The sequence below is a fragment of the Melanaphis sacchari genome, unplaced genomic scaffold, assembly GCF_002803265.2.
Source record: "Melanaphis sacchari strain LSU unplaced genomic scaffold, SCAv2.0 Contig54_pilon_pilon, whole genome shotgun sequence".
In the NCBI taxonomy this organism is placed as follows: domain Eukaryota; kingdom Metazoa; phylum Arthropoda; class Insecta; order Hemiptera; family Aphididae; genus Melanaphis; species Melanaphis sacchari.
In genome coordinates this window covers 2279811-2423989 of record NW_020271380.1, presented here as the reverse complement: position 1 = coordinate 2423989, position 144179 = coordinate 2279811, and the positions used below count along the sequence as shown (strand labels likewise).

General features: G+C 24.7%; 14 protein-coding genes and 1 long non-coding RNA gene across 31 annotated transcripts; 5 read left to right on the top strand and 10 right to left on the bottom strand.

Annotated features, from left to right (window-relative positions):
* Window positions 1–635: 635 nt before the first annotated feature.
* LOC112599717 lies at window positions 636–9493 on the bottom strand. Of its 6 annotated transcripts, none has more exons than XM_025346747.1 (10): window positions 9216–9493; window positions 4029–4261; window positions 3844–3958; window positions 2958–3084; window positions 1764–1950; window positions 1551–1695; window positions 1361–1474; window positions 1153–1248; window positions 897–1067; window positions 636–783 (listed from the first exon to the last, which is right to left on the bottom strand). In XM_025346747.1, exons 1-9 carry the CDS (start codon window positions 9249–9251, stop codon window positions 933–935), a joined length of 1188 nt encoding a protein of 395 aa, XP_025202532.1. In that variant the 5' UTR covers window positions 9252–9493; the 3' UTR covers window positions 636–783; window positions 897–932. The 6 variants fall into 6 exon arrangements, with proteins under 6 accessions (XP_025202532.1, XP_025202533.1, XP_025202534.1 ...); XM_025346748.1 differs by lacking the exon at window positions 9216–9493 and adding an exon at window positions 6407–6536; XM_025346749.1 differs by lacking the exon at window positions 636–783 and having other exon boundaries at window positions 931–1063; window positions 9216–9492.
* A 1022-nt stretch (window positions 9494–10515) lies between these two features.
* Window positions 10516–11273, top strand: LOC112599796. The gene is made up of 3 exons (XM_025346860.1): window positions 10516–10597; window positions 10744–10925; window positions 11100–11273. The coding sequence occupies exons 1-3, from the start codon at window positions 10516–10518 to the stop codon at window positions 11271–11273; spliced, it is 438 nt and encodes a 145-aa protein (XP_025202645.1).
* A 2519-nt stretch (window positions 11274–13792) lies between these two features.
* Window positions 13793–19370, top strand: LOC112599670 (target of rapamycin complex 2 subunit MAPKAP1-like). 5 transcript variants are annotated; one of them, XM_025346677.1, is made up of 9 exons: window positions 13793–14066; window positions 16664–16795; window positions 16864–16986; window positions 17181–17323; window positions 17399–17568; window positions 17643–17819; window positions 17896–17936; window positions 18014–18130; window positions 18702–19370. In XM_025346677.1, the coding sequence occupies exons 1-9, from the start codon at window positions 13994–13996 to the stop codon at window positions 19103–19105; spliced, it is 1380 nt and encodes a 459-aa protein (XP_025202462.1). In that variant the 5' UTR covers window positions 13793–13993; the 3' UTR covers window positions 19106–19370. The 5 variants fall into 5 exon arrangements, 4 of the variants coding, with proteins under 4 accessions (XP_025202462.1, XP_025202461.1, XP_025202463.1 ...); XM_025346678.1 differs by lacking the exon at window positions 13793–14066 and adding an exon at window positions 16493–16585 and having other exon boundaries at window positions 18702–19369; XM_025346679.1 differs by lacking the exon at window positions 13793–14066 and adding an exon at window positions 16540–16607.
* A 12033-nt stretch (window positions 19371–31403) lies between these two features.
* On the top strand, window positions 31404–42782 carry LOC112599679 (glutamine synthetase 2 cytoplasmic). Of its 2 annotated transcripts, none has more exons than XM_025346692.1 (8): window positions 31404–31511; window positions 37639–37832; window positions 38831–38992; window positions 40196–40341; window positions 40474–40602; window positions 41624–41823; window positions 41890–42029; window positions 42441–42782. In XM_025346692.1, exons 2-8 carry the CDS (start codon window positions 37646–37648, stop codon window positions 42587–42589), a joined length of 1113 nt encoding a protein of 370 aa, XP_025202477.1. In that variant the 5' UTR covers window positions 31404–31511; window positions 37639–37645; the 3' UTR covers window positions 42590–42782. The 2 variants fall into 2 exon arrangements, with proteins under 2 accessions (XP_025202477.1, XP_025202478.1); XM_025346693.1 differs by lacking the exon at window positions 31404–31511 and adding an exon at window positions 36957–37042.
* A 6481-nt stretch (window positions 42783–49263) lies between these two features.
* Window positions 49264–58471, bottom strand: LOC112599741 (serine/threonine-protein phosphatase 6 regulatory subunit 3). Of its 2 annotated transcripts, XM_025346792.1 has the most exons (18): window positions 58262–58471; window positions 58091–58174; window positions 57923–58002; window positions 56591–56867; window positions 56152–56322; window positions 55916–56076; window positions 55733–55849; window positions 55553–55667; window positions 54430–54582; window positions 52583–52699; window positions 52457–52506; window positions 51613–51814; window positions 51376–51551; window positions 51085–51318; window positions 50922–51019; window positions 50439–50672; window positions 50135–50348; window positions 49264–49527 (listed from the first exon to the last, which is right to left on the bottom strand). In XM_025346792.1, the coding sequence occupies exons 2-18, from the start codon at window positions 58142–58144 to the stop codon at window positions 49524–49526; spliced, it is 2457 nt and encodes an 818-aa protein (XP_025202577.1). In that variant the 5' UTR covers window positions 58145–58174; window positions 58262–58471; the 3' UTR covers window positions 49264–49523. The 2 variants fall into 2 exon arrangements, with proteins under 2 accessions (XP_025202577.1, XP_025202576.1); XM_025346791.1 differs by lacking the exon at window positions 49264–49527 and having other exon boundaries at window positions 49898–50348; window positions 58262–58470.
* A 3254-nt stretch (window positions 58472–61725) lies between these two features.
* Window positions 61726–70204, bottom strand: LOC112599725 (importin-4-like). The gene is made up of 19 exons (XM_025346765.1): window positions 70058–70204; window positions 69756–69928; window positions 69503–69677; window positions 69251–69436; window positions 68936–69193; window positions 68346–68528; window positions 66966–67184; window positions 66644–66908; window positions 66448–66564; window positions 66107–66366; window positions 65925–66039; window positions 65781–65859; window positions 65550–65701; window positions 64482–64666; window positions 63589–63756; window positions 63317–63525; window positions 62500–62632; window positions 62019–62199; window positions 61726–61873 (listed from the first exon to the last, which is right to left on the bottom strand). Exons 1-19 carry the CDS (start codon window positions 70130–70132, stop codon window positions 61761–61763), a joined length of 3246 nt encoding a protein of 1081 aa, XP_025202550.1. The 5' UTR covers window positions 70133–70204; the 3' UTR covers window positions 61726–61760.
* Window positions 70205–71833: 1629 nt separating this feature from the next.
* LOC112599708 (syntaxin-7-like) lies at window positions 71834–75262 on the bottom strand. Its single transcript, XM_025346733.1, has 7 exons — window positions 75157–75262; window positions 72872–72941; window positions 72706–72805; window positions 72468–72645; window positions 72294–72400; window positions 72072–72227; window positions 71834–72006 (listed from the first exon to the last, which is right to left on the bottom strand). Exons 1-7 carry the CDS (start codon window positions 75260–75262, stop codon window positions 71914–71916), a joined length of 810 nt encoding a protein of 269 aa, XP_025202518.1. The 3' UTR covers window positions 71834–71913.
* A 4523-nt stretch (window positions 75263–79785) lies between these two features.
* LOC112599721 (39S ribosomal protein L15, mitochondrial) lies at window positions 79786–82630 on the bottom strand. The gene is made up of 5 exons (XM_025346760.1): window positions 82493–82630; window positions 82086–82240; window positions 81851–82016; window positions 81161–81320; window positions 79786–80147 (listed from the first exon to the last, which is right to left on the bottom strand). Exons 1-5 carry the CDS (start codon window positions 82589–82591, stop codon window positions 79846–79848), a joined length of 882 nt encoding a protein of 293 aa, XP_025202545.1. The 5' UTR covers window positions 82592–82630; the 3' UTR covers window positions 79786–79845.
* Window positions 82631–85567: 2937 nt separating this feature from the next.
* Window positions 85568–90827, top strand: LOC112599697. Of its 3 annotated transcripts, none has more exons than XM_025346721.1 (6): window positions 85569–85754; window positions 87675–87718; window positions 87911–88004; window positions 88069–88214; window positions 88575–88655; window positions 90573–90661. In XM_025346721.1, exons 1-5 carry the CDS (start codon window positions 85751–85753, stop codon window positions 88623–88625), a joined length of 339 nt encoding a protein of 112 aa, XP_025202506.1. In that variant the 5' UTR covers window positions 85569–85750; the 3' UTR covers window positions 88626–88655; window positions 90573–90661. The 3 variants fall into 3 exon arrangements, with proteins under 3 accessions (XP_025202504.1, XP_025202506.1, XP_025202505.1); XM_025346720.1 differs by having other exon boundaries at window positions 88575–88662; window positions 90573–90660; XM_025346719.1 differs by lacking the exon at window positions 88575–88655 and having other exon boundaries at window positions 85568–85754; window positions 90573–90827.
* A 2468-nt stretch (window positions 90828–93295) lies between these two features.
* Window positions 93296–102711, bottom strand: LOC112599662 (WD repeat-containing protein 81). The gene is made up of 26 exons (XM_025346663.1): window positions 102602–102711; window positions 102418–102541; window positions 102205–102355; window positions 101893–102116; window positions 101634–101825; window positions 101211–101552; window positions 100952–101152; window positions 100744–100889; window positions 100507–100676; window positions 100317–100423; window positions 99605–99778; window positions 98517–99406; window positions 98369–98454; window positions 98060–98295; window positions 97793–97967; window positions 97512–97690; window positions 97216–97451; window positions 97071–97155; window positions 96834–97011; window positions 96658–96737; window positions 96489–96541; window positions 94800–95007; window positions 94443–94730; window positions 94222–94371; window positions 94060–94166; window positions 93296–93978 (listed from the first exon to the last, which is right to left on the bottom strand). Exons 1-26 carry the CDS (start codon window positions 102709–102711, stop codon window positions 93747–93749), a joined length of 5124 nt encoding a protein of 1707 aa, XP_025202448.1. The 3' UTR covers window positions 93296–93746.
* Window positions 102712–102995: 284 nt separating this feature from the next.
* Window positions 102996–105157, top strand: LOC112599720 (replication protein A 70 kDa DNA-binding subunit-like). The gene is made up of 8 exons (XM_025346759.1): window positions 102996–103114; window positions 103211–103258; window positions 103349–103551; window positions 103621–103824; window positions 103892–104051; window positions 104116–104296; window positions 104370–104482; window positions 104869–105157. Exons 1-8 carry the CDS (start codon window positions 103082–103084, stop codon window positions 105085–105087), a joined length of 1161 nt encoding a protein of 386 aa, XP_025202544.1. The 5' UTR covers window positions 102996–103081; the 3' UTR covers window positions 105088–105157.
* A 2981-nt stretch (window positions 105158–108138) lies between these two features.
* LOC112599714 (store-operated calcium entry regulator STIMATE-like) lies at window positions 108139–110120 on the bottom strand. The gene is made up of 5 exons (XM_025346743.1): window positions 109672–110120; window positions 109194–109338; window positions 108948–109069; window positions 108527–108723; window positions 108139–108446 (listed from the first exon to the last, which is right to left on the bottom strand). The coding sequence occupies exons 1-5, from the start codon at window positions 109787–109789 to the stop codon at window positions 108243–108245; spliced, it is 786 nt and encodes a 261-aa protein (XP_025202528.1). The 5' UTR covers window positions 109790–110120; the 3' UTR covers window positions 108139–108242.
* Window positions 110121–111437: 1317 nt separating this feature from the next.
* On the bottom strand, window positions 111438–112599 carry LOC112599747. Its single transcript, XR_003114961.1, has 4 exons — window positions 112414–112599; window positions 112162–112324; window positions 111967–112084; window positions 111438–111523 (listed from the first exon to the last, which is right to left on the bottom strand). It is a non-coding gene; the product is annotated as an uncharacterized LOC112599747 (long non-coding RNA).
* Window positions 112600–114791: 2192 nt separating this feature from the next.
* On the bottom strand, window positions 114792–123350 carry LOC112599688 (centrosome-associated protein 350-like). Its single transcript, XM_025346706.1, has 20 exons — window positions 123199–123350; window positions 122747–122980; window positions 122478–122665; window positions 121609–121743; window positions 121362–121496; window positions 121092–121158; window positions 120887–121027; window positions 119979–120826; window positions 119800–119910; window positions 119570–119704; window positions 119209–119333; window positions 118897–119134; window positions 118664–118835; window positions 118319–118448; window positions 118083–118246; window positions 116769–118015; window positions 116282–116678; window positions 115700–115767; window positions 115498–115602; window positions 114792–115433 (listed from the first exon to the last, which is right to left on the bottom strand). The coding sequence occupies exons 2-20, from the start codon at window positions 122904–122906 to the stop codon at window positions 114834–114836; spliced, it is 5166 nt and encodes a 1721-aa protein (XP_025202491.1). The 5' UTR covers window positions 122907–122980; window positions 123199–123350; the 3' UTR covers window positions 114792–114833.
* A 6127-nt stretch (window positions 123351–129477) lies between these two features.
* Window positions 129478–142853, bottom strand: LOC112599686 (solute carrier family 46 member 3-like). Of its 4 annotated transcripts, none has more exons than XM_025346702.1 (8): window positions 142632–142853; window positions 133454–134047; window positions 132010–132367; window positions 131463–131564; window positions 131245–131382; window positions 131089–131172; window positions 130049–130205; window positions 129478–129678 (listed from the first exon to the last, which is right to left on the bottom strand). In XM_025346702.1, exons 2-8 carry the CDS (start codon window positions 133985–133987, stop codon window positions 129534–129536), a joined length of 1518 nt encoding a protein of 505 aa, XP_025202487.1. In that variant the 5' UTR covers window positions 133988–134047; window positions 142632–142853; the 3' UTR covers window positions 129478–129533. The 4 variants fall into 4 exon arrangements, with proteins under 4 accessions (XP_025202487.1, XP_025202486.1, XP_025202488.1 ...); XM_025346701.1 differs by lacking the exon at window positions 142632–142853 and adding an exon at window positions 136598–136835; XM_025346703.1 differs by lacking the exon at window positions 142632–142853 and adding an exon at window positions 134414–134583.
* Window positions 142854–144179: the final 1326 nt, after the last annotated feature.

Here is a 144179-nt window from a genome sequence, read left to right as displayed (position 1 = left end):
AAAATTTAAAAAAATGTAATTAACTCAAATCTAATCACTTTTATATAAAATAAATTTAAATTGTTCCATAAACTAAGTCAGGTCTTTCGATAAGATCGGTATATCATTATAAAAGTTCAACTATATGTTAATATATTTATATTTTATTGTATGGTGAATCAACATTGTTTATGTTTATTAGATAGATAGTTACAAAAGTATCAAAACATATGGGATGTTTGAATATTTATATGTTTCTATATTACTTATAAGCTGTATCCATATAATACCTACTATTAAATTACATTTATTAGTAGGAGTATTTAGATAATGTCTGAAATAGTATGTAATATTTCCGAAGAAAATCAAGTATAGTCGTTACTGATAGGTAAATTTAAATTTAATGGTAAATGTAATAGTTTAATCTGATAATTATTTAAGTATAATATTTATATTAAATAATAAATGATTAATATTAAAACTATATTATTGATATATACAAATAAAATAGGCATACCTATAATAACTTCACATACTTATCTAGTTATTCTAGTTTATGCTTATACACATTATTGCGCTATTAGTATTTATAGTTCTTATAGTGACAAAAAAAATTAATAAATCAAAATATTTTCCCTTTTATTTCATTTAAACACATTTCTTTTTCAGTAGGTACCTACACTTATTATGTATTATTAAATAAAAGTTATCTTTAAAATATTAATCTGTTGCTAGTAACGGAGCTTCCAGGTTAGGTAGACAAGCACATTAATCGCTTATATTGTAATCACTATAATAGGTAACCTATATAATCACAGTAATAAATTATTATTTCGAATAAGTTAAAACTAATTTTAAAACACACAGATTAAGAGTGAATTTTACTTAAATAACACATAAATACAAGGTAAACATACTATTAATAATTATGAAACAGTTTTGACCATATTTAGTTATAAACGAAATCTTGAATGCAGCTCATTATATTTTTTTTTAGGTCTCATGATATTGCCAAGCCATTTAGTAACAATGTGTTGATGAGATCCTAGTATGTTGTACCGTTCTGAATTGGTCTCGCGAAACTCTGTCTAGCAAATATAATTAATGAAAAAACATAAATTACACATACTAAATTATATGTTTACTAAATGCTTACGAAAATCCTTATCTCACCCTATTCATTGTTCTTTCTTGACTAAGTGTGTTTACCAAATCATTGATACGTTCATCCACTTCTTCAACATCTTTATGTATAGTTTCATCTGTTGTCTACACATTGTTTAAAAATAATCAGAGAATATGAATATAAATTATATTTTGAATACAATTTAAACGTATAGAATTCATAAAAAAAAATGTGTTAGATTTAAAATTAACTGACCTGTTTTAGCCATTGAGTTAAAGCTGCCGCTCTTTTGTTAAAACTTTTATAAACTTCTAGAGCATGACCAAATCTTTCTGAAACTTGTAAATCAGTAAACAAGTATTCAATCACCTAAATATTTAAGTAATTAAGAAAGAATTAGTGTTTTTAATATTATTAGGCATGTAGGGTAACTGTAGATAGGTACTTGTAGAATAGCGAATACTTCTCTTGAAGTACAATACGGGAATTGAACACCAGGCAACATGGTCTGTGCCATTCGAACACATAGAGCTGCTTTGTGCATTGAGTCTCTAGTTTTTAATGCTTGGCGAAATCTTATGGATTCGTCTCTATATATAATGATAAAAATTCGATTACAATAAATAATGATATACCAAAAAATAGCGTAGATATTTACTCTTCGGTTTGCAGTGATTGCCAACTTTTATATGCTGTACGACTATAATCAGCAGAGTCTTGTGCGAATAACGTAGCATCTTTCCACGACAATTCACCACTAACTAATGTATCTCGATAACTACGAACCCTGTCCAACTCCCGTTCTAATTGCCCGGTATTTGATGATTTATTTCCAACTAAATTTTCTGTATAAATAATTTTTATAACTCATTACTACAAATCCATAAGAATTCCGGATAAAATTGTATAATGTAGTACAGGGTAGTCCAACCTAAAGATCTGCAATTCTCAAAGCCTTTTTTTGGCCCTCCTTAGACATATATATATATATATATAGTAAATAACTTTAGTGTTTATAAGAAAGTTTAAAAAAAAAAACAAAGTAGTGGGATATGGCTCGGCAGCAGTCGCGATCACATTGCCGATTAATAATAATAATGATAAGTAATAACTATTCGATTTTCCTGACAGCGTAGATGTTATTCACAATCAGTAATCACTGAACAATGAAGTGTAAACTTCTATAATACTTATGTTTAAATTTTTTTTTTTTTTGTTGATGACCTTTCTAGTGTTTATAAATGTATAAATTGGCTCTCCAACTACAAAAATTTGAACCACTCTGGTGTAGCATATAGCTAAAATTAGAAAATTGTTGTTACATTTTCCCCAAGAGTTACTTTTTATTTTGATTTGTAGCTCTCCAAAAATTGTGGGTTTTTATTTATCTTTTATTTAATAGTCATAATAGATGAGTTTATATCGACGATCTGAATTAATAAAATAAAACAATATAATTACATTACAATTTGTTGAAATTTATAGCCAATTTATTCATTTTTTTATGTAATACATTTTTACGTGATGACTTATATTTGATAGTATTGTACTATTGTATCTTTTATATAATAATATATACAATTTAAATGAATGTTATAGTATATATAACACTAAACATCAATAATTATAAAAGCTAAATTCATTCTATACGCGTACATTTTTGTTAATTAATTTATAAATTTAAAATAGTGAGAAGTATTTTGATTTTGTGTTATTCTAATCGAGAGTAGGAAATATATTTTAAATAATTTTAATCATTCATATAATATTTCCAAAGTATAATTATTTATAATTAATTTACAACTGACAACCGACTTAAAATTCAATTATAAAATCATATTTTTATTCTTACTTATTATTAGTTCTTGACTTTCATAAAGTTTCTGTAAATGTTGTACTCTTATACTAAGTTTTGATATTTCTTCTTCACTTCTAGCTCTCATTTGACTTAACCAATTTAAATGGTGCAGTTTTATAGACTGAAATTTACAATTGTAATAAAATATTTATTAATATATCAGTAGTAGGTAATACTTGAGGAACATTTTAGAATATTCCAAAAAAATATTTTTTAATTATTATTCAATAATTGTTTAGGTATTCAAAGTTTTGTATAATTAGTTTATAGATTACATATTAGTCGGAAGTAAAATATTAAATTTAAATAATAATTAATACATTATCAATGTTATACCTAACTAAAATGAATAAATATTTTTATAATTTATAATTTCAGTCTATTATTTTATAGTTTTTTTAAAATAAATAATTGTAATATTAATACTATTGCTATAAATAATTTAAAAAATTTTTTTAAAAAAGATAAAAAATATATAGGTACAAGTTATTGTGAGTGAGACTTTTATAAATAATTGTTGAAATTATTTTTAGTTATCAGTGAATTATCTATACATATGAAATATATCATAATATCATATAACTGACCAAAACTTTGTCCTTTATTAATATTCTAGTTTTTTAAGTAGTAAATGTTTAAAAAAAATATAAAAGATACTCTAATTATATAGCTGTATTAACGATTAAATTCGTGTATATCCGGCTATATCGAAGGGAATTTTTTTATGGCAGAAATTAAAGATATTGTCTAATTAATTAAAAATAACAGTTTCTTATTTTTAGAATTCATTATATCAACGAAAATCATGAATAATTCATAAATTTTTAGATATATTTAAAACTTAATTATTATGTATTCAAAAATAAAAAACACAATTTACTTTTCGATTAAGATTAGCAATGAATTCTTCGTGTTCTATTGCAAGTATTTGATTCAAATTTATTCGTAGTTCTACCATGACAGTCCGAATCGCGTTGTCACTTTCATCTACGATTCTAAACATTGTGCAAAAACACATAAATATATTTATAATTTATGTTTTTACATAATTTTGTCATTCTGTACCTTGGATTAAGATATCTTTGGGAAAATCGGTCGTTGGATGTCATTTCAACATCTGCTATACGTTCTTGACTGAGCTGACTCATAAGATTTTCTATATCTGCAATAAAACGATCTAGTTTTGCCATCTCGTGACCTAAAGATGGGGCCGGTGCAGCTTGTTCTTCTCTAGCGATTTCACGCTCTACTTTTTGATATGCTTCAATACCAGTTTCTCTAGAACCCATTCCGTTATCCTATATACGCATATTAAACAACTACATATTACTTAAAAATACTTTTATCTTATTTTTTCATCAAATGGTTAAACTAATTGGAAAATATTTTAAGTCTTAAAATATAATATACACATGAATATCTATTATGAATTTAATCCGTTTTTAACAATCTAATCCAATATATATATACAATATACACAGAATAAAATTGTCCTTTGATGGTATAAGCTATTATTTTTTCAAATCAAAACTTTTTCTATTTTAAATTGTTAAACAGATAGTTTTTTTTTTTAAATATAAATATATTAAAATTAAAATTCGAACTAATAGTTTCTTAGTGATTGATTTGTATGTAGATACTATAAAGATTTAAAAAATATGAAGGATAAAATTAAAATTTTACGTAACTAATATTAGCTTACTAAAAATATATAATTTGTAAAACATAATTAAAATAATAGACTTAATATTATCTCGTACATGTTTAATATTTTATGTGAATCATTCATAAAGATTATTATTATTATTTATAGTATATAAAAAAAATTATTTCAAAAACTACTTGTTCAAATTTTTGATCTTATTTTTTTAAATATAGAAAAATTTAGAAAGTATGATTGACTGTATTTTTAAAGTTTAGGCCAAACAAAATTAAACATTGGTTATTGATATATTTTATTTTATTTGAAGAATGTACTCATACATTTTTAACATATAAATATAGATAAATTAAATTTTATTGAATAATGATTAAATTTTCATGACAAAACATTAAATAATTTAGACATTTAGTACATTTATTTTAATATTTAAATATTTAGAATTAGGTCAACTAATTTGGTGAACGGCGCAAAGTATAGGCAATATAGGTACATAATAGCGTTGTATAATATAATTAAGAAAAAAATAATGTTTAATATTGATAAATGACGGTTAAGGCGTTCGTCGTTTGTATAATTTTTACTTATGTTAATTTCTTAATTACGTGATTTGTAAACTTGATTGAATTTAATTTACCATAAAAAAATTTCAAGTAGTGTATGACAATTATTTTGGTTCACATAGTTTCAATTTATTAAATAAATATTTTTCGCTATTTTCATTTCTATTATGTCTTAAATTATTACTTTTTTGAATGATAAATATTAAAAAAAAATTTTTATCTACATCAGAATTGTTTTTCTGAGAATTCAAATGCATAAAAATCGAATTTCAAACAATTAATTGAATATTTATGATCACGACTTACTAAATTTTCCATTAGAATATGAGTGTTTACTTTTAAAAGAATCTCCCTGTATAATAAAAGTACTAAATACAATGAACTGGTGACCTCAGCGATAATCTATGGAGGATGAGTAACATACAAGAATTCAAAAGTATTTAAGACATTATTTAAAATTTAAACTATTCACTGCACCTTTAAGGTAGAATATCATATGACAAATTAAAAACCATAGTTATTGTTTTAAAATAAAATAGTTGTTTTTTATTAATTACTCTGAACTCTAAAGTACTCAAGTACCTATTGGTACTATCTTTATTATATAAGAACAATAAGCATATTATATGTATCTAAAATTTGAAAAATATGTCAATAAATAAATTTATTTATTTTAAAATATATATTCATATTAGTTAGAATATTACTTTTGAAGATATGCTAATACTTCATTTTTACGAGTATATTTAACTAGACCAATTTGGTCAAATAACAGATCAGTAAAATTGTCACATGCATAAATATAATATTTTATTCACCACTTTTTTTATTATCAATTTATTGGTTTTAATTTATTTTTCGATAAACATAACTTTAATAGTATTATCATGTCCCACAATGGTAAGGTATACCTACCTATTTATTTACTGTATGACGATAATTTTTAAGATAAGGAGTTTTTATATCAGAAATAAATATGTTTTTCATGTATCAGTTATATAAAATTTAAAAGTAATTAACCATACCTTTATATACCTATGATACTTATTAGCTGTAATAATCTTTAACCTTGTTTGAAAATTACGATGATATGACATATTATCGCAATTAATTATGTTCAGACATTATCATATGGTTTCGAATTTCTAATTATCATTTAGACAAGTACAAGTGTACAACAAAGGTTAAAGATTTATATTGCAAAACAAAATATTATATACCTATATTATATTATTGGTATTGATTTTCCGTTAATCTGATTAATTATTTCCAATACAAATATAATGTGTATAATGTAATGTAAATTGTATCTATTTCCAAAACATATCTATGTGAATCATATTATTGTGTCCTTCGTTTAACCAATCATTTAATTATAAAATAATATTTTTATTTATTAATATTTATGTTTTTGATTGATTTCCCTTGACAATTTGTATATAAAACACCATTTCTGCCGTTTCTGGATGAGTGCGTCGACCTGTTTAGTTATAAATGCATGTGTTTAAGTAAACTGCGTGGTTGCTTAGGAACATCTAAACACAAAATATACGCTTATCTTTACATCAAAAACTTAAAATATTTATTTTTTTTTGCTAGTAATTTCAAAAAGAATTATAATTTTAAATAATTTTTGAACATTTATAAGTTTATTTATTTAGTAATAAATAATAATACAAGAAATATGTAAATGTCAAACATTGATGATACAAGAGTTGAGCTGCACACCTAAGCTGGGATGCCTGTATTAAATTTTTAAAGTAATAATAAATCATTTCAAACAGGGATAAATTAATTAAATAAAATATTTAACTAATAGAGTATATAACCATACGTAATAGACTTAAAATACATTATTTTGAAAATCATTAAAGTCCAAATTTTCTTCTACTAATATTTATATAACTAGATAAAATTAAGTACAATTTTGATAAAGCACAAACTACACATGGGCAAAGCCGGGTAATTCGGCTAGTAATATATAATTTAAAAAATTCAATCTATTTTTAAATTTAAATCAACTAAGTTGATTTGAAATCAGTCTATTAGTTTTTTAAAGTATAGATTTCTGTTTACTCAGAAATGTTTATGTTATATAGGAAGAGGTCGATTTAGCTTTTTCCATTTATTTAAATACACATCATAAATAATTTATAGTTGTATTAATATTTTCAGAAATTATCAAATTTGTATATTATAAATAAAAATGTATCATTAAAAAATATTTTTTGTATATCCTGACAGTATACTTACATAAAACAATAACATTTATGTATTTTCAAAATATGAATTTTTTTATTCTTAATGCAAAATTAATTTAAACACTCAAACTAAATCTTGCGTCGTCGTTTCACCTGTGTAGTCACTAGTCACGTAGGCAATGTCTTATCAGTTATTCGCAATTACTTACCTGTTTCGGCCGTTTTTTTGTTGCAACTGGTCTTATATTATATAGTAATAATAAGTCAGTGGACTACCGATATCACTATAAAAACAAGAGTAGGTCATATAATTAATTCGACCACATTATCAGCATATTAGTCGTTATTTATTAATTAATTATATATTTAAATTTAATTGTCTATACATAGGTACTAAATTACAAATAGTAAGTTTCATATTAGAAAAATAGGTTAGGCGAATGGATGTACAGTATAATTAATACCATTTACTCCAAAACAATAAACTATAATGAGGCTAAAAATATTGAGACAAGGTGCATGGTCTATATAATTATTATAATCATAGTGACATATTATTATTAGTGATTTATATTTTTATAAACGTAATATTATTGAAGTAAACCATATATTAAAAAAAAAAAAACATATAAATACAGTATATGCAAAGTTTATTTACAAATAGTTTAAACTTATTTTTTCATTAAAAATATAATTGTTTTAACACTGTCCCCGTTGAAAATTTATATTCGAACATACAGTTAAAATTGTTTTGAATAAATCGTACACATTTATCCAGCGAATAATTGTTTAATGATAAAAAAATCACCATGTAAATAGATAACACTATTATGATAGATCACCTAACAATGAAATTAACCAAAAAAATTAATGATTATTTATTTTAAAATTAATAAATATTTGCATTTATATTTTACAATTTGAAAAAAAATCAGATCTGTAGACATATTTAAAATAAGTACATCCATTACATAAATCAATTGTTATTTTAAAATTGTTTTTTCTTAATAACTCTTAGTATTAATAACACTTTATATTTACAAAAAATTGAACTCTGCTATATTATGGTTCATAATATCATTAATAGCATATTCTCAACACACGGAGTAATGCAATTTAATTTCTCGAATTATCTCCTACCATTTCACGAGCTTATCTAAACTTGATACGAAACTTGCAAATAAACAAATATGTGTATTATTTATGGACATACCCTGGTACTTAGAAATAAGTTTAAAATATATCACTGTCTACAGCCTTACACCAAAGAAATAAATGTAATAAATAAAATTAGATCAAATAGCAAAATAAAAATTAGTGAAAATCAGATTAATAAAATGAGTTAGAAAAATAGAGTGATTTCCAAGACAGAAACACTGAAATTACTTACAATATATTATAGATATGTAAATATCAAATATTAATACATTTTTGCATACTTTAATTATTTTTAACTGTGTACACAGTGCACACTACCTATACGTTACAGATAAACCTAATGATAAAAATCTGTATTAGTTTAAAATTATCATTTTCAATAATAACAATAAATACCATGTACTATTGTGATAAATGATAACAATATTTAACTTATGGTATACTAATTGAGTGTCTTATATATAATTCGTAAAATTCCAAAACGTGTTATTTAAATAAATCATATTAAGAAATAATTGTATATAAAAAAAAAATATTTGAATAACACCAAGTATTACAGGATATAGATAATTTTTAACTATTTTCAACTAAAACAACATAATTTCAAATTTATAATAAAGATACTTTAAAACTTCTTTCATTATATTTTAAAGAATATTAAAATACTCACATTTATGCTTCCTTGAGTGCTCGGGGCACATCCCATATTTTTTCATGCAGTTCGTTTACCATATCGCTTGTGATGTCCTCTCTTTTCCAACCGCCATCCTCCATTTCGATACTAACTTGATACTAACAAATAAGATTTAAGAAAATACTATTTTTATTTTTACTATTATTTATTATGAATTAAAAAAAAAAAAAGGATAAATAAAAGAAATCTTATCTCTTGACATTAAATATACATTAGTTTTAATAATACGAACAATCGAATCGTTAACACACAAGTAGCAGGTAACTAATATTGTACATTTGTAAAGTAGATACTAAAATAATTTTGATTTGTAGTGTACTTGCGCTTGTAGCTATAGCAACTTACGACCTTGCCAAACACTCACTAATTTTTTACATTCGTAAAAAAATTATACGTGTACTCTCAATAAATATTATACTTTTACATGTTGTCCGAAAAGTTTCATAGGAACCATACCATATAATAGGGTTTCACGCAAATAGGTCAACATTTTTCTATTATAGGGAAGATGTCTCAAGGGCTTTTAACTAACATATATATATAGGTACATTCACCTTGCATTAAACTATATGACCCAGAAAATTATTCCTGTAATCACGATGATTTTAACAATTTTTTCTACAATAAATAAATATGTAAGCATACAGCACATACATGTATATAAACTATATTTAGCCATTATACATATATTATGTACAAACAGCATAATTATGTTGCAATTAAAATTTAATAATGATTTTAGCAGTTTTTAGGATAATCAATAAATATTTAAAATTATTTCTTATGCTATAGTACAGCAATAGAATTTAAAATACAAGATATGTAAAATCATTTTAATCTTAAATATATAGTATTAGTAAAGGATATAAATAATATTACTTTTACTTATTAAAATTTAAAAAACTAAATTATAATATGTAATATTATAATAATTACAAATAATTTTTGTTATACATGAATACATAAATATTGCTAAGTATAGTTATATATCATTTTATTGGTACAAGAATCGGCAAAAATAGATGGAAAAATTGTTTTTATTAAATTAGGTACTATAATATCTATATATGTTGTTATAAATATACTTCTGGCCACCTACAACTTTCTTTGTCAAAATTAAAATAACATGATATATTTACTAAACTAATAAACATTTTCTTTTATAAATAACAATAAACCCACATCAGATATATTTTTATTAAATAGCTAGTAAAGATTTATTTGAATACTAAATACTAATTTATACTCAGTAAATAGTAATTGCTTGAAGAAAAAAATGTCACTAAAATATAACGAAGAGTTTAAATACGCATTACGTGATATAGCAAACAACTCGTTCAAACTGGAAAACCAATTTGGTAATTTGACAATTATGTATTTTAAAATTGTAGTCATTCATGTGCTACTAAGACTATTACTTATATTCTATCCATATAAATTATAGTCATTTAGTATTTTAATCAATAATCATTATAATTGTTATTACCATTATTTTACATTTTAGACAGAGTTCGTTGTACTGAATGGGTTCATAAGCTGGTAATGCTGTCAGATGACTCTTTAGAAAATATTAAAATTCGCAATGATTATGCTCAATATTTACGTATAATGCTTAGAGCTGGTGTTCTGCATGGAATCTTTTCCAACAGTCCACCTACAACTTTAATACCTTTCCCTGAAGCTATGGTAAGATGAAATATAATTTAAAATCACGCATATACCTAATTAATAATAATAACTATTAAGTTGGGAGTCATTAAATTTTTAATTGTGAATAAAAAAAAAAGATTGACTAAAACAAAAGTATTAAAATTAAATGATTTTGATAATATAGTACATTTTCAAATATTTCTTATTTAGGGAAAACTAATAGCATCAAAAGTAACATCTCTTCCACCTATGGGACCAATAAATGTGTATATGAAGCACTGGTCTCCAGATGGACGAGCTTATGTCGCTATAAAACCGATACCTGGAAAAGGAGTATTAACGTATTTATCAGTCACTCCCATAACAGATGGACAACATAATTAATTTGAATATTAATAATAAATTAATTTAATTTTTAATTGACTTTTCAATTATTTTTCACTTATAGACTATAGTCAATAATTATCACAATATAATCATATAAAGGTATAAAAAGTAATTAAAAACACAAAAATTAGAATTACTAACTTTTAATTTAATTTTAAACTAATTAAGTCATACTATAACTATATTTTCTAATAAACAAAAAATCTCCAAATAGGTATACTTTGTATCTAGTTAATAATACTATTCATTATTTGATACCAAAGGTCCTTCACTCTTTTATTTTATTCCAACTAGTATAATAGTTTTATATTTTTATATTTATAAAAGTAATTTAGAAAATATTTGAGTTATTAAAATTATAAACATTTACTATTAGATTATAAATAAGTATATAAGTATATTGTATCAAATTATTTTAATGAATATAAAAGGGTGCAAAGCAAGTTTTCTAAAATACAAATAAAAGAATTTTATTTACGCAAATTGTTAATAAATTATTTGTTTTTGTGCGTAGTCGTTTAACTTGTTATTTATGATAAAACACGTTATTTTATAAAATTTAGTAAAATTTAAACAATTTTGAGTACACGAGTAATGTGTAAATAATAATACTAATACATAACAGATATATTTTTTGTATGAAACATTTTTTTTTTTTTTATTTAGAAAATATACGAATTGTACAGACCTTGGGGAACAATAGCGTATTGATATTATTATGATAAAATCTAAAATAAACATAATAATTTTTAAAAAGAAGTCATCTATTAAAAACATTTTTAACTATAGTCTATAATATAATTTGTTAATTTATTTATTCGTATTTAAAAATACGAAATAGATACAAATATTACCCATTATCACGAGTAGGTACAATTAAAAACTGTAAATTATGCTAAAAATTTAACTACCTACGAAGCTAGAGTAATCAAAACACAAATAACAATAATAAGAACATATTTTTTAATATTTTTTCTGAGGCTATTGATATCTCTGGGTACTAAGCCCTCCTCCGGATGATCAACTATATTAGATGCTCAATGATAATTTAATGACTGTTTATATTTTTGCATTTATTTAATTTAATAATCATACTTAAATATTGTATTCTTTTCAATAGACATAATTTATCACAGATATTCAACTTAAAATAAATTAAAAACATTAAAATTATTTATTTTTCATATTTTTCATTAACATTTTATGTAATTGCATAATACATTTACAATACTATGCGACTGAGGTCTATAGGTAATGATGTTGAAAGTTTTGAATGTGTTATTTTTGATTATAATAGCCGTTATTAGGCAGTAATGAACAATATAAAATAAAATAAATGTTTGTTGTGTGTTCAGGGTACCCTGCAGACCCTGCACCCACCATAGCACTACATAATATGTATATTTTCTCGGAATAGTATAATGACCTCGGTCTAGCATTTCTGCCATTCTGAGGTCATTGGTAAAACCACAACACAAAAAAGTAATGTATTATTTATTAAACTCACAAGTCCAATAATTCAATACTTTTAGGCATTGATATATTATATACCTACCTGTTAAACTATAATATAATTACTTATTACGAATAATAGTTGTATATGCGAGCTGACCTACACGGTCCATAGCAATGAAGATAGCAATTTAATAATAATTAATTAATAACATATAATAGTAGATAATATTAAAATTTTTAATTAACAAATATGTCTCAACTCATATGTTAATATTAGCGAAATTTATATTTAAATTAACTTTGATTATAATATATTTTTTTTTAATAGGTGTTAGTACTTTTTTGAACATACCGTATTCTTTATTCAATAAGAATATAAAAATAATAAAATAATAAAATTAATAGCTGACAATATTGTAAAATCGTTTACAAATTACAATGTGACAAGATGTGTGCAAGTTATACTACGTATACTTAAACACCCTAAACATATTTTATTACATGCAGATATAATATGCCAATATAACTGCAATAAATATGTGGAGTGTTAGTAAATTTATAAGAGTGTTCTCCGATAAATCTTTATATGTATGCATTCCACAAGTGTCCAGTATTCTGTCGCAAGGTCGTATCGTGTTGATAAGGCATTCGTGTACCTACCTACGAATATTTAATATATCTGTACTTTTAAGTTGTTCATTATATGACGTAATACGTTATTTAGATAGGTACTTGTCTATCTATCGTGGAACGTGGATGTAAAACAATACCTGTAGCCCTATAGGCTATATCTATATTTTATACAAGTAAAAAGTATTATGTGTATCATAACGATTCGTGTACGATGCATACGTGCATACACGTAAGAATTCTTGTAAATAATCCATAAATGGAATTTTCTCTCAAGGTAAGTAAGTAGGGACTTGTCACAGTCACTGGACTGATTTGAGAATCAAATAGTGTATAATAATAAAGGTAAATCTCGCAATATCTATTCGTACGAACAAAACGACAAAACGTCGGCACTGAATCTTTTGCTTATCAATTTATCGTATGGTCTTATCACGATACATTTTTGAAAAAAGTCGTAGTAGTGTATGTTTTAATTTTTAAATTGATGTACAGTTGGTAAAATCGAAATAAATCATATAAAATTTTCGCCGTAGTCATCAATGCTCGGCTGTGAAAAAATTCCAATACTCCAATATTAGTTGTCGACGAATTCTTCACCGCTCTTGTTAATCATTCGACGACATAAAGTAATGGCACTCTACGACAGCAAACATTGGCTTCTCTCTCACATCAGAAACTCGTTCATATCGTCAGATGACACAGGTAATCACTTCAATACAAATAATCACTAACATCGAAGTGTTCTACTGTCGACGAATCAATTAATTGCGAGTTTACTGTTATTGTCATATTAAATTAGTTTTATTATCATAGACAGTTAGGTATAGATAGGTAACATTAATATGCCAACGACCGCAACGAAAACAAATAGACAGATGTTAGGACGTCGTATTTAATACGTTTATGTTTACGGAGCAAGACTATTCGAGCAGGTAACACTGTGTACTATCAAGGTGTCCAAGGGTGGGGCATGGTTATCTGGAGAAAATTTTTTTCAACGAAAGTTTTTTCTCGCGTTTAAAATAAAAAAAAGACTAGGTAATTGCCTAGAAATTCCTCGCCGTGTTCCGTATTCCATTTTTATACGCCATATTTTTTTTACATTTTTCTGGCAATAATTCTTCAAACTATAGTTTTTTTCTATCCAAAACTGTTGATTGTCAAAGTTATTCCGTACGATTCAATCATCATTGTATTCTACAAAAACAGAAAAAATATATTATACTTAAAATCTGTACCGCCCAGGTACAGAATCCAATCAGTGCGAGTAAACAACAATCCGTGATCTATGTATAGTCCGATGTAACGTTTTAATGTCATATTTTTTTTTTATCTTATCTTGTGAATTGTTTTCCAACGTTCATCATTACAAGTGCTGTAAAGCAATGTTTTTAATTTAATCGTTTTTTTTCACTATTTCTTTATAATAATACTTATTTTAAATTAAATCCATTATACTAACCTACAGTTAAATTTTCGTGTATCCAATTTATAATTTTTGACTGAAAAATTGTTTCCAAGAAGAAATCATGGTCATTATCAATGATCTCGATTACCAGCCATTCCAATCGCTAGTCAATGTCGACAGTATTCCATTTGTTATTCCGGAATGTACAATTACAAAGAAGCAGCCAAACAAGACATTTAGTGAAATTCAACATCTCATAACCAATGGACGACATAAAGAAGTTAAAAAACTATTACGTAGCCACCATTGGCCCGCCGATAACATGATTCGTTCCCAATTGTGGTCCGCATTGTGTAAACAGCATAACAACAATAATATGACTGAAGGTTTTTACTGGGATCTAGTTGTACAATTATTTGGTACAAAGGAATTACCAGATAAAACTAGTATATTACCACCATTTGTTGATTCGAAACACCGGCATATTTATCATTTAACTGCTGTTGGTAAAGAAGTAGCTGACCGAGTTGTATGTGTACTTGGGTTTGCATGTCCTGATATTACTTACAGTCCAGCAATATATTCATTAGTTTCATTATTTTTACATTTTATGCCTGAAGAAGAATGTTATAATAGCTTAACAAGTCTTGTGTCATCAAAACGATTAGTTTTTATGACACAAACAAAATCATTATATGAAGTTACATGGAGAACTGTAATGCGAGTTACAAGAAAGTATGCAAGTAGTGCTTCAATTAATTTAACAAAATTTTGTTCGGCCACTAAAATAGAACATGTATATACTGATTGGATGTGGTGGATTTTTCAAGGCCTTCCATTTCATCATGTCGTAAGGGTTATGGATTGTTATTTACATGAAGGTATTAAAGTATTATATAGAGTTGCCATGGCTGTATTAAAACTTTTTCATAAAAATACTAATAAAAGAAATTCTCCTTGGGCTTTAGAAGCTCTTAGTAATGGATTAGAAGCTACTTTAATGAAATTTTGTAGACAAATGCCCGTTAGTCCTAATAAATTGTTAAAAACAGCATTTAATATTCGAGCATTAAGTTCTGCCTATTTACATAGAGTTTTTGTTAAAACTGAAATGTCAATGAAGTCAAAAGCCATTACTTCAAATTCACATCAATTGTTAAGGTCTCGATCAAGTGAAAACTTGCCCACTAGTCAATCTCAAGTAAATATTCAGCTTCTATCACATACACTTAGTACACGAGAACTTTTTACATTATGGTCATGGTTACCAATGAGAATAACAATGTATCAACCTATTTTATTATATACTACAGAAGAACATGGATGCAGCTTGACTACATTTTATTTTAGAGTTGAACAACATGAACCGACATTGTTAATTATTAAAACTTGTACTGATGATGTATTTGGAGCTTATTGTTCAACTAAATGGCTTGAGAGGAATAGAAAAGATGATAGAGGAAACAGGACAGCATATTTTGGAACCGGAGAAACATTTCTATTTAGTCTGTTTCCTGAAAGATCAAAATATCCATGGGTTGGTATGGAAAATGATAATGTTTGTCATTCAAATGAACTTTTTATGGCTGCTGATTCTAAAATGATAACTATCGGTGGTGGTGATGGTCAAGCTATTTGGATGGATGAAAATATAAGATTTGGAAAATCAGATAGCTGCTCTACGTTTAATAATCCACCACTTTGTCCTGGGAAAGATTTCGAAATCAAAGTGTTGGAAGTTTATGGTTTTGGAGGTGCAATTCTGTGAAGAGGTGGTGATCGTGATTGTATAATAAACATTTTTCTATTCAAGGTTTCTTTATGTTTAAATTTTAGTAATTACATTTTATGTATATATTTGGATGTTTTTTTTATTAAATATTATTTATAGGGATTAGCGAGGTGGTTATGGGTGGAGAAAATGTGCTTCAAACAATATCCACATCAAAATATGACATATATCCAGGAATTGAAGATAATGAAGAAGAAGAAGAATTGGCAGAATCACTTGATATTCATACTGGTGAAATAAAAAAAAATTGTATTTTCTATTTTTCTTAGTTAATTATTAATTAATTTAAATTTTTAAAGAATTTGGAGTTCGACGTCAGCGATCTCATACGTCAGTTCAGCTAGAACGTCTGCAAAGAAATATGATAAAATCTGCTAATGTGCGCCATGTAAAATGGGAAATAACACCTGTTTCTCTTACAGGTATTTTTAAATTAAATAAATATTTTAATACAAATAAATCTATTTTCAAATGTTGATATTTCTATAACTTTATTTGTATTGATTTTAAATAAATTTTAAACTATTTAAATGTATTTATCCTTACACTTGTGTAATTTATTTACTAATAATTTTATGTATTACTAATAATGATTTTTAAACACTTAAACACATAGATGAAGAAAAGGCTGAATTATTTCCTAAAAAAGACATCAGTCACCAAAAAAAAAATTATGTTTCTGAATTATCTAAACTATTGAAAGCTTGTCCATATTTACCGCAAAATCCATTTCGAGAATATTCTAAATATGATGGAAATGTAAATACAGATTTACATTTTATTTATATATATATATAACCATGTATTATGATTAATATTGAAAAATATATTTAGGCCCAGCTAGGTGAAGCCACCCGAAAATATGGCATATTTATAACAATGCTTAATTTGGAGCGCCGTAACTATCCTATGCAAGTATCAATTATAGCCACTGCAAAAGTACATGATCTAATTGGACTAGTTTGCTGGAAATGTACTATTGAATATCCAGATTGCACATTAAAGTAATTGATATAAATTTATAAGAAGCATATATAATTTACAACAAATAATTAAATTGTATTTGTTTTATAACTAGAGATAGTGTTGATTGTTATGCTCTATATATAGCAGAAGATGATGGTGAAGTTGATTTTGATTTTCCATGTTTAGACTCTCGGGAAACTGTTGCTAAATTTGGATTTGGGTTCTTAGCTATTGTTGAGCGTGACAGTAAATTAGCACCAGCTACTTCAAATCATTCCCCTACATCACAGTAAGATGATTTTCTAAAAAATTAGTTTGTCTAATTTTAATTTTTATTGTTAATACTGAAAAACATCCTTTTTTAGGGAAGGAAATTCTGTCTTATGTGAAAATATAAACAGTAAAGGTAAGGTAACTTTTTTATTTAAAAATTAATTAGTCTCATTTTTTTCTCATTAATTTATTATTTATTATTTTATCTAGCTCAACAACAACTAGAAGGAGAATTAAATAAACTTCTTGCTATTGAAGCACCTTTATATCAATTGTATCATGTGAATATTTTGAATAAAGTTAGAGCAAAAATAGAAATACATTTAGGTAAGTGATAAATATTGTACTCTGTTTTAATGTTATTAAATTAATATCAATTTCAAGTTCTTAGATCGTAAAATCTATGTTTTAAAAGCATACTAATTTAAAAAATATATACAATTTAAAATGCCTATAAATTATAATATAAATATTTTGTGAAATTTTCAATTATACTTACTGTTATTCCTTTCAGAATTACAACAGTAAAAGTACAAAAATCATTTTTGATGAAAATTTGTGTTGCATAAGTAACTGTTTTTTACTATTATTTGTAAAGCTTTAATAATTACTTAGAAGAATATCCTATAAGATAACATTTGCTACCAGAAATTACCCTAAATGTTGATATTTGAACCTAATTTCTGCTCTAAATAATGAGTTACAGAAAAAAATAATAAGTATTAATAGTAATAATAAAAAAAAAAAACATAATTCTAAAACCTAAACATTTCACATTTCACTTAGAATCTAAAAAAGGAATTAAAAATTATCTCATTTATTAAATAGACATGGGTACAATAGTTTAATAAAAATTTGCAATAGTTTATAATAAATATTATATTTTTACTTTTATTAGGTATATCTGGACAAAAAATAGAATTAGATCCAGTTGTAAAACAAAGATCTAGCTCTAAATTTCCATGGACAAAACAAAAACCAGCAACGTATGACATGGATTGTGTAGTAGCATGTGATCTTACAGAAACAAAATCCAACAATCGTGCTGTCTTAAGACTTGTATATGATAGTACAGCATTAAGCTCAAGTATTGGAGATAGTGCCCCTGGTCAACAAGGAACTGCTGTATGGAGTAATTTTAAACACCATGATTTTGAAGCTGAACAAAAAGTGGCTGAAGATATCGTTCAAAAAATCAATAATATTTTAGAACTCAGATGCAGTGTAAGAAGACAGGAATATATATCATTACGTGAACGTAAATCACATCGCAGAAGAAGCTTTCATCTTGGTCCTAGATAAAGTCTGTAACTTATTTTTTTTTTAATAATTTTATTGGGTATCATGTGTTATGTTTTAAAGATTGTTGTTTTTACGCTGAAAAGTCATTAATGAATACGACATATAATTTATAAAAAATGTATTATTGTAATTAATTTTTTTGTTTTATAAAATCATATACTTATACATAAAATTAGTAAATACTCGCAATTCCTGTGACATTTTTCATGATTATAATTACATTTTAAGAGTTATTTATATGTTGACAGATAATTAATAATTCCAAAATTATTGTACATATTATATAGAACTATCATTGTCAATATTCATTTGATTGAAGTTATAAACCATGTTTTTTATAAAAACTTAATATCAATAATAAACATAAAATTTAGATAAATGTTTAATTTATACGAGTATATTTAAATTTTTAAATGCCTTTTACAGTTAAACCATATACCTTCTTCAAAAAAACAAAATATAAATAAGTATTCCAGTATATTTCAACTTTTCTATAACAGATCCTTTCTATCGGAGATGTGGACAATATTAATATTCTCCTTGATACCTTAATAATGAATAATAGACTTAATTTAAAACTAAATATATTTATAGTGCATCCAAGTTAAAACAATAACCAGTTTACAAAAAACTAATTTATTTAGTCAAATTGCTCATCATCTTAACTTGAATGTGTTATATTGTGCCATAGTCTTGCTAATTGAAACAATGAAACATGAATGTCCAAGCAAAGATTGTTACTGAATAAATTGGTAGTCCTATATTGTCGACAATAATAACGTTGTATAGATTTATAATTATATATATATACTAATATAATATATATTAAAATTTACTCTTGGAGGGGGTCTTAAAAAACATAATAATGCAATATATCATATAAGTTTATTCAATTAAATACAATTTATTTACTAAACTATACTACTATACTAATATACTGTCTTAAATTGAATAATATTAACCCAGATTGAATAAAGTTTCTTTTGTTGTAAGTTAAATGATTTTATTAGTTTTACTTTAAATGCATAGCATTTTTAATATATTTTTACTTTTTTTTTGTAAATTACAAATTTATGAAGAATTAATTATTTTTAGAACAGTAAAAGCATTTTTATACAATTAATTTGTAACCAATGACCATTATAGTTTTTAGAGAAAACTTAATGATTACAATTATGATTTAAATTTTAAATTTTTAAGACTTATTAAAATTTAACTTTGTTTGTATAATTGTATTCACTAAAGTATTAAAGGCTACAGTCAATAGGAATCATTATATTACATATTTTATGATTATAAAACTTGCAGAGGAGAATTTTAATACACTGATAATTATATTTTATATAGGTATAACTAATTATTTTTGAATATGATAAACATAAACCCTTTAATTATACATTGTATCAAAGTCATTCGAATAAGTAAAAATTAATTTATCATGATATTGCTGTAGCTATTACTTAGAAGTAGGTAAACTTTTAAGGTCAGTGAAATAATTAATTGTATAGTAATCATTTTAAAATTAGAACCTTTATAATAGTGCCAATAAAAAATGTTTACTTTCCATAAATTTTTATGTTAAAATTTTTGTCGATTTAATTAATTTGAATTGAACAGATGGTTAAGTAGGTATAATATAATATGTTGTTATACACAATGAGTAAATTTAATTGTACTATAAAATACTAGAATGTTTGTTGCATTTTTAAATTTAAACAAATAATTGTCAATACCAGATACTTAAACGTGGCGTATCCATGAGGGGTCAAAACACTCCCCCCCCCCATGAACCTTAGATGGTAAATTAACTTTTATATGAAACACAGTTTTTTCTTTAATATTTTTATATTTTAGAATTTTGACTTAGAAATCATATTAAAATTTCAAAAAGTTTCAACACATGTTATATTTTTGCAATAAAATTAAATATCTGATACCATGAAGTAAAGTGTGGTAAGTTTAAATTTTCTGAACTCTCCCCTCCCCATAAATAGTTCCTGGCTACACCACTGTACTTAAGTATAGTAAGCTTAAATGGGATTTATCGTCTATTTGCGTTGGTACTTATTTCAAATTAACGAAAAGGGACACAATTATAAATATTATTTATTGTTTTAAGCATATGTACTTTGTGTTTCTGTCTCCTAATGGCTAATAATATGCTAAATTACAACACATTCAACTGTACACTTCCGTAATCAAATTATACTTCTGTTCTTTCAGTTAATAACTCGAATAATATAATAATGTAATGTAGAAATAAATTTAAATCAATCAAGATATTCAGATTGCGTCATTAAACAATTCAAATGGTTCGTGTTGATTACCTAGTCAAATAATCATAAAAATTTCATTACCTATCAGATTTTCATTGGTGGGTATAGCCATATAGATACTTATCTACAATCAAATCTTATAAGTTGTAAACATTGACTATTACAAATATTATATTGCTTCCTTATCTGCACGTCACGACTGTCGGTGTAGGTTATTTATTTTAATCGTATTCGAATTTAAAATGATAACGGCATTCACCTGAGTGGACTACTTTATGAGAGGTGTTATACACTAGTAGATTACTTCGCGTAAAAATTGTACCCAAATTATTTTATTGAACAGTTATCGCATTGACATAGTAAACAGATGAGTAAGTAGGTGTACCTGCGCACTTAAATACAAGCTAATTGAAATGCAAACGAACACAATGATTTATTGTCGTCGTACAAGAATAATACTGTATGAATATAAATTATTTCTATTTTGATGATTCTGTATAATGTGTATTCAATACATCACCTCTATTGGAATATTGGATTTAAAACGATTCTTGTTTTTATCGAAACGATCGTCTCGTATGCGTATAATAACTCTGAATGCACGGTTTAATACGATTAGGAAGATCAGAGTTTAATAAGTAAAATAAATAACAAACAATATATTAATGTGTTGATAGGTCACATCATGCACGCAAATAATGTATGCAAGATAAAAATAACTGAACAACCTATTGATTATAGATTACTAAGCAATTTAGGTAATAGGTCCTGGCATATTATTATTCTTGTAATATTTGATAATTGTAAATTCGAATAATTACCATTATTCTGTAGTTTATACAATTAAAGATATAACCAACGACAATATTATATTATTATAATAATATCAGTAATATCACCAGTCAATCAACGTGATTTTTGTATGTACATAACAACATAATATAATTATACAAATATGTAAAAACGAAAAGACCGTAAAACAATTCAACAGGTGAATTTCTGTAAGAAAGTCCTCGAAAAATCATATTGTGTTGGTTATATAGACGTTGTCAATGATAATAACAGGCCGTGACAAAAACCATTTACATGGTAATCATTTACCTTCTGTAGTTCTGTATTGTAATTTATGACCATAATCGATTGTGTAAAAAAATATGGGTGAAGTGTATAGATTTTACAATAGTTATTTGTAGACTTGTAATAGTTTTGACTGTTTTGATGGGGTCCAATATTTCATTATATAGGAGGCATATCGTTTGTATCTACTTCATGGATTTCGTGAAATTTTGTTGAAAAATTTTAAGAGATTTAAAAAAAATCGGAAAATATTATATTACCTTTTTAGGTTTCGTATTACACCAATGGCGGTACATTAGCTATATATAAGTACCTAGGTATTATGATATGAAGGTAGTATTCACACAAAAACGCTACACCTCAATGTTGAACAGTCTTCTTACAAAAATGATTAGTGTTAAGCACTTTTTTATAGATAAAATTATACAATCTATTTTGATAGCCACTTTATTATTATTATTATTATTATTATAGGTACCTAATTTGAAGATAATAATATATACATCAAAAGTTGGTTATTTAGTGGATCAAAAGTAAAAATCTTCAATACTTTTCAACATTACTTATATCCCATGTTACCCAAAATAATCAGAAAAAGCAAAAAAATATTAAGGAAAAACGGAAATAATTACAGAAAATCAGTTATGACAAAATCAATTTTATTTTTTTAGTGTAATCCATAAGCGAAAAACTATAGAAACTTTCAACATTTTCATGAAATATTTTTTTAGCATTATATTAATGTATTTAAACTATTTATATACATTTAAAATTTTCTATTTATTTTGATAAGAATATTTTTGCTCTGCTAGAAAACTTGAAAATTTAATACAAATAGACCTACTCATCAGTTTTTTATTATTGCTATTTAATACACATGGACATTTTTTTTTTTTTTTTTTGTAAACATTTAAAGCTTAAATTTTAACAAAATTTGTGTTAAAATCGCAAAATTTTGATAATTATTTTCTAGTTAAGAAAGTATCAAATTTTCAATTTTTATAGCCAAGGCTTAAAAATGTAATACAAGATTCTAATGAGTATTTCAAACTGGAATCAAAAAGCTTTAAAACCATACAAACAAATTTTTTTTATGCACATTTAAAATTAAAATTTGAATAAAATTAAGTATTTAAATGAATAATATATTAAAATTTCAGCTATTTTGTTGTACCATGTAATTTTAAAATATTTTTTTTTTAAAGACTTAAAATTTTTAACGTTGGTAGGTGTATTATTATATTTTTTACCCGTAATGATATTTTTAAATATTATATTTAAGAATTGCGCAAGTGAATAAATTTTATTCCTTCTTGACAGTGTTGATTGCAAGGTAATCAACCCCATATGCAAATATATAATAATATACTTTTAATAACGATTACTTCTCAACTACTAGATCCAAATTTTGTACTATATAATAAATTACGTCTGTGCACTTTCTATCTTATTTTAAAACTTTACCTATATATAACAATATCGTTAAGTACATATTAAATATAAATTATTAATTTAACAATAATTACTAAAATTATTCTCATTTTCTTACTATAGTATAATAGTTTATATAATAATATGTAGGCTTTAAATTTATATTAAAGATTAGGTATTAAAGCTTTATTTTAAGTTCGAAAAATATCTAACAAAAAAGTTTATCATAAGTATGATTTTATAACTAATGCGATATTAGTTTTCATAAAACACCTTTGTGTAGATTAATATTATAGTAAATTATGTGTAAAATACTATAAATAAATTTCTAATATTTAATTTTATTTTTTTGCTAGAATTGTTCAACTTGATGCTCATTAAAGTATTTCTGACGAAAACAATTTTAATTAGTTTGTTTTAAATTTGATAATTATTCTAGAAATAACATAATAGCCGACTTTGATATTAATATAACAACATATGCATGTCTGATAGTTGGTACCTACACAGATTAAGTTTTATTAATCTGTGGTACCTATAAGTACCGATTATGTGATAAAACGTGTGTTCAATTATTTAGTCAATAATTTTAATTTTGAAAATCTCTAAATTAAATACAAGCTAATTAATATTATGTTATTGTGATTATTTTTAAAACATTTAAAAGTAAATAAACATTGATTTTTTTTTTAATAGTTTTAAAATATTTTGCCTATAATTATAAATAACCATTAAAAATATATAATTATTTTTATTTTAGGTAGTTACAGTTATTTCTTTTAGTAACACAGCTTGAAATTTAACGCTTGCAAAATACAACTAATTATAGTTTGTTTAGAGGTGTTCTAATATTTAAATTTGAAAAAAGGCAAGTTTGTGTAATTCTCTATGGTCTTTTACAGAAAAAAATATTTTTCCAGATTTCCTGCTCTCACTAGGGGGCACATGGGCAAGAAAACATTTTTCATTTCACACAGCAATTATTTTGGATCTAATTAAGATTTTAAATAAGTACAATGATAAATCACTTTTTTTTTTATTAAGATTTAATGTTAAGCTGGAATTAAATTAAATTTAAACCGAACTACTAATATTTATATCTTATAGCTATGTTAACACGCAATTTCACATAATAGATATCACTGATATCAATTATTATTATTATTTTTTGTCACAAACACATAAAATTGTATGATACTTATACTAATTTTTATTTCTTAAGTGTAAAAATTATAATATAAATTCCCTATTATCAATAATTAACTTATTTTGTATAATGATAACTTAAATTTATGAAAGCAACGTGTATTTTTGACACAGTAAGTAGGTATTCTAAAATCATATAATATTATACCTATCAATTTAAAATTTAAATAGGTTATACCTCTATAGATCCATTTTCCAATTTATATTCAGAATAATATTTTCTATAATATGTCTTATTAATTTATAAATAATAATATATTTATATATGTAGGAATCTGCTTATTAAGTATAGGCTAAGTATTCAAAAACATGCATTATAAATTTAGTACATAGTTTTTATGGCTATAATTTTATTACCTTAATAGCTTAATAATTAAATGTATCGTTCGTATCAATCTATGGATAATTTATAGGTACAGACATTATACATCACCCATTATACAATCATACAGGTAAGACTGAATAATATTGATATAAATATACTTACAAGGAAAAACAATAAAAATGATTTAAGGGTTGTGCAATGTGCATACCAGTACGATGTAATAATAGTATTAGCACACGCATCATTCCCAATCATAATTATAATGTATCTATAGTAAAATTATTATAAAAAATAACATTAAAAATTGTTGAGATTGTACATTAGTTATTAAAAAATAAATAGTAATCCAAGTCATCAAAAATTGACAATTTTACTTGTCATAATTTACATATAAATGAACCCATATGTGTGTAGACATAAATAGTATGTATTTAAATCATAATTTTGGTGACAATCATTATCAATTATAAAAACAAAATATAGGTAATTAAAATTAAATATTCTCAGTAAAAAATTCTTAATACCTATATCGTGACCCTTAAGTGTATTATAATTTATATAATCTAACCAAGGTTACTAAACAGATTAAAAGTACATATCAAATTAAAATGTCACATATTTCTTAAAATATCACCTTAGACAATTATTGATTGGAAACTAATTGATCTTGAATCAAATGTAAACGATCCGAGAATTAAAATTTCCTAAAAACTCAATACAACTTAATATAGGTTCGACTAGAGATGAAATGTGAAAATAATAATGTTCAATTAAGTTTAGGAGAGCAGTTTTTCATCTGATAAAAATTTGATGTATAAAATTTAATAGGATCCTGATTTTTTACGTTATAACTACCTATACATAGACATATCCATGGGCGCCCATTGGGGGGGGGCAAGACGGGCACCTTCCCCCCCCCCCTGGAAAAAATATTACCACAATATTACCTTATTACCGAGGCAAATTATTTGTTGAAATCACTTTTAAGATATGAAATAAATATAAAAATATACTCATTGTTATCGTATATTAACATCATAGATAGGTCGTATTCTGTAGTCTGTATAACCTATACGTAAAATAATTTATCGCAGATAATTTGTGGTAAATCTATTAAGATCACAATGTAGGTACTACAAATATTTTAACCTAACGCAAACAAGGATAATTTCATTCAGGATGTCATTAATATGTTTGGAATAAAACGAAGAAATTTACAGTTCTTATTTACTGATACCGAATAATATACTTAATTATATTATTTAATTTCTATTTTTTTATATACTTATTAAAATTATTATTTATTTATGTATTTATTTATTCATATGACAATTATTATATATTTATTTATTTATTCGTATGGCAATTATTATATTAATACACTATATATATACAAATAAAAATATAACATGCATGTATAGTGTATACATTTATATGTGAAAAATAACATTAAATCTTTATTATCTTACATTCGAAAATTATTTTATTTTGACCTCCCCTAAAATATTACCTATGGGCGCCCATGGACATATCATACTTGAAGTTCGTACAAATTATTTTTTTTTTCAAGAATAATTTAACATTATCTTAAGGACATCGTTACAATGAAGTCACAAAGAGACGATCTCATTATCTTTTAAAATATACATTTTCATTTAAATACAATGATTATACTATTAAAACATTATTTATGTTTACATTTTTACTTAAGTTTATTTTATATACGTATAAAGGTTTTCAATATTTTGTACTGAGTTATTTTTGTGTTTTAAAGTGTTCCTGAAACTTTCTCAGTTTAAATCAGGTAGTGTATGAGGAAGAATAGTGTAACGTGAGAATATAATTTCAGTAATAGGAAAATTGATATATTGGTGATACAAAATAAATTAAATTTAATAATTATTAATATGAAAATATTTTTTTTAAAGTTAAGAAAGTTCTTAACTTATACATAATATTGATTATTTTATACATTATGTATAAGTAGATTATCTAATAATACAAAATTAATTAACGAGATAGTTCAAGGAAGGTAAAGAGGTATTAGGTAGGTAGATGCTGTTTTCATGAGAATAGTGTTGATAGTAAGTAGTATTGATATCGTTAAACGTTAATATTCAATAGTTAATGACGTACCTAGTGAATAGCGATTAAACTGCTTAACTAGGTATTTATAAAGAAATCCGTTTGAAAATACAATTATTTAACAAATTATGTCAAATGAATAATAATAATAATAATAAAATGACAAAAAATATATTAAACGGGCTAACAAATTTACGAATATAACTAAATCAGTGTGTTTATATTTTAAATTCTAAGTTGAACGATAAATGAGATAGGTTTTACAGTGATGTATATTTTAAAATTATTATTTTTTTTGTGTGTCTAAAACACCTTTTTTTTAAACAAAATGCTCTGTCTGATATCTTAGTGTGAAATTTCATGTAGAAAATTAGATTTAGTTTATACTTCAAGTAGTTAAAAGTAGAAATGTTTAAATAATTTTAAAATAATCGAAGGGATAAAAAATAGAAACAATTAGTATTTATGAAAAACCAATTTTCGACTAAGTTGATATTATCTTATTGTTGTAATTCTAAAATTAATAGCAACATAAAATTTAAATTTAAAATAAATATTTGTATTCTTGTACATTCTGCATATTAAAGACATGATTAACTTTTAAAAACATGTTGGCTCTTCTTGTGCTATTTATAGATTAGGTTATGAAATGTTTGAAAAATTTTCCATTTTTATTCGATATAACCACTTAGGTATGTATGATAATATTTTTGTTTGCAAGTAAAAATTCTTGAAAACTAATTACAATGTTTCCCACAAGTTTTTCTAACAGCGATTAAAAAATACCAAAAATATAAAGTCACGATTATTTAAATTTTATGATGATATTTAAATTTTAAATTTTGATGAAAATCAGAAATTATTATTTATAGGTTGACAGGTAACCTCCGATAAAAAATCATTTTTCTTCGTTTGCGATAAATGATCACCGAATTCAAATTTAACATATACATTACAGCAATGACCTACTTAAATGAAGATTGTTACACTCAACTACTACTACCATGCAACATGCAACTCTTTACATTTCTGTTACCAATCATAAAATTATCTAAAATTATACCTACATCTTAATATTTAGTTGCTAAGCCATAGTTTTTTCTTCAAAGTTTAAACTATCAATAATATCCACAACAATAAAATTACTTTGTGTAATCAAAATGTGATCTGATTTAAATATAACATAAATTTATTGATCTATTCAGTATTTAATGTAAACTTTAAAAATTTAATTACTTCAGATAAATGACAATTTTGCTCTGTATAATTGTATTGAATTTGTCTTAAATGTGTATTGTTATATAACGCATGGACTATGTAGTCGTATACTACAGTATTATTATTATTATTTAACGCGTTATACATATTATCTGTCTACTTTCATTTACACGTAGATTACTGCACATTTACCTAAGTAGAACTCTAGACAACTTTCAAAACTACTATAATTAAGTGTTTTAACGAAAAAAACAAAAAACATCTCTGTACTAAATGTTCTAAACCGTTTAATATTTATTCTTATAAGTGCATATGGAATTACATAATGGTACATTAGTTAAATGAATGGAATATTACACAGAATATTTAATGTAGTTCATTCCACATAAGTAACTACAATAAAAGCTAAAAAGACTAAAAGTAAGTTGTTAGTTGTCATTTATCAAAAATATAAAATTAAATCCCGACATAAAAATTCAATTTTATTTTAAATAAATTAAACACGAAAAACTAAATTTAAAATTTGAATAAAAAAATCTGTAAGTTATTTTTTAAACTTATTTATCAAAACTTTGTATTATTCTAATATAATCTATTAATATTTTTTGAATTACTTCAAAATTACTGAAACTGTTAAAGAAAAAATTATACTATTATTATCAGTCTAAAGCGCTGATTTCTATGCAATCCGATAATTTTTCCTTTTTGGATTTTTGTCAGTTATTTTTACGAATCATAACAAATTGAATTTAATGGTGAAAATTTTTTTGCATATTTCTGCATATTTAATATTTATTACATATTTTTGCATATTTTTACAAAACTTAAAATGTATTGCATATTTATGCAAACATTTAAAAAAAAATGTATCAAATAATATTTTGTCAAGTAAAAATATTAAAAATAATTTTGTTGGGATTAAATAATAACCAAAACGTGAATTTCTATACAATTCCATAATTTTTCCTTTTTGAATTTTTGTCAGTTATCGTCAAGTATCATAATTTAAATCTAATAGTAAAATTTTATTTGCATATTTTTGCATATTTTTACAAAATTGGAAATGTATTACATATTAAAGTGAACATTTTTTTATATACTTAGTGTATTTAAGTAATTAATTATTATAAGTTGTTGCATTCTTGAATATTTTATAAATAAAAAAAATTTTCTTGCATATTTATTGCATGTTTTTATGATTTTTACTGCATATTTCGATACTTTATTCGATTTAATTCAAATTTGGACATCATATGTCTACAAAAATTGTGTTTACTTTTATCAATATTTTTTATTTTCTATTTAAATAACAGTTTATGAGGAAACTTATATGTTTTTATAGTTTGAACGAATTTTAAAAATATTAAAATTGAATATACAATCCTTTTGAAAAACAAAAATCATTTTTATCAATATTTCTAAAGCAAAAACTAACATAAATTTAGATTTTTCTAAATAGCTTCAAACAAAGCAACAATATTTTAAAAATAATATTAAATTTAGAAAAATTTAACATGTATATAAAGCTAGTATTTGGTGTAAATTTAAAGTCGGATTTCTTTCAGTTTTTCCCGATTAAATGAATATTGAACATTTTTAAATTCTTAAAAGGTTTGAACTAACTACCGAGAAGATTTAGTTTATCCCTAAAAAGTAAAAATATTTTAAATATTTCTAGACATTTTTAAAATTACATAACTGATATATAATAAAAAAAATAATTTAATAGCCTAATAAAAACTTCATGATGCCAAATTGTTTTATAAAAATACTATAAACCTAAACAAAATATATCATTTAATATATGTAATTGTAAGCAAATATAATCAATTTAAAATGAATAAATTAAGTACTAACTTTAATATTTATTTATATTAATTTGTTATAAATACATTAATGATTGATAAATTACATAAGATGTTTACATCATGCTTGATTCTAAAAATTACAAAATAGGAGTCCCATCAATATAGAATCTAACAAAAAAAAAAATTATTTGAGTTTTTAATAACAATTGGTTAGTAAAATTTAAATGCTGATATAAAGTTGTAGGAAATATGAAATACAGAAATTTGATTTGATTGTATTTTTAATCAAAATTAAATGTAAAAATAGCATTGTTATATTGGTAACTTAAGTCTTAAAGAGTTACAATAATTTAAAAAAAAAAAATGTTTAAAAAAATTGTTTTATATCGTAATTAGAACAACATAAAGATTAGGACTTGGGTATTTTTTTTTTTAATTTTAATAATTAATAATGTAATAAAAATAAAAAACAGAACATTACCAAAATGTCTTACTATTTTTTTTTTTTTTTTTTTTTTGAAAATTATATCACTTTTTCCATAAAATACTTTCTAAAATCAAAAATAATTAACAATGGGTGAAAATGTGAAAAAATAGTTTGTTTAGTTTTTATTTAATAACATTTTTAGAATAAGTTTAAATAGGTTTAACATTTTCAAATATCTAAAATAAGTTGAAATAACCGCTATTTAATTTGAAAATATTAAAATATACTATATTAATGTATTATAGTTTTTGAATTATTGTAGTAAGTAAAATAAATATAGCACATAATAAAAATATTGTATTTTTGTTCATTCCCAATTTATTCCACGTATTGTATATTGTATGACATTAATGCGCGCTTCTACGCCTGCACTTTTGTTTTATAAATGAAATGTTTAATCTACAAGTGGTTCTTCTCTTGGTAGGACACGAACTAGCAACTACCTGACAGTCGGCGTTTTCACGTTCACAGTTACACATCAACACAACACATCGTGAGTACTGAAAATCATAACTAGATATTTTGTAAAATAATTGTTACTCTTTTACTTAATCAATCTGTATTTATAAATTTAAAAAAATCATAAAATTGTTTTAGTATTCTTCTATAAAAATCAAATAGTATGATATTATAATATACATTATTATAGTTTTAAAATAATTATATTTTCAATATTTTAAACTTTGTAAATTTAAACCTAAATACTATAGAGAAAATTTTTCAAACATATTAATACTAAAATAATGTGAAAATCAACTATGATTATTTGTCTTTAGTTTTTCATCGTATGATTATAAAAATTATAAATAGAATTATATTGTTTTGGCATTGAACCAGGGATTATTTTGTACATAGTCACTCACAACTCACTTATTTTGTATTCATCATTTGAAGCCAAATCAGTTCAAGAACATATTTTTTCTTTTTTCTTTTTTCTTTCTTTGTCTTGTAGAAAAAAACGAACACATGGTCATGCTCTTAAATTAAATAGTAAATACGAAGTTCAAATCATAAAATTTAAAATCACGTAATCATTTATATAGAAAATTATATTTGAAGTATATTATAATTATGTATGAAAAAATCTAACATAATAATTAATGTGTATTAATGGTTTTATTGAAATAGATAATCAAATATTAAATTAATCCGAAAAAATGGTTTCTTTTTAAATTATTACGGTTTTTTTTTTTGAGTTAATGTATATTTTCGCTGAAAAAATACCCAAATAAAAAATTAATAAGTACGTAGTATTTATAATGTGTAGTATAGCAGTTAAAAAATATTAAAATTTATACCTGTTGTATAATTCGTATGATTAATTATTGAACTTATGTACAAATAAATAATAGGCATGTATTCAAGTTGATAGTTTCTATGTATATATATTTATAATACAATCAAGACATCACCTAAATATTCACGAGTCATGACTGTAAACACAATAATTAAGTTGTAATCAAATGATTTTATGCTTCAATACTATGCACGATTCTAAAATAAAGTTACGATATAATATTTCGCAAAAAAAAAACAAAAATTTTAGTCATCTAATCTAATAAAATATAAACTTTAACATAAAACCTATTATTAGTTATTCGTAATATAAATTGAAAATACATCAGCTAAATAATTTCGAGAATATTTATATAATTTAGTCAGTTAAAATTAAATAAAAACATCAAACGTAATTATATACAGTCATTGGACTATAACAATAGTATAATTTAATAGCTACTGATCGATAATATTAATGATTTATAGTTAAAACAAAAAATAGATTCATTATATTTGTAGGTGATAAAAAAATCAAATATTATCTCTATTAGTATTAATAACTTATAGATATAATAAGTTTTAATATTAATTATAATTTGTACAGTGTGTACCTATAATGGTTTAAGTTTGTAAAATTTACAAGCCTTAATAACAACTTTTTATGATTGTGCTGTTAACATATTATGATGTATGATGTTCTAAACGAAAGTTTTTGCGCTTGTTATTCACATAACGTTAACAGGTAATTTGAGGGCAAGACGAAAAATCTATATTCTGGTTGCCATGGGAAACCGATTTTCACTATAAAGTATACATAACCAAGTAGTTTAAAATCGTACAAAAACATATTTTATAATAGACACTCATATCACTGTCAGTTTCTTATAAATTATAGTTTGATATCCATTGGTCATTTGATAATTATTATTTTTAATTGATATTAAATTTCTAGTATACTATTATATCATTTTCAAAAAATAATTAGTTTGTTTAGTGCAATTCGTAGAGTTTAAATTACTCAAGAATGGATTACTTTGAAACTTTACAGCTTATTTATTCTCAGATTTGATAATCAAATATATTCAATTATAGATTGAAAAAAATAAATACTATTTAATATAAATAAATACATTCACGAATGCACAATAAATCATTTTTAATTTTTTCGTAAAATTTAAGATTTTACATGTACTGGTATTCCAATATGTCTAATTTATAGTAGGTAGGTATTGATCATAAATCAATGTTTGTCTTATTATTTTCTTACGCTTTTGTGAATAATAAAATTTATTTTAAAATATTAGTCATACAGCACGTAGCTCGTTTAAAAAAAGAAATTGAATACTTTGTATTTAAGAATTCGCAATTTTTGAAATTTTGAAATTTATCGTTAAAAAAATAAAGTAACTTTATAATAAGCTATTATAGCACACTCATTTGTTAAATACATTGGAAATTATAAAACTATATCATATTTCTAATTACACATTTATCACGCAGTTTTATTCTGTAACGATATATGTTTAAATTTTTACATACATATAAATATATAAAAAAAAAATCACAAACTATGATACCTACTAATTATTATATAATATTTTAAATTCTCTGAACTTTGATACCAGATAACTAATTATTCATTATTTATATTTTTAGTTTAGATGTATAATTACAATGTTTAAGTTCCAATAATTATGGCGCATTTATTATTTATACTATATTAATAATATAATAAACAATTGAATAAACTTCAAATTTTGAATGACAATTTTGTTTTCGTATTACCTACTTACTGTTTTATATCACAGGTAGTTGGTGCTTAAAATTAAAATGTTAAGCAATTTAAAAACTTATAAGTACGAATTTAGGTACTTAATCCATATTCATTCATTTTATTTCATTTCATTTATTGTCACCATTAAAATTAACTCAACTCAACATCATGTACATTATTATAATAATGACTAATAATAAAGTTATCATTTTACGTCTATAGAAAAGTATATTCGGTGATAACTGATAGGTACCTAACTTATTACATTGATTAGACATTTCGTTACTTTACTTTGTCATTAATTTTGTACCTATTACAATTTACATTGTGTTGTGTAATCAGAACTTATAAGTCATAACATTACAAATGTATAAAAAATTATAAAATGACGGCAATTTTAACTACAGTAGCTGGGATATCAAATGTTCCCTGTGTAATTCGAATCTTTATTGGACAGCGATATTATATTGTTTAGAATTATATATTTTTTAATCTAAAGCATGTTCTGTGTAATATGATGTATTACTGTTTGAAATGTACTTTTATAAGTGACGTCCTTATGATAAATATTATAGCGTGGTATGTAAACACATTTATGAACAAATTGACAATATTGTCTAACCTCTGAAATCAATACAATAATATACAGTTTTATATTATTATATCATATAAAAAACTTACATATGGGTATATATGATAATGACTTTATAATTTAAGTATGTCATATTTATAGAATTTTAATGTAATCAACAACGATTCAGTACCAAAACATTTAATTATTTTTGTAAAACAGTTATATTTAGTGGTTAAATAAGACTCATATTTTTTTTTTAGACAAATTTCGTCATCTACCTCTTCAAATTTTTCTAAATGACATACAATAAGTTATTTAATCTCTAGGTATGTAAATATTTAGTACATTTTTGCGTTAATTTGCTGTTTTTTTTTTCTCGATCAACTTCTACCTTACACTGTTATAGATATTATAATTTATAAGACAGAATCCTCTCAAAAATTTTATGTTTGATACGAATTTGTTTTCATAACAATATATTTATTCATTTGCAGTGATAAATTTTAAAATAAACTGCAAAAAATATCAAATGTTAAACCTAGAAATTTATATCATAGTTTTACAATAAGGCTATTACATATTGATATTGTGTTATGTTATATACAGTGTGTATGTTATGTATGAAATATCAAAAATAGACCAGATTAGATAAATATTAAATACAATATTATTCAGTCCGATATCTTTTATTAATTTAATATAATATTAGTGTACTGGTATATCTACATTTAAATTATTATATAATAAAATAAACAACATTTTTGTTATGATAGAATTTATTTTATAGAATGTCATATAGGTTATTATTGATGTATCAAAGTTAAATATGACATGTTGTACTTTTTATTAAAGTATAAGAACCTACATCAATTAAGAACATACCAACAATCATCATTTTATTTTAAACTATGAAAATGTCTTACATTTTCGGTATGCATTTAGAGCTAAAACAATTAGACATATACAGTATAATTTAATTAATCTATAACTTTATCATAACATGGATTAATATTTCTTATAAAATTGGTTTCGTTCATAATTAAAATCATATATTGTTATCTTATCAAACTTTTTTCTGTTTAATTAAGCAATAATCAGAAACAGCATTGAAAAATGTTTAAAAATAATTAAATGCATAAATTATTTTTAATAAACTTTAATAAGAATCAAAGATATCGGTAATTTCTTTTGATGTGTTTTAAAATTAAAATAATATAAGATGTGTGTACACATATTTTTTGTTAATCATTAAGATATGAATTTTTGGTATGTTGGAAAAATGATGTGTTGATATTTATTGTAGTAATAATATTATGTATCATATATTTAATTTACGTATTTTAAATTTTTAACATGTATTGTCTAATTGCAGTTTTTACTTTACACCTTTAGGCTTTTCTTTTGCTCGTTACTAGTTTAACTGGTATTTTTATTTTTTTTTTTTAGTTTTTACTGTCACTAAAAAAAAAACCGGTTTTAAAATGCATAAACATGATGATATAACAATCCTGATAATAGCTCACCATTCAATAGTATGTAGTAGGTAGTAAAAGTAATAAATATACACACCGCCTATACTTAGTATTTACTAGAATAGCAAATAAACTAAAATAATAAAAAACACTCAAAATATATACCATAACGTATGATTATGCGGTGGAGTCGGGCTTTCGTAATTTAATTCAAAATTATAAAATTTTACACGGGTATAAACAAATTAGAGACTATCAGGAGAAAGTGTTTTCTGTTCAACAACAATTTAGCCTAATAAGTTTCAACTAATTCGTTTATGAATTAAACAACGATATAATGATATATTATATTGTTATAAAATTATAAATAACCAGGTACCTATGCATTTACCGGATGTTTTTGACATTTCTTCTAATGGTTTGTAAACACTACGTCATCGTTACGCGTTTATCATCGGGAGCAATTATTATTATTATTGTAGATGAAAAAACAATCACGCGCATATTATATGTGTATATTTAGTAAAACAGAGTACGACATTATAAGCAATTCCGCCCCAGTCACTTTTGGTCGGCTTTAGACTTCGTATAGAAATGCGCCCCAATCAATAACTGGCGCCACTATAGTATCTCTCCTCGTGCTCCAGTTCTACACGGTCCCGAATGAAAACCGTCCAAATTTTTGTTTCTTAAATGCGAAATAGTATTTCGTGCGTTTTGATTTGTGAAAAACCTACTTTCGTTGTCGCAGAGAGGGTAAATTATATATTATAATATAATAGCACGCGCGTTATATTTTTACAGTCAATTTCAATCGTTCAACGCACAATTATATTGCTTTTATACATACCTACCTAAACTTGTAGCGAAGGTACCGACACAAAAAAACAACTCATTTTAAATAACCACTTATTGACGTAATTAAGGTGAGTAAACATAAGTGTAATCACTGACGTATTTTAATATATATATTGTCTTAAATACATAATATCATAATCCGTTTATTTATCGTCGGATTACTTACGTATACATTACATTTTTTGTTTTGATAATCACACAAACACGTTTCTAGGTCATCTGCGGTTTCTGCGTACATATGTATTTAATACGGTTAGGCAGGTAGTTATGTAAGTGTAATGTTAACAATGAATTAAACATATGTCATGCAATCGTAGTTTGATATATATACCTACATACGCTGCCCATATAACTTACAAGAATATTATTAAATATATATATATATTAGAATTATATGCAAAAGCATAACACTGTACGTCAATGTCATAATCGAAGGAATAATTTTTTGTAGGTGCGCCAAAATAAAATCATTGTACAATTATAATTATTATTAAAACAAAGAAAAATAATTTTCTTGAAATTTATCTTTTAAAATATGCTTTATGTTTTTACAACAATTTTTTAAATAAACATCGTAATTTTATTAAAATAATCCTCGATATACTTATTCAGTCGGAGTATAATGGCTTAGTAACTAATAAATAATAACGAATGTGTTTTACAGTTCAACCATGCCGGGAAACGGATTATTGGAAACTTCTCCCAACTATGTTATCAACAAAGCGGTTGCAACTAGATTTCAACAGTTGCCCCAACCCAAGGATAAAGTACAAGTTATGTATGTTTGGATCGACGGTACTGGACAAGATCTTAGAGCCAAGTCTAGAACAATAGACTTTATTCCTACAAAACCCGAAGGTATGTCCTCAATTTGTTGTTAATCTAATTTAAAATATAATTACCTATATATACATAGGTCGTTTCATATAAACATTATAAATTAAAATGTTGTGAAAAAAAAAACAATTCATAAATTAATCTAAACTACCTACATTTGAATCAATCTCGTGGAAACAACTAACTATATGTTTTTTAGGTCACTATTTTATTAGGTGGGTTGGCGGAATTAGGATATCCTATTGCAACATATACAATTTGTTTTTTTTCCCTGATGTTCTCTGTGAGAATATACTAACACAATTATTACAACAAATTGACGTCGTTTATAACCTATTATGAGTAATTCATAGTCAAGGACTAAATGGTTTGTTCTAACCTTGATTGTAATTCGCAAACAAAATAAGACAAATGAAAAATAGCTGTCAACATGAAATATTAAAGTGTAAAAATGAAACTTATATCTCATCGATTAATCATGATTAAATTATTGCTTTAGAATTGAAAAAATGAATATTAATTGTGGTCTAAACACGCAATCGGATAGTCGTATCATAATACTAATAATAATATAAAACATAAATATTCCATCAATCAACATATCTTCTAAATATAGGTACATACTTCTTTAGTCCTTTGAAATAAATATACACAATTAATATATTTTTTTACCGTGATTGAAATATTATTTTTATTTATCAGTATTGTAATGACTAATGAGAATAGAAAATATCTATAGAAGAAAAAAAACCGACTTTCTTGTAGTTCTTATTAAAAATTATTATTAAAAACCATTCAATCAGTATAGGTAAACACTGTTTAACAATTTATGCTTAAATTATTATGTATTTTAGTAAGGTGAGTTATTAGTTATATAATACTAAAAAAAAAAAAAATTAAATAATATTTTACCAAAATAAATTGATCAATTAAAATAATGGCTCACCTATTCAATAATTTAAGCATATTCTATTACTTCGATTTAAACATAATATTTGACGTTTTCTATTTTATTACAGAACTCCCAATATGGAATTACGATGGAAGCTCTACGTACCAATCTCAAGGAGAAAACTCAGATACATTTTTATATCCAGTGGCCATTTTTAATGACCCGTTCAGGTTGGCACCGAACAAACTTGTTATGTGCGAAACGTACAAACACGATCACACTCCAACTGGTAAAATATAAGTTATGAATTATTAATAATTATGATTGACACTCGTAAGATCAATGGCCGATTCCAAACTTGTCTCTCGGAAACAAAGAAAAATATGTAGAAAACTAAATTTTACTTACAATTGAATCGGTCCCTTTTATTTTTATGAGAGATTTAATAAAATATACAAATCGATTACCACGTATCCAAGTATCTATCGCTTGGTGAACGAATATTGGTATTAAAAATATCACATCGACTGAAAACAGTACAATACGTACGCAGAGTGACTCACCGAGCATGATCACACCTATTTTTTCGTCTAATAATTAACATATTCGATTTCTGATTTTTAAAATTTTTAAATTTGCTTACTTAAAGACTTCCTTTACTTTAAACTTCTATAGATTTGTTTTACTACTTAAGGAATGTTGTGTGGCAATATGAATTTCTATTCGAACAGTTTTCCTGTTTGTTTCAACTTTGATGTATCTAATTCAAAATTTGAACAATTAATTTCACGGTTATTAAAATGTTTATATTAAGAGAACGTCATATCCGCATATATATGTTTTCTCTGCAGTCTAACCTACATCATAGCAAATTTTCATTCAGCAGGATCCATTTTAAGTTGTTAGCTTTAATATTAGATTCAATTTACCTATTATCAAAATTAAATGTAATAATATTATTTAGGGCATTTTGAAGTCTTTTATTGATATTTTTATTTTAAAGTATACAATAAAAATATCAATAAAAAGAATTTAAGGAAAAAAGTCCTTAAAAATAGTTTTATAAAATAAATGTAATATCGAATCTAGTATTTATTATACTTGAAACTTTTATAAATTGTAAAATATAATAATTAATTAAGTTAAATAACTTAATTTAATAACTTAATTCGTTCGAATTTTGATTTAAAAATCAACATTTTCAAAAAAAAAAAAAAAATGATTTGCTAAATAGTTTACTGTTTAAAAAAAGTGTTGTTATTTGAACATCAGAAGTTCATATCTCCATAGAACACTACTTAAGAAATACAAATATCTAAAGAATTTAAAAATATGATTTTACACTTAATATTTGAAAAACTATGAAATCAGATTTTAAATAATTACATTATTAAAGATAAAAAGGTGGAGGGGTGAACATGTCTGGAGAATTACACTGCAGCGTGTAAATAATATGAAATGTTATTATATTTTTATTTATTATTATTTATAGGTACAAATCACCGTAAATCCGCTTTGGAAGCCATGACTAAAGCTGCCGACCAAAAACCGTGGTTTGGTATCGAACAAGAATACACTTTACTCGACACTGACGGCAAACCATTCGGATGGCCAAAGACTGGATTCCCAGGTCCCCAGGTACGTTTCGCGTATACATGTCACGAATCACGATGAGATGTACTCACCATACTTACAGTACATTGTAAAACGGTCACTTCGCGACCCGATGGTAAAAACTGAAATTAAATTGCCAGCATTTTTTCTGTACAGGGACCGTACTATTGCGGTGTTGGCGCTGATAAAGTGTACGGACGTGACATTGTGGAGGCTCATTATCGTGCATGTCTGTACGCCGGAATCAACATATCTGGAGAGAACGCCGAAGTTATGCCAGCTCAGGTACCTATATACATGTGTATTAATATACATTAACGAGCGCGTTCGCCAACTCAAAAATATCAAATTTGCATATTTTTTATTGCCTACCATTTTGACGTTGTGTATATTATACACGTAGGTATAACATAAAATATATGCATATGTCTACAGCGGTAAACGTACCTATATTATTCAAATTGTGTTAACTTGAAATTATTTGAAAAAAATCAAGGTATCGACTTTATCGTAAAAACTAGTTTCACCATCAAAAGTAGTTGTTTACAACCATTAATTTTATCGTTAAAATTTGAATTGAATTTTAAATTATTTTCTTTCAAAAGTATCAAACTTCTTTTACATTAAATATTTCATATAAATTATATTTACATACAAGTGTGTGCGTGCTCAAACCATTATGAAATATATAATATCTTACACTTGTGACCTTACAGGACTATTCTTCTAACAGTTGACAGACATTATTATTAAAAAGTATAAAGGTTTTTGAAAAATTTATTTTTACGTATAATTTTAATTCTTTATAAAATAAAATATTTGAAAGAAAAACATGATATTTTCCTTAACTCAACTTCAAATACCTATTAGTAATTAATAATTATACTCTTTATAAATTCTGTTTTTAAATATTAAAATTTTCAAATACATTTTTTGATTTAGAATTGTTTGTTGTCGTGAAAAAAATTAAAATGATAATATTGATAAAAATAATTTGATAAATGATTTTTCAAAAATATTGTTTTGTTATAAATTAAAATTGTAATATTTATCGCTTTATAATGAGAGCTCACTGTTTAATAAATAACCTAAATGAATAATAAAACTTTATATTACACACAATTATTTTCATCTACGATTTATGAATATAAATTATCATTAATTGCTGTTATTTTACTATCATCTCAGTATTAAAAAGTGAATTTTAAACAAAACTAAATAATCGTAACAGCTACTAATACTACTACTACTACTAGCTGCCTTTATATATTTTATACAAGACAACTAAACAAATCATTTATTTTAGTGGGAATTCCAAGTTGGACCATGTGAAGGTATTAGCATTGGTGATCATTTATGGATGGCTCGTTTCTTATTACACCGTGTTGCCGAAGAGTTTGGCATTGTGGTAACACTTGATCCAAAACCAGTACCTGGAGATTGGAATGGTGCTGGTGCCCATTGTAATTTCTCAACTCAAGCTATGAGAGAAAACAATGGAATAATGTAAGTCGTAATAAATGTTCAAGTTTTTTTTTAAATTTTCATTTAAATGGTTAATAATTGTTTCAGTGAAATTGAAAAGGCTATTGACAAGATGTCTAAACAACATATGAGACATATTAAGGCGTACGATCCCAATGAAGGCAAAGATAACGAACGTCGTTTGACTGGAAAACACGAAACTTCTTCCATTCACGATTTCTCTGCCGGTTAGTATCTTCTATATTGTCTTTTACCTACTAAAGTCAAAACATTTTTAAATTATTTTTAAAAAATCCTACAATTTAACAATTTGTTCATATAATCTTGTAAAAGAAACAACAAAAAAGTATTTATATGCTTTAAATACGTGTTTACAAAAAACCAGTGAATAAAACTATACTCTATCATTTAATTTAAAATTAAATTAAAATATACCTATATGATTGATGTGAAGTTTTATTTTAAAAGTTCCTTTTTTGTTTTTAAGTATAATAAATAAAACTTAAGTTTTTTTAAATTATATAACTTGCATAAACACTTAACAAGAATTTAAATAATGACATTTCTTAAAATAAAAGTTCAAAAAAAAAAAATTTACAAGATCAGATTAAAAAAATAAATATTTGTTGTTGTTCTAGGTGTGGCTAACCGTGGTGCCAGTATTCGTATTCCTCGTGGTTGTGCCGAAGATAAGAAGGGCTACTTAGAAGATCGTAGACCAGCGTCCAACTGTGACCCATACAGAGTGACCGAGGTCATTGTACGCACTGTATGCCTAAACGAATAAAGAAAATATTATGGAAATAGCCTATACCCTACAAGATATAAACACACACACACACACACACATATATATATATATCCCCCAGTTTTTAAAAACATTATCTCATAGTCATATTGATTTACAACTATTGTTAGGCGCTACGTTATTATATTACAATTTTTAATTTTTAATTCAAGACCAAAAACAATATTGCATTTTTATTAAATGTCACGAAAAGACATGTTGATTTTTTTACATATTTTATTATTTATTTGTATCAACGACCAGTATATTAAAATATGGGTTTGTTATCGTGTATATCCACTGTTATTTTTGAGCAAATTAATTTTACAAATTTAATTTATTTTTGGGGAAAAGCATTTGTGAAAAATTATATTTTTGTTAATTTAAAATTATGAAATGTTTAAACAAAATATAACTTGAATTATTTGTTTCACTAATTAGTAAACATTATTTTATTATATTCCTATAAGATTAATGAAATCATTATACAGTATCCATATGATGGGTACCTACCTACTTACCACAAATCTATACGTTTATATCGACTTATACTAAAAACAACGGTTTCATTTGATAAATGGTTCCGGCATGCTGGACAATCCTGCTTAAATAATATAAAAAATCAAAGAAAGTATTTAAAAATCTCAAAAATTTAAATTAATGTAATAATAAAGAGTGAAAAAGTATTAATATGTTTGATGAATCGGCCAGTGTGAATTATAAGTCAACCATCTCCGGTCCGCTCCGACATCTAGTCATAAGAATATGAATGAAAATATTCAAAACATAAAAACATCCTAGTAAATAATATGTGTTATATTGCAAACGTAAAAGAAACTTGAACAATAATAATAAAAAAAAAAAAAAAAAAAACTATAATATTTTAAAGATTAAAAGGTAAATCGGTGAATATGATAGATATAATACAATATGACGTGTGACGTTAAAATATGTACTAGTTACAATATTATACTATATGTACTATTTTAAAACGAAACACTTCATAAGTGTGCGCACGGTTGTGTATGCACGTACCTACACTATATAATATGCAGCCTACGAGCTGCAACTAATGCTGCCTTTTCCTTGGACCACATACAATTTCACGATTATACAAATTAGCATACCTTTTATACCCAAGTTTTAAATTATTATTTGTAAGACGAAATATTTACTATTATAACATTTTATTTTTGAAAATTTAAATGCAGTGTATACCTACGATGTGTAGGTGTTTGAAAACGCGAGAAATTTTTGATACCTCGATATTCAAAATATATTCTTGACATCAGAAATTGAAAGGTGTTCATATAGCTACAGTAAAAATAAATTCAACCTGCAAAAAACCAACACATTTTTCAGTTTAAATCTGAAAAACTAAAAGGTAAACAATGTATAATAAAACCATTAAAACCTTAGGTAAGTAATAACTAATAATAATGGGTAAAATTCTAAGTTCAACCAAAAATGTTTTGATGTTATAATTGCTATTGGACTTATCACTTATGTTAAATTTAGAATTTCATTAAACTAACTTTTTATATAGATACATGGAGTATTATAAAATGTATTCTATATCTATATTGTATATAATTTATCGTGTAGAATTTATTTCTAAGATTAAAATTTTAAATTGTATTCAAAGTATTCCAACTTCCAAATACAGGTATATAGGTACATTGGTTAATATTTTGATAGATTTTTTCACTATTTATACCTACCTGTCAATAGTTGTTATTATGAGAAAACTTTTTTAAGTTAAATACTATAAAGACAGATCATAGAAAAAACTCTCTCACAACTAAAAATATATTGACAAGACTACAGAAGGTAATATATAGGAATATATAGGTGCAAAATCTAGTATACACCTTTTTTTTAAATTAAAAAAAAAAAATACATTACTTCAAAAAAAAAAAACAGCAATAATTTATATTATATTTTATGCTGAATAAGAACATTTTACATGTATGAGTACTTATTATCTTTTATTGTTATTCTTTATTTTTTTATGTTTCAAGTTTCAACTGCTAATTATTATCTTTATTGCAATAAATGGAGATTTTTCTGTAAAAATAAATAAACAAACAGTAGGTATTGTTGTAAATTTTTATTTTATAGTACCAGGCACCAGCTATATTAAATGTAAAAAACACAAACTTATTTTTTTTATATATATTTAAGTGAGTTAAGGTACGTGTTTTTGTGTAAATTAAATATTTATTGTACGATGTAAAATGTATATGTTGCGTCAAGTTGATAGGTATAGTGTTTGAAAAGCGCTGATAATAATTTTTGTTGCAGCTACAGATTAAGCACTCCCATAAAACACTCCAACTATAATATATGAATGTAGTATTATAGAATAATGTACTTTATCAACTCAAGTAAGTACTTACTCAATTGTTATCAAATTAATCCACACTTGGGTGCAGAGTTGATGATTTTACAATCAATAACATCGTATTGGCCGTATAAACAACCTAATTTAATATCTGTAGGAAACAATTAAGACGTTTTAAGTGCCTAGATATAATGTATATTATTTATCTATAAACCGATTATACCAACAAACGAGATCAAAATTAAATCGTAACAACAATAGTCAACAATATGTTAACATAATATAAACCTTAATTTTTGCTGTCTGTCTCCCGCCCGTAACCATGCGATTCTTCTTTTTATATTACGAATCAAATTTAATCATTTCAGTTTTTCAGCTAGGTACTGTTTACACTTCTTCATCGTGCACAAAAACAAATACACTTTTATTAAATTCCCATAAAAACACTCGAGTGTTTGGGACTATACCATGTTAACATATGTTGTCTGCGCCGTAATAATATGGTTTTAACATGACTTAGTGGCTTTCGATTACCTATTGTTAAACAGAATCGTTAGGACAATAGATTACAAAACTGTAAACGAATTAGACGTAGTAATCCATCCGCGCCACAATAGGAAGTTGAAAGTTACGTAGAGGTTAATGGTGTACAATAGCCCAATAAACATTTACACGGATATGCAACGTATAATATACGCATACTTTAAACTAAACTTACGTATATATTATATGTAAATTGTACGTGCATCCGTGCATGTTTAGTTTGATAATAGTTTAATTGTGGTATATTTTTGGGTCAACGACAAATATTTCGCGGACATATTATACGTTTAATAAACATTGACCTTATCAAGTTTATACGTTTATTTATCGTATAACCTACGTATAATTTAAATAAAACAATGTATATTTTTGGTTTTAAATTAGTATAGATACAAAAAATGTATGCGTATATCTTTCGTATATAACTAGTATAGAAACAAATATCTTATGTACGTAAAACTGGCATAGATCCAAATATTTCCCACATAAAATTTTCGTAGAACACTAGCGTATAGAATCCAATATTATCTACCCTCCTATATTTTTCGTATAAGACTGGTACGAATACAAAAACTTATCAAATGTAACTTATTCTAACTTATTCAAGCTAGTCGATTACCTATACTCTACAAGCACGCCAGTTAAAATAATATAGGCGGTATGATCTACGTTAAATAATAGCTAGGTACCTACTATTAAAACGATTTGACACGTCTAAGGTAAATGGTAGATATTACTATGGGCAATATACCTACAGTTACGAGTACAGACGAGTAACGGCAAACAAAAATAATTACATATGCGCACGAGCACATTTCGTGTTCAAAAAAAAATGTAGATAATATAAATAATGAAATAACAATAACCGCGCGTCCGCGACCAGTTCAATCGCTCAACTGCTATTCATAATGACCCATGTTATGCTACGGTTAAGAAAATTGTTAAATTATACACTACGCTTTACTGTACTGTCTATGACAAACGACTGCGTATAAGCAAAATAATTGCTATGTACGACGCCGTGGACCGCGTCACAACTAGTGCAGGACACCGAACCCGGATCAAACGATATTCGAATTATCTGCCAACCTGAATTATTATGATATAAACCAGGATTATTTATATTTATTTTTAATGATACAGATTACAAATACAAAAATAACGTTACAATTCGAAATACGCAAATTCATTACATAAGTAGGTACCTACCATAATATTACAAATTATAATTACATGTTCATAAATATATGTTGCAATCTGTCGTCGGACACAATTGTTGACTGGAAATTATTCTGGAACTTTACTTGTTCGGGACATAGTTTTTTTTAGTTTTCAATTTATAGAAACTATCTGGTTTCTTTCTGGGTACTTCTTATCTCTAGTTTAATTTGATAAAATTAAACAATAAATTGGATCCAAAATTTGAATTAATTATGAATTGATTCCGAAATCCAAATCAACGGATTGGATCTAATAATCCAAATGGAATGGATCGAGTCTGAAATTCGGATTATGTACTTAAGAGGACGTTAAACCAAAACAATAACGTAACAAACGCTTCAGAGATGGCGTTGTTATCCATAATTCGGTCGACGTTTTGCTAAAATATGACTCAGTATTCTAGGTAATTATACATAAGTCAAACGTATTGACTGGATTAGATAAAAATTAAAAATATATGAATTTAATACATAATACTCGTATTTTAAAGTATAAAACTGGCATTAAAATTAAACTATAATATTAAATACTATATTATATAGAAGCGATGTAATAAATGATAAATAATTTATAAACTCTTCTTCTTCTTTTTCGTTGTTCGATTTCGAACGTCGTGACTTTCGTGCAATTATGGTATTTCGATTAGATATATTTCTCCAAAACTCTCTATTTCCTGTATTCCGGATGCTGTCTGACATTAACATTTGTGTGAGATTTTTTTTTTTTATTTGGTCTATATAGCGGATGGGGGGCCTGTCTTATAAACTCTTAGGTTTAAAAAAAAACAAAACTAAAAGTTATATGATAAACGTAAATTTACTATGTTATAATTTTAAGTTCTAGATATTACGGTATTAGGTATACACAAGTTTGTAAAACGGAGACAACAAAAAGGGGGGCTGATTATGACGTTCTTGTAATAATATTATTACCTACATAATATAAATTATTACACATTTAAAGATGACCCTAAATTGCCTATATATCGCGCCGTCTCAAAATGATATATTAATAAAAAAGTTAATTTATAAATTATGTAAGCCTCTTTACCTCTTATCATATTTAATATATTCCAAGTTGAATCCAAACCGGAAAAATATATTGAACTCAAGATAACTTGATAAAAATATCAAAATACAATTAATAAGTAATGACAGCAACTTATTGTTTGTATATCGAAATTAAAATTGTTATCTAGATAATATATTTTTATTTTATTTTTCAAATAAACGGAGAAATAAGTTTTAAGTGTAAGTATATGAATGTTTTATTATTTTCATGATAAAAAAAACCGATGAGCTTTGCTTTCACATAATTATACGTTGGCATTAAAGAGCAATAAACATTTAAATTATCAACATGAAAACATACAGGATTTTATCACAAAATTTTTTTTGAATATATTCAAAATAATAATTGCTGTAGAACAATTTAAAGGATATCATGTGGTACCTTTAAAATTAATTAATATAATAGTGAAGATTTAGTATTTTTACAAATTTAATTCTTTTGATTAGAATAATAAGTTATAACTAAAAATAAATTATATTTATTAAATTTTCAAATTTAGTTAAAATTCAAATTTCACTCATACAAAAAATGCAATTGTATATTTTAGATATTTTTAAAACTCTGTAAGATTAGTAAATGAACAATACATATTTCTTTAAAAAAAATAAATAAATAAAGTAGAATATTATAAAACTATAATAAAATATATTTAACGTTATCAGGTAAAATCATAAATGAACTTTTTTTTTAATATTATACCTCTTCAAGGAGTAACTCATCGGTTATTAATTTATTTCCTTATATTCCAATCTATGAGAGTCAACCGTCCCCAGACTAAAACAGGTTCGATTTCACATACTACCTCCTTACCTACTTTACATACCAGTAAGCATGCCATCAATTGTCACCAAAATAGAGTAAACACTGCGACAGTATATGCGAAAAACAGCTTACTTCTCTCGTTAGCTAAAGTATAAAAATCATTTTAAAAGTAAAAAATAAGAAAAAAAAAAATTTAGTATAAAATATAAAATTTGAATAAAGTTGTAACAGAAGTAAATTATTTATAATAAATATAAAAAACATAATAAATGTGTATATACTATGTTACAGCATATTTATTTTTAGTTTTAAGTAAAGCTTAAGTACAGAGCAAAAATGTTAAACAAATATGGCTCAATGCAAATTTATATAGCAATAAAAACTTAAAAAAACCTGTAAGCATATAAAATACAAAAATATTGACAGTATTAACTATTAATGTATTTCAATAACCAAAAGCAAAATTAAATCCATAAAATAAAATTAGTAACATAGAGGTATAAGAAAAATCATGATTTACTATATCTCATACTTGCATTAAAAAATATTATTGTGTAATAAATCACAAAAATATAACCAATTTAATTTCCCAAATGTAGTAAAATTAAGATTTCAATCATTAAATCAAATCATTTTGTGCTAGATTAATTATTTTTTTATTTTTTTTTCAACAAAATAAATATAGGTTTATGTTAAATGACAATTGTCAATAATTAAAGAAAAAACAGTTAACTGAGTATAATAATGTATAACTTATATTTCACAAACATGGATATCCATATCACAGTAAAAGTATTTTGTACGATCTTCCTATCAAACGTATTATATCCAGTAACCGTTTAAATTTTACAAAAAATAATAATTTATAAATAATAATAAAAAAATAATAATTTTACCATAATCTGTTATATATTTGAATACATACATACATACATACTCAACACATTTGTATAATTCGAAACATGCACCACAATAACTGATAATATAACAAAGTCAACTATAAAAAAAAAAAAACATATATTATATACGTAAAATATATAATAACTTGTTACAGTAACATAATAAATAAACTAAGACTTCGAAGAAGTGTATCATATATTTTATATAGGTGGGTTTTTATATAGTCGATGATTTTTTTCTTCTTCGAATACATAAAGAATAATTAAATATATTTAATTTGTAATCATATTTTATAGAATTTAACAAAAATATTTAAAAATTATACTTATGATCCCTGTAATTCAAACACTAAGCTAAACACACTGAAAATAAATAATTACATAGGTAACAAGAATTGTCTTTCAATAAAAAAAAAATAAAATTATAAATAAATGTATAATTATGTGTATGAGTAAATTTTATTCAATAAAAATGTTTTGTTTTATTTTTTAGAATGAATTGGATTTAATATAAAATATATTGATGTTGCATATATAAAAACGGACGGACAATTTAAAATCATACATGCAGATAACTATTGATTATAATTTATATATAAATTAATAAGAAAAAAAAAGTTTATAAAAATTATGAGTTTTAATTTTTGTTTCAAAAATATTATACTGCCATTACGGGGAGGTTTTGGGGTTTTAAATGACCATTACCTATCTACAGAATTCATATCATGTGAATTTTCAACTAAAGGCGTATCTGATGTAGTTGATATAATTGGTACAACAGGCAAATCCTTTACACTCGATTTTGGAGAACTATCTATCAATTTTACATCATTGGAAAATTGTTCAGAGAAAGATGTATTTGATGTAAATGAATCATCATTTATTTTATCAGTCATCTCATGATCTTCCAAATGTGAATCTATGTCAATAACATACATTCATAAAGTTATGTTAGGATAAATACATTAAATTAATTGATACATATTTTATGCTTTACAATATTTCTTACGTGTTAAATTGTCTATTGACAATGTCCCGTTATCAGGCAACACAATTGGTGGAGTAATATCTTGAGTATTATGTTCGATAACTTCAGGAAATAATTCATGATCAATCACTGGATCACCATTAGCCACTAATGGCTCACCAAAACTCGAATCAAAATTAGCCCAACCAGTTTCTAATTTAGGTATAAGTTCTGTAACATTTTCTCCCCAAGGACTTGAAGAAAATGCGCTAGAAACTAACATCTTAAGATCAGTGATTAGGTCATAAATTTACTTACTAAAATTCTAGTACCTCAAAAGAAGTTTCTATAACTAAGAAAAAAATTGTATTTTAATTAGTAATTACTGATATAATACCATACAGTATTAAGATTTAACATTAAATTATCAAGACTTTAATATACTAAATATGTATTTAATGTTTAAACTCATCTCAACAAATAATTTTTGTATCCTAAGTGCTAATTATTTTAAACAATACTTACTATTAGTAGAATTGTTATCAATTTTCATCTCACTTGATGCTTTTGCAGTTAATTGAGACCTAAAGGTTTCCCAATCAGAGGTTTCTGGGGACCAATACCTTTAAAAAGTTTATGTTTTATTTTATATACTATTTGTATGCTATATTCAGTATAGAAAACTTACAAATTACAATCCTTAGACACTATATTTTCTGATTTGTCACAAGTGTCATTAAAAATATTAACACCATAATCCCTTTTAGATAAATCAGAATCTTTCCAAAGTTGATTACTAAATAAGCTCAAAGCTCCTTGATCGTCATTTATATCTTTGCTCTCAGGTTCATCAATACTCATTTCTGATGATCTTACTGAGCACATACGATTAAACATTTCAGCTTGCATCTCCATTGAATCCCTAAAAATAAAATAATTATATTAAAAAATTTAGAATAAATTAAAAAAACAAATTTACTTGTCATCATCATCATCGTCGTCATCATCTTCATCAAAGTTTATTTCTACTCTGGATATTCCAACAAGATTGTCATTAATATTAAATTCTATTTCAGGTCGCCCATAAATAGCTTCATCCTCTTCCATTTCTTTCCTATCATCTAATGCTTTTTCTTCTCGAGGATGAATCCCTCCCTAAGGATACACACAAGTTATAAAATCGTATATTGCATGAGTAAATTAAATTATAACATACCAAACAAGTAGAAATTCTTTCATCATTATCTTTTAATGTAGTAGATGTAAAAGAGTCCCATCGACTCACAATATCACTATCTAATGTATTAACAATTATTCCACGAAAATGATCTGAATAAAACGCTTCAGTATTATGTAAGCTTTTAGCAATTGTTGCTAAGTGACCAATATATCCTTTTCTTTTTTTTCCAGGTTGAATACTAAACAACAAAAACTTTACATCTTATATACATATATATATATACTTTTTTTTAAGGGAGGTATGAGTTGATTTAACAACTATGAGAAAGAATTAGGGGTTGCAAGTTATACACAGAAATTAATATAAACATGTTTGTGGACTTAAAATTAGTTTAAATTTATACATTTAAATTTTTTTATAAACAAGTAATATATTAACATGGATTACAATTAAAATATAATATTTATTATGTACAAAAAAACAATAACTTATTTTTTTTTTTGTAATTCAAAAAATAATGGATATTAAAACTTAAAATGTTCAACAATAATTATAGTATTGTTTTAATAAAAAAAAAAAAATAATAATGAATGCTTAAATAAATAATTAAATTTTAAAATATTAATTTCATGCTACACTTCAGTGTAAAATTTTGGGTAAAAGACTTGAGATTATTTAAAATTTTAAGATAATAAATTAATTAACATTAAATAAATGAAATGTTTTTTAAATTTTTCAACTTAATGATAATCAATTAGAAGTTTAACTATTTTTATTTTTAAAAATTTCTTTAAAAAAAAACTACTTCCTTTGTAAAATTTTAAATAATAAAATTTGAAATAAAAATTAATTTGTAAACTAATATCTAATTTACACATACCATTTTTCATTATCAAGAATAGATTCAATTAATTGACAATCTTTGATAACCTGTACATAAAAAGAAAAAGGATCAATAATATTAATATACACACAATGATTTCCATTTGTAAATGAATATTCTTACGTGGGCTATAAATGTACTATTTTCAGCAATTGAATGATTACAGCACATAACTTCATGGAAACATTGAACTACTTGAGTATGCAAAAAATTATTTAATTCATAACAAAAGAAACAATCCTGAAACACCACAAATTATTTTTTTAATAAAATAAAAATGTATTTGAAACTTTCAACTTTTATACAGATTAGACCAATAGATTTCTAAAATATTTTGCTACAATAAAATTAACATAAAAATAATATTCTATTGAAAATTCAGAAGAGAGTGATTGGTTTTATAATGGTATATATATTCGTTTTATTTTATTTTTTGTGTTTGATAACACTTTATGTAGCATAAAAATAATTCAAACTTTAATATTGAAGGTGACACTTCTAGTAGAAATGTTAATCTAGTTTGAACTAAAGATGGTCAAAAGTAAAAAATCTATTTTTAACAATAATCTGGGGAAAAATAACGAGAATCGATCAAGTGCTATGGTTTTGAGAGTGTCTCATCATTGAGTAGGTCACTGTAATGAATATGTTTAATTTGAATTTAAAATTAATACATTTTACACTATAAGAAATAATTCTCAGCAAAAGTATGCCAATCAGCCTCTAATTATAAGAATATTTTATAAATTATTTAAATTACTACCTATTAGATTTTTAATTTTTAAACTAATATTTACTAATTTCAATTATTTTAATATTATATTATATAAGTAAACCATACCTACCTTATAACAGGGCAAATAAGACTATAGTATAAATAGCTTAAAATTAGTTAGAATATTTTGAAAGTATGATTACTGATTACCTATAGAAAATTATGGTTTAAATAACAGTGAAATGTTTTTAAAATTAGTTTTACAGAAGTTATTTGAAGATAAATCATTATTATAGTAAGAAAATGTTCAAAAATTCAGAAAATTTTAAAACAAACTAATTAGTAAAAAATGCATAACATTTTTTATTTTAAAAGCTAAAACTGGCAATTAATACCATTGTATAGTATAAGTTTGGACTATAGTACAGAATCATACACATGTTTTCTTTTAAAGTTTTTTGAACCTTTTTTTTTTTTTGTCAATTTCTCAAAAAATGTCTTTTATACGTTTGAATAATAATCTATTCTCTGTATTGAAGTTTATAAATTGAAAAGAAAATATTTTAGCACTATTTATAAGAATACGTTTTTCAAATTATCCTATGTACCGAGTATTCAAACTTATCTTTAATTTTTCTAAATTTATCTTACCATAAAAATAACACGTAAAACAAATGTATTAAAAGTTATATAAGGGGTAACATTGGACAGCTGCAAAAAATATTTATAAAAAAGTAATTTTTTTAATTTTTGTTCTCGTAATGTTTAAGTAATATTACTACCTGATATAATAACAATTCAAGTAAAGCAATAATTGAATTTTAATGACGAAAATAGCTAGAAAATAATCCAAATCTATACCATGATAGTACATACACATATAATGCCTTATCACACCAATTGTATTATTGAAAACTTGAAAATACACATGCACCAATTTAGTTAATATTATTTCAAGTTCACATGTCAATAAAATTAAATATTTAAATGAAAAATAACAATGTAAGTTATTTTGTAAAAGTTTAAAACAAATTTTGTGGTAATACATTAAATAAATAATAGATACTAAAATTATAAATGAAGTTTTTTTTTTTTTGTTTTTTAATTTAAATAAAGAGCACTCTAACACAGTATACTTGTATAATTAAAATAATATAAATTAATAAAACACTAATAAACAAGTTAATAAAGCAAAATGAAGATTTATCAAAATTATATAAATATTTTATTAGTTAAATTTAAAATTAATACTTACAAGAAGAACTTTTATAGTATTAAGTTGAGCAAATCTTTCATTTATTTGTTGATTATGCATGCTTAGTAATGAACTTATCAATCTCACAATTTGCAAACGTACATTACCAAAAGGCTTTTCAATTACATTTCCCATACTTTCCAAACTTTCAATCTAAATTAAAATAATAATACAACTTTAAGTATAAATTATTATATACAACTTTAAAAACAATGATCCAAAAGTTAAGATAAATTTAAGAATGTTAAAAGTAATTTTGAAATCTAATATGTATTAATACAGTTTAATATAAATTGTTAATACATTTTTGAGTTTCTTTTAATTAATAATTTTAAAGAAAATATTTTCTAGTAATGAAAATTATTAGATACTTTCCCAAATGACAACCCTAATCGGTCCAAAACAATGTTTTTAAAGCGTCTAAGTATATACTAGGTAAATATTTATGAAACAAGACTTATCAATTCAAACACTAATTAAGTATTTTTTTTTTTTTTTAAGCATACTTTTTAAAAATATTTATTGTTATAATTTTTAAGTTTTTTCTTTTATGAATAACAGCAAATTTAATATTTCATATTGTAAAGCAGAATATTTTTTGGAGTAATTTTTTAGATAAAAATAAAAATTCTGATTAGCAGTTTATGAGAACAAATATTTTAAGTTTAGATAAACATATAGAGGTATTGATGGGTATGATATCCCCATATTTCACAAAATATTTTTCTCCTATTTCATTTAAATAAATTTTAAAACTTGTAACTCAACTACACGTTTGAATTTTTATTTGTATGCATCAGAATACTTCAAAAAATGTATAATAAATTTTAAAATACTGAGTATTGTTTGATAAAATAATTACCATGTAAATAAAATAACAAATAAATAGCATATTCTACTTCTTTTTTTTTCAATTTAAGTTCTTTAGAAAAATTGTATTTTCTAAACAAAATTTACAAAATAATGGGACACATTTTATGTAAAAAAAAAAACAACTAAACAATATTTATAGTCTAAAAATTAACTTCATAGAGTTTATTTATTTTAAACAAAGCAATTATGGAAACTCTTGGATCATAGTTTATTATATATTAATGATTATAAGAATTTTTTGATTTTTAACCTTAGGAGGAAATAATAAAACATTGTGAATATGTTCTAAAAACGGTAAAATTGTAATATATAAATCCTCAGCCAAAGATTGTTTATCATTATATACTTCATTAGAGTCTTCATCTCTGAAAAAAAGTTTAATATTAATACAACATTAATTATCAATTAGTATTTAATTCATGCAACTAACTTGAATTTAGTGGCCATTAAAAGAGTTTGAAGTATTGAAATTCCGCCCAATAAAGTGCTTTCAGTCTTCTCAGTTTGGCCAAACATCTTCACTAATACTTTATTTACAGTCTCTGGTCTATTAATTAAATATTGATTTTATTAATCCTCTAATTCTAAAATATTCTAAAATAAAAATTCTTACGATTCGATTGAAATAACAAGTGGATTATTTTCAAGAGGATGTAATTCAGATGCAACTTCAATAGCACAAATTATTTCTGCTGCATTTAATTGTCTAACAGGAAGATTTTTTGAATCCAATGTGTCCACTAACTTGGAAATTAATTGTTCTTTTTCAAATAACTGAAACAAAAATGTATATTATTCATGTAACAATATATTCAATTTAGCTAAATTAAAAATAGTAATTTTACATACTGTAAATATGTTACTTCTCAAAGGAGGTCCTTCTAAAAGTGTTGATATTTTTATAATGAGATCCATTATAGCAGATGTATCAAGATGTTTTAGTAACAAATCTATAAAATTTCCTTTATCTGAAACTTTCTCAAGTGCTTTGAGACAGTTGAATTGATATGTATACCAATCCTAAATTTTTAAGATAAAACAATTGAATTGTTAAAAAATTATATTTTGCAATAAAAAAAAAAAACAATTTTAAAATATAGAATATCATGAAACACAGTAAAAAACATATCATTTTGAAAACCCATAGAATTTTATTTTTATGTTTTGATTTTTTTTAAAGGAGATATAAAATATTATGATAAATTTTCCTTTAGTTTTTATAAGAAATTATATATATTTAATAAATACATTTGGATAAGAATTGAGATTAAATTATTAATATACATACTTGACTTCCTGTTTTTAATATAAGGCTACATAAAGTCCGGCTAAAATATGATGCCATTAATGAATTGAGTGGAGGTTCATTATCTTCTAGAAAACTAAAAAAACATTTCCAAATTTCTTCTTCATGTGAAAGAACATTGTACATAGGTTGAATATCACTTGTTAATATTTCGCAAGCTAAGTTTGGTAAAACAAAGCGATTTTCTGGGTTTTCATTTTCTTGGGGTTCTTGTGTAACTAATCGAACCAGTTCTAATGCAATATCAGGTTTTGTTAAACTATAAAAAAATTAAAATAATATTTAATAAGTAACAGAGTACGCAAAGTTATATTGACCAAGTTATATCATGCAGAAACTGAAAAGTACAATATAATTAGTTAATATTGAAAGTGTTTTGTTTAGAAAAAATAAAACATTTTGTAAATACTATATTTACTTTTTTTAACATAACATACTTTAAAAAAAAAAAAAAAACAAAAACAAAAATAATTATTTTAAATAGTATTCAAATAATTGTTACAAAAATAGATGTGGAGGATGATAAAAAAGAAAAAACTGGTAACCCTAAAACATCTTTTTAAAAATTAGCTTAAATAATTTAATTAAATGCAGAATAAAACATTAAAATAATAATAAAAAGAGTTGTAGTTTTTTCAAACTAAAAAAATATTGATTGTGTTTCACAATGATGATTACAACACAAAATGCATTATTTTCTAAATAAATTATAAATTCAGAAGAAAAATTTCAATATTTTTGAACATATACAATTATACCAACTCTCTAGATTTAAGTATTTTTTTTAAATAAATAAATTTTTATGGAATTTAAATATTAAATATTAGATAATATGTCAATCAAATACTTAACATGAAATTATAATAACTACAGAATATAACAATGTAATTAGTATAATTTATTCATTATAATAAATATATAAAAAAAAATTATATGTTTTAATTAAATTATAAACCTAGAACAAACTTATTTAGGATAGACTTTTTTATTGAATAACTGGGAGTTATTATTTTTATCTAACTTAATCATGAACATTTATTTCTTAACTAGTTTTCAAAATAACATTGTACTAAGTTTAAAATATTAATTTCAAAAAACAATCTCCAATATTCTTGTTATATCTAACTAAAAAACTTTTTTAACTAAAAGATACTAATCATTATACTCATAAAGTGTACATTATACTAATTTGGTCTATCTACCTAAACAAAAATTTGGTTGCTTAATAACAACAAATCCAAAATTCAAAATTTTTTACTAAAGAAAACATCCAAATCAAATTAAGAACAACTATATATTAAAATAGGTACTTACAAGTCTATGAGTTTTTTATTCTGGCCCTTAAGCTCTTCCAAGAGATTTTGTTCTCTCATGAGATCACTGAGGCACAAATTCTAGAAATTAAAATTAAATGAGCAATCAATTTCTACAGAAAAAAAATGAATAATGACATATTAAAACTTAATTATAACATAAATTTACCTCTCTGTCAAAAATAGAGTCCCAATTAGATGCTGGATTATTTTTCCAATACATGATGGATATCACAATTCAAATAAAAAATTACTAAAAAGTAATTAAAAAAATCACAACACTTATTAAAATTTAATATTAAAAATGAACTTCATACTAAATAAACAGATAACAATTTACTTGAAACCAAAATGTTAAATGAACTACTTCCAAAAATTTTGTTATTACATCTGGAAAATCCCTGAACGTCCGATATAAAACAAAGTTTAAATGTTTGTAAGCACTACTAAACATAAAATTGTACAACTGAAAACCTACATACGATGCTAATTTTTTATGAAACTAATTTATAAAAACGTAATATATGAACTTTAATACTTGATATAATATTATGAAAAAAAAAATTGTGAGAAAATTTAGAAACAAATACGTCGTATCAACTATCATGAAATGGCGGTCGTAAATTGTATTACAGTGTGCTCATATCTAAAATAATTATACGTATATTAAAATATTTATGAACATCACTGTATTATTAATACTTTGGTTTTGAGCTATTTGTGTGCTATTTACTATATAATATGTAACATAATCACAGAAACAAAAATGTATTTTTTGGTTTAACATAATAGTTTTTAAACAAAACGAGCTAGATTTATACAATCCAAAGGTTTGAAACACTGAAGAAATTTTTTTTTTATATCTGTGTCATTCTGCAAACCGAGAAATTGTGTAACAAGATTCATTTGATAACACGGCAGAGACGCAGAGTAGGTACTACTCAAAGTGGTGTTTAGATCTATCTGGCAGATCTGACTGATCTGAGTATTTTCATATTCTGTGGTATTTTTCTGTAGTTGTGTGTGTGAAATCAGTTACCCCTTTTTAACAAAATCTAAATAATTATTTTTTGAGTTGATTTCGTACGATCGCCGGCAGGGACACATGTCTAGTGGCCTGCAAACAAAAACATAAGAAAATGTACAAATTAAAAATTTCGGTAGTACCTCTAATGGCCAATGGGTGATCAAATATTAAACAAACTAAGTACATCTATCCACCATGACAACAACTATGTGTGATGTGTGCTTTTCTTAAGAGCTTGGAATGGGGCTATAAGCTATATTATAGCACACGTAATAATGTGTAACATTATATCATAAACGTGTTAAATTCGCCAATATTTAAACATTACCTACTATGTGAAGTGGAAATATAGGCACGTAAACACGTACCAATCATATTTTGACCACAGTATTTACAAGTTAAAAACTATTTATATTATAATAATTCTATTACATAATAAAGAAAAAATATCCCTTCTACATCGTGGTCAATACTCTACAGTTATTTTTGTAATGAAACAATTATTTAGATTGATTTAATTATCAAAATTAAAAAATATCAAATAAATCTATAAATTAAGTAAATAATTTTAAATTTAACCGAAAATAGCCAAGACTTTAAACAAGGTCAGAATTAAATTTGTTTTATATTTAAAAATCATTAAATACATCAATGAGACAATATTATGGCTGTGACTGCATGATCCAAACCCCGTTCCTTCGGAAATGTTTTATAAAGTAAAATTAATTTAGCAGTAAAAATTGACTGTTGTATCTATACCAAGAATAATTAAAAAATTTTATTAAATAAAAAACATTTTTTTTTTTTTTGTCAATCGAATCCCCTCTTTTTGCTTTTAGTTACGGTTTTAACAATTCCATTTAATATAATACAGAGGAAATTAAATTATATTTCATTATTTTCCTTTAGAGAAATAAAACTTTTTAATTTCATTGTATAAAGTAGCTCTACTTCCTTTTTTGAAATACCCACTCTTACCTATATAAAATTACTATGTAGAAAAAAGTTAAAAATATATATATTAAGTATAGGTACCTATGTTAAAATCTAAAATATGTACTGTACATAACTTACGTATTGTTTGAGAAAGTAATGGAGGACTAACTTATGCATCATTATTTTTTCTTTCTGCAGTAATCTGTGTACAGAACTGATCTTGATGTATTGATGCGTAGAAAGTACAAAAAGTTATGTCTCTAATATTTTATTATTCTACTATATATTTTATATTATTTATATAATATAATATATCATAAAACATAATAAATAATAATATAGATATTAATATATTATATAATCTCGCGATTATTTATGATTATGCACAATATTAATCTAATATATATATATATACCAGTATGACAGAAACTGCATTATTCACCGAGACATGATGATCACCTCTGTCATCAAGTTTGTTCGCAAACATGAGGCAATTATATATCAACATATCAATCTAGAAGCAATCCAATTACTAGATAACTTTCAAGACATAAGGCGTCTTAAACGCCTAAAACCATATGATATAGTATACGATTCTTACTTAGGCCAAAGCCACTACAATGGGAGTGAGACTTCACACTTTTGCTATCTTTTGTACATTAATACACAAAAGTATTTATGAACACCTTTTAAATGTATTGTTAAAGATCTTTGATCGTTATAATAAAAGCCTCTGGGCAGTTATAAAGTATATGATCATAGGTACAAAACTTATAACTTGACATCTGCCAATTAAAATGTAAAATATAGCTTATTAAATAAATTCCAGTTTTTTTAATATAATTTATTTTGGTAATCATTGTAAGAGTTTATAATCATTCGATTATGCAAAACTGTACGCCTTCATTATAACCACAGTTCATGTAAATTTCATGTTAATCTTGCCAAGTTAAATTTTATACTAAACATAAAATAGTTATTAATTTCAAGATAACATAATTAAATATGTGAAATTAGATTAACATATTTTAAGGTCTTTTACTTATATAATTTAATACATTATAAATATATTTTAAGTATATCTGCATATATTTTTGATATTTAATATGAATATTCAGTTAATTTTTTTTTATGATAGACAGAAAAATTTTAAGTAAATAAACAACCTACTTTTAGGGACCTTATGATTAATGTTTATAGAAAAAATTGTAAGTATTAAATATTTATAGCTTAAAAATATTTAAAATATTTTGAAAATTATATAATGAATAGAAATTGATTATATATTCAGTTTGGGAAATTTTTAAATCTAAAGATTAGTCATTTTTGAGTTACATCTACAAAATTTCTTTTTTTTCCCAGTTATTTTGAAAAATACTGCAAATTTTAAATTTTAACCTCTTAAAAATTTCATGTTGACTAATTTATATTAATTACATTCTAAATCCTGTTCAGAAAGCTTTTGAAAAAATATTATCCAATCAATTTCATATTTAAAATAAATACTCCATACTATAATTTAAATAAATAATATTAGCAAGAATAAAATATATTAAAACTAAATTTATAATAATGATTAAGGTAGATAAATGATTATTTATTATGATAATTCAAACAATTAAAAACACTTACAGTATTAAAAAGATATATTTAGGAAATATTCAAATTATCATTTACTTAATAGTTTACAATTTTTAACTCAACAAACTGTTTTAATTTAATAAGCATTAAAAAAAAAGTATATAATAAGATTTAATAAATAATAATCGTTATAATGGAATAAATAGTTTTTGAAATTCAAACTATTTTTAATTAAAAGCAAAATAATAAAAATGATATTATATCAATAACAATAACATTTTAATTATTATTAAAATTATATTTCATTAAACAATTTAGATAAATTTTCAGGAAGTGTCAATGACAAGCATTTATCCAGAAAATCTCTCTTATACATGCGCAACAGCTTAATAATTTCTTCTTTTGCATCTAAAAATAAATTAACATATAAATTATAATTAATTACAAATATTAATTGAAAATAATTGGTAAGTAATACATGTGTATTACATAACTTTTTCAACATAAACAATTAACAATATAGCTATTTAGATTTTAAATAATATTTTGTTACCATCATCATAACATTTTCTTTTATCACTCAATGTAACCAGAGATGCTTTAATCACAGGTTCAAGCATAGAAACCATATACGGATTGCCGACTTCAAATAAATATACCAAACACTTAAACACGGTTAAATTTTCAACAAAGTCTTCGTGTAATGGAAGGTAATTAATCATAACAGGTACCACCTTTAAAAAATAGTGCATTAATATTTTTCATATGAAATGTAAGAATTTTCAATTTGACTGTTTTTAAATGTCATAAATTGCTTTAAATTATAAAACTATATTACACACAATTGTCATACATTTAATAATTAATATTGATATTTATTAGTCATTAACTATTAAAAAAAAAACCTCATCAACTTAAAGTATTTTAATAAAAATTGAAACTTTTGTTATTAAAAGTTCATTTAACTGCTAAACATAGAAAAAATTAAATTAATACAAGTGTTACATTTAGGTTTTTGAATTAAATATATTTACATGATCAAGAGGAATTCCTTCAATGTTAGTAATTATCATACGTGCTAATGCTCCATAAATGTTGTCTAATACTTTTGATCGCTGTTCTTTAGTAACCACTTGTGAAAATGTATTTAATATTATCGGATAATACCTAAAGTATTATAGAAAAAGAAATATTATTTTTAATTATTATAGTTATTATTTATAACAGAATGTTAATCCAGGAGAAGTAGTACGATAAAAGTTATGGTCATATGAGTGGAATAAATAAATAATAAAACTTTTCGACTAAGAATTAATTAACATTTTTGTAATAAATTGTATTACAGTATTCATTAAAGGATGTAGATAGAATAAAAAAAATGAAGTTAATTGTTTGAGGATACCACACCTGATATGTTGTTTCTATCTTCCAAACATACAAAAACTAAAATAATAAACTATTTACTTTCAATATATTATTAGACACTAAATGGCGTTAAGATGTTGCTGAATGATTCTCATGGCGCCAATTGGCATCAGTATGTAGTTAAACTTCTTGAAAAATTAAATATAATAATTTAACTAAAGAACTCAGATCATGTTTTTACCTATAGATTTAATAAAGTCATTACAGTCTAATATTTAAACTAAATTCATAAAATTGGTTCTATTAAACAACAATTTGCCATGTTATACATTCATAAGATAAAGGAGACAACATGTGTGGGTGTAGTGTCCTAATATTTTTAATATTTTAATATTGCAGGATAAACCAGAAAATATCAAGGAAAACACTGATGCTACTCCTCCTAGACTAAAAATATATAAAGCATAATTTAATTTAATTACTAACTTGTACACAGATTCTTTGCCATAAAATGCAATTTCTCCTAATGCAAATACAGCATTATTCCTCACAGTATCATCTTCATCTTCAGCAAGTGGTATTACAAGTGGAAACATTATTTCACACAAACCACTAGCATTTTCTCCTAAGCCTTTAGCAGATTCTCCAGTTATAGCTAACCCAGCAGCTCGTAATAAATCAGATGATTCTTTTGACTAGAAAAAAATATAATTCGTTTACATTTACATAAACTAGATAAAATCAATCACTAAATTTACCATTAATTTTTTTAACAAAGGCACCAATGACAAAAAATATTCTGTAAACACTTGTGGAGGAAGAACATAGCTTAAATTTGAGACAACATTACCAGCATATTCTATAGGTAATGTATCATTTTCACTATCCAGTTCATCCAACTCACCAGGATTATTTGCATCACCTATCTGAAATTAATTAAAAATATAAATTTTTGCATAAATATATATGTTGAAAACAAAGTTTGATCATAAAACAAAACAAGGTTTTATTAGTTATTGCTAGAATTTACAAATCATACAAAGTAAAAACTGAAAGGATAATTAAGCCAATAACATAAATCCTATCAAGTTTTTATTTTAAACATTTTCAACAACCAATGATATTCATATCATAACAATGAAAACAAATTGATCCATAACAGAAAAATAATAAGAATTTTCACTAATAATTAAAAATTTAGAAATATATTATATTTAATTATAAATTTGTGCAAATACATATCTTTGTATGCTTAATAAAATAAAATATTTATTATTAAATACCACAATAATATACATTGCTCAAATTTTTGTTTATAATAAACATCAATAGTTTGGTTTAATAATATAATATACAATATATTTATAATTTAATATTTGTTTTTATATAATTTTAATTGTTAGTAAAAAATTATATCAGTTCTTTATTATAGATGATCTGCTTTTATCTTCATAATTAATAAATTTTAAGTTATACTGAATGTTTTCAATAAAAGCACAATTAAAAATACATTTCAGTATGATTAGTAAATATTAGTAAGACTGAACTTCACCTAGTAATGTCACTTATCAAAAATATATATTTATAAATTAATTTAAAGTAAAAAATATTTAATTGATATTAAAAATAACTTAACAGTTAAAATTCTTACTTTTAATGCTAATATAGATTTAGCAAGTATCATAATTGGTTCAGCATATTTTATCATCTTGGTTTTAATTTCTTTTAACATATCAGCTAATACATCCAAGTATACTGAATCCAAAGCCGGAAATCCATCTTCTTGTATTTTCTTCTCTCCATATTTCAAAAAGTTTTCCAAAGCTTTTTCTAAAGCTAAATAAATATATTTAGTTAATAAAATCTTGATAAACACTGATTATAAATATGGTAAAACTCTTCATTGTATTTTCAAAGACCATAATACAATTTGTCTTTTTCTCTAAAAAATTATTTAACTTAAAATGTCATATACAGATCTAATCAAACTTCTAGGAACCAATTTATTTTTTATTTTTTTGAGATATTAATAGAGTTTAATATCTTATATAATATGTAAAAAGTTATCTACCACACAACAAATTACCTATTTTAAAATTATATTGTTGATTTTTTTTATTTTATCTTATAAATATTTTTAAACTGAAGTTGTGGGTGAAACAAGAATTCAATATATCAGTTATTCATTATTTGAAAACTTAAAGAGTGAATTTCTTTAAAATTTTAAGAATTAATATAAAAATTTTTACTTTGTCTCATAATATTTAAAGTATAAATAAAATGTATAATATATAACATATTGAAATTAAAATTTCAAAAATAAACATAAAATAAAATAATAAAAATTTGATAACATAATTAAAAACAATAGTAATTTATTGTGTGAAGTTAGAAAATGTTTGTGATAAGATAGAAAAATATAGCCTACTCAACTCAACAATATCTAGCAGCTTTAATCAATTCTTTATAATTAATTGAATAATGTGAGTAGCAAGGTAACATATTTATATCATATTTTAGGAATTGAATATATTTTTAAACTTAATGATGATATTATGTGCTGTTATATTGTATAATAATAGATTATATTATAAAAACCAAAATTGAAATATTAAATAATTATTATTTACATTATAAATGAAATAATTTAATCAATCCATTGTACAATAGATCTTAAGAATATAAATCATAAGATTACCTAATTTAAAAACAAACTTACATTCTTGGCCACAATTGTCCGGTAATTTTGAAAAATATATACAAATTTGACTATATAATTCAAGTACAGAATCAATAGTGTCTTCATCATCTTCTTGTAATAACTTTGATACTATTTCAAAGCTATTATTTAAATATGGAAGAAATTGATCCCTATTTTAAATACAAATATATAAGATAAAGTCAAATAAAATAACTAATTATAATGATATGTTATGTTTGTAATAAATACCCAGTGCTTTGAGCAATTTGAGCAATTGTTTGACAAGCATTATCTTTTTCTTCCATTACATGTGCGTCAACATAAGCAACTGATACAAAATATACAATTATATATATATATAAAAAATACAATAAAAATAGTTTAATTACTCACAATCATCACTATCAGCATCATCACTACCATCATCTTCAGTTATTAGAGATTCATCTTTATCATCATCATCATCATCATCATCATCATCGCTACTATAGGCATTAAATTTTTTCTTCTGAAAATAAATATATACTTTAATTTAAAAAAAATTGTTTCATTTTAGAAATAAACAAGCTATATACCTCCAGATTAAAACTATTATCAGCAATTAAGCTATTGTCCAAACTTTTCAAAACATGTTGCATTACAAGATCCATGTATGGTAACAAATGATTAATAGATACTCTAGCTATAGAACTGAAAAGTCCATAACATACTGCACGAACCTCAGGTTGATCCTCTTTTGCTTCTTGCAATAAAGCCAAACCACATTTTAAACTAATATCCAAATAGGGTTCAAATACTTTTGGATCAAGAGCAGCCGCAAACTCAGATAATAATTCTAAATTATAAAATAAAGTATATATTTGAAATATATTTTTAATCATTAAATTAGATAAATAATAATTAAATAAATACTTACGAATGACCATTATCTGCAAAGTTTCTAGTTTTTCTTCTATTCCAGGTTTCAAATAAGCATCAAGAATTTCCATGATTGGGATAAAGTAAGGGGCTGTAGCATCACCTCCAGACTTAACTATAGTCAAACATTTTTTTTAAATGAGTACTTAATACTAAATTGAAACTAAATTATTTTAAAATAAAAATAAATATACCAATGCTACACATAATAGTAATTGCTTTGTCTTTAAGTTCAATACAACACTGTTCATTTCTTATAATATCCAATACAATAGCAGTCATTTCTGGTAAATATTCATCAATTCCACCTTCCATACTATCAATAAATTTATCAAGTGCATAAAAAATCATACGCACTTCAGAACTACATTCCGGCTTAGTGTATTCAACAATTAATTTTTCTTTGAACATTTTCATTAATTCTGGTAGTATTTCTGCCGCATACGTACTAACTTGTGGCTAAATTAAATAATTATTAATATAAATTTGATCAAATAAAAAATTTAATTTACTAACTTGAACATATTGAGAAACTTCTCCTAAAGCGTACATAGCTGCAGATTTAACAGTTTCATTTGAACTATTTAATCCCATTTTAATAGCTGTCACAAATTGCTTAAGATAATTCTTTTTCAGGTATTCAGAACATCCATCTGAGACAAAAGCCATTGTAGTATAAGATGCTCTAAGTGCATTAGGATCTTGAGTAGTATAAGCTGCATCAATCAATTTTATCTAAATACGATAAAATAACATAAAATTCAATTGAATATATCATGTGCATGCATAATTATTTTATTTACTCGTGAGACATTTTATTAAAATTCAAAAAACAGTAGTTCCAGTAGCTAACTAAATAGTAATAATAATATCAGGATAATATATATGCAAATAAAATATTTAGAAATGGCAAAACAATCCAAGGCTTTATATATACTCTATCCAATTAAAAAAAAATGATGATTTTATGCATCCTTAAACAAGACTCTACCATTGAGACTAGTTCTACTATAATGGGTTGTCGTAGAAAATTAAATTTTGAAAACAGCAGTGTATTCTTTTGCTGAACAGGGTATGTATTATTCAACACAAATTTGATTATATGTTGAAAAATAAAATATAATTAAAAAATAAATGGATGGTAATCAACTCTGTTCCAAGGATATGGATGGCAATGTAAAACATCATCTTTCTCAACTTAATAATATCACTAAAATTTTCAACTACTTATAATTTTACAATCTTATATTATGAGGAATGATTTGTAATAATTTAAACTGAGAAAACAATTCCTAAAGGTTACTAAATTTGATCTAGTTTATTTGTCATTGTTGTTTTAATTCTGAAAGGAGCGATGTTTTTTGTAATTGTAAACATTAGGCAATCACCCTATACTTTTTATAAATAAAACATTTCTGCAGTACCAAAAAATAATAAGTGTATGAAAATAATTAACAATAATGTTGTATATAATTAGTTGTGGATAAATATAATGATTGAAAAATTCATTAAACAAAATAATATGATTTATAAATAATATATTATTACATATTTTACTTCAAAACACAGACATGCATATAGGATATTATTATTATGTTCCTAATTTAAATGTGTATTGTTTTTATATAAGATAGATGTGAAAAAATATTTACTAAAACGTGCAAATTGTTTGAAATAGACTAATAGTATATAGGTACTCCACAGTTCAACATAAAAAGTGGCAACAATTAGATTTAATCAAGCGATCAGGTTACTATTTTATGTCTTTGTCTATATTAAATAGAGTATAAAAATAACAACTTTATTGTGGTCTGAAAATGATTAAGTATTCCCTTTTATGGATTATTAAAAAAATGCCTTTGTTGATTTAATAAAATTTCTCTATGAAAAACTTACTAATATAGGCATAAAAGTAGAAGCAGATAATTCATCAGCAATTGCTGCCATACATTCACCGGCAGCACTCATCGGGTTTAAAGCATATTCTTCTAAAAACCAAGTGTCATCATCAGTTTCTTCACTTAAAATACTGAACATTAACTCAATTACGGGATTCAATAAATTCAACTTTACTAATACCTATAAATGAAACATAAAATATGTTATATTTAACAAATTTTAAAAGTACTTAATAATTAAATTTTATTTTAATAACCAACTAAATCAAATTTTAAATTAAAACTAACTATGAATACATTTAAATCTAAAACAAAGTAACATACAAATTAAAGTTAAGTAATATAGGTACACGTAATTATTCATATGTTTCATATTTCTTATTATTATAAATACATTTTAAAAGCAGCTTTATTTTTTAAATTTAATTATTAATATAATCTTACATTAAAATGTACTTAAAACGTTGGTCAACATAATAGTAATATTATGAAAATTATAATTATTTAAAAAACAGTGGTGGTATACAATTTTTTATATTTATTATTCTAACTATAAAAGCAATTATATTTCTAAAGAAAATAACTTACCTTCTTCTTACTACGGATAATAGTTGAAATTAAATTTATACCATTACATCTCAAAGTTTCATCTATATTTGTATTGCCAGCCAGTTGAGCAGAAACTTGAACGATTGGTTTTAAATGTGGTATTAATGCTTGAATAGAAAATTCACACATTGACCCAAGTAATTCAAAACAATCACATGCATGATCTGGATTTGTTGTTGATAAGGCAAGTATGACTTCTAACACACGCGGTACAGACTGTGAATAAGCTTGAATAACCTAAAATACATTTTTTCTTTAAAATACTGTCACTAATTATTCAATTACTTTAAATACCTGTGGAACTTGAATAGATAATTCTATAATATTATTCATTGAAGAAATAATATTATAAACAACATCTGAAGTACAATCGTCAGCACTGTTTAATGTTTGAATAAAATAATCCACAAATGTTGTTATATTGGACTCAAACATTTGAGGATAGTAATCAGATAAATTTTTAACCACAAATGAACCGAACTATAAAATAAAACAATTAATTTAAAATATATAAAATAGTTTAATTTACAATGTTTTTTAAAATACCTGTCTTTCATTTACATTGTTGCTTTTAATACATGATTCAATAAAAGCAAATAACTCATTCCAGTTTCCTCTCATCAATTCGTGCTTAGCCAATACAGCAATAAATTGAAGAATGTGCTTTTTAACTTCAATACTAGGTTCATCAATAATTGTTTTCAGCAAAAATTGTTTGATCCTATGTTTAAATATTAAAATAAATGTTTACCTACATAATATAGTGTTATAATAAACCATAAATAAAAATTTAACTTACTGTTCACGAAGTTCTTGAGATAAATTCATCCATGCATTACGTTTGTACAATTTTTTCCTTAATATGAGAGCTGCATATTCCTTTAACTTGTCATTTTTACTAGAACTAATCACTGTACAAAGAGTGACATATGTATGAGGATTTTTTAACGCCAATGTCAATTCATCGGTGGCCTATATTAAAATAATTAATAATAAAATAATTTAATATTTTTAAGTATTAAACCATCGAATAGAAGAAATTTTAATTTTTTTAAATTTCATCTAATCTGTAATTAAATCATTTTGTACTAAGATATTTACCTGTTTTATAACTTCATTATCCGGCGCTAATAAACGCGTCAAAATACCCTCTATTTCAGTGATATCCACAAACATTTTACTTATAAAATCAAAAAATTTTAATAAAGATATTAATTGAAAATTAAAAACAAAAATCGCATGGAAATCAAGTTTTCATGAGAAAAAATAAAAGAACGATCATAGAAAAACACATGGCCCAATATGTTGTTATCAATTGTCGTTTTTAGCCGAATTGGTTAATCCTGATAAATAAAATAGTTCTACCAATCTTATAATAATGGAACCATAGTACCAACGTAAGCTTATTAATTAATACTCTGAAAACCGAGGGCCAATAATTTTTTTAAATTGTGAGTTAAGCTATAAATGCAATAATTGATTCTTTTATTATCTATAAATGGATTTAATGGTGTGTTCATTTTACGTAGATGTGTTATAATTGTCTGCGTTAGTATTTACACCTTATCTGACAATATAAATGCTTCGATTTTTAATGCTAGGTGTACTTTCTGGTAGTAAACTATATTTAGTTGCTATTTATGGAGAAAAACAAAAAAAAATAAGATGAAGAAAACAAATTTTTTATGGAAAGCCAGTATTCAGCATGAGCGTTGTTTTTTTATAAAGCAAAAATGAAAAACTGATGTACTTAAAATTATCACCAAAAGTTTATACTCGTATTTATATATTTGATCAAATTTTCAAAATATTCTATATTTTTTTGGAAGATGATTTATGAACATGTGAATTTTTTCTCTAGGCCAAAAACCTTAAAAATGTATTACAAGGTTCCACTTAAATAGTTTGTATAACAATACTTTTGAAAATAATAGATAATAATTTTATTCAAAAGCAATTTTGACATTTTGTTTTTGCAATAATTCTAAAGGGAGTAACTATATTAACTTACTTTGTTTACTTTTTTATGTTATTTATAAACATATAATTATTGTTATATTTTTTTTAAATAAAATTTACAAGCATAATTTAATGTTTCTCATAAGTCATACTTAAAGTAATTAAAAATACTTTATAAGCACAATTTTTTAATTTTTTTATAAGTGCTAGTAATTACGATCAATATAATGAAAGAATATAAATTATTTTGTTGATAAAAAAATTATGATAAATAAAATAGTATAATTTAAAATTCAGCATGAAATAATTACAAAATTATCTGTAGTTTTATATTTTTATAATCGATAAGTGAGTTACTTGAACTAAACATAAATGTACATCGTAGGCAAGTTCAATGGTTTTGATGGATATACTAAAATAATACTTCATTTCATTTTTTTATGCAGTGACAATATTTTTTAAATTAAAAAAGTAAAATTAAAATATCATTAAAATTTGGTTTTCATTAACATTATAAAAATTACATGATATTCAACCATAAAAGTTATCTATTCTCTAGGCATCTAGTTTAGTTTCTACTCATGTTCTAGTATACAATAAATAATATAATATTTTAATGACTTTTTGGGAACATTCATGATAAATATAACCTCGCCTATGATGTACATTATATAAATTTTATTTATATATATATATTATATAATAAAATATGCAAATATGAACATAACAGTAATAACATAAATATATAAAAAAAAAAATAACTAAAAACATATCTTTTAAGCAGTGTTGTAAGTACATCTAATAATTAATAAACGATAATTTTTTTTTACTAATGAATAACATTTATATTATATATAAAAAAAAATACTTTAAACAATTTCAACTTTAGATACATACATAGAAATTATAAATATATATATAATATACTTTTTTTATGTAGATTAACAAAATGGAGTAACTGAAGTACAATATGATAAGTATAATTTACACTAACACACTTATTTAGAACCCCAAACAATGGTCAATATAATTATGAATAATATCACAGCACAAATTACTAATAAATAGAATCGTTTTTTTCTGAGTTTGTTCTATAAAAAAAATAAAAAGTAATTATATTTATTGACAGATAAATTCTAGGGTACAATTTACTTACAGTGTAATCAGTTGCTCGTCTCAACTGACCAGTTGCTTCTTGAACTGATACATTAGTAATTTGTACATTAGCTTCAATACTATCAATTATTTCACCTTGATTATGAACTAAAGTACCAAGTTCTTTAAAAATTTGATTAACATCACTTATGTCGTTCTAAATAATAAATAATTATTTTAACATGAATTAAAATAAATAGTATACAATATTATTAGTACTAACCTCAAGTTGTCTAATAGCTTGTTCTTGTTCAACCACTTGTAAATTTACTTCATCCAAAATTTGTATCTGAGTTTGATCATTTTGGTTTTCATTAGGGTTTGAATAACCTAATTGACAATATAAATTATACACTTATTTAAAGTTACAAGTAAGGATATTTAATTAAAATCTCACCATTTTGATATTTAGAACCAGGTGGTGGAGCTAATTTTCCAATAGATGAAGATGCTTTTGTACGTTTCATTAGCTCTGCATTTTCTTTATCATATGCTTTACGTTGAATGGCTTGAAATGCATTTAAAGCAGATGTAAATGATTCAGCTAAACGTTCTTTTTGAATTTTCAATTGTCTCTAATAAAATTAGTCATTCATTAAATAAGATGCAAATATTTAAATTTCAGTTATACATACCTGATCTGTTTGTGAAGAATATGATCGTATTTCATTAAGTTCCTTTAAATTATGACTAGTATCTTTAGATAGCTGTTGAGTATAATGTGATATTTGATGTCTGTAATATTTTATATGTTTATAGTAAATATTTAAATGAATTATTTATAATGCACATTTAACTTACAGTTGTTTTCTAACTTCTGTAGCATCTTGTACAGTATTTAATTGATTTACCATTCTATTCATGGATGAAACTACAATAAAATTAATAAATTAGTATCTTACTTTAAGTTTATTCTATTAAATGTTTAACTGAATTTATAAAACAATAAAATCAAAATTTGGAATTTATCAGTTATAATACCTAGAATATGTAATACAAAAAATAAAAGAATAATTATTGGTTTCCAGGCTAATAATAATCTATATAATTGAAGCATTTATTAAATAAAAAAAAAAAATTATTGGTTTTTTATATAGTTGTAGATTTATTATTCTGAGCAGTAAGTGGGTTGAAGAAACCATAAGTAGCAACAGTAATGTAGCATTGGGTTAATTAAGAGGTGACCATTTCAAAGGTTTTTTAGGGGTAGTGGGTAGATAATGATTAAAACATCATAATTTAGTATTTACTATAATATGTAGTTAAAAATATGACATTATATTCCCTTAGGTACCTAGGTGGAATATTAGATTAAAACCTGAAAAATTATAAGTTGGATGCCATTGAATGACAAACACAGATTTTAAGACAGTAAAAGAATTTGAGAAGTTGCAATTCAAGCAAAGATAATCATTGTTCAAATATTTAATAAGTTTTTTGAGAAATTGTGTAAAAAGATCTGTATACTGTAGACATGTAAGAAAGCAACCAATTTCATTTGGTAAATTTTGATTTATTTTTTTTTTAGTTAACCAACATAAAATTGTTTTTTTAATATACATTAAAATGTTAATTAATAAAATTAAATAAAAATACTATCATAAGAGGCAGACCAAGTAGACAGTGGTGTGACTACATGTAAAATTTTTCAGAGGCAAAAAAAAATTGTCCTCCCTCAAAATAATAGAAATTAAATTCTTTGTTATTAAAAAAGTGTGGTAAGCTCTTTTCCCTCCTAAACATTGTTATCTCCCAAGACAACTGCCTCTAATGCCCCTGCAGTATCTACATTACTGAAAGTAGGATAAATGCCAAACATTCAATCAATAATCAATTAAAATTGTAGTCAAAATTTAAATCAAATTTCAACTTTTACACCATTCGATAAAATTATCTTTACTGATAATTTGCTAAATAGCAGAAAATGCATATACTTAACATAACCTGTTCTAAACAGGTAATAATTATGATTAAGTTACTCAAATGTTAACAAATTCATAATTATTTGTTTAAAATAGTGGTGCACAATAGTTATGTATGATATGTAATAACTTAGTCTGGGGCTATATATATAAGAGAAAATAGTCCCAACTAAATCTTCTAAAGCAACTAGTAAATTTTTATCAATTATTTTATTTTAAATGTTAATGAAATTTTACTAATAAAATATACAAATACATCAAAAAATGTTTGTAATTAATCTATTTTATTTTATCAAATCATAAATACATATACATATAGATATAATATATATATATATATATTATAATAGGTATAGCATTTTATTTGAGAATATCGTTAATCTCTATTATATGATAAGTTAATTTATCTTAAATAAATTAATAGTTACAATCACTTGAATAAATACAATTTATCCAAGATGGAAAATTATATTATTTCAAAATAGAAGTCATCTACTTACTACCTCACAGTCACAATATAACAATTTTATTAGTTAAATTTAACTTATGCAATTTATTTGAAATAGAATTAGTCTACTGCTAGTTTATACTGAAATATCTTCATTAAATACCTTGAAATAAAATATTTTTATGATTCTTTATAAATTATTAAGGAGCGTTATACTTATATTAACTGAATTAAAAATGTCTTTATCATTCAACATCAAACAGTAAAATAATAATATGATTAACAAATTTTGAACATTGATCGTACCATTCGTACCAATATTTTAATTTTGCGTATGGCGCTTATGTTCGAGAGTAGACCTGAAAGCCTAGTTTGGGCACTTATTTGGCAGAATTTTTAGTTGGGCACCCGTAGGTTTCTGCCATACCCGATTGGGGGATGGCGGCCTTGCTACCTAGACAGTTTCCTACCCAGAAAGCGATGCCGCCCGTAGCGGGGATTAAAATCAGCGACGGTATATGTCACAATCGATGCCTTAGTCCACTCGGCTACTCCGTCCCCCATTTAATAATTAGAAAGTAAAAACATTAACCTGTTAATTATTATCTACCTAATTTTAAATTAATAATAAGAATATTTCATAAAAGCATAAAACATAAAATGATCAGGATGATTAAATTTAAAAATACATTTAAAAACGTTGAATATATTCTTACCATTTTGTGATATTTTCTGAATATTGGTGCCGATCAATTGAGCCAATTTCTGAAAATCTTTTTCACCTCCATTGCTTTGATATGAATTTCCATAAAAGCTGTCCATTGTTATTATATTGCCTAATTTATCTTGCAATAAAACTTTAAAGTTTAATACGACACAGTCAACAAATTATAATAAACAAAATGTTCACTGTTTAATGTAAAAAGTATAAAACTATTACTGTTATGTTATCTCAAACAAAAAAATTGAAAAAGTATATTTTTACAAAACAATGTTGTAACTTGTAATAAGTTGCATTGATGGTATAGAAGTGATTAATGATGCATTATAGACAATTAATAGACAATAACAAAATATCATTGACTATAGTAGAAGTGGATAGTCACAGTAACTGTAATGTAGTAAGACGAAGGCGTACTAACACTACTAACTAGTAACTACTATTTTATTGTGAATGATAATTGATAAATTATTATCTATTGTTATCAATAGTTAGAACCACTCAACCACCATGATGAAAATAAACATATGTTTCGTAAAATGAGTAAAAACTAAAAGACAAAAGTCATAAAGAAATATTTTATAGATCAACGATTCGTGGACCTTAAATAATAAATATTGTGATGTTTTAAATACTAGATAGTACCTATAATCTATCACGAACACGGACCATGAACAATTGAACAAAGATTTATTCTAAATAAATATATTATCTATAGAAATAGGTTGGCTATAGTTCGTGGTATCTACATCTATCCACAGACTCATATTTATTACAATATTTAGTATTTACTATTTACTGTTTAGGAATTATTTGTATTAATACTATTAATATTAAACATTATAAATTAAAAATCAATAACCGAATAATTGTAGAAGAAATAAAAAATGTATTATTTAAAAAAAAAAAGTTTTTATAATGTAATAAATTAATATTTAAAAAATAATAATAATTAAAACATTTTAATGTTCTTCGTGAATCATGATGTAGAAAATTGGTTCTTTAATAAGTATCATGATTTTTGACGTTTGAGGTTATTACCTATATGTATTATGTATATAGTATATAGGTATAATATATTTCCAGTTAGAAATTGTGTAGCAAATTACAAAGAATAAATTTTTATCGTTGGAAACAAGCATAAACGTAATTAAGACATGGCCGATTAAATTTATACCTACTAAGTTTATAGAAATAAGAAAATTGAATTATGAAAAGATCAAAATACTGAAAACTTAAAAAAATTAGCCACAAGTTACCCACTCATCCCCAACGAAATTGAATATCTAATAATTGTACTAGAAGCCATGGTAAAAATGATTTTGACATCGATCTCTACATCATAATATATTGGTACACATATTAGGTATCTGTATACCTACATGACACATTACACTTTTATGATTTATAATATTAGTGTATAATATCTTTATTATATTATAATAATTAGATCTATATTATTATTTTTTAAATGATAATAAACTAATAAAAATTGTTTGAGGATAAATCATTATCTATATTATACCTACATTTGAAATACCACAATATCATCAAAATGTACCTAAACTTCAAACGAATCAAACGTTTTTAAATACCTAGTTAATAGGTACTTTGTTACGCTAAATTTTAATGAGAAATTTTTGACTAGATTTTAAAATTTCCGACGAGCCGTCCCTGTTTAGGTTGTACTGGTTGTAGTCATAATGATGAACACTAAAAAATAAACATATTCATCTTCCTAAACTTAAAAAAAAAGGTAAAATGTATTAATATGTACTTTATGACCTTTATGTAAATATTTGAATTTATATTATTTTTTTAAGTATTATTCATATACCTAGTTATCTATACATTTTGCGTAGGTGACTAAGTGAGTTTAAAGTTTAAACTAAATTTACAAAAATTGATTATATTTCATGACTCATGTGTAAACAATTCTATACACACCTATATACCTAGCTATTATATTATGCTCCTGCGTTACAAGGTGGTCTGTTTAAATTTCAACAATTATAACCTAGGTACTCGAAAACTTTTTTGAAAATATTATTTTTATATAATTTAGCTTTATTGAAAAACAAAAATTTAAACAACTTCGGATTACCTACTTATATTAATAAGTAGGTATAATGTGTTATACTACTAACATAAAAATCAATTTTCAAATGAATACGAATACCTACCTACCTACCCAGTTAATGTTAATTAATTATAACTTGTAATTTGTATAAATATTTTAAGTTTAAATTAGCGGAGTAATTAACTAATGTTTTAAAGGAATATACGTTGCGCCATTATACTCGACTGATTAAAATAAATAATTTATACTAAACGCTAGGTATATAAGAACATTCTGAATTCTGATTGCGGTAAATAAATATTAGATAGTTACCTACATAATTGACTGAAATAACGAGTTATTTTCGAATTTTAAATATTTTGATAACCAAGGGAAAATCTGGAATTTTAGCCTCTCTCATCATTAAATATGAGATTTTTTTAAATCCTCCGTAATACCTAGTTGTATAATTTTTATTGAAATTCATAATCTCCTATTGAAAATCGCGCCACTTCTACTACTTCGATCGACTCCAAGTATAGGTATCAAAATTTAAGAATTTAAGATACCTACATAGGTAACATCTTAAATCATGATAAGTACCTACTAGATACCTAATACCTATGTAATACAGTAGTCATACGAATGAATTTAAAATATGTACATTACACTAATAATTAATCATTACTATTTTATATTTTTACCTATAAATATTTTAAATTATAAAAAGTATTTTAACAAATATGATTATATATATTTAAATATTTAACTATATATCTATCAAAAAACTTCCATTAATATTTAAGAATTTAGAAAACGATAAAGAAATCAGATATAAACCTATCTATCTATGTAAGTATTTAAAAATGCTTCAAAAGATTAATTTTATTCTATCAATACCAAACAAATAATGGCATTATTTTACAGTTATTTATAGTATAAAATATTACTGAATTGTAAATGTTAAAAATGTATCTAAAACGACTAATACAAGATAATAGTATGCATTTGAAGCTTAAAAATCTTAAATACAGTTTTGAATAAATCATGTAGTTGGTAGATAATATTATATTTAGATTTGATATTATACCTATGCAATATTTTTTTTCAAATAAATGTATGCATATGCAATCTTATAACTATTTTTTTAAAAACCTAGGTAGGTACCTACTTACTTTTTGTTTTATATACAATGATTCACCAAATGTGCCCACTTAATCACCTACATTTTTCATTTAATAATGAATTTACTAAAATTCTGATTTTTGAATTTTTAATAATAGGTAATAGGTAAGTACCAGTGAACTTATTATACAAATTTCTGTATATTAAACAATAACCTCCTCTTTACTGTAATTTATTGATTGATTTATTTTTTTGTAAATTAATGTATCATGATCTCCCTAATTTAAAAGTCAAATACTTAAGTAATTTTTTAGTTATTAAAATGTTTATACTAAGGATAACAGTTCAAAAAAATAATTTTACCGAAATATAAAATTGGTGTAATATTGCATTAAGTGTTTAAGTATTATACTTGAGAATTTTTTACAAATAATCAATGTTAAACGGAAAATATAAATTACTAGTCATCTATTTATAGACCTACCATATTAAGTAGGTACAAAAAATTAAATAACTAAAAAACCACTTGTTCTAATTTTGATTCTAATAAGTTAACATTTTCTTAAAAATAAATTATGTAGTGTATTAAATTTTTATTTAATCAAATTATGAAAAAATAGGTATTAATTGAAATACTGAATTGTATCATTTGTAATAAGAACCTTTTGGTACTTTGATAAATTCATAACAAATGTATTTCAGCCTTAAATTTTAGTCAAATACTTACATGTCATACGGTATTGGATAGCTTTAATTTCTTATAAGAAACACTTAAACATTAGCTTTAGATGATTACAAGTTGATTGCTTGTTTGCTTTATTACATAATTTATAATTTTGAATAGTTTTCTAACTATATATACACAAACCTAAGAACTTATTTGACCATAATAATAAAATTCATAAAGTACTCTACTATTATTGACTAATATAAAGCAATCATGAAACATTCTGTATTTAAATTGGTGACATTTACAAAAAAAAAAAACATGAAATGTTTAAATGGTAGTAGTGGTAATGGTCATATCTATGCTGGTTTACATTAAAAATTATTTAATAAATAGTAAGCTGTAAACATAATTTAATGATCTATTAAATCAATTTTTTTAAATGAAATTTGGCATGAGTTAAAAATAATAATAAGTAAATTTCTCTTTCCTAGCAATACTAGGAAAGAGAAATTTATATAGCAATTACTTATAGCAATACAATAAGTATTGTTTTTAAAAAAAAAATTCTATGCAAATATTGTTAAATAATAATAAATATAATATACATAATATTATGCATTTTTAACCTTTGTAATAATAAAAGTAATAATTTGTTGAATTCAAATTCTATAAATAATTTATTATGAACAAAAGTTTTTAGTACAAGTTATCAAATTTATATTTTTTTTTAGATATATTTGTAATAATCATGTTCTTTAGTATTATAAATGATAATTAAATTACATAACAAATACCATTATACATTTCAATACTAACATTAAAAAATGTAATTAACTTTTATAGAACTCTTTGAGTTGTGGATCAGTGGGTTTCAATATAACTTTATCCTTTAGATTAACAACCCAACCAGGTTCTAGGCCATAAAATATTTGTCTTTGATCTTTCCTACTGACAAGCATGTTATAATCTGGATCATCTTCAATTTTAGGAAGTTTATATCCATATTTCTGAGCTAAAACAAAACGTTCCCAAGATATTTTTTCAGGATCTGCCAAATAACCGCGATTTGCTGCACTTGAATAATATAAAATTGCATCTTCAGGAGGTATCATACGTCTGGGTATTGCTTCTCCTGTAAAATAAAAACAATATAATCATAAATAAATTAAATGTACTGTTATGAATTAAACACATTATATATTATTTGTAAAGCAGTTATCAGTCGTAAAATTATATTTATGTATAACAAGGAGATACTACTACATACTGTTAGTATTTTTAAATTATGAAGCATTATAAGAATTGATTTAAAGTATTAAAAGTAAATCATGAGGAAGCAATAAATGCCTAAGTAAAAGTACCTAAAAATATATGTTGCATTATATATGAGTTAAAATTACAATACAAATAATTTATATAACAGAAAGTGTATTATCTTTGTAACTGAAATACTTAATAAGGCATTCACATATGTTGTCTGTTATATAAAATAAATGTATCATAAAGAAAATTTGTTCAATAGTTACACTTATATTGTATCGTAATCTCTTATAAAAGAATAAATTGTCCTATCATCAAATTAAAAATATTATGTGTTTTCTTATGTTATTTTTACAATATTTAAATTTTTTTAAACATGAAAAATTTTAAATTGTTTTATCTTACAGTTAAAATTAATTGTTTAAAAATTAAAATATCATAAAAAAAAATAAAAATATTATTACCTTTAAGTATAATAATAGATCAATTTACTTATTATTAAAAATAAAATACAATTTATATATTTATAATTTGTATTTATGAGCTACATGATAAATAAATTGAACGAGATTTAAATTGAAAAGGGAAGTTGCCCAATGCGCACCCAGTGAAAAAGTTTTTTGGGGAGTAGATAGGTCCCTACACTAGTTTCTTTTAGGGTATTTGAGTGGGTAACTTTATTAAAAGATTCTATACAAATTAAAACTGCTAAACACAAATTTTTGATGTTGTAAATTAGTACAATAGGGAGAACATATATTAGTGTGGTGTATTTGTAATGAAGTATTTTTGCCTTTATTTAAAATAAATACAAATAGTTTAGAATACAATTTTTTGGAATGTGTGTGGAAGTCATAAAATATCTATATAATTTACTCTACAAACCTCTCTGGAAGAACTTTTTAGGATTAATTAAAATAAATAAACTATTAACATCAAAAAATGATGTTGTTATAACTCCTCCATTTCTTTCTATAGCCGCAATTGTAGATTCACTGGTCCACTGAACTTCTATATTAATTTTTGCTTTGAAATTATCTGCACCCTAGTATTATATAAAAATATTTATTAATTAAGTTAATTTATTTATAACAATCAATACTATAAATAGGTAAATTAGGTACATAAATCTACTAAGTTTACCATAGCTAATAATGTTCATACTATATCATAGCTATAAGTATAAATTTAGAATTAGTAAAAAGCCGCCTTAATCAGAAGTATTTTAAGTATCTCAAAAAGAATAACAAATTCACTATATTATATTAATTGTGCATGGTCAGAGTTACAGTAAAACATCTACTAATAGAATGTTTATTATTTTAAGAAGAAAAAAACTTAATATTTGAATAACTATTAATAAATTAATCAGCCTAAGATAACAATAAATGACCTGATTGACTTCTTTCAATGCATCAAATAAAATAAATAAATAATATAACCATATTTAAAATTAATGTCAGTATCGTATTATATATGTATATAATATTACGTTATTATTAAAATAATATGATGTATTATATTACTATATAGTCAAATGACCCATATCATTTAAGATTTATTGAAAAAACTTACTTCGTCAACCAAATTTACTCCAAAGTGTTTATCTTCTGGATTAATGTTATACAAACCAGTATTGCACAGTACTGATAAGTCAATAGGCTTTGTGATGTCTATACGATTCAAATCAATCATTTTTTGTAAAGTGGCCAATGAAAGTGGTGGATATTGTCTTTTAACACTAAAAACAGGTTATAATCTTGGATAGAAAATTGTTTTGAATATTGCATTAAGACATTTTATAACATACTGATGATCCTTATAATATTGTTCTCTAGGAAATTTCATATAAAATGGAGTATTTCCTGTCTCATATCCAGGCCTCATAAAGTTTTGTCTAGCTTTTGATCCTTTATTACCATGACCATGTTTGTCACCTCCATGCTGGGCTCTGCCTCGTTTATTCTAAAATAAAATACATACAATATTATTTATGGTACATAGATTATAAATGGTCAAAAACGTTAAATATATTCTTTCATAAAATTCATAACATCTTATACAAACAAATCATTAATATTCAAATATTTAATAACTAATAAAATAATTAAAACTGTTTCTTCAGTACAATAAGTAAATAAAAAACCATTGTAAAAATATGTTATTAAAAATGTATTAAATGACAGATATTTTATTTCAAATAAATAATATAGTTACTTTTTTCACGGCTCCATCATTATTTCGGAGATTAGAAATAGAGAGTCTCGGTAGATTTCTCAGTAAATTCAAAATATTTTTATTTGTGAATGACGTCATTTTAATAAGTAACTTAACTAAAAATTATAAAAGTAAATGCACACAAATAGAAAAACTAATTAATCATTTTAACTTAAAATCACAAATTTTTGAACAGGCTCAATGAATATATTTATTTTTTACACAACCTATAAATTTAAGTTGTGATAAAATAAAAATTGATAACATACCTACGGTATCAGTTTATCATCATGATTATAAAGAACAGATTACGTAACGTAGGACATGATTGGATTTCTAAATAAATTAGCTTAAATTAAATTAATATCCAATATTCAAACATCACAATATTAAGTCAATTGATGAATGACAAATTGTATTTCATAAAAAAATATAGAGTACTTATCTACAACAATAGTTAGCATAATTTTTGGTTTAATTGCGTATGTTGGTTGATAGCTTAATAATAAGTATAAAGAGCTTTAAAGAAAAAAAAACGTAGGTAAGTTAAAACGTTGAAAAGTTTTGGAGAAACTTAAAATAAATGCGTGATAGGTTAGGTTTTGTTTAAAAAATTCAAAGAGCCATTTAGGTATATAATTATTTCACTTTAATTATTATAGTTAATAGGTACCTAATTTAAGTGATTATTAAATGACAAATAGGTAGGTATATATTAAATCGTACAGACATTATTACCTATACAACATTATAGCTTACTGGTTCCTTTGTTCCACCATTACAATTAAAATTAGCTAAAACCGTAGCTAGGGCTTGGCGAAACTAGCCAAGACCATAGGTGCAAAAGCAAAAATAAAATACGTCTGTATATGTTATTACATATTAGTATTAATAATATACATTTTATTAATTAAGAATATGTATAAAGTAATTACACTATAATATATTAATAGAAATCATAAATATAGGGTATAATTTTAAGTTATTCAAGATCGATTACTATTCAACATACATATTATAGGACATAGGTATAAGTATATATTTACTCGTAGTATATAAATATTATAAAATGCTTACTAATATAAAACATGACATTAATATTACATCGAGTCCGAGTGATAGTATAATACCTAGTTTTGAAAATAGATTTGTATAATTATTAAATATAAGATACATGTTAAAATAAAAAATAGGATTCAAGATTCAACTACCATTAATATACTCATATTTATTGGTAGGAATATACCTATATCTATTCATGTTTTAATATTTAATCATTTATATTTCGTAAGTTCATGAGAAAGTTCTAGAAGAAATTCGACGGTGAGTTGTTTAATATTGTCATTATATAAAATTAAATGAATTCACTTGAATTATTATAAATTGCAATCTAAGTTTTAATAAAATAATAATATATCTACATGAAATAAATATCTAGAAGGCTTTTAATAATTTGCTATTAACATTAATTGTTAGTTTTAATTTTTACTTTTATTGATCAACTTTGTATTCAAATAATATAAAAAACATTAATTTGTTGACGCATTAAAAAAAAAAAACAATAATAAAAAAAAATTAAAATAACATTCAAACATAATATATATAAATATTATTTTAAAACAAATAAAAAATGTATGTATGAAAGGGGGCTAAAAAATTTACAAGGGTGGAAATAAGTAAAATGGTTAGAGCACACAGAATCTTGCTACAGCTTTGCTGATGACAGTGATAATATAATAATTCATATGCTACTATTATTTTTACCTAGCACTGAAAAATAATACCTATGCACTAGCTATATAATAATTTTAAGCTTATACCTAGTATTTTTGTAATATAGAGTATATTTGTATAGGTTGGTATACTTACTATAATAAGTAATAAGTATATAGGTACTAGGTAGGTAGATATAATTTGAATTAATAAGTGTTAACCTACCAATTTTTTATACTTTATAGATAGATTTACTTAGTTATAAAATTCTATTTTAATAATAAACACTAGTCGTCACATTAAATTTCGCACATTACACATATTTATTATACTTTATAGAATTTCTGAAATAAAAATTAAAGATATATATTGGCAAACTACAGACACCAGTCATTCAGTCAACTTTATGCCTGATGTAGTTCGTGTGGGTCGTGGTCGTCATAGATGCCCTTTCATACAGCCTATAAACAACACATTCATACCAGCTCAATTATTTTTCTAAATTCATCATTATTTTATCATAATATTATAATATCTTATTATATAATTCAAAAAGAAAATGATTCTGTACAGCCAGTTAATATCGTTTTTAAAATGTAATGTAGTTCTTTTGGTTTATCAAGAGACAATAGTATATAGATAATCAACGTAAATATATAACGATACAGCATAACGGTTTACTTATTTACGTGTAAGTGTGCAACCCTATCAAAACATTGATATGATATATCATATACAATGTAGGTACATAATATATATTTTAATATATAATGACATAATGTAAAATTTTATAATTCGTTGAATATTGATGTTTATCATTCCAACATTTCAAAACTTATTGCAATTTAATTTCATTAAATTTCTTTAAAATATAGATAGATACCTCGGAATTTTATTATTTTTAAATTCGATTAATTTATTATTTTAAAATTTAAGTACATTTTTATAGATAATCTGCAAGCTTTAATACAATACCTAGATGTTTATTTAAATGTATCTAATTACTTGAATTTGTATTTCTCGTATTTATTTATGATAATACGGATTTCGTAATTTTAAATTGTCACCAGCATGTAGACTGTAGAGTCTTATAGTGGTATGGGTAATTTCATCTGTTATGAATATGAATTTGATTTTTTTTTGGTCTAAAGACATTACGATTCTTACGTCTATCTCTATATACAGGTGTATACAATAATGGTCCAATGAAATCAGTGAACCCAAGAATCAGTTAGAATGTTCCCTTTCCATTCTTGACGTATTGTTAAAAAAACTGGTTTCCTGTTACTTGTGTCAGGTAACGTGGGTTAACGCCCACTACATTGCTGTAACATTAACTATATAGACGTAGGTATACATGTGATGTCATAGAAGGTATTAGAAGGCTAAGGTGTATACTTTTACATTCTTTATTTAGTTCTTTACTACGGCCTGGCGCCCGTGTATGTATAAGTAATGAAAATATTATAACTGTGTGGTTTGTGTAATATTCAGTAAAAAGTTTTATGTTTAATTTTGATGATTGAAATTCAAAACTAAAGAAACATGGGTAAATATATATTGTTTTAAAAATGTTATAATATTTGTTAATTATTATTAATAATAATAAGTAATAACATAGTTATATTAGAATCGAATTAAATAGAGATAACTTACGTATTCAGCTATTTCGTAGACGTAGTGTAGATATATTCATTATATATTTAATATATATGTATATATGTATAAATTATAATTAGATTTTAACAGTTAATACCCAATATTCATTTGATATCTCAAAAATATTGCCTATTTTAAAGGCATTTAATATTGTCAGCTTAGTAACAATTTTCAAAAAGGAAAAAGAAAATTATATATAATATTGTCTTATATTTTTAAATTTATATATCCTTTAGTGACAAAATAATAATATCTATGTTTTAATTTTATAATTTTAAGTAGACTTTTTTCTGAGGATTTTGATGTACCTATAAATTATTAAGTTTAAGTAATTTTTTTTATAACTTTAAAAAAAAAAATCTTGATTTACAAACTAAATAGTAATTTTTGTCATAATTAATTAGCTGAGTATATTATACTATTTATAAACGGTATCGTGATTGTCCCGAGACAAGATCCTAGTAGTTCTACATAAATAATACATGAATGATGTATTTATTATTTATGAGTGACACAAACCATAGTCCGCGTCCGTCTAGCTATATATGAACGTAATAATTACAGTCTAGTCGTGTCTACAACGGTAATATAACCCTACTCCGGTTATTCTATATTCAAAATCTATAGTAAATAGCCAATACCATAAAATATATAAATGTATACAGTGGTGAAACGAACGTGGTGTTTGAGAAACGGTTGCTTCTCGATATTTTTTAAGATTTAGGGGTGGGTGGGTGCCAACATGAAAGTGACGAGCAATAAATGAGTATCAGTACTACTAATACTAGTATTTATTACAATTTATGTATATAAATATACTATGACTTACGAGTAATGACAATTGGCAGTAACGGCAGATGGCAGTAATAGAACTAATGAATAAATTCATATATTATGTCACAGATAAGTTTGCCATGACTTTGGATATTTAAAAAAAACAGTTGATGTATAAATAATAAATTTCATATTTTTAATTTTGTTTTTAGTTGACATAATATTACTGTGTTATTATCTAGGTTACTGTTAAACTATGTTAATATACTACTATACGAATAAAAGAACTCCCTAGTCTTATAGAATGCGATTATTTCATCATTATGTTTTATTTTCTTTAGTTTTTCCAGCAACAATAATAATAACAACAATATACAATAATATGTACAGTACATAAATTCACCTATATAATTTTATTGGTAAAAACATTAATTGAAAAAAATAAATATTTTAAGTATACTTAGTTGGTAAGTGGGTGAGTGGGTGTGTAAATTTTAGTTCACTTATGAGTTATTTTAGATTCGTTTCGCCACTGAATGTATGATAGAATAGTTTTTAGAATATTTTAACAAATAGTATTCACAAATGAGCAATAAATGTGCTTAATAAATCTCAAATTATTATGCATAGTTTTATTTTGTATCATAATATATGTGTATTAAAAAAAAGATTTTATTTTAATTAAAAAATAATGCTTAAATCTTTAAATCGAGAAATAAGCTCGATATAAGAGTTAGAAATAGAATATTTATTAGTAATTGGAGTTTTTATAAGATAAAAATGCATAAATTTATTAACATTCAAAAATAAACGATTCTTTTTACACCAAAAAAATAATAAGTTATCAGATAAGTATGTCAGATAGTACACTAATCGCATCTTGTTCAGTTTTTATAATTTTTTATAGCATCATCAGTAAAAAGAAGGATATTAGAATTTCTTAAAAACATTTATAATATATATTATAATTTATATTTATGTTCTACTATAATATTTCAAACATAACTTAAATCTAAATTGTGTTTGTGTTTTTCAGATTTATCAACAATATGTCAACTTCTTTTCTTATTCTCAATACTGGTAAACTTTTTTTTTTAACTTTTTTTTTAAATGCATACAATCTATAATCTGGTGAACTAAATGAAAACATTTTATGAATGATTGTATATTGATTTATAGTATCTTTAATATGTAATAAAATTATGTGTATATAAAATATTATTTAATTTGATTTGTTTACAAACATATTAATAATTAATGTTATGTGTTTAGAACGTAGTATTAGCTGGTGATATGATGAGGAAATCGATTGTTTACGACAAAAAAACACCCAATGTATTTTATTGTCCATTAAATAAACCTACTGGTAACTGTGTAATACAAGTATTATTTTTGTTTTCAAGTGTATATAATTATGAATAAAATTTTAGGTTTTGATAAATTGTTTGTGCATTCAAGACCACTAAAAAAATTATGCGAATTTGATGGAAAACCTTTGCCTGAAGACTACAAATCTGATTGCTTTCAAGATGTTGATGAAACTGAATATGCTTGCAAAGAAAAATATAGAATTATGGTAAGATGAAATTATTTATAAAAATATCAGTGTTTTAGTATGTTGTGAAAAAAAATTTAAAATATTAAGATTATATAGGTATCCTGTGTAGTTATTAAATTCTATATACAATATTGTGTATATTATTTATTTATTTTATACATTTACGCCTGATGATTTTAGTAAGTTAAGTAATGAAATTATATATGTATAAAAATATATTAATTAATAATTATTTATTAATGTTTTTATTAATAATATTAATAATAATAATTTAATAATTATTTGCTATAGATTGAAGTACAACATTATTAACTAGGTACAATGAAACATTGAAACTTAATCCTTAAAATTATATTAATACATGTATATAACTTTCAGAAGAGATTGTCGAAGAAACAACTGGATAGTTTATTCGGAAATAACGACTAGAATAACTCTAACAAAATAACGCTCTGTAATGTAAGAGGTTGTATAATCCTACTGATATATATATGTATATTTTTTTTTTCATTTTTGCGAATAACAATTTTTTATAAATTTTGCATGTTAATTAAAAGAAATCATTTATTTATTTAACCATGCTTATTGCTTATTAGTTATTACTTATTATTACTCAAAATTAATGTTTAGTATTATTATTTATTAGCCTTGTATAGGCGTGGCTTGGCACGAGGTGCGGTACATAAATATGATATAGGTACCTACCCCAATTATATTCCTTGCAATTTACAGGTGTCAGTTTACATACACACTATTAGGAATCTTAATAAAGTTACTTACTAAAATGTATTATATGGGAAGAAGTGGTGGAGAGGTGGGGGTCCGGTGGTTATGAAATATTATTTTAAAAAAACTGTTATTAAATTTCTCAGTTTATGGAATCCCAAAAAATGTTGTATAGTATATAATATAATATAATACATGAATATTGCAGAATACATAATATTGTGGTACAAATAATTAAAACATTTAATTTTTTTAATAAAAAATAAAATACGTTTACATGAAATGATAATACTTCAAAAATTATTTAAGACCTAACAATATAATAGGTATAAAAAGTTATTTCTGAATGGGTAAAATAATGTGCCTTTTAGGTACTATAAATTTAAGCTAGTTAAAAATAATAATATTAACGATTTTAATATATTATCCCAAATTATTATAGACAGCTATACTTAAAATTGTAAAAACCAAATAACGTGACTTACATAAATAATAATAAATAACATGTATTTTATATTATTATATTACAACATTTTTACACACAAACATACCTATAATAGTAGTAAAGTATGACCTAGGTACTCAACCTACCTAATATTACTTAAATTAAACATTGAATAAGAATTATTGCTTGTATTCTATATTAAGTGGTACCTATGTATACCTATGTATTTACATGAAGTTTCATCGCTGAATGGATTCTTCAATAAAGTTACCTATATATCTCCTTTTATCCTATACATCACGTATAGGTACTTATATGTAAAAATATTTACTTACAGACTGTATAAAAACAATTAAAAAAAAGTATGTATTTAGCTATACCTTTAATGGATATAATTATATTCCTAGCTACTTGTATACAAATTAATATTAGTATTAATTAACAATTTATAATTAAAATAAAATAAAGGAATGCTTAACAAATAATTATACTTGAATTTAAATTTTGTATTTAAAAATTCTAAACAAATAATTTGCATATACAGTAGACGCCCGCCGCTAATAAGACTCACGAATATAAGGTTCAGTCGCTTATTAGACTCAAAATCGTCTGGAACGGTCCGGACCAAATACATTAAAAAAAAATCGGTTTTAAGACTCAACACTTCGGTTATAAGACTCAAATTTCGTAAAATAAATAGTAAAAAATAAACTTTTTTGGTTATAATTTAGAAATGTAATTGGATGAAAAATATAAAGATATAGTGTTGATTATACCTTATAACGCACAGCAGACTTTATCCAGATAAAGTTCATATTATCGCAACGATAATTATAACGATTATAATTTTAGTTTTTATCAGGATTATTAAATTTATTAATAATAAGTAGTATGTAATATGTGTTAATTATTAAATCAAGCAAATATGTAGTGAAAATAAATTTATAAATACATAATTTTTTTCCACTTCGCCTATAAGATTCATTCGGTTATAAGACTCACTTTGTGCTAGTGAGTCTTATAAGCGGCGTCTACTGTAAATGCTAATAAAATAATTATTATTATCAGTTCAAAAATAGTCTTCTAGCAAATACATTTATCTTCTTTAAGTTCTTTAGCTTATTTGATATTAGTATTTTATTTTTTACTGTTACTATATAGTGTTACTGTTTGAAATCTAAAAAATATAATAATATATTTTTCAGATGCGTCTTCACCCACCTGGTACCGAAAACGACAAAGAGAGTACAAAATGGGAAAAAGCTTATAAAAAAGTTGTTAGAAAACGTAAGAGACAACAATCACAATAAATAGTTTTACATGATGATATTAAATATTAAATAATAAACGGAATACTTAGATACTTAATTTATAATATCTTAGATTACAAATAAAAAAAATAATAACACTGTGTATAAAAATGGGTGCTGCAATAAATATTAATATAATTTTATTTTTTTGTAATAATGTTATTTATATTATATTATAAACAAATTTAATACAGTTGTAACTCCTAATATTTTTTTTTTTACTTTTATACATCTCAAATACAATAAATTGTTATTTATAAAAATAATAAAAAAAATTATTTATTTACTATGATTATTTGTATATACCTGTGTGTAAATAATAAAGTTATTGTTATTTTATTATATCTATCAGAAAGTACAAATGAAAATAGAGAATACTTTGAAATACTCTAAATAGTCTAAATGTTTCATCATAAATCAATTGAAAATTGTGCATTTATACTTAAAAATTTTCTCTTGAAATTTTCAGTAGTTTTCCAAAAATTTATTAAAATTTTATGCCACATATTCACACGTGTATTGTGATACAACTGACCACATACAATTACATTGGTATTTTACCTTTTTGTATTTATATATTATGTTGGTTTGAATGTAGATACCTACCACTGATAATCAAAAAAATCAGGTAAAAAGTAACTGCTCTACTTTTGCTGTTGGTACACTTTAGTGTCGAGTGTAACTCATATCGATGTCACCATTGAGTAGGTCACTGTAATATGATTAATGAATATATCAAATTTAAATTAAATAACTAGGTACCTAACCATTCCATGCGAAAAATGATACTGAGCGGAGATGGATGGTCAACTTATAAGTTATAAGCATATTATACTACCAATATAATAGGTACATTCGTACATTGCTATTATTTTAATTAATTTTAGTATTATTAATACGGTAGGGTGAATTAATTTTTGTAACAAAATATCGTATTTATACAAAATTATTATTACCTACCTATCTAACAGATATTTATAAGTATTTAATATTTCTATAGTATATTATTGTTATTAATTGAGTCAAAACTAGTAGCAACTTAACATAGAATGATGTGAATAGGTATAACTGGTATAAGTTCATGGAATAATTAGGCAATACCTTAGAATTAATCTAAATATTTTGAAAATTTTATCCGTAAAGTAAAATAGAATAATGATCGTAAAATAGTTAAGTCCACACAAATAATATTTTTGAGATACAACAAAATAACTAAAATCGTTCTTCTCCGTTTAAATAGTTAAATAATTTTGTGAACATTTTTACTTCAAACGTTAATAAAAAGAAACAGTGCTAATACATTTTCAATTTTTTTAATTTTCACAAAATAATAATAATGGCCAATACCTGAAACGGCTGAAACAATGGATATTATAAAAAAAACAGCTCTTATCTCAACATCATCAATTCTAAAAATTGATTTATCCTAGTTAAGCTCTATTGGTCACTATTCTTGACCTATATTTCGAGTCTTGAAATTGAAATCAATACTGATAATCCGTTTAAATAATTATTGATGATTCTGTCACAAAATTTAGTCTTTTATAAGAATGACTAAAAAACAATTGGATAATCAAACAAATAACAAAAAAAAAAAAAAAACAATTAGGTGGAATGGTGAAATTAAACAATGTATAATAAAATAAAAAACAAAGCTCTTAAGACAGTTATAAGAACTTAATTACTAGACAACAAAGCCAGATTAAGGTAATAATTGGCACAAAGTTTTACCATTTTTAGGGGCTCTATAATTTTACAAGAAAACATTTATATATATATTTGTTTATTAATATTTTGGAGCTTTCAATTTTAAGGAGCTTTGGGCTATAGCTCTCTCAGCATCTCCTTAATTTGGCACTGCTAGACGATCATATCAATAACTAAGAACCAAAAGTTATTTTGATTAAAAGCAAAAAAAAATAAATAAACTAGGTCTCTTAGCGTAACTTGCCAAGCACTATCATAATTGAAGTTAATACACAGTTCTGAACAAAATTTGTTCATTATAAGGATGGAAAACATGTATAAAACAATACATATTAACTTATAAAATAATATATTATATATACAATATACTGCATAGTTAGATATAATACCTAACTAGATGTAAAGATTTTAATTAAATTATATTATATAAGCTGATTATATACTGTATTCAATAAGGTGAAAAATTATAGATTCAAATGCTTTTAATTTTTATCTATAATAAATTTAGATTTATGAGGTTATTGTTGAGTTACATACAAAATTATTAATTTATTAGTAATTAATAAATTAAATAAATTTAATGAACTAATCATAGAACTCTAAATCATATTTAAAGTACCACTAGCTTACTATTGATTTATTAAATTATGTTTAGTGATTGTTTATACAATCCATATGAATACTTAGTTATTATTCTTACTACAGAGATAGGTGATCAAGTTAAAAACAGCAATGAACACATAAGTTTTTATAATATCAATGATAAAAAATTGATTGAGTATAAATAATTAAAATAGGAATATAATAGAATTGTATACGTTATATAAAGTGATTCATAAACATTTTACACTTAATCTAAGCATTATAATTTTTTTTTTTTTTTTTAATTTAAATTTAAAAGTCTATAAATATTTAGATTTTGAGTAAAATAGTATACTTTTTAAATTAAAAAAAAAATATATAATACTTAAATAAGATATTGCTTATACTCTATCTCTTATAAAAGTAATCTTGGATATTTATTGATTTTTATCTGATTCAGTCAAACCAAACCCCTTGATAAATAGGTTTTGGTCATCAGTTATCATTTCTAAAGATTAGCGGCTGCTAAAAAAAAATGTTTTATATAAATCTATGCAAAATATAAGCAAGTGATTATTAGAAGTAACTATTTCAAGAGAGCAATACTCTTTATACACTACAAATTATCTCCACTGCTATGCACAAAAACCGGTGATTTAAGTTACTTTTATTTGAGACAGAGTATATAGGAATAGTTTATAGTAAAAAAATCACCCTGAATATTATGGAATAATAATTGGAATTATATTGAATATAGGTAATAAACTCTTATTATACTTTTTAGCATAAAAGAGTGATATTGCCATTATCAGCACCAAGTAATAGTAGTTGATTAAGACTTAGTACTGACATTGTAGTTAAGACTCCTTTAAATGTGTCAGCTCTTATTTTAGTAGAGGAAAATGATGCTTCACTGGTAAATCCTGTATGTATTCCTATACGATTGGCAGTAGTACCAGAAATCAGTTCATTTCCATGAAGGCCTAAACAATGGACTGGTTCAGGTGACCCTCTGTAAAAGAAAAATAACAGTTACAAAAATTCATAATATATTCAATATTATTTGGATAATTATTAATAATAATTTACCTACCTCATATTATAAATCAGATTGCCATTTGAAACATTCCAAACAGACAATGATTGGTCAAGAGATGAGCTGACAATTGTATTGGAATCTACAGCTAACAATTGCAATACCTATAAAATAAAACTATGAATAAAGAAGAAATTAATTTTTTTAATTATCTATTACTTCTCCTTCATGAGCTTTCCAGTTGGCCAACGCTTGGCCAGTTCGCAAATCAATAACAGTTAAATAACCAGATGACTGACCAACAGCAACCCAGTGAGCATTAGTGGGTACAGCAATGCTTCTTATGAGGCCAGTGGCATTTACAGATATCTAAAAAGAAAATTGCATAAATTATTAATTAACTAATACAAACATATAGAATATATGATTAAAGTTCTCACTTTAAGTTCTGCTACAGACTTTCCATTCCTAGGATCAATAGAATGTAAGGTTGGATGTGTAGAGGCAGCTAATATATTTGGATGAGGAGTGGGTAGACATTTAAGAATATTAACAGGTATACTATTCATTGAGCTTAAGAGACGTCCACCACACCAAGGATCCCAAACATGTATTGAAGAATCACAGGATGCGACCATTCTAAATTTTTCCAAGTACGCAACCGATAATACAGATTTACGGTGTCTAGAATAAGTGTATTGACACTGTGATACACCATTTCCGTCACCCTAGAAAATATGCTAATTAAATATTTACTCAATATGTATAAAATTATGAGATAAAAAAGATATTTTTACTTGATTTCTTAAAGACCAAAGTTTAACAGTCTTGTCACGACTAGAGCTTATAAAGCTATTTTCATTATCAAGAACACTTAAAGACTTTACAGTGGATTGATGACCACTAAATGTTTGTAACTTGATTTGTTTAAAATTAAAACAAGTATCACGACTATTACGGCCAATTTCATGTTCCCAATATGCTAACCAGTTTCCTCTTAAGTGTCTGTTTAAAAATAAATATTAACATTTTTTTATTTTATTTTATTTGTATTTTAAACTAATTTTAGACAATAAATATTGAATTCTTAGTGGAGCAAATATACTAATATGTGTTTTTCTAGTCATCACTCATCACTTTTTGAAGCAGGAAAATAGTTCAACTATAGGAGTTATTTTTTGTGACAGAGTGGATCTATATTGTTTACTTTTGAAACCAAAAGTAAAAGAATCTAAGTAACTTTTAAGATAATAGTGGGAGAAAAACATTAAAGAAAAACAGTATTTTTTTATGTATAACTCGATAAAAACTCGATGTAATAAATCGATTATTTTTTTTAGTACAACGCAATTTATAGTTTAAAGCGTTAGGTTAAAATATTTATAAAATTTATTAAAATTCCAAAATATCATTAAATTTTTAATATTTATTCCTAAGGTTTGAAAAATTAATAAACAGTTTACCATAAAAATTCCATACTGTAACCAAAAAATCTAAAAATATATAAACCCACTGATTTTAATATGTATTTTTACTTCAAATTTATATGAAATTAGATATTTAAAAAAAAAAAAAAAAACAATAATTTTATAAAAAAAATTAATTATTTTGTTTTAATAAAAGACGTAATACATGGATACTTGAAAATATAATAAATTTTCAAGTATAATGTTTATAGCAAAAATTAATTAAATTTACTGTACCTATTAATAGTATTAAAATATATTACTTTAACAGCAACATAATTAATATAAAATAAAATAGACTTAAAAATATAGATTGACAGTTAGTTTTTACTAAGAATCATTTTTTGTGTGTAATGATTTATCATCAAATTTAAAAATGTAATACATAATATATTACAGTAACTTACTCCTCAATTATGAGGTATACTCAACAACTATTATACAGCAAAGAAGTAGCATAGTGAACAAGTTTTATTAAAGAGTAGAGATTTGAATATATCACCCCCAAATATATTTTATTAAAATCTACCTATCTACCAAAACTATTCACTTCGCTTAAATTGTACCCTTCGGATACAGTCACAAATAAACACGAATAATGGTTTTGTAGCACAATGTTTATGTCCACCCATGTTTATTATAAAACAATACAGCATGTGCATGTTCATACATCTTATGTGTTAAATTAATATAAATTATGACATATTCAAATTTTCTTCTTTGTTTAACTTCTAAATAAAATTAATTTTATAATAATATTACTATATTACATACATCTCTGACCTCTCTAGTCTTAGAAAAATAGTACAAACCTAATTTTTTGCCACCCATTTTACAATTTGGTAGTTAAAAAAGTAGTTACTACACCAATACAATAGAGTAGTTATCTACTTTGACCTTTCTTTACTTTTATGCATGTTAAAAATTATTAATATTAGGGGATAACACATTTAGACATTAATTTAAGTAGTACAACAATTTTATTTATATAATTAATATTTAAAATTTAAAAATTTATACCTGGAGGATTCCACTATAGTCTTTGCATCTTCAGCAACTTCTATTTCTTCATCCTAAAATTTAAATATTATTTTATCAATTTGTTTTGACTTATATAGCAACAAAAAAATTGACATATATTGAAAGTTGAGTATGATATTAAATAAATTATTTTAAATTTTGATATTACCTGTAAATGTATTTTATTACCCCTGAGAGTAAGATGTGTTCCAAGTTGTTCTTCAAAATTAATAGTACTATCATTGTAATCTACAATAAAATAATAATAGCAATTAGCTTTTAAAAATGCATTTAAAAATATGAAAATTAATATTTAATAATATATAAGATAGGTCTATTACATACCAATATTTGCGTAGCCAGAATATACTCTTTCTTCTTTAAATGTAGCACACAGTTCCTTAATATAATTCCAATTAATCAACGTTCTCTGCATAAATAATTCTCCATAGTATTTTACAAATATAGTATAGGAATGATAAGCTAATTGTGGCGTTAAAACCTTACACAGTTCTTCCATAGCCTAAATAAACATGATCATAGTTTTTATTTTCTCAAATATGTTAGTTAGGTATTACTGACTTTAGTTTTGACATTTGGCTTATCAGCACTAATTGTGGAAGGAGAGTCTCCAGAATCACTGTTATTTAACTCAATATTTTGACTTCTGTAAAAAAATTCACAAAATTAAATTTTAAATTAACCCAATATTATTATGTATATTTGCCTTGGATTAGTATCAGCCATAATTATTGGATCTAAATGCCTCAATTTATCAAATACCAAAAACAATCTTTGTATAGTTTTTGAAATCAGATGACCTTGTTTTAGACCTAAAAAATATATAGTTTCAAATAGTTTTGTAGCAAAACTACTACGACTTGTTGCTCCCGATGGAAAAATAACTTTTTGTGACGATAAAATCCTTAACATTGGATGAATGATTCCCTTACATAAAGTGTCCTAAAAAATAAAAATAAAATAATAATGATGATGATATAAACATTATAATATATTACAAACTTGATAAATTTCATTGAGGGTAGATTTTGTAAAATATGACATTAGATATTTCAATAGTGTTACACATCCAATTAGGCCACTTTCGAGACTCATTGTCATTTTGCTACGTTTGCACAATGAAACCACATCACTTATATGTGGTAAATATTGGACTAAAATAACTTGTTCTCCATAAATACCTTAAATTAAAAATTATTTTTAATCTTAGTTATTGTTTTATTATGTTTTTATTTAAAATATATTTTCTATAAAATGTAATTAAAAATTAATAATAATATTACCAGCAATACTCATTAAACAATTAATAACCATTTTTGCTTTGTCTTCATTTTGTAATGATTCTGAGTAACACAACATTAACATTTTCAACAAATTTTTTGTAATATACATAGAAGTATGTACAGGACCTATCCGAATAGATACCCACACAAGTGAATCTGCACTGACCTCTGATATCTATAGTCATTTGAAAATAAAAATAACAATAACACAAATTTATAACAATATAAATCACATTTCAATCTCTTTATATAATATTAATATATAACCTTTAGATTTTCTTCACTACTAAATTTTTCAGAATCAGGTGTATTGCAAGATGGGGATATATCTTCACCATCTTCTGTACAGTCAATTGTTACTTCATCCAAATTTTTATCGTCACTAAAATTAGTATCAGCACTTTGTGTATCATCATCAATTATTACACCTTGATCATCTAACAGAACATCTTTTAGAGAAACTATACTATTGGTCAAAGCTTCATCATCCAGAGACAATGTATCTATAATAATTTATTACTAGTTAATGTTCTGTATGCAAGTTAGAATATTAAATAATGAGTTATATTCTTATACCATTTTCAATAACTTTAACAGCTTGACTGGTATCAGTAACAGAATTTAAACTATTTTCATATGATGGATATGAGCTACAAAGATCACTGTGAAAAGTATAAATATTATATTATACAACTATATTTATTAATATGAATGATAAACATACTTAAGGTGCTGTATTGGGATTGGGTATGCTCTGTTAAAATTACATCCAGATCCAACAGTTTCAACAAGTATTGGAACAAAATTTTTTAAAAATATGCTAGTTCCAAAACCAGAAATTAATTTCATTAAAAATGATTTTTGATATAATTTAAGCCATTTATGATGCACAGGAATATTTTCCTGGACAATATCTTTTAAGCATTCTTCATACAATTTTGTTACATTATCAAGGAGTAATTCCTTAGACTTTTGCATACCTAAGGTTTTAAATGATGGTTCCAATAAATGCAAAGCTGTTAAAGTATTACAATTAGTATCAGACAAGAGTTCAATAACCATAGGTACTAAAAACTCTATCCAAGTGCTATCAGCAAGTATTCCGAGAGTTCCAGATTCACTCAATTCACACATTTCTTGTTCAATATCTACGATAAGCTTGATACATAATGTATCAAAAATATCAAGGGTGAACTTTTGATTTTCTTCTAATAAGTTTTTGACATTTTCCATTTCAGATTTCACTGTTTTGTAATTGTAATACATTCTTAATATATTGTGTACACGAGAAAAATAATTAGGAAATCGCAAAATAGAAGAAGAAAGAGAAGGAATAAGGAGTTGATGGGGAGTTGGTGGTGGTAGTCCATAATCTGTGATCACAGAGCACCAGTTAAAGTCAAAAGGTGATGGGTTTTCATTTAAAGGTATTTTATCGATTTGAAGCAACAACTTGACCACAGGTCGAATGCAGTCTGGAAGATCTTTCTGATATGTTGAAGCAATCACACGACAGCTTTGTAGTCTTTTTAAAAAAGATAATGATGATAGATTACTTCCATGAGCAATAACTTTGTTTCCCAAAAATAATTCTATAATTAAACAACCCAAAACCTGAAAATGTAAAATAGTTTATTTTTATTTGAGTAATATTATTAAATTAACACGTAGTCAAATTAAAACATATAAAACATACAAACAATATACATATATATATATATATATCAACTAGTTAGTAAAACTACTGTTAAGTATAATGCATTTCTAGACAGAATTTAAAGGCTAAAATACTAATAAAAATCAAATAATTACTTGAATTTCTTGAGCCCTTCGATTTGCAATGATTTTTTTATATGATGTCATGTCTTTTGTACAAAATCCACTAGAAGTAGACGATTTCAATGTCTTAGCACATACTCCATTCAAAAAATTATTTAATGTATCAAGAGTGATTAATGGCGTTGCAGGATTATAATCAGGTGGTAACTATAATTAATGAATATTAATATAGAAATATAAAATAAATTAATAATAAATGATTAATTAAATTATATTTTTACAAAATAAATGTTTACTTGGTACAGTGATATCATTTGTAGGATGTAAAAACGCATGTTTGAATATGGGTTTTATAATACTGATAAGTAATGACCAATGTGGTATACTAACTAGTATAGCGGGTATTATAGCCATCGGTTTAATATGTAAGAAATTATACTGGTTTATATTTTATATATTTAATTTTATTTAAATATATAAAATTGTAAATTTTGCAAAATTATTGTTAATTCCAAAAAAAAAAAAAAACTGTTCATTTCCTCATGAATCTTTACTCCAATTTATTATTCCATATGAAAATATGTATTATATTTTTAAGAGTATAATGAACAGTTTTGGAATAGGTATTGATTATGACCTTATTTTTAGTAAAAAAAAATAATGTAAAATGAAACCACTGATCTAATATCTACCTTTATTTTCAAAAAAAAAAATAATAAAATTACCTATTTTTATAAGTACTTACACAAAGTGGTATTTTAGACATATCTAAATATTTTATGAATCCATTCATTGATGATTCATTATCAGCAGCTACATTGATATGTTGTTCCTCGCTTAACGGAGGGGTTTCTGAATTATTAAATTAAAAATATGATAAAATATTATGATTGATATTTATATATATTTCAAATAAGGCACATTTATGAACTTACTCAATTTAGGCATAATAGGAGGAATGCGAGAAAAGTAAGGTGAAGGTAAAAGTCTTTGAGGATGTGGCTGTGTAAATAACTGTACAATGCCAGATGAAGATAGATAGGTATGATTATCACACAGTTGAAGGCATACATTTTTTGATTTAACAGCAGCCAGACCAGATAATCTAACAATTAAAGATGTTTAAAAATTAAAAATATATATAAATTATTTATAGTTAGTGATCTTTTTACTTGTATCCAAATGTTAAATCAATCCAATGATGTAAGCGTTCTGAAATATAGTTGCTTTCTAGTATAGCTCTATGAGTGTCTACTAAGTCTTGTACATTTTCTGCCCACGTTGGAATGCCCAAATCAGGTAATTCTTTATGTATAGACTGATGAAATATTATGAATTAGTGTTAATTATTTCTAAAATATTTTCAAAATGTTACAATACTTTAAAAACTGATGGATCCGTAAAAAATTCTGGTATACATTCATCTGGAGACCATTGCTGCATGCGTTGTATGCTTGAAGGATATTCTTCTGGTACAAATTTTGTTCTAATATAACGACAAAGAACTGATCGTGGAGTTACCCGAGAACGATACACATAGTATGTTATTTCTGATAAAATGTCAGGAACATGATGTGGGGTCTAAGACAATAAATTGCATAGAGAGCATAGATCATAATAATAATTTACTAATACTTACCAAAATTGAAGTTTTCTCATCTTCAATATCATAAGTCAAATCTAACTGCCTGTCTCCTTTATTCAATCTATACTTAGATTTACTGAGATCACGATAATTAAGTCCAGCTCGAAAACTAAAGTCAGTCACCCAAGGAAATACATAATGACATTTAGGATCACCATACTTCCTACCAGCTAGTTTATTTAAAAACATAATATAGTCAAAGTTGGAAATATTTCCTCGAACCCATTGTTCACAAGTTTCTGCTAAATTCTCAAAAGTCAAACTTTTCATTGTTTCATCATAGCTATTATTAAATTCATCAGCATCTAAAATATTGTCAGTAATTTTTGGAAGTACCTAAAAATAGTAAGGTTTAGGATATAAAAATATTTTGTTTTGTGTATGAATTATAATATTTAATAAATAACATTAACCTACCCGAATCCATAATTCTGGGGAAACAATGATATCAGACAAAGTAATGTCACCTAACACAAGTCCTTGGTCATGAGTATTTTGCATTGCATTCAAAATTTGATACAGTACAAAAAGTGGACGAGCATAATTAGATTTTAATAAAGCTGGACTATAATTTATACAATCTTGTAGCGAATGTACATTATTTGTTTCCTGAAAATCACCATAATATGCTATTTAAATTAGCAGAATACCATAAAAATAACTAAAATTAACCTACCTGTAAAAGGTAAAAATACTTATTAGTTTCAAAAACTAAGTTAGCAGGCAAAATATTGCTATGAGATTCGTTTTCCGGTATTGAGGATGTTTTATTACGTGATTGTTCTTGTAAATTGATAATTGGACAGTTATAAAAACGAGTGAGTACATCTCGTATTATTGTATCATGAGGAGATAGAGACACATTTGAGTGAGGTAATTTTTCTCTACAAAAAAAACCGTCTGAAAAATAAAATTGGTAATAATCTTAAAAATTAATTTACTTTTATGTTAGCAACTCTTACATCATTGAATATGAAGATTACATTACCATATTTTTTATACGCTTCTTTCCACAAATTTTTTCTATTAGTTACTGTTACATATTGCAATTGTTGTGAATAACTTAAATCTTTATCAAAATGTACAGTTTCATGTCGTCTTGCTAAAGGAATCATAGGTTTATCCACTTTTTGTATAACCTACAAAAAAAATATTCAAAATTATTACTCTGGAAAATAGTCTGTAGATAATGTTTACATACAGTTATTAAAACATATATCCAAGTATCACCCAAACTCTCAATTTGCTGGACTTTTGCACGGACATCATCGTTTGTGAATATCTCATGATGCAAAAACGGACGATATATACCATTTAGGTAATCTCTGTTAAACAAAATAGTATAATGATAATATAATTTAAAATTGTACGGTGCAAATTTTTACCTAAACCAAATCCGATGAACACTAGCAAGAAATCTTTTAGAATTGTTAGTGGACTTCAAATATTCAACAGGAATTGTAAGATCTTTTGAGACAACATCTAGCCAATCCATGAGTAGTAAATTTAAGAATAATAAATACGGAAACAACACATGTCTAGTTTAAATGAATTGCCTATTGGTAAATTTTGAATTTGAAATTTGAATATAATGTAATATTATTTATTCAATTATTTGTTATAATCACAGAATTCAATTATTTTTTTAGGTTTATGATAAGACAACAAAATATTATCAGTATTCTGTGGGGGTTATCAATGTTATCATGATAAATTTATAACAACAAAAAATTTAAATTACTCGATTTTTCAAATTCAATGATTCAAATAAATATTTAAAAATATGCGAATAATTTATTAAGATATTATTTATATTCGTTGATAGTTAATCTTCTCAAATAATTTTGTTCAATGTAAATTACGCAATGGCTTTAGAATTGACAAACGGCTCTATTGAGGTACATGGTGATTTATTATTTTCAGTATGAGTCACTTTCTTACAAATAATATTATTTAATTTTATATTAAAATCACTTTTCTTTGTATGGTTTTAGAAACTATGTAATGGCATATTTGTACAACGACCAATTGTACAATTAATGGTATGTTTCTATAAAAAAACTATTATTCAGATTAAAAATTAAGATTAGTATGCTATATTAATAACATTTAATTTTGTAATTTTACCTCAGGGTTTTGAGGCTGTACAAGTGAAACCTAATGAAACAAATTATCGTCTAGTTTTATCAGATGGCACCTTCATGAACTCATATTTTTTCCTGTGCAGTCAGTTGAATAATTTGATTGTAGAAAAACAAGTGAAATATGCAACTATATTGAGAATTGATGAGTACAGATTTATGAATGGAGAAAATTCCACCAATCATAGTCCAAGGTTGACCAATAAAACAGTTTAATATTTATCCAGGTATCTAAATTTAATTTGTATTCATTGCATTTTTAGATGGATTATACTCATTCAGAAAGTAACAGTGTTAATTCATAGGAAGGTTTATGGAAATCCACAACCTTTAACAAATGTTGAAAAAAAAGAAATGCCATTAATAAATTTAAATATGAATAAATGTCTTAGCAGGGTGTTCTATTGTGTTGAACAATTGGAAAACAATCTTATAAATGTGAAAGATTTGACCAACCTATCTAATGGGTAATAAACAATTTTTGGTTTGATATTTTCTTTTACCTCTAAGTGAATTTTTTTTTTAATTTTACAGGAGTTGTCCTTTTGTTCTAAAATTGACTGTTGTAAAGAAAAGTTCAATAAATACTTACAATAGTTGTAGAATTTTAAATATCAACATGTTAGATTCTACGGGTGTAGTACGTGTCAGTGCTTTCAATTTACTTTCAGATACCATAAATGAAATAATTGAAGTACCTATTCTATTATTTTCTAGTTATTTCATTTAATATAGCAAATTCTTACTAATCTTTTAAGGAAAAAAAAATGTACTATATAGCTGATACAATATTGAAACATAACCAATTTGGCTGTGAATTAAAACTTCAATCTCATTCAGTGATAATTGAATGTTTTGATCAAGTTGAGCCACAAATGCCATGTATAAAAACATCTAATTTTAATAAATTATTAGAAAACAGTCCAAATACATTTTGTGGTAAATATATTCATTTATGCATTGAACTAGATTCTAATAGAATGAACAAGTAATGTTTTTTTTTTTTTTTTAGATTTAATTGGTGTGTGCATTGAAGTTGGCGATATAGAAGTTTGCAGTAATACAACTGCTCGAACAGAAGTTGCAAAACGAGAGATTCTATTAATCGATTTATCAATGGCAACTGTAAGATTTGTTTGTTTGTTTGTATAGTATTTTTATTTTTTCCACCTTTCAAATGATTTATAATGCAGTTTAATAAACTTATTAATTTAAAACTATATTATAGTAATGTACCTAATCATATTATAGGTAAATATATAAAAAAAAAAAAAAAATAATGTTTTATGATGATACTAACATTTGAAATTAATTAAGTCATACATAAGCTATTAATAATCAGGTTGACTTTATTTTGGCAATTCAATTAGTATATTCATAAAATAAGATCAAGAAATAACATTTATTTTAAAATGTGTTATAGTCGTACAGATACTTAATGTTATGTTTTATAATTTAATCTTTCTTAAAATAAAAAATATTTATAATCATTGTCATTTTATTTAATTTAGATTACTTTAAAAGTCTGGGGTGAACAAGTCAACAAATTTAACGAGAAGTTTGATGACCCACCAATTGTAATGGTTAAGCAAGCTGTACTTAAACAATTCAATGGAACTAAATATTTTTCAATGGTAAAATTCAGTGTTTTATTTATTAATCCAGATATACCAGAAACACATCAGTTAAAAGAATGGTATAGAGAATTAATTTTAACAGAAGATTTTTAACAGTGTCGTAATAAATTCACAATACTTTAATATTCTCCAATTTAAAACTGGTTTTCATAAATATATCCTTCTGTACATAGTTTTGTAATTTTTTTGCTAAAATTAATTGTAAAAATATTTAAATGTGATTTGAAAGCATTAGAAAAAAAAATTTAACGAAACAAAAATCCAATTGTTGTATCTATGTATAAAACAACATGTCCTAACTCTCAGATTCATCATTGTCTAGTCGGAACAGCTGATACTATGAGTATGAAATTTGGTCAATAGATTTGTTTTACTATGTAGAAATATACTATATCACTATGAAAAAATTTTCCAAAATGTATCCCCTAAAGGAGTTAAAAGATGAAAACATTAATACTTGATTTAAAAGTAGTAAATCTATTGGCATTATTTAATTTATCACAGGCAATGCCACACGGGATCAACTAATATAATTAAATTTAAGAAAATTGTATTGAATAATATCACACTTTAAAAACAAATTTATATAAATCCAAATGATCTAATCTTGTAAAAAGTTATTGGCTCTAATATCAAGTAATTGATTCATAATTTGTTTTGGCACTGTATTTTTTATTATTTTAAGTTTCATAAGAGAAATAAAACATTATTAGTACAATAAGTTATTTTATTTCATAATGTAAATCAACATTAAGGTTTTTAAAAACATTTATTTTACATAATTTAAAATTGTGTTAGAACAACATTTTTGGAAAACAAATGTATTTTTGTTTTTATAAATTTTTAATATTAGATTATAGTTAACCGATAGAAGAGATACCCCAGTGTAAATGTATAATTTTTCAATATTAGCTTGTAAATTTATGGTTGAGATTTGTAATATATTATGTAAATGTTAATTGTTAAGTGTTTATTTTTTTCTGAAATTCACAATCAAATAAAATGTCTACTCACATACACATGTATTTAAAATGCTGCTACAATTGTTTGTACAAATTGTCTAATTTCCTTAAATGTAGATATGTGAAGATAATTATAAAATTGAGAAATTGGAAGTTTCTCCAAAAATTTCTTAAAACCTTGTCATTTTGAAGGTTAAATAGTTTAATGACTTCTATTTGTAAATTATTTTTGACATAATTTATATTTACTAAAAAAGTGTTCTGGAAAGATTTTATTTGTGTATCATACTTATTAAAATTATGAAATATTTTTTGTAATGATTAGAAACTCAGTTTTAGTTAAATTACACTACAAAGTTTAAGAAAATAATCAATGACAGGTTAATAATAGGAAAAATAGATTTAAATAAAATTAAAAGAAAATATTAATCCAAATAATTTTACATTAATTTTTAGTTTTATTTGAAACAACTAAATACCGGTATACATACCTGACAACAATTTTATTTTACTTTGTAATTTTATGTCCAAATTATTCAAAAATGTTGTAATATTTGTTAAAAATGCAAACCAATAATCCATACTTAATTTAATAGTCCCTTATAAATTTTACTTTGTTATTCATAAACTTTTCTATTTTTAATCATAGATTTTTGTGTTACTTCTCTATTTAATCATTCAGTTCAGTATTATCAAAGAATCACAATAATACATCTATTTGTAGGCCATGAAAATTTCAGATCCCTGCTGTAAAATAATATTAGTTAAATGTGTAAGTATGTTACTTTGAAGTATTTGGGGGCTTAATCTCCCTCAAATCTTGATTTTAGAATTTAAACTTATAGGATTTATTTTTCTTTTCTATTAATATACAATTTATAAAAAACATGATAAATTATATAAGGACTAATTCCCTTGAATATTGAAAATTAACTACTGCTTGAAATAAATTATGTTAATACTATTCATAAAATAATTATTTAAATAGTTAACGGTAATTTATATATTCTATAAGTTTTTTTTAAACACTAAAAAATTATATATGGTTATATTTCACTTAATGCAAATATGTTTCAAATGTTGAATTTTAGTTTTCAAAGTTAATAGCAACAAGATTAAAAATTATGTTTAATCAGCAAGTTTATATGATAATAACAATTTACACCGGGTACATACTATAATAAATAAAAAAATAATAAACAACATTAGTTTAACAATATATTATATTGTTTTATATTTTAGCTATTTTATTTATAAATAAAATTACTTAAAAATTTCAAGTAAAAATTATAAATTTATAAATATTAAAACATATTATTTATAATTGATTAGGTCTTGACCAAGTACAAAATTTACAAATTAAAATTACTAATAATCCTAAAATAGGATATGGCCAAAGATATATTAGATTCATAACATTTTGATATTACATATTCAAATTTGTATCACAGTCATTTAGAGTCTTGAACTAAGTACTATGTTAAGCTAAATTACAAGAAAAACATTTTGCTTGAAAAAATAAAAATGCTTGATTTATATTAATAAATTTGAAATAATTTGCTTCGATTATGTGTCTTAAAATACATTACAGAAGATTAAAACAATTTACAATTTATAAAAGTAATCCGAGAAACCTAAAGTATTTTATTCTAATGATATATATATATATATATATATATATTTTGTTTGCTTGATTGTCTTGTTATTTGTACTGATTGAATTTAGAAATCACTACTTGACATGGTTATATCTATCAACACCCATACATTACAATATATATATAACATAACCTAGTTCAATACAAGTATACATTTATTAATTTTCTCATATAATAATCTGTCAATGTAAATAATATTTATTTACCAAATTATTATAAATTTAATTTTTATATTAAAATTTTAAAATATATAATAATCAAAGATTTTTGTGATGGTTGAAATATGAAAGATGAGCTTAATATAATTTAAGTTTTAATTATAAAATGTTGTATATTAAAATTAAATTATTATACAAATAATATGATTTTAAATTAATTTAATATTTTTGTATAAATTAATGATTGTTTGTAATTTTAAAATTGGTAAACGTTACAAAATACTCATATTATAAAATAATATTCATAAATATAAAAATAACAAACAATATATTGAAAATTATATAACATTTAAAATACTTTTTATAAGATGTATAATATGCAATATACATTTAAGGAATGTTGGTTAAAATTGAGGAATTAAGTAAATACCATAGTGCATGATTATTTAAAATAAAAAATATTGAAATATATTAAAAACCCTGAACTCCACTAGATCGTAGAATTGTTGATGTTTCATCTATATTGAGCAATTCTTCATCATCAGAAATAGATGAATCTTCAAGTCTGCCACTTTGCTGAACTTTATGGTATTGAATTTTTATACGTCGCAATAAACCTACTCGATGACGACTTCTATGCATCAATATGTCATCAGTCACCCAAAACATAAGTGCCTATATTTTTGAATACATAATATATAAGTAAGTATTTATAATACTAAAATCACAACAAATATTAATATAATTTAACTTACATTTATAAACAAAGGTATGATTAGCATGACTATAGTTAATTCTGTTCTAGGGTCAGTAAATGGTGACATGATAAATTTTGTGATAACTCGCCAGATGTCTAATGAAATTAACAATGTAATAATAAGTTTAACACAACATAAAAGTGACAAGTATAAACCACATTGAATAAACCAGATTCTAATTGATTCAGGTTTTCCTGGAAAACAAAAAAAATTCATAATCATTTATGATTACTATTTACTAAGTTATTGTACCTTTTATAAAATACATAATAATAATATACATACAGGGTGGTATAAATTGAAAAATACTGTAAGTTTCAAAAATAATAAAAATAACAATTTACATTACTTAAGAAATTAAAAAGGTTAGGTTGCAATATGTATTTTTTTTCTTATAAAACATCAAGTAAATTCATACCATACTCTCCAAAGTTAAAAGATTCCCAATTTTTTACTCTTGCTAAATGTTGTGAAAATCGTATACCACAAAATATCAACAAAAGACCAAGTGATGAATCCATTAAAAAATGAATCATATACCTAAAAAAATAAAATTATTAATTTTAATATCTTAAATTTGATTACAAAAACCTTTATTTTATTTTCATACTTTAAACCTGGTAAGTACTTAAAAATATATATATATATAAATAGATATATTTACCATGTGCATGGATCACCTTGGATTTGACCAGCTAAAACTAAATTTGCTGAATGCATGAGCAAAGACCCCATTCCTTGTTTGGAAGTATCAAAAAACCATACTTTCCAGGGTCGTCGATCGTATTTGGGTTCACAAAATCGTTTTACTGATTACAAACATAAACTTAAAATTAAATTTTTTTTTTATTTACCAAATTATTCACAATTCATACTAAAACATAATATGTTTTTAATATTTATAGATGAAATTGATACGGATTATGGATATTCAACATAAGGTGAAACCTTTAAAATGTTTTAGAATCATCTTGATTATGTAACATTAATATAAGTCATATTTATAAAAAGTAAAAACCAAGTACCTATTATGTAAACATAAAAAAAAATTTTAAATTACACGAAAAATAAACAATAAGTTCATTGTAAACCATAGTCATTTTTCTGAATAAAATAAAAATGTAATTAAAAATAAATCTTACTTATTAAACAAAAGAACGCCAATGTAGCTAAAAGACCTTGTAGGAACCATCCAAAATTACCGACTAATGCATTCGGTTCACAATGCACATCTGGTTCATCAAAAATTACATCCATCATAATGGAAGCCGCGGTTTTATAAGTACGAAACCAGCACTTATGTTTTTATAGTTACTGACTACTGTTACAAAAGATAAAATATATTGGATGATGGGCGGATAATTTTATCGTAAACAACTCGAGTATTATTGGAATTGAAATACAAAAATTTGTACATGATCATAATTGAATCATATTAGATTTTAAGTAAACCTAATTTTATTAAATAACTACCGAAATGGAAGCACTTTAAAAAGAATCATTGATCATTGATCCAATCGCTTTGAACAACCACGGAATAACTTATGTTTTATTTTAAATTCAATGCAAATAGTATGTTGACTATGTTGAAGTTCATTCATAAATGTTATCATTACCTCGTTATCAATATATTCGTGTGTGGATTTCTGTTATCTTATCTCACAGAAATAATATTATCGCGGTCACGGCTTTAGATAACATAGTATCGTCTATTGACTCTATTGTGATTTGACTATTTCGACTTTTGACTTTGAGTGTTTTAATCAGATTACACGATTTATGATAATATACATAATTTTATATTTATAATTTATATATATTTTATACCTATTATCTGCCTTATATTTTTACAAAAATGTACATAAATTGGTAATTTTTATTTTTTTTATTCTATAAATTGTAGTAGTTGTACTGAAGACGTTATAAAATCAAAAACAAATTACTGTCGCGCCATTACACAAATATACTGCATATTAGCGTAGTTATTTAATCTATAAATAAAACGAGGAAATTGAAACCAGTAATATTATATATCCAAACAAATGTATTCTATTCAAACTATCTAGACCTTTCTTTGAAATATATACAATTAATAAATACAAATACAATTGAGTAATATTTCAACAAAGTGCTGCATTTCATCCATAACATAGTAAGATAGTCATATTGACTATTATTATTCACACAAAACTGCGCCGATTTTTGTGTTCTATAATAATTATAGGAATTATTCCTATCATCATTTTATAGCATCGCTAATAATGTTATTGGATTAGCTTAAGTTAGGTTCAGAAGTTGAAATGTTGAATTATTATTCTCCAGAACTACTTCATTTGTTCCCGCTTCATCCATAACCTTCTCAATTTAATTTGCATGATGCATGAAGATCGAGTTCTAATACCGACGTAATGAATGTTTGCAGTCGTTATCGAAATATTGTTGAGTTCCAGAGTGAGATTTTCGTGATTAAGAACTACTTCTTCTAATTCTATTCTTTATATTATCTCTTCAAGTATGATTTCATAGAAATCGAGTTCGAGTTCTGTTTCTATAATATCCGAAATTGATGATGTCGAAGTATTGTTATTTTGTTCCAAAGTGAGATTTTTCTAGTTAAGAGTTGCTTCGTCTGATTCTATTTTTTATATTATCTCTTCAGTCTTCAAGTATGATTTCATAGAAATCGAGTTCGAGTTCTGTTTCTATAATATTCGAAATTGATGTTGAAATATTTGTATTTTGTTCCAGGGTGACATGTTCTTGACTTGGAGCTTCTTCACTCGATTTTATTTATGTGACTGTTTCATTTGTTTCATTTAGTTTTGATCGGAGTATTAAAATCCAACATATACGACCATCGTGAGGAATACTCCGATCAAAACTATCAAGTTCAGAAGTTGAACTTCCAAGTGCAGAAAATTGGCCGGTTCAGTGTAATGCATTGCAGGTACTCCGAATTAATTTATAGTAATTTCTGGATTTCGATTGATGGCACTGAAACGAAATTAAATAAATAATCTATAATAATATAAATTCATAATAACATCAAAGTTACGCATATACACAAAAAGAAATAAAAAAAATAAAACCATGGTGATACGATTGCAATTTAAATACAATTGCATAATAATATTAATCAAACATTTTTCAAACAAAATGATGTTTGATATAGTTTAAATTTTAAAATATTGATTAAAAAATGAGCCATAATCATGTTCTACTTTGAAACAGAGCTTATAAATTATTTTTTTTTTAATTTAAAAATATATCTTATAAAATTAAAACACTAATATAGTAATATATGTTTAGTCATACTGCACTACAGGTCTGTGTATTTGATACTATATACTAAAATATGCTTGAATATTTAAAAAATAAGTAAACTGATTTAGAAATTTTTAGAACTTAATATTTTAGAATTAGTAATTTGTTAATACCATTAGAAGTACTTGAATTTTTTATTTTTAAATCTTCTTGAGCAGCTTTTACTATTTGTTTCACAATATTCATTATATAGTTTGCTGTACTTCTATACCATCATTCGTTAAAAGTAATCTAAAATAATCAATATTATAAGATTTTAATTGAATTAGATTAATACAAAAATAATAAAATAAATAAATAAATATTACTTGTGCATAATATTTAGTGTTTCCACTGCTTAAATACAATTTTACATCATCATTCGTCCTGCTAAGGAAGAATCTAATATTGTATATAATGATTTAAGACAAGTAATAAAATTTTCTAAATTTTCCAAAGTCTGTTGATTACATATTGCTTCAGTACAAATTCCTAGAAATAATATAATTAATTAAGTAATAAGTATATAATTATAATTTTAGAACATGAAATTGTAAAAATATAAAAGAAATTAAATTTACCAAATATTAAGTAAAATTTATCTTGCAATTCTTTAGGTATGTTAGTATTTTAATGTTTAAATTCCTCAGCATTTAACCATAATGATAAAGCATACAAAATTGGAGGCCAAGCATTCTTATAATGGCTTTTGCTATTATCAATAGTATTTGATGTATAAAAGGCGCCACTCTCGTGGGGAAGTTGACTGTAAACTCTACATAGAATTTTAAACATTCAATTACAAACAAATAATAATATATCTCTTATAAAGCTTAATTTTGTTTAAATAAATTTAAAATATAAATTGGGATGGTTAATTGTCCAAAAATAGGTGTAAAACAAAAATAAACATTATAAAATAAATATTTATTTTGCTGTACTAGATAATATTATAAATGACATGAGTGAAAGGTTTGAAGAAAATAATTTATATGTTTTAAACTGTATGCAAGATATACTCTTAAATGATATACCAAATTCTTTTAAATAAATAAATAAAATGTATGGTTTTGATGAGGATAATCTCAAAGCAGAAACAAGCATTTTAAATAGAATGTATAAAACTGTTCATAATCAAAATAATGTACTATCAAAAATAAATTTCATTGCCTCAGAAAATTATAAAGCTGGACTCCCAACATTGACAAGTTTGATACAATTATTTATTACTATACCAACTAACTCTGCATAATGTGAAAGAAGTTTTTTTTGTTTATGTAGATTAAAAACATATTTAAGAACCACAATGGGACAGTCAAGATTAAACAGTCTTAGAATCTTGCAAATTGAACGTGAAAGATCATCTCTAATAGATAAAGATAAAGTAATAGAAAAATTCAGTGCTGCCGCAGAATGTAGAGGCCGCCGATTATTACTACAGTAAATTATATTATTTCTGCAGTAAAAAACCAACGAGTATTTTAATATATATATATTAAGAAACAGTATCTATTCCTTACAAATATAAATTGTACATATTATAAAAATATAAATGGCAGTTGTTATTTAAAATATAAATTTTATAAAATAAAATAATTGTTGTATTTTATGTATTCATATTATATTGTTGAAAATAATTCATATTTTGTTGAAGGTATGTAATTATATACCCTATTTTATAGTGCATATTCTTTATACATAGGTACCAATTACCAATAGATACAATAAGTGTTTAAGGTCAAAATAATTTCGTTGAGTTTATGTACTTGTAATGTTAAGTTTAGGATAAAAAATTTTAGGGGGGAAGCTAAGCCCCCTAAAAGTCTATTCAACCTTGAAACTTATTGCAACCCTAACAATTTAACCCAATTTACGCCACTGACCGTACCCACACGGCTAGTGGCTACATCGGCGTATCAGTTACATGCCGGCTCGTTGAATTATCGTAGAGCACTATTATAGATAGTACAGTAGTATAATCATGGGCCTAGGGATCAAATTTTTTTGTTTTAGGAGGGGAGTAGATCTCCTATGGGTAGACATGTACCGACTTATTGAGGGCTTCGTCTGAGTTTTTGGGAGGCTATTTTCCAAACTCGGAGCCAAGCTCTCCTGACTATGCCCATGAGTATAATGTACTAATGTACCATTGATCTAACATCGTTGAAATTATATAAAAAGAACTATGGAGGATGTGGAGCATATCAAAAATAGTTCGTGAAATTTAATACACAGTCCTTGCCACGAGCGCATAGTTATTCCGTTGAACAGCGGTGCAATGACGGTGATGACACTACCAGATATATAGATCACGAGACACATAATACTCATTACCTACTCAAGTCGTCTGATATAGTGATGTCGGATCTTCATGCGAAACAAAGTCAATATCAATTTGGCGGATTTGTCGTCAAAGACGCAAAAGCCGTACCTGGTACCTATAATTGCACACTAGGTAGCGTGATGATTCGTAACTGAACTGATCAGCTAACCAACATAAATTTAAATGTCGTGGAAAAAAGCAAAATATTCCTTGCAAATGAACTTTTACTAAGTGTCTACTATACTACTCAACTACATATTTTTCAGTTCATACATTTATTTTATCAATTCATCACTATCCGCTTTGGACTGATAAAATTTACAAATTAACACGACTTCATTGTAATTTAATAATTTTCGAGTTGGTAAGTGAAGTTGTAGCATATTGGTTAACGTAGCACTGTTTACAATAGAAGGAGATGCTGTAACTAGTAATTCTGATATCATATAAATATAATTTTGAATTATCCTTGATGTTTGTAGCACAAATTTTATTTTAATTCTACTAACAGAACATTCTTAATAACATACATAAAGCGGTTTTAAAAAAAGGTTATAAATTAAATAAAAAATAATCAAGTATAAATGTAATATATATAAATAGTAATATATAAAGTAATATATAATACACATACAAATAGCTTATATATAGTATTAATTAAGCTAAAAAAAACTTTTTTTAAATAAATTTTAAATAAAAATTAGTTCTGGTATTTGCAATAGTATCACAAACCAATTTTTTCATCAAACTTTGAACTATATTATTTTGTATTTCTAATTCATCCATTTGAAAATCAGTCCACTTACTATCTTCTTCATGCATTTGTTTTACTACAAATTTATTTACTTTTTCTTCACACTCATCTATGTCAATAATCTGATTCATTTTTTTTATAACTATATCACTTAAATCTTTAGGATTTTTTGGTCTTGCCCTAAAGTTTTTCAATCTTTTAATAGATCTTTTCCATAAAGGTAAATTTATTTCATCGATAAATAAATCAAGTGCAATTTCTTTACAGTAATCAAAAATCAATGTTTGATAATCAGCAGGTAAAACAGAGTCTGAATCTATAATGAAGTCGTTTGATAATGAGTTTTGAGAACCATTGAATAATTGATTAGCAGCTGTCAAAACTATTTTGTGAACTTCATCAGATGTGTAAGGTATGTCAAGAATTGATTTAATTTTAGTGGGACTCTTGTAAGGGGGTGGTGGCTTATTAGGTATTTCTCTTAAAAAAAATTGTGTTTCTTCGGACATGCGAAGACGCTCAATCTGAAAATAACACAAATCCAATGCATTATTAAAAAAAATTTATTCTGAGAGTCATTGAACATACTTCTTCTTCAATACGTATTTGTTCTTGTTTTAGTTTTTCTGCTTCTTGTTGAGTATGACTAAGCATAACATTGTTACTTTCATCTTGCAAAGTCTGAGATTTTTTCTAAAACAAATTCAGTTAGAAAAGTGACTCATAAACAAATTCAATTAGTTAATTTCATAAATTAGCAAGAACATGTGTTTAAAATTATTATTATTACCTGCTCTAGATAATTTTGATAAAACAATTCAAATGATTTTTCATTGTCAACATCATTAAATTTGTGTTCTAAAGTAAAATTAATAAATACATATATTACATTATTTACAAAGTTAAAGCAATAAACGATTAGTTATAAACTTTTAAATCGCATAAGAATAAAGATATTGCAAGACAAATAAATAAAAAATATTCTAACAAAACCTAAAAAAAAAATGTAAAAACAAGACCTGAAATTGAATACAGCTTTTTTACTTAAATGATAAAATGATAAATGTTTAACTAATAAACACAATTTAAGAACTTAAAATTGAAGAATTTTATTTTATATAAAAAAAATTTAAAAATAAATAAAATAAAAATATTAATTGATTTACTCGAGAAATAATACAAATTATAAGTATGGATATTTTATGCACACTGACTAATGTAAAAAATTATTATTGTGAAGTTGAAGCATATATTGATGCATAAAAAGCACAATAACAGCATGCAGCAAAATTAGCATTCAGAAAAAAAGAACACAAGCAAATATCTTACAACAATTTAATAACTGTTCAATAACAAAAAATCATTCACTTACTAAAATTTAAACATTCTGATAATTTCAATTTTTTTCTTTTAGAAGACGACCACTTTAAATATACTTTTAATTTTTCCATTTCTATTTCATTCAATCTAGGTAAATACATTTGAAGAGTTTCGGCAAGAAGTGGTTGGAAATGTTGCTTAAAAAGTACATTTGAAATAACTGTTGCTTGCTCAGAGAGAATAATCCGGTTTTGATTTTCTTCTTCACGTTTTAAGATCAATAATAATGGAGTTTCTTCAGTTAAATTATTAAGATCCTTTATTTCCGAACGAAATAACGATTTATTCATATTAGAATTTAGTGATTTTTTTGTATCTTTTAGAAGACAGTTAAAAATATTATTAGTAATAGCATGTACTTTGTCATCAGTAGAATTCTTCATTTGAACCTAAAATATAATATATTAAATGTTTGGTTAGTTTATTAGTAATATAAATAATTTATAACTACATGGACTATATGGTATAACTTTACTTACAAAATCATTATGATCATCTGAATACTGTTCTATAAATGTTTTATCCTCAAATATTATTTCTCCTTCACTTCTTTCTTCTTCATAAGAAGTTTCATTACTTTGTTCACTGTCATTTAATTCTATAATATTATCATTTTTATTAAATTGATATGATCCTTGAAAGTTTGATGTATAATCATCTGATGTAAAATCTGAACTATAAATATCATCTAATCCAATTTTATAATTAGGTACTTCAAATTGACTGATACTGTTTTCCTGCTTTTCACAAACATTAGTATCATTTTTCATTAAATTAACTAAGAGTTTACTTTGATTAACGCTTCTATCAGATGGACTCGCTGTATTGGAGCAGTTAATATTGTCATGTGTAATTAGTGACTTATTATCATCTGTTTTTAGACATGGTTCTTGGTTATTAGAAATTTCTGAAATGATTTGGTTTGAAAAAGAATGCCTACATAAGGGAGTATCTAAATTTATATCATTGTCAGTTATTTTACATGGATGTGTTTCTTCCTTTAAATTTAATTTAAGATTATTTGATGCTTGAATATTTAAAGTATTCGGTAGTTGGGGTTTTAAAAGAATGTTTCCATCAATTTCAATTTCATGACATTTTTTTGAATCATTTATTTCTTTTTCAGTATGTTTTCTATGTAACTGTATATCTTCACAAACTGCATTTGATTCTAAAGATTGAAATGATTGTTCTGTGGGTTTACAACTATCAATATTTACTGAATCAAAATTATTTTTATACATATTGTAATTTTCTTTTGATTTATTAACATTTTTTTTTTGTAATTCATTTACTGGTTTATTTAGAGATATATTCTGATCACATGCCGTATCAGTTGCAGTTGGATAGAAATACTTCTTTCCATCTGTCCATGTTATTTTATCTGATTCATTCATATGTTGATCATAATCATTTTCATAATTAATTATATTTTGAAGAACAGAAAAATTAGAATTTGTTAAAAAAGAATGGTTTATTATTGAAGATTTAGATTCGTGTAAATTTTTTTTTTTAATTTCAACTATCAAACTCTTTCTTGATTCTTCAATTTTCTTGTCGTATAAATTTATCTGTTTTAAAAGATCTTGTTCTTTAGCTTTAAGATTTTCTAATCTAAGTTTTTTTTGTTCTTTTTTTAGTCTAGAAGATTCTAACTTTTTAGCTTCAAGTTGTTCTTGTAAAGTTATTATCCGTGTATCCAGGTCACTCTGTTCTGAATTTGTACCTTGAAAATAAATAAATACAAATAATTTAGAAGAATTTTACTTAGAAATTTTAATCATTTTATTTACTATTTGATGTTTCTGAAAGATGTTTCAATTTAACAGGACTTGTTGGTAAAATTGGAGACAATGATCTTTTATCCTTGGTTTTATTTGCATCAAATACTTCAGTTTTATAAGATAAATCAACAGGATTAAATGATTGTATATTTACGTTATTGGTATAGTTACATCTAAACATTATATAATTAGTTAATAGTACATAATTTTATTTATATAGCTATTATAGAAAATTGTACACTAACTTTGTTTTAGAGGTTTGTATAGCTTTATCAATGATGGACTGTGAAGAATATTTAACATCTGTTTGAACTTCGACATTTTGAACTTGATTTAAAGTATTTGTTTCAACACTAATAGGAGAAGTTGCTTGATCTAATAAATAAAACAACTAATAGTTATTAAAAGTAAAAATTAAACATACAATTTTAAAGTGAATGCATTAATATATTATAAAATGATAAACATTTAATTTATTTAAGAATCCATTATAATAATAAAAATAATAACTTTTTCTTATTTTATAAATAAGTAAAAAATATAATATTTAACACTTAAATTGAACAAATATTATTAATATGTAAACTTACTTCTTAATATAATTATAGATTTATCCATTTTAAACTTTGTTGGAAAAGTATTGTTTTTTGATTCATCTGGATTAATGATATCATGTTCACTATCAATACTATCAAAAAAGTCAGACTTATCAAATTGCTTAAAAATATGAGAATTAATTGATCGACAACCATGTTCTTCTTTCTAAAATCAAATGTTTCTTATTACTCTCAAATACATCTAAGGTTTAGTATACAAATTTTACCTTTGGAAATTGATCTAAGCTTTTTAATTTACGCATAACTTTTTTAGATGAAGATTGGTTTCTTAAATGTTGTATATGTTCTTCAAGCATTATAAAACGTTGCTTATATACTGAATCAATTACTCTACCGAGTCGTTTTACTTGTGACAAGGAGTGTTCCAACTTTTTTACAGTACCTCTTTGTTTTTGTTTGAACAACTGAAACTGTTTTTCATAACCTGGTCTGTTTTTGAAATTTCTTTAAAATGTAAAATATTAATAACAAATAAAGTAATAGAACAGAGAACTTTAAATTTAAAAAAAAATTCTTACTTCACTTGAAGGTCATACATAGTAACTTCCCACTTCAAACGATTAGTTAAAGATTTTTCTCTTAAATTAAGTATAGTATGGTGTTGTTTTGCCCTAAGTTTTTCATCCTTCATTAATTGTTCAAACTAAAAAAAAACCATATACATCAATATTTGATAATTATAAATAAATATAGTACATGAGATAATCAGTTAAACTGACAACATTAATATTTAAAACATTTTTTTATGATCTTCAATAAATATTTTAATGCGATTCAAAATATTTAATTTATTGGAAATTAAATATTATTTTCATTTTCAGATCTGATTTTCACATTGAATAATTACTAAAGACATATTAAAAATTAATAAATAATTACCATTTGAATAGAAAAGCCAGTTATTGTTTTATCTACGCCCATCATATTAGATGATAGAGCATTTAGTTTGGAAAATGGTGTAGGAATATCATTATCATTAAAATTAGTGTCATCATTCAGTTCAATAGATTGTTCCTGTAATTTTTTAAATATTGAATAAAAATTTTTAGTATAAAATAAAATAGTATGTTGAATTATTAAACAGGAATATTAAAATATATAAACAATACATTCGTTTTTATTGATGTGTCGCAACTCATTCTTTCAATATCACATAAAGAGTTATTTAATTGGTCGAGAGTATTCAGTTCTGCTTGGAATTCATCATGGATTTCAGGAAACTAACACATAAAACAAAATAATAGTTTAATCTTAAAAATATAGCTTATTTGGTTAATTAATTACTCACAGTATTGGATAATCTATTATTTGTATTATTTTCATTAAGTTTTAAACTTATGGAAGTATTATGTAAATTATTTGAATAATTAGAACAATTGTTTTTTGTCAACAAATCAAAGTCGTAATTAAGTTTTTTTAAAACTTGTTTAATATCTTCATTAGTTATTATATTCAGCTTAGTAAATAGTTTGTCATTATTTATTGCATTTACTTTTTCTTCATGGTTATTATTTTTACTCATTTCAATCAAAAATGAGTTATTAGATTTTGGTTTAATTGGTTCATCAATTAATGAAGGTTTATAGCTATCTAAACAATTTTTTGGTTCAATATGGTTGATATTAGGTAAATTTGTTTCTTCATCGTAAACATATACATCCTGTTTGTTAAATTTAGTAGAATCAAGATTATTTTCATTAGTACATTCATTTATATTTAAATCAACAGCAGGTTCATAAAATTTTAAATTATTGTTTTCTGGTTGTTGTAAATTAAGTTTACATTTTAATACTGAAATAAAATTCAACGGAGGTGGAGGAGATTTTGAAGTCAAAATTGATAATATTTTATCATGACTCTTAGTTTGAGTGGATTCTGAATTACACTTTTTAACTGGCAAACACTGATCAAACAATAATTCTTGAAGCTCTTCTAAATGGTCAATACTTTTCATAATTTCCTCATGTGATTTAATAGGCAACTGTAAGCCTGTATGTAATTTAGTACTATTATTTACAATGTCCGAAGGTTTTGTACTCATATTAATATCAGCCATAGTCAATGTCTCTTTATCTAAATAAGCATTATCGCCTGATTGTTTTTCATTGTCATGGCATGATTCATTTGAAAATGTCACTAAAAATATAAATTATATTAATATTAATATTTTTAATATTCTTAAAATAATATATTTACCATCATTATTATCTTTTTGAACGAAAGAAGTATTAGTGTCAATTAGTTTAGACATTGAAATATCAAATAATTGATAATCATCATTAAATTTTAAATTAGAAAATAAATTTTCAGGTTTGGTAACTTCACGTTTTTGAGGTTCTAAAAACCAATAAAAAATTTAAATTGATAAGTATTGGTTTAAAATATTAAATAGACAATTTACTTTGTTCAATTAATTCTGTTGTTGAAATATTACTTGCTTTTTTTGAAGATGTACATGCATTTATAACCTAATAATAAAAAAAATTAAATATAAATAAAATAATAATATACAGTATTATTTATTTTATCAATTATTATATTCTTAATTTATGTTATAACACTTATTGTGTTAAATAAAGTTAAAAAAAAACTGTATAACTAGATAATTAATATAGGTAACTTATGAGCTAGAAGTTATTAAAGTTGAAACAAATTAAATAAAAATAATTACATCTTTTGTATCATTTGAACATTCATCTGTAATTTTAAAATCTTTTATTGACTTTTTTTGTACATTTCTGAATGCTTCTGATGGTTTTTTACGATATTTAGCTTTAGGTGGTGGAGGCAACCATGTTTGATCCACCTAAAGATATATTTTATAAGTATTATATAATATTTCACATAGGTGAAAGATAAAGTTATGAGTTAGGGATATCTTGTATTACAGTTAAAACTAATAAAATAAAATTAATTACATCTTTTGTATTATTGTTATATTCATCTGTAATTTTAAAATCTTTTATTAAATTTTTTTGTTCATTTTTAAGACATTCCGATGGTTTTTTAAGACTTTTAACTTTAGATGGTGGAGGTGACTTTGTTTGATCCATCTAAAAATACATTTTATAAGCAACATATAAATGTTAGTAATAAATGAAAAATAATTATACATTTGTCTTGAACACAGAAAGTCTAAAAATGTAAATATAAAGTATAATATGATTGTAAAACTTTATGTTCTAATAAGTGTATAATTTAAGTTATTGTGAGAATATTATACCCTATATACAGAAATTTTTTATCTGATGTAATGAATTAATATTTTTGTGTATTATTCCAAAAAAATACCGTAAAAATGTTTGTTGTCAACTAAAAATATTAACTAGAAAAATTTAAAGAAATCATGGTTTGAAATAGTTAAGTATTAAGATATTGTTAATATAAGTGCATTATTAAGTATTATTATTTATCTTAAAAATATTTATTTTTTTAAATATATATTGATTATTGAATACAGAATATTTGTTGGTATTAATACTAATTAACAATTGTTAATTTAATCGATAACAAAACATAAGTTTTGGAATGTTGTATATTATAAAATAAACAATACCTATAAGAAATGATGGTGTTTACTCCATGAAAATATTAATAATGTTACAACTTAATAAATAATTAAATTTTCTAAGAGTTAACAGACTTTACTTGATTACAAATCAAATATTTAATTTTGATATTCAAAATGTAAACCAAAAACTATCTGGGCATAATAATATGTAACCCAATATATATTATGCTTTCTTAGTTTTCAAATGATATAATTAATAATTAACATTGTAATTACTTTTTGCTTGACAGAAGCTTTAGCAAGTTCTTTTGTAGTTTTTTGTAACTGATCTAATTTTTTTTTTCGTTCTTCTGCCAATTTTTTTTTTTCTAATAAATCTGATTTATATTTTTCTGTTCTTTCTTTTTTCTTTTTTTCAATGAATAATTTTGTTTCTATAGATTTAGTGTTTTTTGAAAGTGTACCTTAATTAATATAAATATTCAAGAAAATTATTACATGAATTAGTGGGAAATTAAAATATTATTGAATTAGATATATCTTACTTTGTTCATTAAGCAGAATAGTTTCATTTACTGTAGGAATTGATGGTTTTTTAATTGGCTTACTTAAAATTTGAACTGTATCTTTAACTGTTGGTAAATGTGGTCTAGATATTTGTTTACAGGTATCTCCCATAATTATAGCTTCTGATACATGAATCATATTTTTGATTTATTTAGTTTATTAGAAGTTATTGATATAAACTGAAATTAAAATTTCCTTGAATAGACATATCCCTAAACATTTTTAAATAATGGTTTAAGTTGTTTATAACAAATGATTTTAGTCATAAAATAAACTTAGTTCATTAAATATAATTACAAATAATACAAATAATTATAATTAATTAACTACACAAATTAATTAAGCAAAATATAAAATAGGTATCATATTAGTAAATAATCAAATTAAAAACGAGCAAGTACACTATAATTAATAAATATTATATACTCACTAAAGTTAAAATGTATATAATGAATTAGTTTTGCAGAGCGAGATCAATCATTCATCATTGAAGTTTTAGTTTAATAATACATAATACGCTGTAATATATGAAAATTAAAAACGTAAGATGAAATATTTTAAACAAATTTTAGATTTTTTATTTTCTTTAACGAAAGATATACAAAACAAACGAATACCACAGAATACAACAATAATAATTGAAGAATTTAATATTTATATTATGAATCCGACGAATGGTGTTATCTGTTTGTTATCAATATTCCTCTTATTAACAGTTTTTTAAATTGTTGTTACCTTATCCAGTAAAACCAGTAACCACAGTCCAAAATATTTAAGATGACAGTGATAAAATATTGATAATTATTAATTACCTATTGAAATATAATTCTTTTAAATCGTCATTCGTCACTGAAATTTCTTGTAACCTAATTAGTAACTATCCAAGCGACAAGCGTATAAAAACTACTTGAAAGTTAACACTTAATTACTAAAGCTGCGAATAATATCAAGACACCTACAGTAGGGTTTAGAAAACCATACACTATGATATATTCTACGAGTTATGACCATAGGACTGACTATGGGATCACGCCGATCACGGAATATCTACAGGATTTTTAACGAAGTATTAATAAAAGTTAAGATTGAAGGCTCTTTTTAATAGGCACTTAGACACTAATGGTCTAGGGTATGTGTGGTAATCGGTTAAAATTCGCCACTGATTTTATGCATTAAATTGATTTTAAAGGAGTTGGTGCTTCTTGCAGTATTAATAGTATTATTGTTGTTCCGTAATATATACCTACCTAAATTTTATCATTTATTTTAGAGCGTATAGGTTTTTTGTGATATTTATTTATATATAGGCCTAATCTTTTATGGCATTAATGGTATTGTTTTGGGTGTTCGTAAATAGGTAATACTCAGGGCCGGCGAGAATTTTTGTGGGCTCCGTGGCTGTTCAATTCTGGGCCCCCTTTACTTATAGTTATTTCATATTTGACTAAGATATAGTATATACATAACACTTTAATACAGTAGCTATACTTAATATTTAAGTTTGATGAATTATGAATTAAAAAAAAAAAAAAAAAACATGATATTTGGTTTATATATAATCCTTATTAATATTGAAGAAATCAAGAAAGTAACGATAATCTCGGAATGCGATATATATTATGTGAATGCGTCATTACAAGTACAACTAATGTCTAATACAGTAATACGTAAAAATTTGATCAGACATATTATTATGTGATACATTGTGATTTTAATATTAAACAAGCAGTCAGTCGTTATCGATAAAAAAACCATTGACAAACAATATAATAACGCTCTTTACCATATTGTTATTTATTAATAGCAGCAATAGCACACACTATATAAAAACCGATTTGACGATTACACAAATCGAACTCGCATTGAATACGCATACCTATGTTTTGTTATCTTTGTGCGTACTGCGTACTGTTTCGTACTGTGTTGCGTACGTCGTATGTGTAAAATATAGTAGCTACATTAGTTGTTTAATTTTGAGCGATCAGACGCGAATGTTTACTACTTAACTTGTAATTCTAAATTATATAACATATAATTTGTATAAAAATAATTTTTCTCCTCAAAAAATTAGTAAAATTGACCGCTTGGGCCTATATGGCCTGTGCGACTGTGCCTAAAAAATACGCCTCAGACAACGCCCCCCCCCCCCCCCCCCCCGGGAGGCTCGGGCTCCGGGGCTCTGGTACCACCAGCCCCACCCTCTCGCCGGCCCTGGTAATACTTAGAGGACTAATATTATTGTTGGTCAACCCTAAATCTATATTATACTCTGGTGATACTTCAAATATGATACTTAAATATCATTCGAAAAAATGAAATATTTCAAGTCTATAGCTGATATAGATTGATAATTATCTGTTTTAAAAAAAAGGTAGTGATGTCGTACGCGATCTACCAAACTTGTTTTCAAGTAGTGCGCGATCTACCCAAATCCACTAAAAATAGTATTTAATTTCTATATTTTTTTATATCTTACTTGATAATGATGCTAATAAAAAAATAATAATTGTAAAAATATAATATTATATCAATTTTAAACCATAATAATAATACTTATTTTTTTAAAAAAAATTAAAATTGAATAGTAAAAATATAATAATGTCATAACCAATTACATAACTATTTATAAAAAAGTTTAAATTTAATAATAATAATAATAATAATATCATAATTATTAAAATATCCGATAAACGAACAAATAAATAGTCGTAAATTATCAAGATAATTTGGAAATTCGGAATAACCGGTAGATCGCGTACGACATTACTAGGTACCAAAAAAAAAACAGGCGATGATAGTAGTTTTGTTTATAAAAATCAAAAATAATTTATTTTTACCAACACAAAAATAAAATAAAAAGCATATATACTTAAATAGAATTAGAGTGATAAATGATATTAAGAGCCATGTATTTAGCTGATTTCACAAATAATTCTTATTTCAATATGTAAAAAATAAACTTAAAAAAATGGTGTCGCGGGCTACGAAATATCAGAGTAGGTACCTATATTATAATAATATACGATTATGGTCTTATGGACTCTATAATAATATTCAAAATTTATCTTCAGAACCCCGTAATAATGTTTATAAGTAATATTACAGGCCCCGTAATAATATTGAATATTTTATTGTAATATTTATATTCACAGACCTGTAATAATATTGATAATTTATAACACATGTATTCACGCGACGAGGTGACACACGATTCGAAAAAAAATGACAAGGACAACGCGAGATCTAGACGAATGGTGTGTGCATTATAATATTAAATTAAGCAATTTTATCCCTGATTGGTAGTAATAAATCCTTACACTCTGATCTGAAAATTAAATATGTAAACCAAATTACAACAACTGCCTACCTCAAACTACACAAAAAAATTCAACACACATACTAGGTAATCCCAACATGAGACACCTTGCTTCACTCCACATCTCCGAAAATCCTCCACTAAGACTCAAAAGAAAATGGATCAGAGACCTTCTCCATTAAAAACTATTTTCTCCTGAAAAAAAAAAAAATTCCCTTGAGTAGGTAGGAGCTCCATTGGGAGTCTTCCTACATCGCGCCTCTTTCACGATATGTAAACAACCTACGTCATTAACATTTGTTGTGCAACATTTTGTATAGTTGTATATTTCTTTTACCTAATAAAAAAAATAAAATAAAAATTAAGCCATTTAGATACAACTATACGACGCGAACTACTCAGAAAACATCGTAACTGTGAGAAGACGAGGGCTATCACTTATATTAAAATACAAATCACGGAGCGATTTCTAAGGGCACCCTGAGCAAGAGCTTGCCAAGACACTTAGAGGCTGGTCGTACACCACTCACCAACATTTTGTACTTACATAGTGTATTTTTATATCTGAGTATAAATTAAATAAATATTTACTATATATTTAGTATAATAGTATTCTCATTTCCGTGTGGATATACGAATGGGCGTTGTTCAACGGGACGCAAACAGTACCTACTCGTTGCACGTGCCACCGTGCCACGTGCCAGTAATTATTATATAAGGTGCAACCGCGGCGTCAAGGTCACCCTTTTACAACAAACTAGAGACCGCACTAGCACGTTCGGCGAATAGGATAGACGTGCAATAGATTGAGGTCATTATTTACAATAACAAGTTTAAACACAGTACAAGGACACTTACAATTTCAAGTCCGTGGTCTATCATAACAAAGAATTGATAACTGATTCCATTTGTAAGGGAGCCTAAAGATCAGCAATATCAGATGTACTATAGCCGTTAAGACCTGATCACCTTTAAATCACTTAACCACTATTTTACGCTTCAATAAAAATCTACTTTGTTTTTAACGAAATAAAATAACATATTGTTCATGGTTATATTTTGTACTATTTTATTATCAAAATCACTAAATATCTGATTGCTGGGTGTATCCACGCAACAATGGTTCTATGCTAATCTATAACAAAAATTGTTTTATATTATTTAACATGCCTACTTAATTCAATAGTACCTACCTATAAATTATAACATATACAAACATAACATTAAAATGATATTGCATGCACTTATCATTGTATTAAATGTAAAATAATTAGAAAAATGTGTGTGTGTGATTTATTTCACTGCTCATTTAATGATCTCTCTTCGTGTACCTATTCATTAATTTTCAATTTTTTTGTGTTTTTTTTTTCGATTTTCATTATATACGATATATTATTATGTACAATGTACACACAACTTAATTTATATTTATATTTTTTTTCTCTCTATCTCCCCTAAATACTCATGTAACTACCTTGTACATTTAAAATGTAAATGGAATTTATTCCGTAATAAACAACAATATTATATTATATTATTATTATTATATAGATATCTGCGACATCGGCGGCACCTGATCACCGGATCGCAGACGTGGGCGACGAAACTCCGGTGCAGAATTCGCGTAGAGTGTCGTCGACATCCGAGAGTAACCCCGGAAGCGTCTCGTCGGCGCCGTCAACCCGCACGATGTTGCGAACGGCCTCATTATACTTAGCTGTTCGTCGTCAACCGTCGCTCCCGCTGTCGCATAGGTCGTGTCTCGTCCGTCGCCATGGTCGTCACATCACGTCCTAGAGTTATCGCAACCGCGACATCCGTCTTCCCGCTGGACTGGCCACTACAGCGTATTGTAACCAGCACAACTCGCGATAATTGGCACCCGCTACTCAATTTTTTGTATCCTCCCTCTTTGTTTATCGCGTCGTCTTGTAATTTTTTTTCCCTCATAAATAATATTATTTTTTTGTTTTTTTGATAGGCTACTATTATTTGATCTATTTGTTATTTTTTCACTTAAACCTTTTTGTATTTTTTTTATTCCATTCACATTTCAAGTGTTTGACTATAATACGTCTTATCACGCACAATGATAATAATATTATTAACAGATAGCAATAAAAAAAAAAAAATAATGTATTTTTCCAAAGTGTTGGCTATAAAAAAAAGAAAACTTTATATTACATTCGAATTAAATAATGTAGCTACCGTTGACGAGACTATACAAGTATGCTAGGGGTTGATCCGTTGGGATTAATGGCTTGTGTATAAGACATTAAATATTAAACGCTACATCTATCAGATTGTGAATCATTCACAACAATTTCGCAAATCCAATATAATTTGAATATTTTATAATCTCATGTGGTCTGTGGAATTTAGTATCTACCTGACTAAAACAACTAGTATGTTCAGACTAGTAATCGAAATCGTGATTACATAACTTACGGTTTTATCTAATCATCCTCAAACGTCATTATTATTGCATGTATTATTATATTATACTGACTGTTGTTAATTTATAAATCAATATGAAACTATGATAAAATGGCGCGACAAGCTTACAATTAATCAAAATATTTTGAAAATTTTACCGTGCATAATAAATAACAATATTATACGAAGGGGGTGAACATTTTCACGAATAATATTGTTTAATTTTAAAACATAACTATAATTGTTATTTTTATTTAAATATCAAATTTTACTGATATTTAAAAATATTAAAAAGATTATAAAAAAAACTTGTGACTACATTGAACTATTTTGATACATTTTTTTTCCTACGAATAACTTAAGAAAAACATTGTTTTTTCATCTTTACTCAAAAATCAAATTTTTATCATAATCGATTCAAAAATTAACTAAAAATACTGCAGCTTAAAATGTTTTTAAATACAACACAATAAGTTTCAAAATATTTTGAAAATTATTAATCAAGTTAAAATTACAAATATTTATATTTAATAACAAATTGATACTGCGGACAATTCTCGTTAGGTATTCTACATTTTTGTTTTGTTTTTTCAAATTTCAATTATGTTGTATATTAGTTTACTAGGATCATTTTTATTTATAATTTTCTTTCTCCCGATTGTACCTACTAATTTTAATTTTACCTCCAGGAACCATTCTTAAAAACTAAAATCAAAACATTTTTACTTTTCCAAAAAGTAATGTTAGACACACACAAAGAAAAAAATCATACTTTATTATAAAACATATATATTGTTCATAATCCGCTCAGAATCGAAAAAAGTTTAAGTACTATAATACTTAAATCAAACATCAATGATAAATGATATAATATATAATAATAATAATAAACAAAAACATAAAAAATGTAATTTATTATTACAATTTTATTAATAGTTAAAGAAATTATAAAAAAATAATATGCTAATTTTTTTATATATGATATATGTTATAAAATCAGTCGCATATTTTTGTTAGTTTTGTAATGGCTCTACGATCGTACCATAGTTAGAACTACTTAACATTTTTGACTTTGGTCTTGGACTTTTCTTATATTGAAAAACATCGTTTGTTTCATTTAAGTATTCATATTCATTTGTTCGCTTCACGTACAGCCATCTAAACATAAACACAAAAACTTAACAGTTATAATTATAGCTAAAATTGCTTATTCGCTTATTAAATATTATTAAATAAGTAGTTACTATTAAAATTAAAGATCTGTCTACATTAAATTAAATTAAATTAAATAATATTCAGAAAATTCATCAAAACAAATATTTTTGAATCATATGTTTCAAAATTATTACTACTTATTCAAGTTGAAAAAATATGATTTTAAATTTCATTAATTCACTAACTAGAATTAAACAAAAAATATTAGAATTTCAAAAAAGTTATTTTTTAGTAAACAGAACTTTTTTTAAAAAGAAAAAACCTTTTTAGCTTTGAAAATTTTAACTTATTAAGATAAAATAATTTTATTTACAGGAATAAAGCAATAGTCGGAGCGATGAGTATTAAAGTGATAAAATAAAAAGATCCAGGGAAAAAATTTATTGTGATCTCATATAAGCCATTATATAAGAGTCCAAACACTAATGAAACCATGATTTCTGCAATACCAAAGACAGCAGCTGTTTGACCTTAAATAGAAATTAAACAAACAAACAAAAAAAAAAAAAAAAATTAAAGTAATCTAAAATTAAATCTTAAAATTAAAATTTTCAATTAATAATTTAATAAATCTTTTATAATTTTTAATTATCTCTCTAAAGGAAGTAAAAAATGAGATACGCAGTAATTTATGACTAATAATTCTATTAAATTTATTTTTAGTTAAATAATTTTCTAAATAATAATTAATAATATAACCATTTGTTTCATAGTAATAATATTGATCTAATTAATTACCAAATTTTAATTTTTTTTTTTCATATTTTAACTGAACAAATTGTTATGTTATTAATAGTTATAAAAAACAATAAATGGTTATTAGAATTGATTGAAGTAGATGAATAAAGGGGTTTATTATTATTATTTTTTTTTTTTAAGAAAAGCAATAATAGTGTCATAAGCTTCAATGTAGCTATCATTGATATAATAATTATACCAATTATTATTATTATTATTAGTATAATTGTTGTACTCTTATGTTCTTTATCTCAATTATTACTGATTAGTGATTTGGTACCTATTGTATTATTCTAGATAGATGTGAAATTATAATTTTGACGATTAAGTGTTGTTTTTGTCTACTAACTTATAGTGTATAATATTAAAATATTGTAAATGTTTAAATATTTTTTACAAAAAAAAAAATTCAAAAAAAAAAAAAATTGTATTAAATATCTTAAGAGAAAAAATTAGTTTTTTTAAAATCTAAGAGGGGAGGATAATTTTAAAATAAACCAAAGAGAAGGATGAAAAATGTCTACTTAAAAAATTGAAGTGATATTATTTCTTCCGTATAATTTACCCATTTTAACTACTAAATATAGTAATAAATGTTAAAATATTTGATCTTACTGAGTTCAGATTTTGGTACTAATTTTGTCATCAGTGATTTGGTCGATATGTTTCCTGCGCACGTAAAAATCGTCACCAGTGGTCCTGTATACAGTTAAGTTTATTAAATATTAAAAAAAAAATATATACTTTTTATCAACTAGTATCTTTACTTACCTTTATAAAAAAGAAATTCGTTGTAAGCGAAAATGTAAAACAATGCACCCAGTGTTTGGCTAATCGATGATAACATTCCTATTATTTCATCAGACATTTTCAATTGCTTAGAAAGGAATAATGAGGTGAATAGAAGACCTTAAATAAATTAAATTTGTTAATATTGTCCGAAAAAACCATTTTATTATTATTATTTTTAAATAATTGTTGATACAAACCTAAAATGTTCATTACTATTTCATACGATGCAAATATGCTGTATTGTACTTCGTCCCAATTGAATTGAACTCGAGTATACAAATAACATACTGTATGATAACCTGCACAAGTATACAAAAAAGTAATTAATAAATATCATATAAATCAAAGTAAATTAATAAATTAATAAACTTTTTAACTAGTTAATGCCCGCCTTTGTAAACATGGTTTAATAATATATTATATGTAGTTGTATTTTCGTTATTTTTTGAAGTCGTTACAATAAACCTAATTAGTTAATTGGATATATTTCAAATGTGAATGTATTTTATTGTAAATTTGTGCTTAGAATCTTATAATCATTATAAACTTAACGCGATATTAAAAAGAAAAAAATTTAAATTTTAAACTTGTAGCAGATAGTATCTGTTTGCTACAGTTTTAAAGCAATAATTTTTTTTTTATATGCTATCTATGCTATAGATAACAATCACTTTTTTGTTTCATTTAAACTCTAAAATATTATTATTCAAACTTATTATTTTATCACTTTTCACTTATACTAACCAGCATTTATGCCAGCACTTGCCATGAATATAATTAACACAATTATAATTCTCAGTCTTTGATCGTTCGGACGTTTTTTAAAAGTGGTATTGAACGACTGGGTTATGTGGCTAAAATCTAAAAATTCTGAAATAGTCGTCCGATATGATTTGTTTTTATTCACTTCTGAGACTGGAGTCACATCTTTGACAAACAATAATCCATATATTAGACCTATTATAATCAATGTGGACGATAAACCATATACACCGTAGAATCCTAACTTATTATATACTATGCCGGACAATGACGTTCCGATTGCCATAGATACAGCTAGAATGGCATTCAATGCCCCAATTCTGAACGTTCGTTGATCTACCTAAAACAAATGTAAATATTAAATAATGTTAATAGATTAAAATTATAACAATTAATGATAAATAGGCACCCCTCATAGGTTTTTTATATATCCCTATATTAAGTTTATGTATTTTTTCAGCAGCTTTTAAGTTGTAATAAATAAAAATGTGTATTTATTTTTATTTTAATCAATGAATTAAAATTTTGTTCTCAAGTTTTCTATTTCTCAAAATTAAATATTTTCTATCGTCATTCTTATTAATACATTTTAAAATATTGTTATTTAAATATTTTAAATTGTCAAGTTTGAGAATAGTTTTGCTGAATACTTATGCTTGCCCTATTTTAAGCTTTATTGAGAGGAGAAATTTTCATGACTTATATTCAATACATATTTCGGAGCTAAATATTTGTGGGTCTTATCATAAATTGTAGGTATACAAATTGATACGATTGTTAGATGAGATATAACAAGTCTTAATTAGAAACTTTGCTTTACCGGTGTTAACGTTTATGGTAATAAACATTTTATTTTGATATATCAAATTAAATCACTAGCATTAAGCGTTATCTAATATTGATATTTAATATGTTAGATTTGGTTTCTCTGCATCATTCTTAGGTCTGATTTAGTGATGATTGAAATTTATATCGGTCTTGTAATCTTGCAGCAAGACTAAGATCAAAACGCCAGACAGTGTTGGAACTAGCAATACAAAGTTTAAGATTGAGAAAGCAAAACCAAGACCAATACAGTAAAACTTTTGTGGTCGTGCTAATTTTATTTAAATTTGTTAGTGATGCCTAGTTGAAATAAAATACAGGTTTGACTGCATAGTACATATTTTATAAAAAGTAGATATTTGTAAACGTTATGCATTTTATTATTTTTATAAATGTTATGTTGCCGGTTAATATTGTGTTTGGATAGGTAACAAAAAATATTTTCCAAAATAAATTAACTATAATTATCTTTGTCGATGAGTGAATATTTTAGAAAATTGTATTATTAGAAACACATAGATTCTAAATTTTACGGAAAATTAAAAATCAGTATACTTATATATTCGCATGTCGCAATATAACAATATTAAAATGTACTAACTGAAGTGGCGTCACCGATGTAACTGTAAGCTGTCATAGTCATTAAGGTTTGGCCACCAGTCAAGGCCAACGGTATTGTTTCGGCGATGCCGGCCGCCTCCATGGGCAGCTGATAGAAATAATAGACGCACAACAGTTGGCCGGCGTTACGCGCAAGTTCGCCGTATAACGGCAACAACATGCACGGGACGCGCTTCCGGGTCCGGTCGCTCCAGCCACCCACTAACAGCATGAGCACACACGGCAGCGCGTTTTGCGCGCACGTCTGCCACATCATCATGCTGGTTACCAGTTTTTGGACTTCCACCTCGTCGGATTGACGTCCGGTTGTGCTTTTTGTCACTAGCGCCTCGCACGTGTCGTCGGGCAGTTGAAGGTTCACCCGACACGCTTTCTGCATGTTCAGGTTGGACACGGTGAGCGTGACCATCGTGAACGCCGTCATGTAGCACGCGGCTATTGGCTCGACGCTGATACCGTTCCAGAACCGCCGCCAAACTGACATAGTGGCCGCCTTGGCTGACTTTTGGCTCATGTTGATTTATATCAGCATGCCGTGAACCGAATTCGACGGGGGGGTGATGATGCGTGTAATCTGTGTTTATAAAAGAAGAAGTGTTGACTGACTTTTTATCGAAAAAAATAAATAAAAGATTTTTGTTAGTTTGCTGTAATTTAAAAATATTATTCGCAGATACATGAAATCATTTTTAACTTATACTGCTGCAACACACCTACCCGTTTAATAAAACGGTTAGCTATTCCCACTACACGAACCGGTCTTAAGGACCGGGTTGTTGAACTGATACAAATAAAGTTTTCTAAGTTATATTTTACAGGTCCTAGAAACTTGTGACCTGCGCTCATAAATAACACAATAGAAACGATATTATAGCAACGTATTACAAGGTTTATTTAAATGATTCAATATTAATATAATAATTACACAATACACTATCACCTGAGTAACCCTGTTCTTGAGAGTAGTATTTGAAGATCACAGGTGTAGTGGAGTACGAGTTGAAGCGATTGAATAAATTACGATTTATCTATAAGGTAGGTTATTTTACCTATAGTAAATCAAATTAAAAATATCACTTAAAAATACAGAGATGACTATTGTCTCTATCTCGCGAATTAAACTCGACTGACTAGCTATTTCAATGATTTGCATATACTCGTATTCTACGTTCCTGTGTTCTTATGACCTAAGCAAAAATTGCAAAGTGCAGCATAAATGACGCGTCAGTAACATGTATATCATTACACTGCTAAATTGTATACACACTTTGATGACGACGTTTTACAATGCCGTGTTTTTAGTAAAAATTAATTAAAATTATTGTAATATCTAATGAAAGTAAAACAAATTACTTTAATAGCAATATACAATTAAAATATTTTATAAAATACATTTAGTAATAATAGGCCGAAAGATCGTCTTCGCTCAGAGCCGTTTTTCGAATGCAAAGATTTATCGTTGAATTCAAATTTAACACATATATGATACATTTCAGTGACTTATTGTAAGTCTAGAATAATATTCCTCAACGATAGGGTACAGTCGACGCCTACTGTACAGAACAGTGGATAGCGGTTACTTAATTTCCCCTCCTTTTTATTTTCTTTATATAAGTCATTGGTCATAGAAAAAAAAAATAGTTATTGTTATTGGACATAATTTTAATTCTGTGACCTGGTGTGGTGCGGCGGTTGGCCTCGGTCACTAATGTGTTCTGAGGTCAAGCATCAGTCAGCGTTGCTAGCTCTTGGATGGGTGACCACTCGAGTTCTTAGTGACGAATCCATGGCGTACATACATACACACACGTGTTCCAACCGTACTAACCAAACTTTATAAACAAACCTTACACGAAAAAACTTATTGTTCCTATCCATAGCTAATGGCCTTAGTTTCCGGGCTTAAATAAGATAAATAAATTTAAAAAAAAAATTGATTCTATATTTTATAATCGGTTAAAACTATCGAAATGGTTGTTCAAGTCTGTATAGTTTATATTTAGTTGAGTTGAAAACAGGGTAACTTTACAAACAGCACCGACTAAGACCAGCTAGCAAAAATAAAAATAATATAACATACATAATATATTATATTATCTGTAAACAACATTAAATAGCTTAATCAACCTGTACAGTGATTTGTGAATAAAAGTTATTCAAATTTAATAAATAAATGCATTAACTTGGGGCGTGGGTGTTGTTTAAGTTTTTTTTTATCCTAACCAGCTGCTTGTAAAATTATTTGTCCTGAATTCGAAATACATGATTTAGCTAGCTAAATAAAACCAGAAATATATTTTATAAGTATATTACGGATTTGTATGTATTTGCATATTTATTCGGGTTGATCGTATGATATGTTAAGTTAGTAAAAAATTTGTTTCATGATATAACGATTTAAAAAATAAAACTTTTTTGTGCATAATTTTGCATATTTTTCTATTTTAAGGGCTTATTTTACAATTTTAATTGCATATTTCAGATTTTAGTGCATATTTAGATGTTTTTTGTTTCTTAAAAATATTTTTAAATACATACTATTGTCTATTATAATATAAAAAAACATATTATATTTAATAATTTTCATTAGGAATAAACAATAAAAAACTTTTTTATTGTTATAATTTTTTTAAGCTTTTACTTTTTTGAATGACAACACACATTTTTAATTTCATATTCTAAAGTAGAATTTTTTTTGGAGTATTTTGACGTTTAATAATCGAATTTGGACAAGTAGTTTAGGAGTTATAATAGTGTTTAAAATTTAGATAATTGGAGTAGTAGACCAACATTTTGCAACGTGTACCATTTCATTTCTCTTTAAAATATATTTTATAACTCAATTTTTTCTCATTTAAACATATTATATTTAGTTTGAAAATTAAACTATTAAGTAGATGATTTTATTAAAAAAACATTTATAGTAAATTATATTTTTATTTATGATGAATGGTACACAAAAAATAATTAATTAACTGAAATTACACAATAATGAATAATTTTTATTTGTTAAACATTTTTAATGCATATAAATTGTGATAATCTATAAATACTTATAGGGTGTTGGTTAGTTACAAGATGCTCATAAAGTTAGGTTGACTTAACCTCATAAGTTAAAAAATACCTTAAATTGACTATTTCTCCATTTAGATGATGTTTGATTTTTTACGGCAACGATAGGTTGAAAATTAAACGTTTCACATATTTTTTAGTGTATTTGTAATTTATTTTTGGCGCGAAAATTTTTTAAACGTAAAAAAACGAATGGTCCGGACACAGTTGTAAATCCAACTAGATAATGTTACACTATAATAATTATAAAATATATAACTGACAACTATATATATGTTAGAAATAGGTACTATATGCGTTGTATACACGGTGCGTTGTAGTATTTTTCGTTTTCCGTATCAGGTATTTTTGATTATTAACTATCAGTGATAACACTAATGCTAACGATATAACGATGTATACTCGACGAACCTTAAGACAATCTCCCCTCCATTTCTTCAATTAACACATCAAATCTTTCGCGTGCATAAATTTAATCTTGTTGAATACATAATGAATAATGTTAGTTTTATTTATTTATTTAATAATTTAACATGAGATAGAGTGTGTTTCTCTAGTCTTAAAAAATAGCAATTTAAAGATAAGTGAGGTACATTTAACAATAAATAACCGAACAATGCATAAATTTAATTATGAAAAAAAGCTATGTAAGACAATATATGCAATGTAACCAATATGTTGGTTATACGAGTATTTCCTCATAAAACTACTATAAATAATTGATATTTTTGCACTCTTCTAATCGTAGCACCTCTAATCTACATATTTTAAAATGTCTTCTTTGTTATATTTTAAATTATGGAACGTGGTTTAAATAGGTAGTTAGTGTTGTGTCATAGTTCACTGGCCTTTTTGTTTATTGCGATAATGTGTTTTTCTTATAAAATAATGTATTTCTGTTAGAAACATTGAGATATAAGACTTAGCAGCTACTGAACTGTAATATTATATAGATTACATAAGTAATTAATGTATAATAATGTAAAAAGTAATTTATGTTTATATCACTGATTAGTGTGACTTAAAGGTATGCAGTTTATCCTTTTACTAAGTATCAAGTAATTGTTCTTTATGTTTCGTTAATTTCGTCCAGTTAATTAGAAAATCATGATGAAATTGAAACCGTAAGTTTATTTAATGACCAATTTGTTAATAAATTAATCAAACAATAAAGTTACGTAAAAAAATTGTTTAAATTTCTAAAATTAAACATAGACGTGTATATAATTTTGGTATCACGAATGAGATGGCTGTGAATACAGAGGAAGTATGGTTAGAGTCCTGTGGTGTATTTAGCATTATGATGTTCTTGGTACATATTTTCTTTATTTTATTTCCCTTTGCTTTAATGTAGTATATTATATTTAAAACAATAATTCAAGTTATGTATTGTGTAATGCATCATTGTGTTAAAATATCTAAAGAAAGTTATATAAAAATATTAATACTTTTTTTTTTAAATGTGAAAAATCATAGTTGGTAATAATTTGCCAGTATATATTAATTAACGCAATAAAATGTATAATACTGGTCAGTGGTCATATAAATAATATATAGTATTTGGTTCACTCTTTATTGGTTGGCTGAAGTCACATATTTTTTTAATTATTTCTCGCGTTTTACTTTTATTGTCTTATTAGCAATGATTATTTATTATTACATAATATATGTATTATGTTTTTTAAATAATTCTATTAGATAATTAGCATTCTTAATTAAGATAGCAAAATATGTTCATGAACTTGGGCCTCCCACTTTATTTAATCAACTCCAAGTATATACCCAACAATAGAGAATGATAAACAAACATAGTGAGTTGATTTTGAAAATGAACGAATTATTTTTATATTTTTATGATAAAATTTCTAATAAATTGGCTAATTACTTTATCTGATCTCTTTCAAAAGTATGCTAAAATATAGAAAATAATTAGCAAATAGTAGTAAGTTTAGTTTTAAAATTAGTAAGTCATTTTGTAATTATTAAATTAAATTTTATACTACGTAGGCCAAGCTCATATAGTTAGCAAAAGCTTTGATAGTATAAGTTGTTGAATTTTTCATCACCAACTAGATGCCAAGTGAAATCTACAATCATAACTAAAAGGCCACGTGTTGTGACTGCTGAACCAATTCGAGTAGTATTAAATAGCGCAAATCCAACTAATGTTTAATTTAAGTGGTCAAATATTTCGGGAATAAACTAAATTGTAGTTTTCTTCTTGATTTAACGAATATCAATATTTTCTAATCGCATTTATTGATAAACTACACGTGTCAAATTGTTTTACTAGTTTTAAAGTATTAAATACATATATTATAATCATATTATTATTTTAAACAATCAAATTAGTATTATAAGACCTATCTGGAAACAAACATAATAGCGATAGTAAAATGGCTTATTAAACATAGAATCATCATGAAAAGTAATACAGTACTAATGCCTATTAATTATTATGAAATATTATAATGAATAATTTTACTATTAATGATAATTTTGCATAATGATATACAGGAAATAATAAAAATTAAAAATTTTGTAACGCTGTTTAGAAAAGCTAATAGCTTGATAGCCTCTGTTATTATTTATTATTAGAGATATAAGTAGATACCTAAATACTTTTTATACGAGGAAATTGTGTTGGCGTTTTTTGTATCATATGATTGTAACGTTAAAAAACATTATCTTGCTTCATAATTATTGTTTATTCAATTGAACGTTATTTAAATTAAGTTCTGAGTATTTAGAACTTTGATTAAAAAAAGAAAAAAGATTAAATATACACAATTTATTAAAAATCTGCAAATTTATTTTCTACATTATCGATAACCAGTTGCGGTATTTTGATCGTAGAATACAAGACACAGGAGATATAAACTATGTACTGTTTACAATAAATGTCTAAAATATTATTATAATACATAAATAGACTGATATAGATATTATAAATGTTTTTTTATGAAAAAAAAATACGTACGTGTTTATTTATTATATACAAAAGTTGATGGTCATTTATGACACGCTTAGTTATTTATTTTATATCTATGCGGACTATAGAGTAAAATAAAATTAGTTAAAATGTAAAAAACGTAAGCAAGCGAGTACTGCTCTGCTGTACATTAAGTGTCGATTGGGTGTCCTTGCAAAAATGTTTTTGAATTACAATAAAATTAAATAATTTTGTAAAAATTTGAAAATATATATATATATGTATAAAATATGTCTATGTATTTTTACAATTATTATACATATACGTTAAAAATCTTTTGCGATATCTTGTATTTTATTTTCAAACATTATAACCCAGAAAAATTTTTAATCAACATTTAAAGAAAAAAAATTTATGGCTATAAAAGCTAAAATAGAGTCAAAATATTTTGAGAATTTTACTATGTATTAAAAATAATAATATATACATTTGAATTATGGCAAAATAAAAAAGTCGATTTTGTTGAAAACTGGCTTAATGTGAAAATTCTCGGTTTTTCTTAATTTTTTGTTTATTTTATCCGATTATTTTGAAAAATTCTGGAAATTTCTTATAACTGTGACATTTTTTAAGTATAAACTAGATTTTATTGTCTACCTGAAATCACTCAAGTGACATGACTAACTCCTTCAAGTTGAAAATTAAACCACTTTTTCAATTACTTATCGTATAATCAAAAAAAAAAAACACATACACACACATCATTGTGTAATCAATAGATTTATCGATTTGTTTAGAATCTAAATTAAGTATTTGGTGGAAGTTTCAAGTTTATAGGAATTCCTCCCAGAGATTTTTTCGTGCTGGAATTGAAAATAATTCTTAGCAAGCTTGACGAACCGAATAGGACAGAGTCGAAGGTAGAGGTCCAGAAAGTAGAGCGCGATATTCTGCTCACTGCTTGGTTCATCAGGAGAAGTCACGGCAACAATACGGCCTGGATACATAGGATTTTTTTTTGAACCTGAGTCCTGAGAATATGGGTGAGAAGACGTTCTAAAGACTTTACATTTTATGTAACTCATGCTCTTCAGGACAAGGGTGTTTAGGGCTTATTTGTACTAGCTGAAGCACGCTCTTGACGTTGCATACTTGTACTGCCAACATCTATGGGGTACTGCTGACTGCTGAGTACTTGATTTTTGATTGTACGTATTGGGAAGTATTGCGGGTGATAATATAGACGTTCATTGTGTAACGTACCCTTTTCACCGAGTAGTGACGGACCTTGCGTTCGCTATACTGGTGGAGCTATGTTATTTATTAACGAGGTCTCTGGGACTCGACCTTGGTGTAGTATTAATATATTAGAGATCAGGGTTATCTTATTCAAGTAAAGCTCAGTGTTATAAATGTTACGTATATTAGGTTTGACAGATAACTTGTAATTAACCCCATATACAATTGGTAGCAGAAATATCACCCCGAGTGACGTCAAGGATTATGTTTTATAATCTCACTTGTCAGAATGATTGATTCAGAATTATAGACTACCTCTTAAAGTATCACACAGTCTTTTTACGACATCGTAGAGGATATATTACGCTGCAAAGAACAAAACGAGAGGTAAAAGCAAGAGTTTATTTATGGGTAGCTGCATAGACCGACTGAGCTTCTCCTTCGATAAACAGAATTCAGTAGAACACAAACATAGGTGAACGGGTGCGTACAACAACTACAGTCTATTTGCGCCCCAGAGTAGTATATTAGCGCCCTGAGGGATAAGGACAGATGCGCATAAAAGATAAGATACTACCTGCCGATTTACAGACCATATTCGTCCAATTTACATATAACGTTGCCGTTGTGATCCATAAAATGAATTATTAATATCTTGATAGTTACTTAGATTAAGTAGATTAGTAGATTATAGTACTTTAAATATAATTGTCTAAATAATACAGTTTAAATTTTACAATTTTTTCAATATTTTGGGTTTAAAAAAATTAGACAATATGGCAATAACTAACATTAAATCCAGAATTTCTTAGTTGAACAACACTTAATTAATTCACACTAATTTTTATTTACTGTAGTAAAAATTTATCTTACATAAAATAGTATAAATCATATAAACATTTCAAATAATAATAATAATAAAAAAAAATGTTAAAAAATTAAACATTCACGATTTTTAATAGTATTTATTATTTTAAAAATCCATTTTTGTAAATACGAAACTCAAGTATAAAACTGTAATATTTTAGCTAAGAATTTGTAGCTTTTGTAAGGTTGCACAACGCATGTACAGAAAGAAGTAAAAATCATCACTAAGTGAAATTTAGATAAAATGGATCGATATTCGATAATATTGATAAGAGTGTAACGTAAAAATTAAAAATAGTTAAAACTGATAAATAATATGTACAATCAATAGTATCAAGTAATAAGTCGTATTACATTATATTCTAAAATGCAGTTTCACAACGTTACACGGTTTTAATGCATTTTTATTAAACATATTTCAGCGCAAATGGGCTATAAAAAAAGGTGGGGTAGACACAAAAGAGCCTTGAACAGGATGGGTAAACGAAACTCTGAACTGGCTGACTATACTTTGTTTATTATTTGTAAAATACTTTGTAAGTCGATGCAACAAAATCAGTAATCGCTCTTTTGTGTATTATGCATTATGATATGGTAGTTCATTTTATATATGTGTATAGCACTCAACAGGAAGTGGACAGGTTCGCCGAGCAAATCCTGTGAGTGCTAGTGTGTAGGTGGTGTGTGTATGTGTGTATATATGTATGTGTGTAAGACTTAAAACTAGGGAAATCAGGTAACTCAATGTAAATAAATGGTAACTCTATATTACGGTAGGTGAAAAAATATATGATATAATAATAATAACAACAATAATAATAATAATATAACTACGGCCCTTTTGGCCCATCAATATAAAAGAATAAGAAAGGTAGCTTATTTATGTTGTGGAGCCACGACATAAATATAATAATAATATAAGTATATAATTGCCGGTTCGGCACAACCAATAATATAATAGTAATAATAATAATAATAATATATAATGTATGGCCTTTTTGCCCAGTAATAATATAAATAATAAATGAAGTATACAACAAAAACTCACGATTTGTGGAGCGCAGACTGGCCAGCTACTATCTAGCTATATAATAATTAATTTCACAACACGAATAGAAATATAAAAAAAATAATAAAAAATTAATGAAATATAACAAATACGTTTAAATATAACAAAAAGCGGCGATTAGCGCACGCAATCTAAGTTACAATATAAATAAGTGACGATTCGCGCACACAATATAAGATAATAATAATATAAAAAATAAATAAATAAAGCGGCGATTAGCGCACGCAATCTAAATTATAATAGAAAAAAAAAAAGGTGGTGATTCGCGCCAGTAAAAAAAATGTCCACGACGACGGATGGAACAAGACAAAAAATTGCGGCAGCCGTGTTAATCTACGCGCACCGGCGAGCCGGCGGCAGCAGATAACGCACCGATACATGATTTGCATATTATTATATAATTCACAAAACACAAAATATAATTAAAACAAAAATAAATATTAACATAACGGCTGATGCGCGCGAGTGTTTGTGTGTGAGTGTGTGTGAGCCAGTCGGTGGCGGCAACATATATAATAATAATAATAATAATAATGTTGTGGCATTTCGGGCCGCACCAATAATAATTAAAATAATTAAAAAGTTATAATATTTTGTTAATTTTGTCTGGACATTTTTAACCAATATTTAAAAAAATATATTTATATTTGGGTGTGATTTATAAAACTGTTGGTTAAAGTGTAAATGAAATGATTCACAATTGTTTGTATTTAGATTTAAAGTTACTGTCATACATGCCCATAATGTAAAATATTCCATATTTTTAGTAAAAAAAAAAAAAAAAAATGTCCTCCAAAAATATGAGCATGTATGACAGAAAGTTTAAATAGAGCTACAAACAATTGTGAATCATTTCATTCACACTTTAACCAACAGTCTTATAAATCACACCCAAATATAAGTATATTTTTAAAAATGTTGGTTAAAAATTTCCAGACGGACATTTATATTAAAATAAATAGCGTCAATTTAAATATTCCGATTACATCAAAAAATAAATCTACTTTGTAAAAATGTGCTAGGACTAGTAAAGCTTTAACTGATTTAAAAAATAAACTAATATCGCGCTATTCGTACGTGAAGTATATTACATTTAATTATGTTAAATAAATTACTATTAAATATTATGACTTTTTTATTATTTTATTTATATTTTATATTATAACTATGTATGATAAAATATTATGTATTTTTTATTTGATTATAATATATTTATCAATATGCAATGTTGTCATATTGTATATAAATCATAAACAATTTTCTCAAATGAAAACTTAAATATAACATAAGAATAATAGGAATAATACATCAATTAATATGGAATATATTATAATAATTTTACCGTAGCGGGTAGATTGGCGGAAACGGGAATCGAACCTTTTTTAAAGAGGTGGAATCGGTTGTTTCACATTTTGGTAGAAACGGGTAATTCCCGTTTAAATGATTAGTATATATAAAAAAAATAATAATTTAGTAGGTACATAAATTATTTTATAAGCTTTTATTAACCTAATATAATAACAACTA

Coding starts and splice junctions, on each gene's coding strand:
- LOC112599708 (XM_025346733.1), bottom strand. CDS start 75,262: ATGGACAGCTTTTATGGAAATTCATATCAAAGCAATGGAGGTGAAAAA. Junction 72,806..72,871: donor ACAGAAGTTAGAAAACAACT/GTAAGTTAAATG, acceptor AAAATATTACAG/ACATCAAATATCACATTATA. Junction 72,007..72,071: donor GACGAGCAACTGATTACACT/GTAAGTAAATTG, acceptor TTTTTTTTATAG/AACAAACTCAGAAAAAAACG.
- LOC112599714 (XM_025346743.1), bottom strand. CDS start 109,789: ATGATGGATGTAATTTTTGATGAACCAGATGTGCATTGTGAACCGAAT. Junction 109,070..109,193: donor CAAGGTGATCCATGCACATG/GTAAATATATCT, acceptor TTATTTTTTTAG/GTATATGATTCATTTTTTAA. Junction 108,724..108,947: donor TTTTAACTTTGGAGAGTATG/GTATGAATTTAC, acceptor TTTGTTTTCCAG/GAAAACCTGAATCAATTAGA.
- LOC112599741 (XM_025346792.1), bottom strand. CDS start 58,144: ATGTATTGGAAAAATAATCCAGCATCTAATTGGGACTCTATTTTTGAC. Junction 51,815..52,456: donor ATTCTTGATAATGAAAAATG/GTATGTGTAAAT, acceptor TTTGTTGTTTAG/TATTCAACCTGGAAAAAAAA. Junction 51,552..51,612: donor AAAGAATTTCTACTTGTTTG/GTATGTTATAAT, acceptor GTGTATCCTTAG/GGAGGGATTCATCCTCGAGA.
- LOC112599717 (XM_025346747.1), bottom strand. CDS start 9,251: ATGGGATGTGCCCCGAGCACTCAAGGAAGCATAAAT. Junction 4,262..9,215: donor GCACTCAAGGAAGCATAAAT/GTGAGTATTTTA, acceptor ATGCGTATATAG/GATAACGGAATGGGTTCTAG. Junction 1,068..1,152: donor AAGAAAGAACAATGAATAGG/GTGAGATAAGGA, acceptor TATATTTGCTAG/ACAGAGTTTCGCGAGACCAA.
- LOC112599796 (XM_025346860.1), top strand. CDS start 10,516: ATGTCACTAAAATATAACGAAGAGTTTAAATACGCATTACGTGATATA. Junction 10,598..10,743: donor CAAACTGGAAAACCAATTTG/GTAATTTGACAA, acceptor TTTACATTTTAG/ACAGAGTTCGTTGTACTGAA. Junction 10,926..11,099: donor TACCTTTCCCTGAAGCTATG/GTAAGATGAAAT, acceptor TTTCTTATTTAG/GGAAAACTAATAGCATCAAA.
- LOC112599686 (XM_025346702.1), bottom strand. CDS start 133,987: ATGAGCCAAAAGTCAGCCAAGGCGGCCACTATGTCAGTTTGGCGGCGG. Junction 132,368..133,453: donor ACATCGGTGACGCCACTTCA/GTTAGTACATTT, acceptor CATTTGTTTTAG/GTAGATCAACGAACGTTCAG. Junction 130,206..131,088: donor AGTACCAAAATCTGAACTCA/GTAAGATCAAAT, acceptor TTTCTATTTAAG/GTCAAACAGCTGCTGTCTTT.
- LOC112599720 (XM_025346759.1), top strand. CDS start 103,082: ATGGCTTTAGAATTGACAAACGGCTCTATTGAG. Junction 103,259..103,348: donor GACCAATTGTACAATTAATG/GTATGTTTCTAT, acceptor ATTTTACCTCAG/GGTTTTGAGGCTGTACAAGT. Junction 104,297..104,369: donor CAGTCCAAATACATTTTGTG/GTAAATATATTC, acceptor TTTTTTTTTTAG/ATTTAATTGGTGTGTGCATT.
- LOC112599670 (XM_025346676.1), top strand. CDS start 14,894: ATGGTCATTATCAATGATCTCGATTACCAGCCATTCCAATCGCTAGTC.
- LOC112599697 (XM_025346719.1), top strand. Junction 87,719..87,910: donor TTTTCTTATTCTCAATACTG/GTAAACTTTTTT, acceptor TTATGTGTTTAG/AACGTAGTATTAGCTGGTGA. Junction 88,215..90,572: donor AAGAAAAATATAGAATTATG/GTAAGATGAAAT, acceptor TATATTTTTCAG/ATGCGTCTTCACCCACCTGG.
- LOC112599688 (XM_025346706.1), bottom strand. CDS start 122,906: ATGATTCATGTATCAGAAGCTATAATTATGGGAGATACCTGTAAACAA. Junction 121,028..121,091: donor AACAGAATTAATTGAACAAA/GTAAATTGTCTA, acceptor ATTGGTTTTTAG/AACCTCAAAAACGTGAAGTT. Junction 116,679..116,768: donor CAGATGATCATAATGATTTT/GTAAGTAAAGTT, acceptor ATTATATTTTAG/GTTCAAATGAAGAATTCTAC.
- LOC112599679 (XM_025346692.1), top strand. CDS start 37,646: ATGCCGGGAAACGGATTATTGGAAACTTCTCCCAACTATGTTATCAAC. Junction 40,342..40,473: donor CTGGATTCCCAGGTCCCCAG/GTACGTTTCGCG, acceptor TTTTCTGTACAG/GGACCGTACTATTGCGGTGT. Junction 42,030..42,440: donor CATTCACGATTTCTCTGCCG/GTTAGTATCTTC, acceptor TTGTTGTTCTAG/GTGTGGCTAACCGTGGTGCC.
- LOC112599725 (XM_025346765.1), bottom strand. CDS start 70,132: ATGTTTGTGGATATCACTGAAATAGAGGGTATTTTGACGCGTTTATTA. Junction 64,667..65,549: donor GGACAATTGTGGCCAAGAAT/GTAAGTTTGTTT, acceptor ATATTTATTTAG/CTTTAGAAAAAGCTTTGGAA. Junction 63,757..64,481: donor AATCTATATTAGCATTAAAA/GTAAGAATTTTA, acceptor AATTAATTTCAG/ATAGGTGATGCAAATAATCC.
- LOC112599721 (XM_025346760.1), bottom strand. CDS start 82,591: ATGACGTCATTCACAAATAAAAATATTTTGAATTTACTGAGAAATCTA. Junction 82,241..82,492: donor ATGATGGAGCCGTGAAAAAA/GTAACTATATTA, acceptor ATTTTATTTTAG/AATAAACGAGGCAGAGCCCA. Junction 82,017..82,085: donor CAATATTATAAGGATCATCA/GTATGTTATAAA, acceptor ACCTGTTTTTAG/TGTTAAAAGACAATATCCAC.
- LOC112599662 (XM_025346663.1), bottom strand. CDS start 102,711: ATGGATTGGCTAGATGTTGTCTCAAAAGATCTTACAATTCCTGTTGAA. Junction 98,296..98,368: donor TGTTAAAGTTATTGAAAATG/GTATAAGAATAT, acceptor AAATTATTATAG/ATACATTGTCTCTGGATGAT. Junction 95,008..96,488: donor ACTATAGTGGAATCCTCCAG/GTATAAATTTTT, acceptor ATTTTTAAACAG/ACACTTAAGAGGAAACTGGT.